General features: G+C 44.4%; 5 protein-coding genes, 1 long non-coding RNA gene and 7 other non-coding genes across 14 annotated transcripts; 2 read left to right on the forward strand and 11 right to left on the reverse strand.

Annotated features, from left to right (window-relative positions):
• The first annotated feature begins 8,479 nt into the window (after positions 1–8,479).
• Positions 8,480–47,978, forward strand: MAP2K1 (mitogen-activated protein kinase kinase 1). 2 transcript variants are annotated; one of them, XM_069985901.1, is made up of 12 exons: positions 8,480–8,780; positions 22,493–22,579; positions 27,937–28,147; positions 29,272–29,418; positions 31,782–31,859; positions 33,145–33,196; positions 36,243–36,367; positions 38,623–38,830; positions 41,608–41,672; positions 43,825–43,886; positions 46,430–46,475; positions 46,623–47,978. In XM_069985901.1, the coding sequence occupies exons 1-12, from the start codon at positions 8,701–8,703 to the stop codon at positions 46,734–46,736; spliced, it is 1,275 nt and encodes a 424-aa protein (XP_069842002.1). In that variant the 5' UTR covers positions 8,480–8,700; the 3' UTR covers positions 46,737–47,978. The 2 variants fall into 2 exon arrangements, with proteins under 2 accessions (XP_069842002.1, XP_069842012.1); XM_069985911.1 differs by lacking the exon at positions 22,493–22,579 and having other exon boundaries at positions 8,483–8,780.
• Positions 47,979–50,952: 2,974 nt separating this feature from the next.
• SNAPC5 (small nuclear RNA activating complex polypeptide 5) lies at positions 50,953–57,022 on the reverse strand. The gene is made up of 3 exons (XM_069973017.1): positions 56,852–57,022; positions 53,771–53,851; positions 50,953–51,827 (listed from the first exon to the last, which is right to left on the reverse strand). The coding sequence occupies exons 1-3, from the start codon at positions 56,939–56,941 to the stop codon at positions 51,705–51,707; spliced, it is 294 nt and encodes a 97-aa protein (XP_069829118.1). The 5' UTR covers positions 56,942–57,022; the 3' UTR covers positions 50,953–51,704.
• An 8,817-nt stretch (positions 57,023–65,839) lies between these two features.
• Positions 65,840–71,766, reverse strand: RPL4 (ribosomal protein L4). The gene is made up of 10 exons (XM_069985931.1): positions 71,660–71,766; positions 70,229–70,400; positions 69,615–69,721; positions 69,261–69,399; positions 68,712–68,836; positions 67,662–67,791; positions 67,328–67,484; positions 67,023–67,106; positions 66,228–66,348; positions 65,840–66,072 (listed from the first exon to the last, which is right to left on the reverse strand). Exons 1-10 carry the CDS (start codon positions 71,660–71,662, stop codon positions 65,902–65,904), a joined length of 1,209 nt encoding a protein of 402 aa, XP_069842032.1. The 5' UTR covers positions 71,663–71,766; the 3' UTR covers positions 65,840–65,901.
• LOC138781828 (small nucleolar RNA SNORD18) lies at positions 66,423–66,493 on the reverse strand. Its single transcript, XR_011361547.1, has one exon. It is a non-coding gene; the product is annotated as a small nucleolar RNA SNORD18 (small nucleolar RNA).
• On the reverse strand, positions 67,180–67,249 carry LOC138781829 (small nucleolar RNA SNORD18). The gene has a single exon (XR_011361548.1). It is a non-coding gene; the product is annotated as a small nucleolar RNA SNORD18 (small nucleolar RNA).
• Positions 67,564–67,634, reverse strand: LOC138781826 (small nucleolar RNA SNORD18). The gene has a single exon (XR_011361545.1). It is a non-coding gene; the product is annotated as a small nucleolar RNA SNORD18 (small nucleolar RNA).
• LOC138781827 (small nucleolar RNA SNORD18) lies at positions 68,060–68,130 on the reverse strand. The gene has a single exon (XR_011361546.1). It is a non-coding gene; the product is annotated as a small nucleolar RNA SNORD18 (small nucleolar RNA).
• On the reverse strand, positions 69,473–69,573 carry LOC138781841 (small nucleolar RNA SNORD16). Its single transcript, XR_011361559.1, has one exon. It is a non-coding gene; the product is annotated as a small nucleolar RNA SNORD16 (small nucleolar RNA).
• On the reverse strand, positions 69,809–69,879 carry LOC138781825 (small nucleolar RNA SNORD18). Its single transcript, XR_011361544.1, has one exon. It is a non-coding gene; the product is annotated as a small nucleolar RNA SNORD18 (small nucleolar RNA).
• LOC138781842 (small nucleolar RNA SNORD16) lies at positions 70,479–70,576 on the reverse strand. Its single transcript, XR_011361560.1, has one exon. It is a non-coding gene; the product is annotated as a small nucleolar RNA SNORD16 (small nucleolar RNA).
• A 377-nt stretch (positions 71,767–72,143) lies between the features above and the next one.
• ZWILCH (zwilch kinetochore protein) lies at positions 72,144–100,072 on the forward strand. Its single transcript, XM_069985923.1, has 19 exons — positions 72,144–72,241; positions 73,100–73,148; positions 73,579–73,674; positions 76,216–76,328; positions 78,158–78,360; positions 78,987–79,066; positions 79,982–80,137; positions 80,266–80,337; positions 82,270–82,363; positions 83,607–83,662; positions 84,586–84,691; positions 86,639–86,718; positions 87,783–87,939; positions 90,239–90,267; positions 90,559–90,695; positions 90,972–91,067; positions 91,766–91,884; positions 93,152–93,257; positions 98,921–100,072. The coding sequence occupies exons 1-18, from the start codon at positions 72,189–72,191 to the stop codon at positions 93,241–93,243; spliced, it is 1,788 nt and encodes a 595-aa protein (XP_069842024.1). The 5' UTR covers positions 72,144–72,188; the 3' UTR covers positions 93,244–93,257; positions 98,921–100,072.
• On the reverse strand, positions 98,602–111,478 carry LCTL (lactase like). The gene is made up of 10 exons (XM_069985940.1): positions 111,407–111,478; positions 111,011–111,139; positions 110,737–110,832; positions 109,725–109,779; positions 108,167–108,328; positions 107,527–107,801; positions 105,650–105,776; positions 102,828–103,027; positions 101,820–101,883; positions 98,602–99,132 (listed from the first exon to the last, which is right to left on the reverse strand). The coding sequence occupies exons 2-10, from the start codon at positions 111,098–111,100 to the stop codon at positions 99,017–99,019; spliced, it is 1,185 nt and encodes a 394-aa protein (XP_069842041.1). The 5' UTR covers positions 111,101–111,139; positions 111,407–111,478; the 3' UTR covers positions 98,602–99,016.
• A 12,657-nt stretch (positions 111,479–124,135) lies between these two features.
• On the reverse strand, positions 124,136–129,936 carry LOC138802536 (uncharacterized). Its single transcript, XR_011364775.1, has 2 exons — positions 126,401–129,936; positions 124,136–125,096 (listed from the first exon to the last, which is right to left on the reverse strand). It is a non-coding gene; the product is annotated as an uncharacterized lncRNA (long non-coding RNA).
• Positions 129,937–144,179: the final 14,243 nt, after the last annotated feature.

The raw sequence follows: 144,179 nt of genomic DNA on the forward strand, positions 1-144,179 counted from the left end.
GTCGCCAATCAGTGCACTGAAGAGGGGAGCCGGGGATGTCGGAAGACCTGCTGCGCAGAGCAGGTAACGTGTGCTCGCGGCGGGGGCCACCGGATCGACGGCTTCGGCGGGGGGGCTACCGGAGCGGCGGGGGGCGATTGGAGTGGCGGCGGGGGGGGGGGGGGGCGACCGGAGCGGCGGCGGGGGTGGAGATGGAGGCTGCGAATGAGCGGGGGGCCGGGCTAAGAGCGAGGGGGCCTGGCTGCGGGCGCGCGATCGCAAAACGATTTTTCCGTACGATATATCGTACCGTCTAAACGCTGATCGTTATGAAAAAAAAATCGTTACTCCGACATTGTTAATTGTACCATCAGGCCAATTATCCTTTCGTGTAAACGCACCATAATTGCACATTGTTCATTGTTTTGCTGGGATCAGAAGGAATAAACGATCATAGTAACGATCGCAACTAACGATTATCGTTCTGTGTAATATGGTGAAAGATTTCAGGTTAACGATAATCAATCTCGTTTGCAATCGTTTATCGTTATGGTGCGTTTACACAGACAGATTTATCTGACAGATCTTTGAAGCCAAAACAAGGAACAGGCTATAAACAGGGATCAGGTGATAAAGGAAAGACTGGGATCTATCCTCTATTCAAATCCATTCCTGGCTTTGGCTTCCAAAATCTGTCAGAAAAATCTTTCTGTGTAAACGCACCCAGAGTCGTTAATCGTTAAAAAAGGCTCCGTGTAATAGGACCCTTAACTTTGTATGATCTGGAAAATGGGAGATTGGGAAGTGGTTCCAGTATAGTGTCAGTGGTGAGCTGTGTCCTACTGGAGATGGCTCTGGGGCAGTCACCTAAGCAACATTTTTCACTCACACAATTTGTAGAAATATTAGGGTCTTTTGGCCCTGTTTTTGTAATACTATATGGCGCCACTGCTGAATATCTTTCACTTGTGCCCCATATATTAATATACACTTTTCTCCCATATAGTAATTATGCCTCCTGTGCCTTATATGGTAGTAATTCCTCTTGAGACTTATATGGTTATATTGCCCTCCAGTGCCCAATATAGTAATATTTCCCTCCATAGTGATAATGCTCTCCTATGCCCCCATGTAGTTATAATGCCCTCCTGGTCCTCCATGTAGTGATAATGCCCTCCTGGGCCCCATGTAGTGATAATGTAGTGATAATGCCCTCCTGTGCCCCATGTAGTGATAATGCCCTCCTGTGCCCCATGTAGTGATAATGCCCTCCTGTACCCCCATGTAGTGATAATGCCCTTCTGTACCCCCATGTAGTGATAATGCCCTCCTGTACCCCCATGTAGTGATAATGCCCTCCTGTACCCCTATGTAGTGATAATGCCCTCCTGTGCCCCATGTAGTGATAATGCCCTCCTGTGCCCCATGTAGTGATAATGCCCTGGTATACCCCCATGTAGTGATAATGCCCTCCTGTGCCCCCATGTAGTGATAATGTAGTGATAATGCCCTCCTGTGCCCCCATGTAGTGATAATGCCCTCCTGTACTCCCATGTAGTGATAATGCCCTCCTGTGCCCCCATGTAGTGATCATGCCCTCCTGTACTCCCATGTAGTGATAATGCCCTCCTGTATCCCGATGTAGTGATAATGCCCTCCTGTACCCCCATGTAGTGATAATGCCCTCCTGTGCCCTCATGTAGTGATAATGTAGTGATAATGCCCTCCTGTACCCCCATGTAGTGATAATGCCCTCCTGTGCCCGCATGTAGTGATAATGCCCTCCTGTGGCCCATGTAGTGATAATGTAGTGATATTGCCCTCCTGTACCCCCATGTAGTGTGTAGTGGCAGCAGGGCCACTTTAACCAGAGGGCACATGGTGCACGTGCACGGCCGGCCTTTGCTGTGCGACCAGTGGGCCCCCTGCAGCCCCCCCCCACACACACACACCTGAAATGTAGCTATGAGCGCTCGTGACAAGCGCTCATAGGTACAGGCAGCAGCAGCTGCACTGACAGGTCGGGATGAGAGGCCGCTCCCCTGTAGTGATATCGGGGCTGAGTGACGCCGGGGAGAGCGGCCTCTTGTGACCGCAGGTAAAGCACTGCCTGCGGCCACAAGGATGAGGTGAGAGAAGAGGAACGCGCGGACCCAGGTGAGAATACGTGTTTGTTTTTTTTTGTTATTGGCTTTATGGGAGGGGGAGCACAAAGGGGGGCTATATAACGGGGGCAGCACACAGCGGGGGTCTATACTACTAGGGGTGCCTATATACTACTGGGGGGGATGGAGTGAACAAGGGGTATATATATGACAGGGAGCGCACAGGGGGGTATATATAACTGAGGGGGTGCACGGGGGGTATATATAACTCGGGGCGTGCACAAGGCGGGCTATATACTACTGAGAGGTGCATGGGGGGTATATATAACTCGGGGAGCGCACAGGGGGGGCTATATACTACTGGGGGGTGCACAGGGGGTATATATAACTGGGGGGGCTCAGAGGGGGGAATATATATATAACAGAGGGGTGCACAGGGGGGTATATATAACTGGGGGAGCGCAGAGGGGGGCTATATACTACTGGGGGCGCACAGGGAATATATATACAACTGGGGGGTGCATGGGGGGTATATATAACTGGGGGTGCACAGGGGTATATATATAACTGGTATATATAACGGGGAGCGCACATGGGGGCTATATACTACTTGGGGGAGCACAGGGGATATATATATATATATATATATATATATATATAAATGGGGGGTGCACAGGGGATATATATATATAACTGGGGGGTGCACAGGGGGTATATATAACTTGGAAAGCGTGCTGGGGGTGCACAGGGGATATAAATACTACTGGAAGGTGCACAGGGGGACTATATACTACTGGGGGGAGCACAGGGGATATATATACTACTGGGGGGTGCACAGGGAGGTATTTATACTACTGGGGAATGCACAGGGGGGTATATATAACTGGGGGAGCAATGAGGGGGCTATATACTACTGGGGGCAGCACCTAGTGATCTATAGTACTAGGGGCAGCACACAAGGGGTCTTTATACTACTGGGGGCAGCACAATGGGGTCTATATACTACTGGGGGCAGCACAATGGGGTCTATATACTACTGGGGGCAGCACACAGGTGTCTAGATACTACTGGGGAAGCACACCGCTGTCTATAATACTGGGGGCAGCACACAGCTTTCTATACTACTGGTGGTAGCACAAAGGGGGTCTATATTACTGGGGGCAGCACACAGCTTTCTATACTACTGGTGGTAGCACACAGGGGGTCTATACTACTGGGGGTAGCACACGGGTCTATACTAACATTGGGGCTGCACAGAGGTGCCTATATTATATAGGGACCTTACTACTATATTGGGGCACAGAGCATACCTAATTATTAAGTGGGAGCACAGGGGGGTTTAACTACTACATAGGGGCACAGAGGGGGGGGGGGGGTAACTACTATATAGGGGTACATAGGGGGGTAACTACTGTATAGGGGTACAGGGGACCTTACTACTGTATGAGTTGGAGCCTAAAATGTTTCTCTGGCAGATTCTGGAGAGAAGATTCACAGCTGGGGGAAGACTTCAAGATAGCCCACGCTACATTTATACAGGTCTCAGGGTATGCTGGGAGTTGTAGTTTCTGAGTGGACAACCCTTTAAAAAACCACTGTGTGCAGAGTCTCCTGGTGGCTGCAATCTGTGGGTGACAACCATCTGCCCTGAAGGTCCAACAATACATCTGTCTACAGGGGCAGTTATCAGAGGGTTTTACTACAGTACTACAACTCCCAGCATATCCTGAGGGCTGGGAGTTGTAGTGCCTGCAGCTGTTGTAGTTGGGTCCTAGGTGCATTATACACTGGATGCTTTGTGCCATATAAGAATACATAGATCTGTGGGGGCTCAGTGTAGGGAAGTGACCCCAGAACATCACTAAGGGTAGCTTCACACGGGCGGGCTCGCAGCGAGATTCTCGCTGCGAGCCCGGCAGGTCCTGGCAGTTCCCATAAACTACATACTTGCTGCGGACCGCAGCGAGTATGTAATTGTTCCGCGCTTAACTCCTTCTACTCCCGGCCGGCTCCCCCGCTGTAAGCAGCATACATTACCTGTCCTTGCTGCTCGGGTCCGGCGTCCTGCTCTCCCGTCCGGCCAATTAGTGTGTTGCCCAGCCGCAGCCACTGATTGGCCGGGCGGGAGAGCAGGACGCCGGACCCGTGCAGCAAGGACAGGTAATGTATGCTGCTTACAGCGGGGGAGCCGGCGGGAGTAGAAGGGGTTAAGCGCGGTACAATTACATACTCGCTGCGGTCCGCAGCAAGTATGTAGTTTATGGAAACTGACAGGACCTGCCGGGCTCGCAGCGAGAATCTCGCAGCGAGCCCGCCCGTGTGAAGCTACCCTAATAGGGGATAGGGGGAGATGTTTTTGTTCTATCTCCTATTAGTGATGTTCTGGGGTCACTTCCCTACACTGAGTCTCCCAGAGATCTATGTATTCTTATATGCCACAAAGCATCGAGTGTAATGCACCTAGGACCCAACTACAACAGGCACTACTATATACAACTGGGGGGTGCATGGGGGGGTATATATAACTTGGAGGCGCACAGGGGTATATATTTAACTGGTATATATAACGGGGAGTGCACATGGGGGCTATATACTACTTGGGGCACACAGGGGATATATATGTATATGTATAACTGGGGGGTGCATAGGGGATATATATATATATAACTGGGGGGTGCATAGGGGGTATGTATAACTGGGAAAGCGTACTGGGGGGCGCACAGGGGATATATATAATACTGGGGGTGCACAGGGGGACTATATACTACTGGGGGGAGCACAGGGGATATATATACTACTGGGGGTGCACAGGGAGGTATTTATACTACTGGGGAATGCACAGGGGGGTATATATAACTGGGGGAGCACAGAGGGGGCTATATACTACTGGGGGCAGCACCTAGTGGTCTATAGTACTAGGGGCAGCACACAAGGGGTATATATACTACTGGGGGCAGCGCACAGGGGGTCTATATACTACTGGGGGCAGCACAATGGGGTCTATATACTACTGGGGGCAGCACACAGGTGTCTAGATACTACTGGGGAAGCACACCGCTGTCTATAATACTGGGGGCAGCACACAGCTTTCTATACTACTGGTGGTAGCACAAAGGGGGTCTATATTACTGGGGGCAGCACACAGCTTTCTATACTACTGGTGGTAGCACACAGGGGGTCTATACTACTGGGGGTAGCACACGGGTCTATACTAACATTGGGGCTGCACAGAGGTGCCTATATTATATAGGGACCTTACTACTATATTGGGGCACAGAGCATACCTAATTATTAAGTGGGAGCACAGGGGGGTTTAACTACTACATAGGGGCACAGAGGGGGGGGGGGTAACTACTATATAGGGGTACATAGGGGGGTAACTACTGTATAGGGGTACAGGGGACCTTACTACTGTATGAGTTGGAGCCTAAAATGTTTCTCTGGCAGATTCTGGAGAGAAGATTCACAGCTGGGGGAAGACTTCAAGATAGCCCACGCTACATTTATACAGGTCTCAGGGTATGCTGGGAGTTGTAGTTTCTGAGTGGACAACCCTTTAAAAAACCACTGTGTGCAGAGTCTCCTGGTGGCTGCAATCTGTGGGTGACAACCATCTGCCCTGAAGGTCCAACAATACATCTGTCTACAGGGGCAGTTATCAGAGGGTTTTACTACTGTACTACAACTCCCAGCATATCCTGAGGGCTGGGAGTTGTAGTGCCTGCAGCTGTTGTAGTTGGGTCCTAGGTGCATTATACACTGGATGCTTTGTGCCATATAAGAATACATAGATCTGTGGGGGCTCAGTGTAGGGAAGTGACCCCAGAACATCACTAATAGGGGATAGGGGGAGATGTTTTTGTTCTATCTCCTATTAGTGATGTTCTGGGGTCACTTCCCTACACTGAGTCTCCCAGAGATCTATGTATTCTTATATGCCACAAAGCATCGAGTGTAATGCACCTAGGACCCAACTACAACAGGCACTACTATATACAACTGGGGGGTGCATGGGGGGGTATATATAACTTGGAGGCGCACAGGGGTATATATTTAACTGGTATATATAACGGGGAGTGCACATGGGGGCTATATACTACTTGGGGCACACAGGGGATATATATGTATATGTATAACTGGGGGGTGCATAGGGGATATATATATATATAACTGGGGGGTGCATAGGGGGTATGTATAACTGGGAAAGCGTACTGGGGGGCGCACAGGGGATATATATAATACTGGGGGTGCACAGGGGGACTATATACTACTGGGGGGAGCACAGGGGATATATATACTACTGGGGGTGCACAGGGAGGTATTTATACTACTGGGGAATGCACAGGGGGGTATATATAACTGGGGGAGCACAGAGGGGGCTATATACTACTGGGGGCAGCACCTAGTGGTCTATAGTACTAGGGGCAGCACACAAGGGGTATATATACTACTGGGGGCAGCGCACAGGGGGTCTATATACTACTGGGGGCAGCGCACAGGGGTCTATATACTACTGGGGGCAGCACAATGGGGTCTATATACTAATGGGGGCAGCACAATAGGGTTTATATACTACTGGGGGCAGTACAATGGGGTCTAAATACCACTGGGGGCAGCACACAGGTGTCTATATACTACTGGGGGCAGCACACAGCTTTCTATACTACTGGTGGTAGCACACAGGGGGTCTATACTACTGGGGGCAGCACACGGGTCTATACTAACATTGGGGCTGCACAGAGGTGCCTATATTATATAGGGACCTTACTACTATATTGGGGCACAGAGCATACCTAATTATTAAGTGGGAGCACAGAGGGGTGTAACTACTACATAGGGGCACAGAGGGGGGATAACTATTATGTAGGGGTATATAGGGGGGAAACTACTGTATAGGGGTACAGGGGACCTTTCTACTGTATGTGTTGGAGCCTAAAAATGTTTCTCTGGCAGATTCTGGAGAGAAGATTCACAGCTGGGGGAAGACTTCAAGATGGCCCAGGCTGGATGGAGTGAAAGAAAAGGTACATAGTGCTTGAAAAGAGTGCCCCTTTATACAGTGACTTCCCTTTAAGAAAAACTTTAACCCTTGGTCCCATCCCTTTAAGAGCAACTTGGATCGCGTCCCTTTAAGAGCGACTTGGGTCGTGTCCCTTTAAGAGCGACTTGGGTCTCGTCCCTTTAAGAGCGACATGGGTCCCGTCCCTTTAAGAGTGACATGGGTCCCGTCCCTTTAAGAGCGACTTGGGTCCTGTCCCTTTAAGTGTGACTTGGGTCCCTTTAAGAGCGACTTGTGTCCCTTTATGAGTGACATGAGTCCCTTTAAGAGCGACATAGGTTCCTTTTAAAGGGGTAGTGCAGCACTAAGAAATTATTCACAAAATAACACACATTACAAAATTATACAACTTTGTAATGTATGTTATGTATGTGAATGGCCCCCTTCCCGTGTTCCCCGCCCCCCGCCCGTGTACCCAGAAGTGTAGTGCAGTATACATACCTGATCCGTGTCGACCGACCCCGTCTGTAATCTTGTCAAAGACGTCATCTTCGGCCGCGTCATCAGCTGCTCAGCCGCGATTGGCTGAGCATAACTGTGCTCAGCCAATCGCGGCTGAGCACAGTTATGACGCGGCAGAGGGGGGCCGGTATGAGGGATGGCAGGAGCGGGTCGGCCGGCCTCCCAAAGATGACGTCTTTGACAAGATTACAGACGGGTGGCATGGGTCCCTTTAAGAGCAACTTGGGTCCCTTTAGGTGTTAAACGCTCTTAAAGGGACCCAAGTCGTTCTTAAAGGGACCCAAGTCGCTCTTAAAGGGACCCAGCGGATCCGCAGTGGATTTTACAGTGTGGATTTAATGCTGTGTTCATTCATTTAGTAAAATCTTCTGCGGATCTGCTGCGCATCCGCAGCAGAAAATCACCTGCGATACGGTACGTGTGAAGCTACCCTTACTGTTCTTCTCTCTCTATGCGTATATGCACACTACGGAATCCGGGCAGATCACCCTCCGCGGATTCCACAGCTCGCATCTCTGCCAGTGCCATACACTCCATTCTATGCACAGGTGGAATCCGCTGTCCACCCAATGAACAGGTGCACAAACCTTATAGCACTATTATATCTGACACTTTCTCAGGCTTTGAGGGGGGCTATGTGGTTGGACCCACCCCCATGGCATACCCCAATGTTTCCCAACCTGTGGCTCTTGGAAAATTACAACTCCCATCCTGCCCTGACAGCCTTCTGCTTAGAATTTAACCAGCTTGGAAGCAACAACTTGAGGGACCACTGTCATATCCTAATAACGGCATTGAATATCATGACGTAGTATAGGCGTCAGGCATTTTCTGTAGCCACGAGGCTTGATGACTAATAGAGCCGCAGCGCTCCGGCTCTCCGGCAGGGGGCGCCCGCGCTCTCCGCTCTACACTGCTATGACGTGTTTCCGCGGTCCCTGTGTCTGTCGGGGGGCTCCTCCCATTGGCTGCTGCTGCTGATAGCAGGGACTGAAGGTAACACAGCATTACAGCCCCTGCATGCAGAAGGGAAGAGAGTGACAAGGACGGGGACTCTCCATCTGACTGCTGCACTGTGTGACGACAAGGGGAGCCATGCCTAAGAGGAAGCCCGGACCCATCCAGCTCACCCCCACCCCTGATGGGAGCACAGTCAACGGGACCCCATCGGCAGAGTAAGTGATGGAGCCGGGGTGGGGAGCCCCTGCTGCAGGGCACATCCATGCAGGCAGCCTCCATAGTGACTCATTGTCCTGTTGCATTTCCTGCCAGGGCTGAGACTTTTCCTCTGGTGGAGACACTTGCTGCACAGAGCACAGCCCCCTGTCACAGTGACAGCTCCATCTGCAGGCACTGCCACCTCTCCTGCCTGCTGGACTGCCAGCCTCCATCCTGCCATACGTGCCACAGACATTGCTTCATGCATTGCACACATATCTAGTGCTCTATAGTTCCTCATTTTTACCCATAATTCCATATATACATATGTATTTAAAGGGACACTCCATAGCAGGGGTAGGGAACCTTGATTATCCAGCTGTTGCAAAACTACAACTCCCATCATGCCTGGACAGCCAAGGCTTTAGCTGTCCAGGCATGATGGGAGTTGTAGTTTTGCAACAGCTGGAGAGACAAGGTTTCCTACCTTGCTATGAACCAACTGCTTGCTTATAGAATTGCCTACTTCCAAAAACTGCACCACACCATGCACTTCAATGGCTGCAATACTGCATACAAACCGAGGTGAAGGGTGGTGCTATTTCTGAAAGGCAGTGGCTGTCATTTTTTTTTTTTATAACTTTGGATAACCCCTTTAAGGATGTTACAAAAAACTGATGGTGGTAACTGAGACTTGTCAATTGCCCCCTAAGATGACATGGTAATCCTTAGTACATATCCTGCCTCATTGGCACTTCCCAGCCAATTAGCAGTGCGGGGAATGGTCACATGACTCACTATTACAAGGGCACATTAGTTTTCTTAGACAATAGAGACCACCATTGCAGGGGGTCTGCATTGTTTCATGTGCCCTTATAATATGCCATTCCTGCATAGGAGCCTTGTGGGATCTGTTTCATGTATTTTTTTTTTAACATAGACTGAATTTACCGGAGATGGGCAGTAAAAATAAAATGCAGCTCTGGAGGTTGTAAAGTTTACTTGGTGGCAGTGGTGCCTGGTATAACGGGTGCTGCCCTCTGCCTGGGTGTGTCTGCCTGGGAAGGTGTGGAGTGAGCAAGCCCTGGGACATGAGAGGAATGTGCCGGGTGCAGATCTCTCCTCCTCCTCCTCCTCCTGCAGTCACTCTCAGCTACAGGTCTGTAAGTGTCCAGACACGCTCGGCTGGGACCCTCCATTGCAGCTGTAGCACTGATATACATACACAGGACAGGGTGACATCCCTCTGGTACTCAAGCAGATAGCAGCCGGTGGATTCTGCTTGTCATGCTAGCACAGATCTAGGCTGGAGTGAATCTGTGAGGGGGCTGAGGGTTGGTATTCTGCCCGGTGACTGCAAGAATCCTTACAATGTGTCATTCCTGATTAGTAGTGATCGGGTCAGGTTACACATGTCCACCTTCAGGGCTGGGCAGGTACTAACACAAGGTAAACACCTAGGGGCTCGTGTGCAGTACGTGCGGAGGATCAACCGACTCCACAAAGCATTTCTTGGGTTGTCCTGACACATCCTAAAAAAATACTGAGTCAATATGCATCATGTGCATAAAACATTTTACATTATTATTATGTATACATGTTATACATAATAGCAGTCCCTCCGTCAATAGAATGAAGAGGCTGCAATGCAGCACTGATCAGTGGACAACCTTCATGTAAGTAAACCCAACTGATTGGGGGTACACAGCAGCCACCATTGTATTATGGTCCTTTTCAGTTGGTGGTCAGTGAGTTTCTTGACTTGCTAACCCACACAAGTGTTCAAAGGTGTCCATAACCATTAAGTGGCCACTGTTTACCATGTGGTAGCCTATGTGTTACCTAATGTTTTTTAATCAATTTACCAAAAAATGACTTCTTATCCTAGGGGGAGTCTTAAAGGGAACCTTTCACCCCCCCGTGCTGGGGCAGAGCCCGGCCGACCCCCGGTGGAGATCCTTATACCTAACCTGTGCACGAAGTCCTGCTCCTGGACCCGCTCCCATCGCCGTCGGAAGCCCAGCGCGCGCTCATCAGAGATGGGTCCGACGCTGATAGAGAATGAATGAAGCCGTCATTCTCTAGAAGCGTCGGACTCCTCTCTGATGAACGCGCGATGGGCTTCTGACTGCGATATCTTGGGAACGGGTCCAGGAGCAGGACTTCGTGCACTGGGTAAGTATAAGGGTCTCCACCGGGGGTCGGCCGGGCTCTGCCCCAGCACTGGGGGTGACAGGTCCTCTTTAAGAGTTTCACCTCAGCAATCTGTTGTTCACTTTGTATTGTTAGGGGAATTCTGTCTTTAGTAACATACAAACCAGGACAGAACACAGGTGGGGCTTTGCATTTGTTCTGTGCAAGAGAAAAGTACCTGCAAGCTGTATGCTGAAGATGTTCCTGAAAGGTAAATCAAGGCTTCTGTGTCATCTCTCACCACCCATAAAGCTCAGGCCAGGTGTCCCTTGTGTTAATATCATTGTTCCTACTAATGAGTAGCAAAAGAAAGGAAGTTCCCTGAAATGAAGGCCTGACTTATAAGAGACCATTGTGATTTCCACCATTTTGACCTCTTTAGGCCTCGTATATGAAAATTAGTTCAAAGGAAAATGGCCTCGCAGCCCATGGCAACTAATCAGCTTTTTTCCCCTACAACTGCATTGGATCAATGGAATATGGACTGTGGCTTGGCTGCTGTGGATAGCTAGTACTATTTTGATGTATGATGCCATGTTGATATATAGTGTGCCGTATACAGATGGCCGTGTTGCTCCCCAAGGAATTATTATTGATCCGTTAGGAGTGACAGCAGATTTTTGTAGATTAATGATTGGGATATATGAAGTCAAATGTGGCTTATTAACCACACCAAGAGGCTAAAATTTATTTTTTTTTACTAATATTTTCCTTTATAAATAGAAAGGTATCAGGAATGTAGTCATAGTCCTAATTTTTACAATCATTCTGTGTAAATAGGAGGCCATAAGGTTAGCAATCAATTGGCACATGTTGTTTTTTTTTGTTATATATTTTTTCAGTTATGAGCCGTCTTGGGAAAAGAGCAGACTTCCAGACCCATAGTAACTTATATAGCATGTACTAGAACAGGGATAGAGGATGTGGTTACTCCATTTAAAGTGACTGTACCACCAGGCCCAGGCTGAAGCACTGGAGGCGGGCCGACCCACCCTTAGTGGGAAGAAACCCCAGCCCCTCCGTGACGTGACCTATTAGAATTAATGGAACCCTATCATAAAAGGGCTGGGGTTTCCCCCCACTAAGGGTGGGTCGGGCCGTCTCCAGTGCTTCAGCCTGGGCCTGGTGGTACAGTCACTTTGAAGGTGTGTTCACACCTACCGGGTCCGCAGCAGAAAATACGCTGCGGAAACGGTAAGTGTGAACGTACCCTAAAGGGGTATTGCCACATGGCTGATTCAGCTCAGCATTGCTGTGTCTCGCTCTTATTCCCTGGTTTGTGAGAGGAGGGGAGCTCAGAGATACGCTGAACCAGCTCTGTGTTTCCCACTGAGATTAGGGACACCTCCAGGCACAATCCACAAGCCCTACGGCTGTCTGTGATCTGAGTGGGTGAGACAAAAGCTGGCACAGTCCTGGCCACTTAGGACATCAGCAGCCTGACAGACTGGCCTTAAGGCCCTATTCTACGTAAGGATTTTTACGGTCTATAATCGTCCCGTGGTATATAAGGCAACGATCAGCCGACATCGTTCATGTCGGCTGATTGTTGCAGTCATTTGTTTTTCAACATGTTGAAAAACCAACAACTGATACTGCAACGATCTGCTGCCATCGCTCCATGGAATAGGAGCGTCGTCAGCAGACGCTGCTGTATGCTATGGGCTGCCCGGACGATCTAGCGATCACCTGGGCAGCCCCCGGACTCACCCGCTCGCTGCTGCCGTGTGGAATAGCGGCGGCAGTGAGCAGGGAACGAGGAGCAAACGAGCGCTGAGAGCGTTTGTTTGCTCCTCAAGTCGGAATAGGGGCTTTACAGAGGTTGGTGTACATTTGTCCTTTATTATCGCCAAGTCTAAAATGTTTGACCTTGCTTGGTTGTTTTTGTAACTTCTTGTAATTTCTTATCACCAAAAATTATTTCAAAGGGAATCTGTCACATTGAAAATACAAGTCTCATTTTAGCCATCGTGTTATAGAGCTGAGCAGATGGATATATACAGTTTTGTTGGAAAAGTTCCAGGATAACATGTTATTTAGTCATGTAAACTTCTGCTCATTTTGGGCTACGCAGTCAAATGGGAGCTCCTACCCACTGATTGGCAGCTGTCTGGGTATAAGTGAGAGCTGTCAGTCACTGAGTAGGACCACCCACTTGACTACTTACTCTAGATGATCAGCTAGTTAGAAGTTAAGCTGGAATTTTTCCACCAAACTACATATTGATCCGTTTAGCTCCTCCCGCTCTATAACATGATGTCTGCAGATTGGATTGCACTTTCAGCGTGACAGGTTCCCTTTAAAATATATTTTTTTTTTTTAGGGTACAAACCCACACACCGTATACACAGCAGATACGCAACAAATACGCAGCAAATACGCAGCAGATTTGTTGGTACAGATTTGATGCTGTGTTCAGTTATTTAGATATAATCTGCTGCGTTTTTGCTGCGTATTTGCTGCGTATTTGCTGCGTATTTGCTGCGTATCGCAGCAGTAAATACGCTGCTTATACGGCGTGTGGGTTTATACCCTTAGGGTTTATTATAATATTTTTTCCTAGGACAGTGAAACATTACACCACTTTCTCTTTTGTGAATTCCCTGTGAATCAGTAAGGAAAAATCTCTGCACAATGCTAGGGTATGACTCCATAGCAGCCTCAGGGTCCCTGCATATAGATCCATATTACAGTAAACATGAGCCATTAGACAGCTTATTTACCATCACTCAATATTTTATGTAGCGTTTTACTGGAATGCTGTAAATTGTTGTCTCCTACTGTTTCCTATAAGAGAAGGACGTGATCCTGTCATGTACATACATGTGATTTTTACTTGGGGCCTTTTTTAATCTCTTTCTTGCACGCTGAGCACCTGCGTCTTCATCTTGCCCTCCTCTTTATAGGTCCCTCTGGATGCTGAGCAGCCTAGAGGGCAGGTCTACAAGATTCATCTGTTTTCTATTTAGGAGACATGTAATTACTATTATGAAGAGATCGCTGTATGGCGTGTATTCCTCTGAGCACCAGTCCTACTGTTTGTACAAGAGATTTTGCCAGAAAACCCATTGCAAACTTGCTTGTTTAACCCTTTCCACCTAAATGCATTTTGGACCCGCAATGCAAAATTACCAATTTACTTATAAATAACAGACACACTGATATGAGCATAATTTCTTCTTTGTGACTATGAAGTAGTTTTTATGCAACATTAAACCAGGGATGGGGAACCTTTGGCCCTCCAGCTGTTGCTAAACTACAATTGCCATCATGTCTGGACAGCGGAAGCTTTGTCTGTATTAAATGAATCCATAGATCACCTTATGGAGGCCAAAATGTGTAATTTTGTTCTGGATGTATGTAGTTGAGTTTGCAGGATCAGAATAATGTGGACCTATGTGCTGTTTCAGTGAGCTTGATCCTATAAATAAATGTGTACTGCACAGTATACGCCTTTTTACCTTAGAATGCTATGTATGATGGATACAACTAATACTTTGGATGTGTATGTTGGGGACTTCTCCCATAGGGTACATCCATGTCCGGGGGAACATAAATAAACGATACTAACTTGCCTCTCTGGTATCTCCAACATAGCTGATGTCACAACCTGGCTGATAGACTGGCTGCCCAGCCAGTCAGTGGCTGGGGCGGGACGCCACTCCAGCAACTGATTGGCTGAGCGGGCTTTCCATCAGCCGTCACGTGCCTTCCTGTGGGGGGCCCAGAGCCGGTCATGCTGTGGATTGCGGGCATGGGGAGAGGTAAATATGGATTGGTTGTGATGTTTGCCCATGCCTCTGATGCCTGTCAAATTTTAGCCAAAGCCAGACTTTTCCTTTAACACCCTGTGAAACTGTCCATATCGGGAATCCACTATATTCATGAGATGTGGGTTCCTGCCTGTAGCCTGCCACTGATTGACAGGTTTCTCCCTAAGCACAGTCATTCCTCTATTGCATTGCTTATAACATTGCTGTGTCCCATAGTAAGCTCAGTGGCAGAAATGGTAAATTGCCTCTTGTGAATGCTGGGCCATCTTTGATGCTCAACCCTCAGTCGTACAATCTTTGGTGTAGCCATTATTCTAGAGAGCTGAAAAACCACTTTGCTCTAGTATAAGGCTACATTCACACGGACATGGAATACCTGTAACGGACTCTCCTGCCCGGGCAGCATCTGTGATAAGAATGCAGCCTAAGGCTTATTATTGACCACCTTAAAGGGACCCGTTCAGCCCAATTGGTTCCCTGAAGCAATGTTTAACGCTCCTGCAGCTGCCTTGGCACGTACCATCCGCGGCTGCAGGAGGAGTTTTATACCGGGCAAGTAGTCATCTGGGCGGCTCCCCGCCCTTGTCTAGTCATAGCGCTCTGCCAGTAACGGACCAGAGCGCGCTGACAGGCAGAGCGCAGTGACTAGACACTGTTGAGGAGCCGCCCGGATGACTACTTCTCCGCCCGTGTCACGAGCCGGGGGAATAAAAGTCATTTTTTCCCGGTATAAAGGAATTCCCTCCCCTGTATGACGCAGCTCCATTAGAATGAATGGAGCCGCGTCATACAGGGGAGAGACGGCTCCGTTCGATCTGTGGGTTCAGATTAAAGAGGATGTACCTGGTGGTACATCCTCTTTAAGGGTACAAACACACACACCGTATACGCAGCAGACCTACAGCAGATTTGATGGTGCAGATTTGATGCTGTGTTCAGTTATTTAGATCTAATCTGCTGCGTATCGCAGCTGTAAATACGCTGCATTCTTCTCAATTCCAGTCCTTGTTTTGAGGATTTCCTTAGTATTTCACAGGTGATATAATTATTGTCAGTGCATCAGGTATTAGCACAGGTGTTCTTTGTATGGGAAATCCTCAAAACATGACCTGTTGGTGAGGACTGGAATTGAGAAGCACTGGTATAAAGGGGTTGTCCAGCAAAAATCTTTTTCTTTCAAATCAACTGAAAAGAAACCATTTCCTGCAGGACATACAGCAGCTAATAAGTTTGGAAAGGCTTAAGATTTTTTTAATAGAAGTAAATTACAAATCTATATAACTTTCTGACACCAGTTGATTTGAAAGAAAAAGATTTTCGCTGGATAACCCCTTTAAAGGGTAACTATCATGCTCGCAAGCACCTGGATCAAACCAATCACTTTAAGGGTGCCTTCACACGTACCGTATCGCTGCGTTTTTATCGCTGCGTTTTTATCGCTGCGTTTTTGGTGCTTTTTTTTTTTTTTTTTTTTTTTTTTTTTACATGCAAGTTGTGATTTTCATGTTTTGATTTTCATTTGAAAATCATGTGAAAATCAAAACGCGCATGTAAAAAACGCAGCGATATGGTACGTGTGAAGGCACCCTAAAACCTGGTCAGGAGTACTCCTCCTTGGAGAGTGGTGCAAGAAATGTACAGATTTTTAGAAAGTCTATATGGCACTTTCTAGAAGTCCGGATCAGTCAAGGTCAGTTTTTCGAGGAGTCCCCCATTGTGGTGTTTTTTTTTTAAATTATTATTGGTTAGCTCTTTTTTTTTTTTTTTTGTGCTCTGCAACGTTTGAGTTCCATGTGAACATAGCCAAAAATGCAGCAAGAAAACTACGCAGCAAACGCCTCATGCCAAGGCAGCTTTACATTGCACCATATATTTTGCAGCAGAGGAAAGGTAGATTATCCATCACAGCAATTGAATGCATATTTCGATCCATAAAGTAGAAAGTGGGGGAGGTGCGTTATATAAGGGCGGCTGTAGTGTAAGGATGTACTTGTTATTTATGTCGCTTAGCAACAGAAGCATTGGAAACAAGCCGAATCCTTATAAATACTACTCTTGAAACATCTCTCCACCTACAGAACCTATTAACGCTCCTGTACCAAAAATCTCTTGAATTGTCTTTTATAAGGAGAAATCCAGCAATGGTTTAATAAAGAGCGAACAATTGCCTTATGTCACACGATGTCGAGGATAAAAGCTGGAATTATAATAGAAAGCTTCATTCATTTGGCTCTTTATTTCTTCAATGTGAATGCACAGCAAGAGTTAATAAGCCTAGGTGTGTGTAGCGTTTGACAGGATGAAGCTACCCACGCTGTACCCACATAAACCAGTGTAATGGGAAACGTGAGGGAATGGAAATGCATGATAAATTTTACAGAGTGGTAAGACTGGGGGGTGGCTGAAGGGGTTAACCAGTGCGGACGCTATGCAAACAACTCGGCACAGGCCAGGGAAATACCATACAAGTTCATATCACCCGGTAATCCCCTGAACATTCCTGTGACGGATTGTCGGTGCCACATGGGGACAGGACGCATGCACACTAGGGGCGGCGAATTAATAGCTAGGGTATATATAGGGGGACAAGCTTTACATAGGGAAGAGAGAGAGAGGTGGTTGCTGGTTCGCTTTTCCTTCTATCTAAGGAATACTGGCAACAATTACCAGCATACAGCGGGAAGATGACTGGGTGCTCATCCAGGGATGGACGCAAGTCAGTTACTGAAAGGTGCGACAGTCGTTTTTCGAGTGCTCAGCTGTCACACCTTTCAGTTATTGACTGGCATCCATGCCGACTGCTACAAACTCTGCAAGTTTTCAATGGTCTTGCGAGAATAAAGCTTTACATAGGGGAACACAGGTCATTCTGGGGAACATAAAAACCCTATTGGTTTTTATCATAAACCCTAAGGAAAACTTGTTGCGGATTCCGCAGCTCGCACCCGGTTGTGGACCCTGGCGACAGCGCGCATCTCCGCTGCTACCATAGGCTTCATTCTATGGTTTTACAGATTCCACCGTTGGCCAGAAGAATGAGCGGGTTCATTCATAGAATAAAGTCTATGGTAGCAGCGGAGATGCGCACGGCCTCCAGAGTCCGTTAGCGGGTGTGAGCTGCGGAATCAGCAACTGGTTTTCCACAGGGATTCCGTAGTGTGCACCCTAAGGGCCCTATTACACGGGCCGATTATCGTGCTTAAGGGTATGTTCACACGTACCGGACCCGCTGCGGATTCCTGCCCAGTAAACTCTATGGGCAGACAAACTCGCTGGGAGTTTGTCAGCAGCCCGCCCGTTAACCCCCCGCTGCTAGAGCGTATACTTCACCTGGTCCCCGCTTCGTCTTGCTTCGGGGCTCCCGGTGTCTTCACATCCCGCTCAGCCAATCAGTGCGCTGTGGTGGCGCAGCGGGACGTGTGGAGAACCCCCGAAGCAAGCCGGAGCGGGGACCAGGTGAAGTATAGGCTCTGGCGGCGGGTAGGTTAACGGGGCGGGTTGCTGACAAATTCGCAGCGGGATGTACATCCCGCTGCAAGTTTGTCTGCCCATAGAGTTTACTGGGCAGAAATCAGCTGCGGATTCGGTATGTGTGAACATACCCTAAATTTGTTATATTGGTCAAATTTAAACGATAACATTTCCTTTAGACATTGTGTAGGGGAAGATTTATCAGGCATTCTATGTTGCCCATAGCAACCAATCAAAGCTCAGCTTTCATGTCTTATCTTGCACTGGTAAAATGAAAGCTGAGCTGTGATTGGTTGCTATGGGCAACAGAGAGAATCTTACCATAAGGGCGCTCTTATGCATGGCAGCACTGACCTGCAGCTGCCCCATTTGTCCCTTCATCGCAGGTGACAGCTGGCCCCGTGGCTTTAAGCAGTGGCAAGTACAGGTGCCTCCTGCGATTAGCAGTGATTCATTGCGGCCATTAACTAATTACAGATCACAGCTAATTGCAGGCAGCACCAGGACCTGCCACTGCCTGTAAGCCTGTGTTTACATGGAGAGATTTATCTGACAGATCTTTGAAGCCAAAGCCAGAAACAGACTATGAAAAAAGGAACAGATCATAAAGAAAAGACTAAAATTTCTTCTCTCTTCCGATCCATTCCTGGCTTTGGCTTCAATAATCTGTCAGATATATCTCACTGTGTAAACGCACCATAACGAAGGGACACAATTTGGTACCACCACCTGTAAGAGCACCCTTGATAAGACACCTTGATATATCTCCAGCTATATGTGACGACAAAATATATGGATGGCACTGAGGAAATACAAGTTATACTAAAGAGCAGATCAACATTCTTGTGGATGCAGGTGCGATTACGCACCATTTTTCACAGATTACAGATTAATAGCGGACCTGAAAAATCACTGAAAGTGTGAATAAGGCCTTACATGAAATAAAAATGAAAACGTTTGTTTAAAGGGGACCTGTCACCCCGGCTGCCGGGATGAAGCCCGCCTAACCCGCCGGTGGAGCCCCTTATACTTATCCCGGTCCCTGCCCCATCCCGCCGCCGAGAAATCCCCGTCGGAAGCTGTACGCGCACTCACCAGAGATGAGTCTGACACCCATAGAGAATGACTGGAGCAGTCATTCTCTATGGGCGTCGGACTCATCTCTGGTGAGCGCGTGCATGGCTTCTGACGGGGATGGCGAATGGGACTTTGAGGAAGGGGTAAGTATAAGGGCTCCACCTCGGCAGCCTGGGTGACAGGCTTTCTTTTAACGTACACATAAACATGGCTGACCACAACGGATGCAAAAACGCAGTGTGAAGCCAGCCTAATGTAAAGATATAGCTGTGCTCTGTGCCAGCCACGCATGGTAAGGGCAGCAGGTTTAGTGGGCAGGGGGAGCGCACATGTAAGTCAGCTAATGGCCGGATCAAATCCAATTCTTGTTCTGCATAAAGTGCTAAGTCTGTTCCAGGATCACACACACTTGGTGTGGTCAGGAGATGACACAAGCCTGACAAGTCATTTTCTGCCTGCAGTTACATATCTGATAATGATTCAGCCATTCATTACGGTGTTATTTTTGGTCCTGCAGGCTGTTGAGGAATGGTTTTATGCTGCAGCATTGTTATTTATTAGCATTGGATAGTGATGTCTGTTCTGTATGACTCATGTGTTTATATAGTACAGTAAACTCAGTTACTGTCGATGAATAATCTCATGTACATTAGTGAACCAAAAACTGCTTAATTCTCTGCTGTGGACTATCCCTACTTGTTAGAAAGGGGGAGCAGTGTCTGTAGGGAAACTTGGTAGTAAATGTTTAGTTTTCCTGCAGTACCTTCAAAGAGGAATAGATGTATTACATAGTACACTTTACATCTTTAATACAAGACAGGACAGGTCACCACATTGTTCCAAGCACACCACACTGATACATGCGTTGCCCCTAACATTCACTTTTCTGGATCGCCATGTATAGGGAAAAATTCTAGATTTTTGTATTTGTGGTCTTGTTTTCTAAGGGTACAAACACACACAGCAGATACGCAGCAGATTTGATACTGTGTTCAGTTATTTAGATCTAATCTGCTGCGTATCGCAGCAGTAAATACGCAGCGTATATGCCGTGTGTGTTTGTACCCTAAGGGTGCGTTCACACCTACAGGATCTGCAGCAGATCTGCAGCAGATTTGATGCTGTGTTCAGTTATTTAAATGAAATCTGCTGCAGAAAATCAGCTGCAGATCCTGTAGGTGTGAACGCACCATAAGGGTATAAACCCACACACCGTATATGCAGCGTATTTACTGCTGCGATACGCAGCAAACTCGCAGCAAAATCGCAGCAGATTAGATCTAAATAACTGAACACAGCATCAAATCTGTACCAACAAATCTGCTGCGTATTTGTTGCATATCTGCTGCATATACGGTGTGTGGGTTTATACCCTTAGGGTACAAACACACACACAGTATACGCAGCAGATACGCAGAAAATACGCAGCAGATCTGCAGGTGCAGATTTGATGCTGTGTTCAGTTACTTAGATCTAATCTGCTGCCTATTTGTTGCGTGTTTGCTGCGTATCGCAGCAGTAAATACGCTGCATATACGGTGTGTGTGTTTAAACCCTTAATCACAGTAAAAGACAAACAGTTTTAAAAAGAAAAATCAAAAAATTAAAAACACACGAACAGTTAATGTTTTTTTTTTGTTTTTTTTTTGTTTTTTTAGCACTTTAAGTAAACATCTACAGTGCAGGGAGAAAACGTAAGTGGACTTCTCACTTAATGACTTCTCCAAGAGCTAACAAGTGGTTTTTACACTGGTAGTATGCCCATTGGATATTGTGAAACATGCTTCAAAAGGCAACTCTAAATTAAATGAGAAATATCCCAAGGTTAACGGCAAAGAAAGATCCCCCCCGCATACTTTGTTGGATACAAAACAATTACAGAAAGAATCATTGAAAAAGATAGTTTGTGTTTTGGAAGGACAAAAGCCAGATGCTGTGACAAGATCAAAAGAAGGCCGTGGACACAAGGCATCAAAAAATATATTTATGAACTGAAACAGGAAGCAATGGGCTAAAATTCCCCCTCACCATATATAGATTTTATTTGGAACTACGGGAAACATCTGATAGAGGCGTCAGCTGCTAAAAAAAGGGTGTGCATTATATTGAACTTCAGAGTTAACTTATTTACTCACCCTGCATTGTAAACATTTACTTAAAATACTCAATAAAAAATATAAACAGTACAAATGTTTGTGTGCTATAAGTTTTATTACATTTTCGTTGTCAATAATTGGTGGTTGTCACAATCGTAGCATATTTTACTAATAATCTAAGCAGACATCCAGGTGACTGAAAAGAGTTCACTTTTTCTACTTGCACTGGGGATGTTTACTCAAAGTGCTCATTGAAAGACATGAACAGTAAAGTGGTCTAGGTCTAAGGCCTTATTTTTACCTTCCGTAATCCAGAGAGGTTACAGAGTGTAAAGCTGCGCAGTTATTGATACATGATGTCAAGAGGGTTTTAAGTCCACTGCACAGCTTCACCGTAACCTCTGTGGATTATGGAGCATGAGAATAAGGCATTACATTTTTCTAGCAACTGTATGTTATGGTTTTTACTATATACCCTTCAGATGTAAATTGCGATATAGTTAGTAGACAATATAGGTGATAGGAATTGGAAAAGCCTCGACGTAGTGGGTTGGCGCGTCTTAATTCTTGAGGTATCCCTTTGATATATGATACATTGTGGCTATAAAACGACAGTACTGACATAAACAGCAATGAGATGACTATGTGATATCCATGTCAAAGAATATTTTAAATGTCAGCACTCTGCAAGCATCAGGGAACACGTATTTGTTGTTGCCAAACCAATATATTACTGTTGGCTTAGCTCAACATATAGTAATGTTTGTCTTACTAGGAAATGAGTTTATGCAGCACTCTGGGGTGGCATGTCTTCTGATTCTTCACCCATAAGTATAGGAGTTTGTAGTCCTTCTTGTATAGGAAGATGTTTGTCAATATGAGGCTTATACTGGGGAAGCCGATCATACAAATGGTATTATGAAAACTGTATTACCTGTGGTAAGCTGCACAACTTGGTGTTGGCACAACCATTACAGTACGACTCCAGCCTGACCTGAAAAACCTAAAAATATCCCTTTCCCTTCCCCCAAATATTTTTATTTTTGGCCCTCCAGATCCTTTTTACTGTATCCCAGGGAGCATAATGTACCTGTGACACCCTTGTTCCTTCCATGTCAGTTCTGCAGGGACAGCTAAAGCACCCGTAAATCTCCCGTATGATGACCCTGCAGAAGAGTACCCCAGATTTCAGCTCCCCGAACTCCTGTGAGTATGTGTTCTGGAGGAAGTGTAAGATCATGTAGTGACTTTTACAGAATACAGTGGTACCTCTGTTCTCAAACTGCTTGGAACTCAAACTGTATTTTCAAAGAAAGTTTGCTTTGGTTCTCAAACACTTTTCGGGCACCCAGTCTTGAAGTACTCTGTATCTGAACGTGAGTGTGGATGGTGGATTGTACCTGTGAGTTTAGCACTGGTGAGGCTTTACATACAGTGAAGTACTGTATAAGACTGCTGGAGTGCATATACAGTACAGTAGTACAGTCAGTGCACCACCATCTCCCATCCTGTACTGTATAAGACTGCTGGAGTGCATATACAGTACAGTAGTAGTACAGTCAGTGCACCACCATCTCCCACTGTATAAGACTGCTGGAGTGCATATACAGTATAGTAGTAGTACAGTCAGTGCACCATCTTCCATCCTGTACTGTATAAGACTGCTGGAGTGCATATACAGTACAGTAGTAGTACAGTCAGTGCACCACCATCTCCCATCCTGTACTGTATAAGACTGCTGAAGTGCTTATACAGTAGTAGTACAGTCAGTGCACCATCATCTTCCATCCTGTACTGTATAAGACTGCTGAAGTGCACATACAGTACAGTAGTAGTACAGTCAGTGCACCATCATCTGGGGGGGGGGGGCTCTATACAGTAAAGTATAAGTGAGGAGTTAATGACTACTGTACTATTATTGCTGGTTTTGTTGAATGTTTCTTGTATACAGTATATAGTGTTCTGTAATGTACTGTACAGTATATAGTGCTGTTCTCTGATGTACTGTACAGTATAGAACTGTTTTGTAATGTACTGTACAGTGTAGTGCTGTTCTGTAATGTACTGTACAGTGTAGTGCTGTCCTGTCCTGTACAGTATATAGTGCTGTTCTCTGTACTGTACAGTATAGAACTGTTCTGTAATGTCCTGTACAGTGTAGTGCTGTTCTGTAATGTACTGCACAGTATATAGTGCTGCTCTGTAATGTCCTGTACAATATATAGTGCTGTTCTTTAATGTCATGTACAGTGTAGTGCTGTTCTGTAATGTCCTGTACAGTATATAGTGCTGTTCTGTAATGTCCTGTACAGTATAGTGATGTTCTGTAATGTACTGTAGTGGGCACTTTTCAATGTAATAAATGAGTACTGTAGGGAATTATTGGTGGGTGCTGGATCTAATTAAACACATTTACATTATTTCCTATGGGAAGACACTGCTCTGTTCTCAGACTGCCTTCCTGAACCAATTAAGTTCGAGAACCAAGGTACCACTGTATAGTCATTAGTTATCTATGTAAAATGCATTTCATACCAGGCATTGGCAAATCTTGATTTCTTTTTTTATTTTTATTTTTTAAGGCATCATAAGGATTGGAAAACCCTTTGTGTCCTGTGTGTTCTGTATTAAAGTAGGAGTCTGTCAAAATTCATAATTACAAGAGTGGGGGGTGAGACATGATTAAGAACCTATGCTTACCAATCCCCATTCCCTCACAGCACTACAACACCAGGCACCCAGACCCCGCTTTCTCTGCTTTTCTTTCACACCATTCACGATGGGAAATGGTGGTATAAAGCCAGCCAGTCACTGCAGCAGTGTCTCACCCCAGTCACTGACTAGCTGAGTGGGACATCCATCAGCCGAGTCGCGACGTAGCAGGGAGGAGAGATGGAGAATCCTGGCGGGGGTCAAGGAGTGGGAAGTGTAGCTGCAAAGGGGACAGGAAGCGGTAAGTATAGGTTCTTTATTATGTCCCCCCCCCCCCAACCTGCCCATACTTGGACATTTATTTCCCCGGCCTTCTACTTTAAGCAAAACTATGCACATAATACTACTGTGTGGTTTCACTGTGATTCTGACAATCCCTGGTCATGTTCAAAGGCTTTCATTAAGAGTCAAACACTGACTGAAAATGAAAGCTACCTCCAGCTTGCTTCACAGTGCACGGAACCGGGTGGCCGGATGAGCGCTGAGATGAAGCAATCTGAGCCAGTCTCGGCGCTCACCCGGCTGCCCGGTGAAGCAAGCTGCTTGGGAGAAGGTGCAACTACTTGGAAAGAGGTGCATAAGCACTCAGCCCGCTGGGATGGGGCGGCGGTGGGTGAGCGCTCTGCACGGGGCCAGGCGGCGGGCTGTGATGGAGGGGAGCAAACTCAGAGGAAGAGGTGCATGAGCGCTCACCCCGAAGGGTGGCGGGTGAGCTCTCATGCAATGGACCGGGCACAGTGCTCAGGTGAGGGGCGGCAAGTTGGGGGTAGGAGCAGGAGCTCTCACCCCACCGGAACGGGGCGGCGGGTGAGTGCTCCTGCAGGGGACCGGCCAGGGGAGAGATGGGCTCAGAGGGGGCAGCTAGTTGGGGTGAGCCACTGCAGCAAGTATAATAGGACCGCGCAGGGGGGTGGGACAGAGGGAGGGGGACATTACAAGCCCAGGGAGGGAGGCATGGAGAATAGACGTCTATTCCCTTTCTATACTTTTACATGCGCCCCCTGCTGCTGCATACATTTGAGACATGATGTCACATTTTTTTTGAGGAAGTGAGCCTGCCTGATCTACTAAAGTGAGGGAAATAGCAGAATATGTGCATTTCCCGTAATTAGTGTATATTAGGGATTTGTATAACTTTCTTTATGTAATAACATATTTAAAAAACATTTTGCCTGGAGTACCCCTTTAACTCCCATGTCATATTTTAAGGCTTCTAATTGGAATCAGACACTTGAAGGGTAAATTACCTTTCAAAGGTGGCATCAGAGAGTTGCTTTGAATACCCTACTTTTATGTAGATTACTGGCATGGAGAATGAGTCTGACAATTGGTAAAACCCTGAAAATGCAGATGTATTGGAGTTTTGGATGGCTGCTGCATAGGTATTACTCTGTCCATGCTTCTGAAGAGATCATACTGTATGTAGGATTAGGAATGTATGTTTTAGGTTTTGTCATGAGGCTCATAACAACATATACAGGTTGTGTAAAAGTGGCCGCTCATATTAGGCAAACATTGGCCAAACTCGCCAGTTAGCTAACCGTCTACTGTCTGTAGGGGATGACTGAATGTCCCTTGGTGGAAAGAAGGATCAGGCTGTTGGATTTCAACATGTCTCATCCTTGTTTTTAAGAGTAGCCTGTAAAACGCTTATACCCCCCTCCCTACTGACTACACATGCATGCTAGTCCAAGGATGCATATAAACAGTCAGACGGGATTTAAGGTTTTTGGCATCTTTAATACACATAGGGGCTGATTTATCAAACATTGTGTAAAGTGAACCTGGCTCAGTTGCCCCTAGCAACCAATCAGATTCCACCTTTCATTTTCCAAAGAGTCTGTGAGGAATGTAAGGTGGAATCTGATTGGTTGCTAGGGGCAACTGAGCCAGTTTCACTTTACACCATGTTTGATAAATCTCCCCTATAATATATGTCAGACATTTTTAAATTTGTGACCAGTGCTTAGATTTGTACAGGTTTTTGTAGTAGTATACACTCCACCACTAGCAACAAACGGCCTTATTGATGAAAAATGACTGCTTGTAGCAACTATCTGCCCATGACCTCTTATTAACATACCAGGCTTGTTTTTGTTATCTCCATAACCCTCTCATTTAGTGGGATATAAGCTTTATTATTAATATGCAAATGAGGCTCAAGTGCCCAGTGGGCGTTTCCCAGCACAGCAAGAGCCCAGGTAAATTTGCTCACATGCTATTTATCTAGTAGCTGTCAGTCAAACAGTCTAGGTTAGCACTATCTAGTTATACCCCTGTTTTCCTGCTGACAGGTCTGCTTAAGAGCAGTTATCCAAGCTTAAAAAAACCATGGCCTCTTTCTTCCAGAAAGAGCACAACTTTTGTCTCAATTTGGGTGTGGTTTTCCAGTCAAGCTCCATTCACTTCAATAAAAGTGAGTTTTTTTAAAAACCGCACCCAAACTGGAGACAAGTCGTGCTGTTTCTGAAAGAAAACAGCCATGTTTTTCTAAGCTTAGATAACTGCCTTTTAAGCTTCTTGTTATAAATCAAAGATGCACTGCAGAAAACAAGTCCAGGTTTTCTCTTTGTGGTGATAAATGATGGATGAAAATGTCTGAACATAAGTCTTTCTATAACAGGCTACTTGGGCTGAAAATAAATATTTTATAGGTAACCCTGCTCTTGAAATTGACAGATAATGTTGGACATGTTTATAAGTGGAAGCGGATGCTGACAACCTCAATCACATAGACATTGCTGTGCGACAGTAATAAATTATGGATTTAGCTCATGACGTTGATGTGTCGGGCCTCCTCTGTACGTTTTTTTTTTTTTTTTACCTCTGTTCTTGCAGTCTCATTGTAGGTAGTACTTTTTGACTTGCAAAAAACTATTTTATTCAGTAGTGAGAAATAGTTGGTCTAAGGTAATTTTCCACATGTTAAGATCATGCTTTTTTAAATCTGCCTACACAGTATATTTTTACATTTGGACCTAATTTTTCGGAAGCAGGTTAACCCTATCGCTGGAACCTACTCGAGAGAGAGAGAGAGAGAGAGAGAGAGACACTAAATGACCAACACTTCCCAGCAGTATCTTTTAGTAATCAGGCCACAAAAGCTGTGGTGGTGCTTAGCTGTTTTTGAAAGACAGTCCATCGACATTCCAAGGGCACTCACCACAAAAATATTTTTCCTATATTCAAATTTCATCACATCACATTAAGATCTTGCGTATGAAGAATGGCACATGAAGCATACCAGAATAAGCACCGAAACACTATGTGGAGACATAGCTTCCAGGTGCTCCTGAATTTGCACTATCACTTACTACAAGAGGTCTGCAAGCAGTTGCTCTAGGTCAGGGGTGTCAAACTACAGCCCTCCAGCTGTTGCAAAACTACAATTCCCATCATGCCTGGACACCCAGGGCCAAAGCTTTGGCTGCCCAGGCATGGTGGAAAATGCAGCAGCTGGAGGGCCGTAGTTTGACACCTGTGGTCTAGGTGGATCTAACCACTGTAACTATTTATACCTTGAGCTGTTCATTTGGATACCTGCCGTCTATATTATAGTTTTTTTTTTTTTTTTTTTTATTTAGTTAGAAGAACATGTACACAGTTAGAGGAACCATTCACAGCAAATCTATTACCCAGTATAGTACTAAATCAGTATTTTAGTACTGTAGCTCCTATGATCTTTAACAGTAGAGTTTCAGCTGTTAGAAAAATCCATCAAATATTGATGCCAAGTAACCACTGTGGTTATCACGTCCTCAAGCAGTTTTCATCGCTTTGTAATGATCTGTGACACTCAGTGGGTATGTGTGTTTTACTTCTCAATTATTAAATTTTTTTTCCCCCTTTAGGACTAACCTCGAGGCCCTCCAGAAGAAGTTAGAGGAGCTAGAACTGGATGAACAGCAGAGGAAGCGTCTGGAAGCTTTCCTCACACAAAAGCAGAAAGTCGGAGAACTGAAGGATGATGACTTTGAAAAAGTTTCGGAGCTCGGTGCTGGAAATGGTGGTGTGGTCTTTAAAGTTTCACACAAACCATCCAGTCTTATCATGGCTAGAAAGGTGAGCCATTGCTATTTTCTCAGAGCGTACTTACTGCTCATCTCTCATCTGATCTGACCATCTGGCATGGAGAGTCACTCCTGCATGCTGGGCAGTATAGATGATGGGATGCTCCTGCATGCTTGGCAACCATACCACATCTAATAACAACAAGCATGCAGGTGTGTCTTTTTTTTTTTTTTTTTTTTTTTTTTAGATTTTGTGCCCAGCATAAGGATCTTTTCTCCATACCAGATGGAGAAGAAAAGTGTAGGTATACTTAAAAGTTCAGCAAAGTTAATATATGTTAACTTTTAAGTCTAGATAGTGCCTATTCTGTTAATTTAACCTGTAAATGTGTGAGGCACAAAGCTGTGGGCACTCCCATAGGGTTCCACATGTTGCCTTTGTACCTTGCTGTATTAGGATGAGAGCACACTGAGGAATCCACAAGGAGAAGTTCCGGCGGATTCCATTGCTCGTCTTCGCTTGTGGTGGCGCACATTTCCGCCCGTCACAAAGACTCAATTCTATGATCATGTCTATTCTTACGGCGGAATCCACCTGTGCATAGAATTGAGTCTATGGCACAGACGGAAATGCAAGCAGGGACGAGCGCCGGAATCCGCCGGAATGTCTCTGTGGATTCCTCAGTGTAAACCCTAACAGTGATTAGTCTCCACTAAATCAGAGCTTCTAGTAGGGAATACCAGAGTGATACAGTAGCCATTGCAGCACGCCTGGTATGAATCGCACAGATACAGAATAGAGACACTTTATGAGGGGCATTGGTTTAATTAAGACCAAATAAAGTTGTATGGTGGCGCTGTACAACTTTTAGGTTATGTAGAATAATAAGGGATTGTGTGCATGAACCTGAAAGTTGTTTGCAGACTGAAGGCAACAATCAGGGCTACTCAGTACAGTGCTACTATGCAAGCAGTGTTTCTTTGTCCTTTATCAACATTCACTACCAAAGGTGCAGCCCTGTGGCCCGTTTTACAAAAATCTATCACCTTCATTGTGATAAAGCTCATGTTTGGTCACCAGTCTACATTCATAGCATGCTGCTTTTTAATTCTTAGTGGGTTGTGCTTGCTTGATGATACCAATATATGATTGATTTTCTGAAATTTTCCCTATAGTTGATTCACCTGGAGATCAAGCCAGCAATCAGAAACCAGATTATAAGGGAGCTACAAGTTCTGCACGAATGTAACTCCCCATACATTGTGGGCTTCTATGGGGCATTCTACAGCGACGGAGAAATCAGCATCTGCATGGAGCATATGGTAAGAATGGCTTTATGGATGGGATGGGGTAAGAACAGAGAACCTACGATATGAAGCGCACACTGACCGATAATGTCTAGGGTACATAGCTTGGTGAGTAAAGGCTCTTGGGACATGGGACAACACTGCCCTGTTAACCAGTGGCGATCTTAGTGACTGGTAGTTATTTGCAGATCCTTCACAAGCCTCAGTAAATCATGCAGACCCTAAATTCATCACTGTCGGACGCACATCAACTGTTTACTTAAGGTGATGTTCGGCCAATACTGATTATTTAAATGGCTACAAAAAAGATCCAATCAGAATCCATTCATTGTCTGATCACTGTTCCTTTTACATGAAACCGGTATCAATAATGAATGTTCCTAAGAATTCTTGTTTCCTGATAATCGCCCTTTGTATTAAGTCCTTTACTGTCATTTGTAATAAATTTTAACCTGTTATCAGACATCTCAGAAGTTATTGATCATGGCGTGTGTCACTGCTGAGACCCACTGTGATCTTGAGAGCTGGAAAGAGAGACAGTGCTCCACTCCCTGGGCCAGTCTAAGATCTGACTCTAAAGTGAAAGAGTCTGATTTGATTGATAGTGGTGTAGAGACGCACACTGCTGCACTCTCTCCCCAGCTGGATCTCGGAAGGTCTCAGCTGTGAGCAGATTGCAACAGGTCTCAGCAGTCTGATGCTTTATCTGATGACTTGTCAAGACTAATTACAAATGACAGTACCATTTTAGAGCTTGGTTATCTTGTGTTGTCGAAGTTAAAGTATGTGGTGTTTTCCCAGTTGTCTACAAAGGAAAAGAAAACCTTTCCTGATTGATGACATTCAGATTGTTTGGCCATGTCGATAGTATGCCAAAATGTCATTTTAAGAAAGATGTCTAAAACCCCCATAAAATAATTCTAAATTCTAAGCTGCATAGAGGGGCCTGCTGACTCTGAGGGATGATTGACTCTTTTGTTCTTGGCAGGATAAGCTGGTACCAGAGCTGTCTGGCTGTGCCCTACCTCTCCTCATAGGGAACACATGAACATTTAGCCGTGCTTAGCGTTCATGTGTATGGGAGGACAGGCAGGGCTGGATTAACAGCTGCTGCTGCCCTTGGCACTAGACCTGAAGACGCCCCATTTACACGCACCTATTGGCGATACCAGACCTGACCAATACCACCATACCCCCCGCCCCCCCCTGGAAAAGACACCAGATTTACTGGCAAGTCTGAACGGGAGGAGGGAAACCAAAGAAATAAAAACAAAAAAAATTGTTTTTTCTGTCCCCCTGCTCCCTGGTGCTGCCCCCCTGCAAGGTGCTGCCCTAGGCACCGGACCACGGGTGCCTAGTGGTAAATACGGCCCTGAGGACAGGGGAGATTGTTCGGTCGATAGTTACTGAAGTGCATAAGTTCCTTTATGAAAAGGACATCTGTGTTTAATCACTGGGGAGGGGTCCAAATGTGGTGAAAGGGCATAGTGATAGTAGTAGATTGTCAATGTTTAATATAAGGTTTATTGAGAAGTGAAACCTGCTAGTCATGATATCATGTAACAAACACGAAAACATAGCATTAGCGTCCTGGAGGAGGTTTGAGTTTATGTGACAAGGTGGGAGGAGATGTGCCAGTTCTTTAACGTATGAAGAGTTTGAGGGTAAATTCACACGGACTGATCCACACCGGATTTTACGCTGCGAATTTGCAGCAGATCCTTTGCCAATGTTTTTCAATGATGATACATACTCGCAGTGGGATTTACATCCCACTGGGAATATGTACGTGACAGCGCCATTAACCCCCCGCCAGCCGATGCATACTTTACCCCTTCCCCTATCCGGCTTGCTAAGGGGGCTCCCGGCTTGACGTCCAGCTCAGCCAATCAATGTGCTGCCCTGCCGCAGCCACTGATTGGCTGAACGGGACGTGAAGATGCCGGGAGCCCCCCTAGCAAGCTGGAGCAGGGACCAGGTACAGTGCGCTCCAGCCGGCGGGGGGGTTATTGGCGCTGTCACATGCATACTCCCAGAGGGAGTTAAATCCCACTGCGAGTATGTATCCTCATTGAAAGTCATTAGCTTAGGATCCTCAGTGGGTTTTGCTGCGAATTCGCTGTGTAAAATCTGCTGCGGATCCGTCCATGTGAATTTACCCTGAGGAAAAATTAGTCAAACTTGGGGTATTGAAGTAATGTTGACTTTGTGGATTAGGAAAGGCTCTGGAAAATCCGTTTAATCATCACATCTGGTGTACCACTGCTGTAAATAAGGCTTGCTACAATATATTTAGGTTGGGTTTGGTGCTAGTTATAGACAACGGGATTTAGTTGCCACTTCTTTAAGTTTTTTTGCTTTTTTCCCCTCCCTTTTAGGATGGTGGGTCTCTGGATCAAGTGCTGAAAAAAGCTGGAAAAATCCCAGAGAAAATATTGGGAAAAGTCAGCATTGCTGTAAGTATGAGCAGTCTGTATCCATATACGTTAAACAGGACTTGCCAGCTGTCCTGTCCTGTCTCTTTCTGGAGCATCATTTAGTACTCTGCCATGTGCTTTTTCTTTCTTATTCTTTCTAGAAATAAATGAATAAATTGATAAGCTAGTGCTGCCAGTTGGGAATTGAGTCAGGAACGCTCGTTCAGCTGATAATCTGCCCGTGTAAAAGTGCCAGCGATCAGCCGACGAGCAGGAAAACACCTGCTTCTCTGCTCATTGCATCTTTTGTGCGGTGGTAAAATTCATCATTATCTGCTGCAAATCTTTGTGTGTAAACAGGAGACGTGCCACCAGTAACAATGAATAATAATGGCTGCAAAAACGATACAGAGATCGTTCGTGTGGCCTAAACGTGCGATTTATAATGCCTTGTAAACCCACTGCAAGCGAGCACTGATCAATCAGCACTCGTGTGCATCCTTTATATCTGGCCGTGTGAAAGGAATCTTTAGTAGCAGCACAATGCAGAGTTCCTGAGAAGAGATGCTTCCCTTATTAGTTAATGATAAAAACAAGAATTGGCTAAAACGGACATCAGGAGAGCTCATAGATCACTTTTAGGCATTGAGTGGGTAATTTATGTAACCAACTTTGAAAGACTGATTGCTCGTAGATTAAGGGCCCTATTACACAAAAAAAAAATAATCTGCCTTTCTCACCCGATAATCATTTAGTGTAATAGGCTGTGTTACAAGCGAGCGATTAGCTGACATGCAGAATGACGACTGATCGTTATAATTAAACACGACCAGATTGTTCACACCAATGTTGTTTTAGTGCACATATGTTAGCAGATCGAATGGTGTTTTCTAGATCAGTTCTGTAGTTCATCACGCATAGGTATTAGTTTATAAAAAAAGAGAATCTAAACATATGGCTGCTTATGTAATGCAGTCTACTAAAATACCATGTGATAAAATACCGCTGAACTGAACGGAGCCTAACCGTGTTAGTATTGGTATTGCTATGAAGCTTAATGGGAATAGCTAGACTAAATCTTGTTTCATATCCTGCCAGCTAAACTGTGATATGGATAATCATTGAAGTTGTTGTATTTGCATAGTTCCTATTAGTACAGGGCAGTACTAGAGCAATCTTTTATACACAGCTTTTTCCCTGAAATAACAGAAAACAGGAATATGGGAGACCCTGCTAGAAAGACCACAGGGACTGGGGGTTTAGCATTATGTATTGTGGGCATGATATTGTGTTGCCAACTATATACTAATATATTTTTACATAGGTGATAAAAGGCCTGACTTACCTGAGAGAGAAGCATAAAATCATGCATCGGGGTAAGAAAGAAACCTATATGTTACTATACTATCTTGTGGTACAAGGTATTGCTGCTCTCTTTAGATGTCTATCTTCAGCTGACAACTGAAAACCTTTTAAGGCTAGATTCACATGCCGACTGCGGCGGGTCCGTGCACTGATTGGGTGCGCGGGACCTATCGGGATCGAGAGCCGCAGATGCGGCCGGATCGTTGAACAGGTAAAGTATCTTTCTGGCGGCAGCTGTTAATAGGGGCGGCACTTACATAATCTTAGCGGGATGACAATACAAGCGAGTATGTAATTACAATGAAAATGACAGGAGAGGTAACCGCAGCAGATTTAGCTGCGAACTCGCTGCGTGAAATCTGCCGCGCATACATTGTGTGAATCTAGCCTAAGGGTGGGTTCACACGTACAGGATCTGCAGCAGATTTGAGGCTGTATTCATTTATTTCGATCTGCTGCGTACCTGCACCATCAAATCCGCTGCGATACAGTACATGTAAAGCTACCCTAAAGGGGTTGTAACTGAATCGAAAAAAAATTAAACGATCACCCAAGACACAAAATAGTTTTACTACAATTGTTCTCTCAATTATACTGTGGTATTGTCTCTACCTTTAAAGCGTAACTGTCATTTCAGGGTCATTTTTCTGAAAACATTAAATATCAACAGTACAAGCGATTTTAAGAAACTCTGCAATAGGTTTTATGTACTAAAAGAGTTTCCTTCTGGACTGAAAAAAGCAATCTCCCAGCCTCCCCCCTCACATCAGATGAAGCAGGATTTCTGTCTCCATTATGTGGCTATGGAGAGGGGAGGGGCTGTTAGGAGTGACTGAGCACGGAGGATTTCTGCAAAGCACAACACCCTGCAATCTTCTCTCAGTAAGTTCATAGATAAGCACTGACCTTTCTGACACCTGAATTTAGCATTTTAGGTGCCCAGAGAGTCTACAAACAGCTGACCTTCATGTCACCTCTTCCTGCTCCCTCATCTCTCTCGGCCCCTCCCCCCTCCATAAGGATAGAATGGAGAGAGCAGAACCCGTCTTCACTGGCTTCTCTGTAATGAAGACGTGTTTGCCTGATAATGCACAGATAAGAAGTCAGGGGGGGAGGCTGGGAGATTGCTTCTTGAGTACAGAAGGAGGCTTTTTTGGCTGATGAAACCTATTACAGAGTTTCTTAAAATCGCTTATACTACTGATTTCTGCAATTAAAAAAAACATGACAGTTACTCTTTAAGCCCCTCCTGCTCTCCTAGGACAATGCATCATTCTCTCAGGAGGCATGGCTGGTTCTTGACTATGTAGGGCAAGGCATCATGGCACACAGGACACCATCCTTATCCATCAATATACAGATCTGGGCCAAACTGTTAGTATGTAATGCCTAATTATGAGGATAATGGTGCATGACTGTCATTCTCTTGTTGAATCCCTACATACTGGTCAACCCTGAAAAATTGAGACTGTTAAGAGGTCTGCTACTAGAGTGATGCCCACATGAGCAATGGCCACCTCTTTAGAATGCCAGATCCTTGATTCTCCAAATACATGGAAGTCCCAGAAGTGGGACTGTCGTTTGTCAAACATTTATAACTTATGCTTTTAATATGTCAAAATGGCCTCCATTTGGAACACCCCTATTTTTTTAGAAGCTCATTAGAGTTGTGTAGTATGTTAGGTGGTTACTATTACGGCTTTGACCCGATGACCTTCGCAATAAGATTTTATTCAGATTCAAAAATCACCTGTAGATATACAGAAATAATGTGTCCTCATTCAAATGGTTAAAACGCTTTTCAGCTATAGCTTCTCCCTGTCCTTCTCTCATAGCTAGTATGGGGGGGGGGGGGGTTTGCCACAAATTGTTGTGATTTTTACTCATTGTTAATGGCCATGCGGTGGTTAAAACTCTCAATTTCAAGCTATCAACAATCAGTTAAGTCATTGCATCCTCATGTTGCTGTGGTTTCTATCTATCCTGAGATCACTTGGCGTGGGCTGACAACTTCTCAAAATGCTCAAAAAAAATTGTGGTGCCTGATATCGCCTTCAATGAGAAATGTGTACAATATGTAAAGTTATGTGCAATATATGAATAGCCCGAGCTGCACACTAGATCTTTGTCAATGGTACGTCATCTTCTGCATATAGCTGGGGTACTCAGTCATAGGGGAGACGCTTGATGTCTGGCACCTCCCAGGTCATGGAGATTGAGACGCTTGATTCAATATCCATCAAAGCATGGCATACAAATAGATAGTCATACACATCCAAAAATTCCCTATGTGTTTTGACTTGCATACGAATGCCTGTCTGTATGCTATGTCTTTATGGATCCTGAGTAAAGTATCTCCATGTTTTTGAAAGTGCCGGATGTCAAGCTGTTTTTTTTTTTTTTTTTTGTATCTCCAGTTATGTAATAATACTGCAGCAGGGGAAGGTCTGAAAAGCTGGGAAGAGATCCACAGTAGCTGTAGTCACGGCCATACCACTTATTATCCATATCAGATAGGTACATACAGTAAAGTAAGTGTGCCGTTGTGTAATGGTGGAAGCTAAATGGCTGCAGTGAAAAGTAAGAGCCGTCCATCTGCAACCACATTGCATCATGCAGATTAGTTTGGAAACAATATGCAATCTGGACTGTTCCCGTCAGTAGACGGCGGGCAGCGATCAGGCGTATCCGAGCCGGCTAGGTGTACCACATCCAGTGTATGAAATGACAGCAGATCAGATTGATGACTGTATACGGCTCCCACTTTCACCAAGGACAGCGGGAGGCTGTCAGTAGGAAGTCTGAATCTCCATGTAGCAGTAGAGTTAATCCACAAGTGCTGTAATTGCCCCCATGGGAGAAGCTTTTAGAGCATCTGTCTCCTAGTAACTGAAACATATTGTTAGAGGGAGAATACTCTGAATAGCGGGCTGACATAGAGATGCAGCCGAGGCTGGCGGCCCCCCTTACAGCTGTCTGCTCCCTACAGTTCTGACTACGCTACTTATATCACTGCTCTTTTCTACTCTCCCTAATGCTTCTTTTTCTCTCTTGTAGATGTGAAGCCATCTAATATCCTCGTGAACTCCAGAGGAGAAATTAAACTGTGCGACTTTGGCGTCAGCGGACAGCTCATTGACTCTATGGCAAATTCTTTTGTGGGGACAAGATCGTACATGTCTGTGAGTGTCTGTATACCTCTTGGCGTATAAGGTCTTGCCATTATACGTCTACGGACTAGCCTTATTCTCCCTGCGTGCACTGTAGGTTATGGTGTATAGAGTACATGCTGTGTGTTGCATGTTGCGTTATGTCACTTGCCGATTGCCGTGTGTCGTACTGAAATGTGCACTGGATCCAGCTTGTGCACATTGTGTGTCACACAGCAGATGGAGTATTAGAAATGTCCTCCCACACTGTGTGTATGTGTGTGTGTAATAACAGCTCTCCGATACACTTGGGGGTGGGGGTGGGTGTATTCCATTTGCATGATGTCTCCCAGAGACATTCTGATGTATTATAGAAAACAGATTGTTAACACTTTGCTGCAGAAGTCCTCCTGTGAGGTTTGTATGGAACACTTGGCGCGTATACTGTATATAGCAGTGCTGTCGGCATTGCGGTATGGATGGAAAATAATTTTAACTTGCCAGTAATACTCGGACAGGCAAAGAAGTAAAGAAAATCCTGACCAGAATATAGCTGTAGAATAATTTTGCTGCCCCTACTCCCATATTTGTTTTCAAGGGAGAAGGGGATTAGGGTTTTTTTGGGAGTAGATTTTATTGGACTGGTAATCACGTTGGGCGCCACTGGCATAGATCTGCAAGATGTCAGGTATTAAATAGCAGTACTGAAATCTACTCTCTTTGGTGCATAGAGGGTATAGATATTAAAGGGGCTATCCAGCGCTACAAAAACATGGCTATTTTCCTCCAGAGACAGCCCCACTCTTGTCTCCAGTTTGGGTCAGGTTTTGCTGCTCAGTTTCATTGAAGTGAATGGAGCTTAATTGCAAACCGCACCTGAACTGGAGACAAGAGTCGTGTTGTCTCTAAAAGTAAGTGGCCATGTTTTTGTACCACTGGATAACCCCTTTTTAAAGGGGTTTTCCTCACAAGAAATTAGATGTGTACAACATACTTCTAATAAACACCACATTTGTACCCCATTACATATAAATAAAATGGCCTACATCACTGTTCTGGTCTTCTCCCCCATGGATCTGATCACTTCCTGGTTTTCTGCCTGAACTGTGACCCTGCTGTCACTCTCACTAAGACATCCCCTCCATATATATATGCAGTCAGGATCACTTTGTCTGAGCTTTATGGGAAGGTGCTAAACACAGTGGTGGTTGCAGGTTCAGGACATTCATATATTTGCAGAAGGGGTTATCTTCTTGAGACAACCCTTTTAGGACACATGCTATTGTTTGGAGGATTTAGTCTTACTTTCTGTCTGGTCCCCCCCCCCCCCCTTTTCTTGCTAACTGACTGACAGAAGACAATTAGGCAGAGTAAGGTGTAACATTTACTTGAAGGATCTGACTACACACCGGGTTTGTATGTAGTCTTTATCCGAGGAGGCATATATATCTGCATTGGGAGCTGTAGACACAAAATGGTAGAAGATTTCAAAGGAATTGTCCTGCGTTAAACTGAGCACAGGGCTGTTTTTCTATGTGTGGTATTATTGCTCAGTTCCATTGAAATGAATGATGCTGAGCTGTAATATCATGTACAGCCTGAGGATAGGTGTGGTGCTGTTCTTGGAAGAAATTGGCAATATTTTTCTAATCATAGACAGACCCTTTAAAAGATATCGCTTTTATGTGTTGTTTTTTTAAATAGTATGAAATAAGAAATAAAAAATACAAAAGATATTTGTATCCTTTTAAAGTGGTACTCCGGAATGTTTTCTTTCTTTTTCATATCAACTGGTACCAGAAAGTTTTGTATAGATTTGTAAATTACTTCTATGTTAAAAAAAATTCCAGTCTTCCAGCCTTTATCAGCTGCTGTATGTCCTGCAGAAAGTGGTGTATTCTTTCCAGTCTGACACAGTGCTCTCTGCTGCCACCTCAGGAACTGTCCAGAGCAGTTTTCTATGGGGATTTACTACTGCAAAGTTCCTGACATGGACAGAGGTGGCAGCAGAGAGCGCTGTGTCAGACTTCCTACAGGACATACAGCAGCTGATAAGTTCTGGAAGACTGGAGATTTTTAAATAGAAGTAATTTACAAATCTATATAAAACTTTCTGGTACCTGTTGATTGGTCTCAACAGTACCAGTTGTTTTGAAAAAAACTTTTTTTTTTTGCCAGAGTTCTCCTTTAAGGAAAAAAAAAAAGCTTCCAGTCATTTGGATATCACTCTGCAATCTTGTGTTGTGTTTGACACTGTTTGAGTATCTGAATGTGTTCTGTTCTTCTAGCCGGAGCGTCTACAAGGCACACACTACTCTGTGCAGTCTGACATCTGGAGCATGGGTCTCTCACTGGTGGAAATGGCCATTGGGCGGTATCCAATCCCACCTCCTGATGCTAAGGAGTTGGAGCTGATTTTTGGCTGTTCTGTGGAAGGAGACCCTGCATCATCTGATCTGTCCCCTCGTCCCAGACCACCAGGACGTCCCATTAGCTGTAAGTGTTGCTTTTGCTGGTCTCTGCTTTTCCTTCTGTGTTTTACATATCTGCTCAGAACAAATCCATTAAAGGAGAAGTCTGGTGAAAGTCTTAGTTTTGTATTGTCTCCTAAAAGTTATACAAATCACCAATATACACTTATTACGGGAAATGCTTATAAAGTGCTTTTTCCCTGCACTTACTACTGCATCAAGGCTTCACTTCCTGGATAACATGGTGATGTCACTTCCTGGATAACATGGTGATGTCACGCCCCGACTTCAGAGCAGTGCGGGCTGTGGCTGCTGGAGAGGATGATGGCAGGGGGATGCTCAGTGTCCCGCCAGTGCCCTGTGTCCCTCTTTGATCATCCTCTCCAGCAGCCACAGCCCGCACAGCTCTGGGAGTAGAGTCGTGACATCACCATTTAATCCAGTAAGTGACATCACCATTTAATCCAGTAAGTGACATCACCATGTTATCCAGGAAGTGAAGCCTTGACGCAGTAGTAAGTGCAGGGAAAAAGCACTTTATAAGCATTTCCTGTAATAAATGTATATTTGTGATTTGTATAACTTTTAGGGGTGAATATAATTAAATAAAAATTTTCGCTGGACCTTTTTACGTGAATTTGCAATCTTCATTTAGTTTTAATGGTTGCCTCTTCAATTCCATAAGATCACAGAATGGATCTGTGCATAGAAATAAAGGTAACAAACATGTTAAATACCGACGACATCAGCAATCTTGTTTTCCCCAGCAGCAGAGAGGTTGTGTACTGTAGACAGAAACCTGGAGGGGATAGAAATTCTGCTATTTATCACCAGCATAGACATTAGGCAGTACTCGCTACTGGATCTCTGATAGCTTGCATAGATGACTGATGGGGTACATGACACTTTCTCAGCATTATGTAAGCTGTGCACACTGTTAGCTTTAGTATGCCTGGAAGTACTCTAAATACATCAGTAAACACAGAGGAGGTGTAATACAAGAACCAAACACGTATTTCTAAGGCTCACCTGTGTAGTATTATCATCATTGGAACAGAACGCTGATAAATTTCGGATCTGGGGTGGGGAGATACATTACACACCGCACACAAATGGAGCTGAAAAGCTACTGAAAATTGATGAAGTGAATCTGTGCACAAGATGGATGCCGACCTAGGAAATCCTGGAAAACTTGTATACAGCCACAGGTTGTATCCATGTTTTCCTGGCAGCCCTAGGACGGCATCCTTCTTCAGCAGCCGCTGCGAGTCAAATGGCAAGCATTCAGGTTTGGATAACATTAAAGCCGAACATTTTAAGAGGTTCTCATAAAGGGGTTGTCCAGTGAAAATCTTTTTCATTCAAATCAACTGGTGTCAGAAAGTTATATAGATATGTAATTTACTTCTATTAAAAAATCTCAAGTCTTCTCATTCTACTTAGCTGCTGTATGTCCTGCAGGAAATGTTGTTTTATTTTCAGTCTGACACAGTTCTCTCTGTCTCAGCCAGAGATTGTCAGCAGAAAGTGTCCAGAGCAGGAGAGGTTTTCTATAGGAACCCCCCATAGAAAAACCTCTCCTGCTCTGGACAGTTCCTGTCTCGGCCAGAGATGTCAGCAGAGAGCACTGTGTCAGACTGAAAATAAGACATTTCTAGCAGGACCTATAGCAGCTGATAAGTATGGGAAGACTTGAGATTTTTTTTTTTATAGAAATAAATTCGAAATCTTTTTATAACTTTATTACACCAGTTGATTTGAAAGAAAAGGTTTTCGCTGGACAACCTCTTTTAGACTGCAAACACACAGGGTGGATCTGCAGCAGATTTCTCGCTGCAAATTTGCAGCGACATCCACTGCTGATCCCTGCCCTGTAATGTCTATGGGCAGATTGACATTCCGCTGCGAGTATGTAAAGAGACTGCTCCGTTAACCCCCTGCCAGACGGAGCATATACATTACCTGCTTCGCGATCTGGCTTGCTTCAGGGGTTCCCGGCGTGGCAGCACACTGATTAGCTGAGCGGGATGTCTAGCTGGGAACCCCTGGAGCAAGCTGGATCGCGGAGCAGGTAATGTATATGCTCCGTCCGGCAGGGGGTTAACTGGGCGGTCTCTTTACATACTCGCAGTGGGATGTCAATCCTGCTGAGAGCTTGTCTGCCCATAGACATTACAGGGCAGGGATCTGCAGCAGATCTCACTGCGAATTCGCAGCGAGAAATCCGCAGCGGATCTGCCCTGTGTGTTTGCAGCCTAAAACTAATATTGTGCCACTTAGATGCTAGCAGCTTGATAACAATACAGTGGACTCATGTTTTTGTACTACTAAGTCAGCTGTATATTTCTGCGATTAGCCATAAAGCATAATATTCTTGTGCTGTTTGGGGAAAAAAACACTATGAAGGCTGGAAGTGCACAAAGGTTAAATGGGATTTTAATTTTCTGCAACACCATCACTAGTTATTGGGGGGGGGGGGGGGGGGGTCCGGGCTGTCACTGTTTGTGAAAATGAAGAGGGTTCAACACTGGTTTAGAATTAACTCTGTTCCCCCTTCATTCTCATAACCAGATGATGACCCAGAATTGGGACCTTCACTGAAGTGATGCCCTATTCTTAAAATGCACCATCACTTTAAAGTGGATAAGACCCTTTAACACCCAGATCACTATGAGACGTTACAATTATAGAAAAAAATGTAAGAAATACACATGTGCAATGCCTTGACTTGTATTTTGTACTGGCTATACCTGGCGAGATTATCCCGCCTCGGGATTTATAATATTGTTTCTTGTTTTGCAGCCTATGGTCCAGACAGTCGACCTCCCATGGCCATTTTTGAGTTACTGGATTATATAGTGAATGAGGTAAATGTATTTTTAGATCTATGTATATACTGACATGTCCTGTACATAATACTTACCTCCCACTGGAGGTAAGGAGTGGTTAGACCATATTAGATTACTCCTTTGTACAAATGTATGGTCAGGTACTAAAACTCATGGGTTAAAGAGGAAACATACACAGGGCATTCACAAGACCTGTGCTGTAGTACTGCTTACTTTTGTTGCTTGGTGTGGTAGGGACAGCTGCGATGTTGCATTTACAAGTTACCAAGTTAAAAAGGGATTCTAAAGCTGCAGAAAAGCTGCTATCTTGAAACAGATGTCATGTATATCAGGCCTAAGGGCTTATTCCCATGTCCTGTATTTTATGGACATCACTACAGTGCTGCAGAGATTCAAACAGTTTCCCCACTCCCGGCATGATATTAATACATCATGCTGACCAGTGAAACACTCCACTACAGGGCTTCCCCCTTAGTGATGTCCATAAAATACGGGATGTGGGAATAGGCCCTTAGACTTGGATGTGCTTACCCTAAACTTGACTTAAATGGACACTAGTTTCCGTCATTGTCCCTCCATGTGGTAGCCTATGTGTTTCCTAACATTTTAGTAAATCACTCCATTTACCAAAAATTACTCTTTACTTAAGAAAAACGTGATATTGGTCACTAGGCGTCTCCCTTTTCTGCATTCTGTGTCCCTTGCCTGTTGTTAGGAGATATTTGTCTCTAGTAACAGACAAAGCAGGACAAATTACAGTAAGTGGGATGCCCACTGTGCTGTAGTTTAATCTCCACTTTAATAATATGAGACCGCACCGGCACAGCAGGGATCACCTTCTAATGAGGCACCCTGTTTGCTGGCATGCAAAGGGTAAACACTTGCAGATAAATGGAATAGGTAAAAGTCTATGTGGGGTGCTCAGCTAGCGATACATAGTCTTCAACTTCATAACCCCTTAAAATAGAAAAATAGCGGCACTCACTGCGTTGTAGCAATTCCGAAGTTCCTTTGTTGATAAAAATGAAACATCATAACAGCAGGTGAAACACCAGTGAAAAACAATGTGTGTTGCCTGTAGAAGTGCTGGGAGAGCGTGAAACAGCTGTAACTAGCAACACACATTGCTTTTCACTGGCATCTCACCTGCTGTTATGATTTTTCGTTTTTATCAATAAAGGAACTTCAGAATTTCTATAACATGGTGAGTGCCGCTATTTTTCTATTTCAAGTACTTTAATCTTCCCCGCTTTTTAACTTCTCAGTAGGTGCTTGGTGCTTAATGTTAGCCTTTCCTTACTGTAGCTGCTGTTTCTTTCCTTTCTGCAGATATAGCACCTTGCAAACCCAACACATCATTTTCTAGTGCTACCTAGTACTGTACTGTGTAAATCATCAGCCCCAGCACAGTTCTAGCCTGTACAGTTTGCTTGGCATAACAGAGGGGAGTGTGTAAGGTGGATAGAATGAGAAATAGCTGTGCACCATGGAGGGGGGCTCTCCCGGACCTAATAACAGCAACAGAGATGTGCAGTTTTTTTTAAATATATAGTTTAAAATGACATCACAATTACTTCTGTGTGTGTCTGACATAAGGAGATGTTGTTCCTAACAGAAGCTGCGACATGACAGGTAGATATATTTGAGTTATTGTGTGGATTGACAGCCTTTTGGTGAACATTTCAGGAAGAGTATTCCCATCTTCAACATTTATGGCGTGTCCACAAGATATGCCAAAAATGTGTGATAGATGCGGATCCCACCTCCGGGACCTGCCCCTGTCTAGATAACAAGGAATCTTTTGGCTTTCACCAGTCGGAGAAGGTCAGGAAGCGAAACACCGGTTTCATGCAGTATTAATGCGACTTGGGAGCTGCATTAATAGCATCGCCCTGCGAGTTAATGCTGCTTACACGACTTCTAATACCCTATACAAGTTACATAAACTGTGTATAACGGCCTATTTGGCTGTTTACAGTTTCCTGTAGTCACTACAAGCAGGCTGGAGGAAATACAAAGGTAAGTAGTATTCCCACCGCAATGTTGTAATCTCCATATTTTACCAATACGCCTGCTTTGCTCAAGTTCTGCGGCAGATTACTTTCTTCTTGTCATCTTACATGTGATTTATCTCTGTGTAACGCCTTGTCCTTATTCTTCCCACTTACAGCCACCTCCCAAGCTGCCCAGTGGAGTGTTTGGTGCTGAATTCCAGGACTTTGTGAATAAATGGTGGGTTCTTAACATGGTTATCACGCAGGGAAACTTACACATGACTAATGTGTGTACAGCTATGTGAATTTTTACACCAGTCTCAAGATTTCAGCTCAAGATGCATACACGTTTGCATGGGACATTCTACAGTGAACTAGACATGTTCTTAAAGGGGTAGTGCGGCGCTAAGAAATTATTCACAAAATAACACACATTACAAAGTTATACAACTTTGTTATGTATGTGAATGGCCCCCTTCCCGTGTTCCCCGCCCCCCGCCCGTGTACTCAGTAGTGTAGTGCAGTATACATACCTGATCCGTGTCGATCGACCCCTTCTGTAATCTTGTCAAAGACGTCATCTTCGGGAGGCCGGCCGACCCGCTCATGCCGCCCCCCCCCCCCCCCTCTGCCGCGTCATAACTTTGCTCAGCCGCGAATGGCTGAGCACAGTTATGCTCAGCCAATCACTGCTATTGCACTACACTTCCGGGTACACGGGCAGGGGCGGGGAACACTGGAAGGGGGCCATTCACATACATAACATACATTACAAAGTTGTATAACTTTGTAATGTGTGTTATTTTGTGAATAATTTCTTAGCGCCGCACTACCCCTTTTAAAGCATACTTTAAAGCGATATTGTGCTTTTCATATATTGCTGCCAATGGACAAAAATAACAGACTATTCTTACCTTTCTGTATGTCCCCGGTGTGGAATGCTTGGGTCACTGGCTGAGCGATCCCTCCTACATTTTCGAGATGGACTCGTCTGGGGGTGACAGCCCGCTCAGCCAATCACTAGCCGCAGTACTGACCTGTCTCCTGCAGTGGGAAAGGACAGACAACCATTAGCTACTGAATGACAGCAATGTCAAGAAGCAGCCAGGCAATGTTGGGTTAAAGGGGTTATCCAATGCTACAAAAACATGGCCACTTTTGCCCCACTCTTGTCTCCAGATTGGGTGGGGTTTGAAACTCAGCTCTATTGAAGTAAATGGAGCTTAACTGCAAACCAAACCTGAACTGGAGACAAAAGTGGGGCAAAAGTGGCCATGTTTTTGTAGCACTGGATAACCCCTTTAATCCATGATTGGTACTGATGAGTGAACTTGCCGGTCCCAAATGCCCAGTGATTGACTCCCAGTGGCTAGAGAAGTTGGATGCAGCCTTAGGGAGTCCTAGAAAACAGCCATAGGCCATATCCATGTTTTCCTGGCAGCCCTAGGGCTGCATTCAACTTCTCCACTGGGAGTCAAATGCCGAGTTCCCTCATCACTAATGGTTTTGAGTACTTTTGGCATGTGTTAGGCGCTTTTTATAGTGCATACTAAAATGACATATGACATATCTCAGTATAGTTATGCAATGGTATATGTTTAGTGTATATCACAACAGGAAAGACAAACAGATTTCAGTCTCCCATAAGATGCTTGGTATCTGGTGACAGGCAAGGCAGTCATCAAATCTCAGCCAGAATATAACACTGAACCAGAAGGCATTACCTGCCCCTACACAAAACTAATTTTAAGGGGTTTTAACACAAAGATAAATAGCAGAAAAAAAACTGTTACTTTAAATTAAATTATATATACTTTAGATATAAAAACACTTCAGAATGTACTGTATGAAAGATACATACACTTCCTAATTCTGTATATGTGTTCATTCGTTTGCGCTATTGTTCATGGCTGCGACCATTTAGGTGCATCAATTGAGATGGTCGAGCATGCTCAGTTATGCTGCATATTTTTTGTTATTATTTATGGGGTATGCAAGCAAGGGCGATTGGAAAGTGTGAGCTCTTTTGCATGGCAACATCAGGGGTCAGAGTTCAGAGAGGAGACTGGGAAGTAGTCAGATTCATGGAGGAGGAAAATAGGGATGTAGGTCATGTTACCTGGAAAAACACATTTTTGACTCATTTACATGTATACAGTATGTACATGTCTGGTTTGATCATCTTCCCAACTGCTTTATTTAAAAACCCCTTAAAGAGGATGTACCATCAGGTACGTCCTCTTTAATATGACCCATGGATAGAACGGCGCTGTCACAGGGAAGCCAGTACCGCGGTCCGTTTTTTGAACCATGGCCTGGTTCCTGTGTATGGCGCCGTTCTATCCACTGGTACTGGGCCGAAGCTGAAGCACTGGGGGAGGGCCGGCCCTCCTCCTGTGCTTCAGCCCCAGCCCGGTACCCGTGGATAAAACATTGCTGTACATGGGAAACGCGGCACCGGCTTTCCTGATATGGCGCCGTTCTATCCGTGGGTCATATTAAAGAGGATGTACCTGATGGTACATCCTCTTTAAGGTTTGAATAGGAGTAGGAGTTCCCTATAAGTGAGCCTCCCAGGGGTTCCCCCTATGGTAATATGGTTGGGAATTTTCTAAAAACTACAAAAGGAGAAATGTACGCTATAATGTCTCGCGTACATTAACGTAACAAAACCTGTACCTCCCCTCCTCCCGACCCCAAACAAAAAAATATATATTAGAATGGTAATGTCTTATCTTGTGAATAGCCTTGTAACAGTAAATTTCATTTTTATTCTTCCAGCTTGGTGAAGAATCCAGCAGAGAGAGCCGACCTCAAGCAGCTTATGGTAATGACTTCCTCTTTTAGCAAATGTCAAGATTGTGATCTATGAAATGCAGAAGAATTTCTTGGGCACTTGCCCGAACGTCATGGGCGTAAGAACCCATCAATGTTTCCATCTGTCACTGACACGCGTCTTCCTTTTGCCCTTCAGGTTCACAGCTTCATTAAGACGTCAGAACAAGAAGAGGTGGACTTTGCTGGTTGGCTGTGTTCTACTATGGGCCTGAAACAGCCCAGCACCCCCACTCATGCAGCCGGTGTGTGAGGAGAGGAGACGAGAAGCTGGTCCAGGCAGAGAGCTACCGCCAACATATCCCGCTTCTGCCATCTTGCAGGGATCTCTGCAGAACGTGCCAAAAATAAACGGTTTATATTCATTCTCCACACCCCTTCAATCAGAGGAGGGTGTTGGTCAAGAATAGCTGTATCCCAGTGTCTCCCGTGGGCTTAACTTGCAGTAAGATCCTAGCTTCTATCCCATGATGCTTTGTGGTACACATGACGCTTTCAGTCCATAACAAGAGGATTCCTCTAGTCTTTAAGGAGGGGAATAAGCTGTCCATTTCAGTTTCCTAACATAGGGTTCAATGGCTCAGTCACATGTAGGACCAACCTCAGCCGACGTCTGTAATAATTATCTTATTGTCGTCTTTCTGTAAGCCATTGAGCTAAAGCAGCTTGAACAGGTAAAGATACAAATGTCTATTTTGTACCAGTTATTTAGATATATTTCTCTAAAATAATAAATATTTTTCTTCCCATTACTGTTAGTGACAGCTAAGATTGGTCCCATATGAGACTGCTACAATACAGCCCACACTGCCAGTCTGCTTCCTGGAGCTGTCTGGAGATCTGAGCCATGCGGCTAGCTGTCCGCAATAAAACCAGCGTCCTAAGCCATAACCCAGAGCCTGCCACCTTCTAGGAATCTGCCTTTTTGCAAATAACTCTTCTCTGCCGGAGCGGTAAACTATCTACTGCACTAAATCTCTTGGTACAAACCACTTTGTTTTAGTACATTTTAATAGAATCAGTAATAATATTGCATTTGAGATTTTCTTATCGACCACAGAAATCATTAGCAGCGGAGACAATTTTATTACAGGCACATGGAGCTTTAGAGCCGAGCAATGGCAAATCTCTAGCGTTTAAAGGATAGTACCCCTGCATGTTGCTCCGGTAGAGGAGGGGATGTGTATCCAGCAGTCGTCCTGCCGCCTCCTGCCTGTGCCTCTTCACCTGCCCTGAATTTTCATATTTATTTTCTATTTGAATGTGATGTGATGTGATCGCTCAGAATCTTTTGCTGTGTCAGGCTTCTAATCCTCATTGTTATCCTGTACCGAGTGTATGTAAGCCGCTAAATACGGCGGGCACTCCGAGGTGATGAAGGGGAGGCCGATGCCAGCCGGCCACTGGTTCCATGAGAAGCCTTCAGTCCTTATAACCTGTACCTCTTGAATACTCAGATGTATTATCTTTGACTACAATAAACCTATGACAAAGACTTGTCTGATCTGGACTGAATATTGTAACATAGGCAACTATTCTGTCACATTATATGTTTGAAGGGGCCCTGTAACCATAATTCATAGGGGTGGTCCATGGTTCCTTCTTCCTTCCCCCTTTTGGCTTTAATTGAAATTTATAAAAACTAGTGAAATGGAAAAATGGCCCCTCACAAATGCACAACTGGAGTGATGTCATGTTCTTCCTTCTGGTTGCCACAATAAATGCTATTGAAGATATTTTATTCTTGGTTCCACATAGAATTAATAGACTCACCTTTTTATATACTGGGCCCTTACATATTTAAATTATAGATTTCAATTTTTAATGCCGTTTTTGAACATTGACATTCACTGAATAGCCTTTATTAGGGTCCATTTACACAGAAAGATCATCTGACAGATAATCTGCCAAAGATTTGAAGCCAAAGCCAGGAATTGATTTGAAGAGGGGAAATCTCAGACCATAAACAGAGATGACGTCATAAAGGAAAGCCTGAGATTTCTCCTCTTTTCAAATCCATTCCTGGCTTTGGCTTCAAATCTCTGGCAGATAATCTTTTTGTGTAAATGGACCCTTAGAGACCCCCATCCAGTAGTGCATTGGACTTTCTTTGGTCTTTAGAACTGCAACAATTCTCCCTTAGATGCTTTATGAGAGCAAAGGGGTTGTTGGGGAGTGCAGAAGATAGCTGCTACCCAGAGCTCCGTCCTCCCGAGACGCGTGGAGTGGGTCTAAGTCCCGATTATCACATACAGGCAGTGATCAGAACTTAGACCTTCCCCTCCATGTCTTGTAAAGTATACTTCCAAGATGTGGAATGTCGGTAAATGTGCGCCGAGGAGCAGAAGGCTTGCCAAGGAAGCAAGAGAAACTTATTCAAGACTATATGACCTATGTAGGTTGATACACTGCCCTGCTGAAAGTGTCTTTTTGCCACAGGAAAACAGCTGAAGGGATAAATTTGTCAGCCACAATGCTTATACTCCCTACTGAACAAATGTCCATCCACAGGTATCAGGGGGCCTAGGGTGTTCCAAGAAATCATTTCCCACCACATTACAGCACCAGCCTGAACTGCAGACCCCTGACATGAAGGACTTGTAGATTCATACGGCTTGTACCAAATTTTAACCATTCCTTCAGCATGGCGCAATGGAAATCTGGATTCATCAGAAAGGCCGAGCTTACACTGCTCAGTGATCCAATGTTTGTGCTATTTTGCCTTTCTGTTTCCCTTAGCAATGACCTCTGAACTGGTTGTCTGCTGTTATAGCCCATCTGTGCTGAGGAATGATAAATTGGTGGAGGAGCAGTGTTGTATCTGGCTGTACCACCTGTTCATCAGAATGATTCTTGACTAGAGATGAGCGAACCTTGAGCATGCTAGAGTCCATCCGAACCCGAACTTTCGGCATTTGATTAGCTGTGGCTGCTGAACTTGGATAAAGCCCTAAGGCTATGTGGAAATCATGGATATAGTAATTGGCTGTATCCATGTTTTCCAGACAACCTTAGAGCTTTATCCAAGTTCAGCAGCCGCCGCTAATCAAATACCGAACGTTCGGGTTCGGATCGACTCGAACCCGGTTCGCTCATCTCTATTCTTGACATCAATCACCGACTCTACGTTTACACAGAGATTTATTTTACAGATTTTGGAAGCCAAAGCCAGGAATGGATTTGAAAACAGGAGAAATCTCAGTCTTTCCTTTATGACCTGATCCCTCTTTATAGTCTGTTCCTGGCTTTGGCTTCAAAAATCTGTCAGATAAATCTCTGTGTAAACGCACCATGAGTTGTTTATATATACTGAAGTGACCATTTAGTCTATATATCATATTGAAGTGAACATGCAGTATGGTATGTCAGAAGCATTGTATAGAGCAGGAGGTGAGCAGAAGTATGTGTGTGTGTGTGTATATATATATATATATATATGTATATATATGGGAAAACTCTAATTCTGACCTTAGGAGTCCAGTGGGCGGTCCTATGCAATGGCCCACAGCTATCTCTAAAACATCCATACAGGGCAAGTTGTCAATCATTAATTTAGACTGCCCATTATACTCTGTAGCCAAAACTGAGCAGGAAGCAGTTATAAGCTATACCGAACCTTTTCTAACAAAACTACAGTATCTGTCTGCTTGGCTTATCCTTCTCTATATCGTACCATGTTCAACCTGACAGGTTCCCTTTAAATGTATTAGGATCACTTTTCATATACAGGATGTGTAGAAAGGAGGCGGTTATGTTTCCTTTTTTCTATATATCGATTCTTGTTTGGTGGATAGGTAAACTTTAACCAATGCATTTAACATTATTTTAGCTTAATTGTGATCTGCCCATATGTTTTTTTTTTTTTCAAGGGGTTATCCAGCGCTACAAAAACATGGCCACTTTCTTCCAGAGACGGCACCACTTTTGTCTCCAGCTCAGGTGTAGATTGCAATTAAGCTCCATTTACTTCAATGGAACTGAGTTATAGTGTGTTTACACAGAGAGATTTATCTGACAGATTTTGGAAGCCAAAGCCAGGAATGGATTTGAAAAGAGGAGAAATCTCAGGCTTTCCTTTATGACCCATTCTCTGTTTATAGTCTGTTCCTGGCTTTGGCTTCAAACATCTGTCAGATAAATCTGTCTGTGTAAACGCAGCATTACAAAACCTGCACCCAAACTGGAGACCAGAGTGGTGCTGTCTCTAAGGGTAGCTTCACACGTAATGTATTCGCTGCGGATACTTGCCCATTCACTTCAATGGGCTGACATCCCATCCCACTGCAAGTATGTCAAACTCTGCTCCATTAACCCCCGCGTCCCAGGAACATACTGTACAGGGTCCCTGCTTCGCTGGCTCCCAGCAGTCTGCTTCATGCTGAAATGAATAAGATCTCTGCATTATAGCTTATAGGTAACAAACAATGACTACCTTTTATTGTAAGAGTTCACCAGACAATACACACAAGAATTTTCCTACACATTTATTTACATGGCACAGCTTATATCTGTGGATTAGTACCCGTCTACTGGGCTACATTATTCACGTTATATGGATCTACAGCTGCAGAGGCCCTTGGTCCTTTGCTACAAAATTGTGCTTTAAGTAATTCTTAGATACAAACAAAGAAAATTGTTCAACATAAAGAAGTTCTATAAACCTTGATAAGCTTGCTCTAAACATGGCAGCCCCTGAGATTTCAGGCTTCTCCAGTCATGACACCTAACCATGTTCGGCATAGCTTAGCACACACACATGATCTAGCAATGAGTAAAGATTCAGTGCACTTGAAGACGCCCTCAACCTTAGGAATAGTGGGAGCATCTGTCTCAGGTTGGTAAGTAATTGTAAAGTATTCTTCTCTAAAAGCTGCACTTACAGACAGCACCCTTATACAGAGGAAATGCATGCTATATTTAGTTATGTGTCAGAGGATGTTGCTGGTGGGGGTCTAAGCTTGCAGATTATTTAATGTGCCCTGTACAGGACATCAGCCTTGGCATTGGTGAGAATTAGGACTTAGGAACCCCTCTACTACTAATGCGATGAAGGATTTAGTGCAGCTTTCCCCTATATGTACCATAAAACATGGAACTGGCTGACAAAAAGAGCTACTACAGAATACATGCAAGGTAAAATACTGCAGTAGTTAACCCTGTGTACAAGAGAAGGATGTGATAACCTATGTATTAACAGACAGTCTATTCTTTGTGTTATCTTCTAGGTGTCTGAATCCTCCTCTTCTTCCTCTTCCTCCTCCTCTTCTTCTTGACTGTAATCCATTGTGCTGAGCTGCAGTTCGGTCTGGTTTATCACAGCTTCATCATCCACATTCACTGAATCCTTCCGTTACACAGAAAAAGAAAATATGGATGTTACCATGATAATAAAAAAATACCATCAATGAAACACATAGGGGGAGATTTATTAAACTGGTGTAAAGTAGAATTGTCTTAGTTGCCCCTAGCAACCAATCAGATTCCACCTTTCATTTTCCAAAAGAATCTGTGAGGAATGAAAAGTGGAATCTGATTGGTTGCTAGGGGCGACTAAGACAATTCTACTTTACACCAGTTTGATAAATCTCCCCCATAGGCTTACATTTACTACGACTGGGATAAGAAAAACATGGGCGCTTTCTTCCAGAAACAGCATAACTCTTGTCCTTTGTTGGGTGTTGATTTTGCAGCTCAGTTCCGTTGAAGTTGAATTGTAATACCACACACAATCTGAGGACAGAGGTGGTGCTGTTTTTGCAAGAAAGTAGATGTGCTTTTTCTAATCCCAGATAACTAACCCATTTAAGGCTAAATGCACAGTGGATATTTTATACCAAACACATTACACATATATATCCAGATCTGTGCTGTGTATTTCACCCTCTATTATAGCAGCTTTGGATGTGGACTAGCTGCTCTAATAAACTGAGCCAATTTATGGCCTGCCTTCCCAATAAGGAAAACTTGTTCGTAACCAGTGTCGGACTGGGGTATCTGGGGCCCACCAGAGGAAATGATCCTGGGGACCCACCAATGAAGAACAAGTGAGAAACAACATGTCAGTCAGTGTTAGTGCAGGTTCTAAAGCTGGGGGTCCACCGGAGGATCCTCTGGTTCTCTGGTGGGCCAGTCCGACACTGTTCAAAACATTACTATTTCTACTCTGCACTGAAAAGAAAAATTCACACTTCAGTTTAGTGTCAACTAGGCCATGTGTTCCCAAACTGTTTCATTGGTAAATTATTTGGGGTAATATCCATACCTCTAGCCTCGCCCCCTTTTTAAGAAAAAAAAAAGAATGTGAACAGATCAAAAAAGTGACAGCCAACGGTTTACATTATTGGTAAATGGTGTGTACCTGACATTCACCAGACTTCAGGTGCTGGAGAGGACAACTATCATGGAGGAATAGTAAATTAACTCTATTGTGTGACCATACATTGTGGGACTATCTGAAAGCTGTGGAATTTTCAGCTGTGTTAGTAATGATCATCTCATAAGTAGTGATCAGCTTCCTGGAACAACCACAATATATTATATAATATATTAAAGGGGTTGTCGTACCAACAACTCTTATCCCCTATGCACACAGGACAGAATAAGTAGGTAAATGGATATTCCACTTAAACATTGCTTTTGATATGTTGCTGCCCATGGTAAGACTAAGGGTTTGTGCACACTACAGAATCTCGTTGACTCTCCCACCGCGGATTCCGCAGCTTGCCCCTGCTCACGGTAGCTGGCAACCGCGCGCATCTCCGCTGGTCCCATAGGCTTTGTTCTATAGTTTGCCAGATTTCGCTGTCTGCCGGAAGAATTTACACGCTCATTCTTCGGACGGACGGCAGAATCTGCCAACCCATAGAATGGAGCCTATGGGACCTGCGGAGATGTGTGCGTCTGCGAGCGGGGGCGAGCTATTCCATAGTGTGCACATACCCTCACAATTCATTCCATACTTGTTAATATCTATTCAGTCTGCTTCCCCCAGTTCTGAGCTGCTGCTTTCTGCTGAAGACACAAAAATCTGTGACAGAAAACTGGGGGAAGGAGACTGAATAGATAATAACAAGTACGGAATAAATTGTTAGTCTCACCATGGGCAGCAACATATCAAAAGTTATGTTTGAGTGAAATACCCCTTTAATCACTGAGATCCCCACTCGTCCTGAGTGTCACGTCAGACAGGAGAGTGGAAAATGCACAGTACTCTATGATCACCTGCTCAGACTGGGCTGAATGGGTAATGTACCTTGTGCTGTACACAGCACCTATCTATCTACTTACCACCTCAGGGTGCACAACATGTGACTGCTGATCCTGCTCTTCTCCAGCGTTTATCATGGACTGCAGAGCCAGTTCCTCCACCTGTGAGATAAAGAGTATATGATGGATGCTAGGCTGGGGGCTGCACAGTGACACCACAATATCATAACTGACTTCTGGGAAATTTATACGCCCTCTTCTGTTTTCAAAGTTGGTCTATGAAAGTGATGGCTACTGCCACTGTAACAGCTAGCCTGAGAGGAGTCCTGGGTATAGTGCAAGTCACTGCCTGCACATTCTACATCATTATTTATCTAGGCATTATATGGTGCCAACATGCTATTTATCTGGGCATTTTACGGAATTATTCCACTGAACACTAAGGGGCATTATTTATCCAGACAGTGTGCAAAACTATTTATCCGGGCCCTGTACACTGTTATCTATCTGGGTATTGTACAACATTATTTATCCAGACACTGTGCACCACTATTTATCTGGGCCCTATACAATGTTATCTATCTGGGCATTGTACAGCATTATTTATCCAGACACTGTGCGCCACTATTTATCTGGGCCCTGTACAACATTATTTATCCAAACACTGTGTGGCACTATTTATCTGGGCATTGTACATTATTTATCCAGACACTGTGCCGCACTATTTATCTAGGCATTGTACAACATTATTCAGACACTGTGCGGCACTATTTATCTAGGCATTGTACAACATTATTCAGACACTGTGCGGCACAATTTATCTGGGCATTGTACATTATTTATCCAGACACTGTGCGGCACTATCTGGGCCCTGTAGAATGTTATTTATCTGGGCACTGAGGGTACACATTATCTAGACCATACCTCCCAACCGTCCCGGATCCAGCGGGACAGTCCCGATTTCGGGGTTCTGTCCCGCTGTCCCGGAACGGGCCTCAAGTGTCCCGCTTCCCTAAACATACCTGTCTCTTTAACTGCGACTGCTCTTGGTGAGCGCTCGCAGATGCGGGGCTGTGCACTGGTCGCTCTAGTGGCCGGAAGCTGCATTCTGCTTCCGGTCACAAGAGGTCTCTCTCATCCCCTGCGTTCCGGCGCAAAGCAGGAGAGTGACGTCACCAGCAGAGCCGAGAGGAAGGAGACGCTGCTGCTGGAGGGCTGAAGAACAGAACTGCAGTAAGTATGTCATTATTCCAGGGATGGTGGGGGAGGCTAGCTGACAGGGAAGGGGTTGGACATAGTGAGGGGTCCCTGGGGGGGGTGCCGCTGCTGCCACACACTGACCACTGACTGACACTGAAGGCCATCTGACACTCAGCAGCTGCGGCCTTCAGTATCAGTCAGTGGCCACTGACAGGTCACATGCTCTGTCCCTTTCAAAGTCCTGAGCAGGCAGCTCACATACCGCCCAGCCCCTGAAGCTCTTATCTCCGGCCCCGCGGCACTGGCATTCATCTTCCCCCCTGCTTATCTTTCCCACTGCTGCTGATGAGGTCACCTGTCCGGGACAAGCAGGAGAGAAGAGAGTGAAGGGGCCTGGACATAGGAGCTGTGTGTGAGGTGTGCAAGTAGCCACTACGGGGGAGAAATCCACTGCAGTGCTGCCATGTGAGTATCCTTTTCTATTTTTCTGGTACACAGGGGGCTTTACTTAGATAGGTAGATAGATAGACCATCTATCTATCTACCTACCTATCTCTATCTATCCATCCATCTATCTATCTCCTACCTATCTGTCTATCTATTATCTATCTATCTATCTATCTACCTATATTCTATCTATCTATCTATCTATATTCTATCTATCTATCTATCTATCTCCTATCTATTATCTATCTATCTATCTATCTATTATCTATCTCCTATCTATCTATCTATCTATCTATCATCTATCTATCTATCTATATCTATCTATCATCATCTCTATAGATAGATAGGAGACAGATAGATAGATAGGAGATAGATAATAGATAGATAGATGGATAGGAGATAGATAATAGATAGATAGATAGGAGATAGATAATAGATAGGAGATAGATAATAGATAGATAGATAGATAGGAGAGAGATAGAGAAAGAAGTTTTTATTCCATCAACATGCAAAGCATTAACAAATAGTGCAGCACAGCAAACAGTCACAAACGCTACGTTTCGGCGAGTCTATCACCATTTTGAAGTGTGAAAATGGCGATCGACTCGACCAAAACGTCGCGTTTATGACTTATTTAGGGGTGTGTCTTGTGATTTAGGGGCGTGTCTTTGGGTGGGGTTAGGGGCGTGTCCATGTCCCTCTTTCCTCTCACCTAAAGTTGGGAGGTATGATCTAGACACTGTAGAATGCAGCACAATTTATCTGGGCATTGTACAACATTATTTTTCTAGACACTGAAGGGCACCATTTATCTGGGTACTGTAGAATGCTATACATGTGGACACTGTACGGCACTGTTTATCTGGGTACTCCACCACATCACTGTGTGATATTATTTATCTGGACACTAATGGTCTCTATGTATCTGGACCAGGGGCGGATTAACTTTACCATAGGCCCCGGGCTGTCCACCAAGCCTGCCCCCCCCCCCACCCCACTGTAACTATGGAAGCACTAGCCTGGCGTTCATAGTACAGGATAGATAATGTCATGATGTCCTGATTTGTGCAAAATTGCCATAAAAAAACAGTGATTTTTTGCAAATCATGGCAGAAGTGTAGCCAGGAGACAGTACACCATTGAAAGTATAAGTCTTTTTGGGTGGTCATGGGCCCCCCAGGAGCTCAGGGCCCCGGGCTGCCGCCCAAAACGCCCCTATTATAATCCACTACTGATCTGGACACTAGGTCGTACTTTCTTCTGGGCACTGTATGGTGCTAGTAGTATATAGCAATATGTTCATATATACACCTCTGGACACCACAGGAGCAGGGTCACATGACAGCCTAGGTTGCTGTCCTTCTTTTATTTCTCACGAACTTAGGGGGAAGGGGAATCTGAGCACTGTTCCCCCTATGAAAATAGTGGTTGTTGACCAGGGCGTGCACCCACCTCCCCAGCTCTGATGGTTTCGTCCAATAACTAATCATTACATACTGCCCCTTGCCCTCTGACCTTTAACCTGTTGAGCTGATCATGCAGGGCCGCCTTGATCTTCAGCAAGGTCTCTTCCTCCTTTTTAAGTTCTTGCAAGCGGCTCAGCATCTTGCAATCAGGTCACCGTCTCTGCCGCCCCATCACCCAGGCAGCTGTACTCACACTACCTGTCACGACACTGGGCCGCATCATCGCACTGCGCGGAATCTCCATGACGTCACTGAGAAGCGACGGACTGACAGGCCGCCATGTTTACTAGGGGCAGCTATTAAAAGGACCTAGTCCAGGCGCGGCAATGGCGCGGCGCCGCCTTGTGGTATCCGAGGGAAAGCGTCGTCCTAGCACAAGCTCGGTAATAATAATGAGGGCTGCGAGTATAAAGTCAAATGCATGTCTGCGTTACGTTCAGTTCTTGAGTGCTGCGCCACCTAGTGGTTTGAGTAGGAGAGTATCTATGTGATCCAGGCCAGCGTTATACTCAATGAATAGCATCCTAGCAAATCGTGTATGTATGTATGTATGTATGTGTGTGTATATATATATATATATATATATATATATATATATATATGGAGAGAGAGAGAGTCCAGAGAGAGAGTCCAGAGACCTGCATATTTATTATAGGATTTTATCTTTGTGATCAAACGGTCCCCATAGGACTGTGTTATTTATAATCTACAAGGAAGATAAATTGCAACTCAGGGTGGGTATTATACACTCTGCCTCTATATTATACAGAGCCCTAGAGGCTATAGTGTCCCTTCTAGCTGTAATGATATTATTGAGTGATTCAGCAAAGTCATTATATACTATTATAAAGCTTCAAAGTCTATGTTCCTTAAAGGGAATGTATTGCAAACCAAATTGGAGCCAGATACTGAAACTAGTCCTTTTTCTAATCGGTTTCTATTTTTTTAATATATATGCCCCTTATTAGGGGGGCTACCATCTTTCCTGAGCATTGTAAATTATATGCTTTACAACACGCTCCAAGCACATGTTAAGTTTACACTTAAAGGTGTAGTGCGGTGTTTAACATTTATTCACTAGATAACACACAAAGTTATACAACTTTGTAATGTGTGTTATGTAAGTCAATGGCCCCCTTCCCCGTGCCCCCCCATCCCAGAAGTGTGGTGCAGTATTCTCAATTGCTGTCGACCCCAACCAGCTGATGACGCGGCAGAAGGGGACCGGCGTGAGGGATAGCTGGAGCGATCCGGACGGCGCCCCGAAGATGTCGTCGACCCAAGGTGGCGGCCGGGGTCAACAGCAAGTTTACTGCACCACACTTCCGGGTGGGGTGGAATACGGGGAAGGGGGCCATTCACTTAAATAACACACATTACAAAGTTGTGTAACTTTGTAATGTGTGTTATTTAGTAAATACATGTTAAATGCCGCACTACCCCTTTAAAGAGGTTGGCCACTTTGTCAGTATTGTATTGAAAAGTCTGTGCTGTGATCAGTTGCTGACACTGTCCCCTGCAGTGCTCCTATAAGAGGACACCCTATCCCCACTGTGTTGTCCTGCTTAAAGGGGTTGTTCAACAAAAATTTTCTTCTTCAAATTAACTGGTGCTAGAAAGTGCCAGAGATTTGTAATTTGATTCTTTAAAAAAAAAAATCTTACGTTTTCCTGTACTTATCAGCGACTGTATGTCCTGCAAGAAGTGATATATTCTCTTTAGTCCAGCGGTTCCCAACCGGGATGCCGCGGCACTCTGGGGTGTCGGGAGAACCCGCCAGGGGTGCCGCGGGATCCCGGTGGAAAATGCGACACTTTCCCTTTAATATCCCTAGAAGCTGCGGCCGCGCAGCTTATAGGGATATACCGATCAAATTGATGTTCTGCCCGCTCACACAGTAAGCAGGCGGAACATTCATTTTAGCAGAATGTAGGAGCAGGACCTGTCAGCGTCCTGCTCCGACATTCACTCCCATAGGCTGCCGGCACTTCATGCCAGCAGCCTATGGGACTCCGGGACGTGACCTCTTTGGCAGGCCTGCTGATGTGACATCATCACGCCTGCCGGAGGTCCCGTCCCCGCGGCTCACAAGATGGAGCCCGATGGGAAGAAGAGCAGCCACACAGCCCGGATTAGGTGAGTAGGATCTTTGTTTTTTTATGTACACTACCGTTCAAAAGTTTGGGGTCACCCAAACAATTTTGTGTTTTCCATGAAAAGTCACACTTATTAACCCCAGACATTGACAAGGTTAGAAATAATGATTTGTATTTGAAATAACATTGTTTTTACATCAAATTTTGCTTCTGTCAGAGAATCCTCCTTTTGCAGCAATTACAGCATTGCACACCTTTGGCATTCTAGCTATTAATCTGTTGAGGTAAGCTGGAGAAATTGCCCCCCACGCTTCTAGAAGCAGCTCCCACAAGTTGGATTGGTTGGATGGGCACTTCTGGCGTACCATACGGTCAAGCTGCTATCACAACAGCTCAATGGGGTTCAGATCTGGTGACTGCGCTGGCCACTCCATTACCGATAGAATACCAGCTGCCTGCTTCTGCTGTAAATAGTTCTTTACAATTTGGAGGTGTGTTTAGGGTCATTGTCCTGTTGTAGGATGAAATTGGCTCCAATCAAGCGCTGTCCACTGGGTATGGCATGGCGGTGCAAAATTGAGTGATAGCCTTCCTTATTCAGAATCCCTTTTACCCTGTACAAATCTCCCACCTTACCAGCACCAAAGCAACCCCAGACCATCACATTACCTCCACCATGCTTAACAGATGGCGTCAGGCATTCTTCCAGCATCTTTTCATTTGTTCTGCGTCTCACAAACGTTCTTCTTTGTGATCCAAACACCTCAAACTTGGATTCATCCGTCCACAACACTTTTTTCCAGTCTTCTTCTGTCCAATGTCTGTGTTCTTTTGCCCATCTTAATCTTTTTCTTTTATTGGCCAGTTTCAGATATTGCTTTTTCTTTGCCACTCTGCCCTGAAGCCCAAAATCCCGCAGCCGCCTCTTCACTGCAGATGTTGACACTGGTGTTTTGCGGGTACTATATAATGAAGATGCCAGTTGGGGACCGGTGAGGCGTCTGTTTCTCAAACTAGAGACTCTAATGTGCTTATTTTCTTGCTTAGTTGTGCAACGCAGCCTCCCACTTCTTTTTCTACTCTGGTTAGAGCCTGTTTGTGCTGTCCTCTGAAGGGAGTAGTACACACCGTTGTAGGAAATCCTCAATTTCTTAGCAATTTCTCGCATGGAATAGCCTTCATTTCTAAGAACAAGAATAGACTGTCGAGTTTCAGATGACAGTTCTCTTTTTCTGGCCATTTGGAGCGTTTAATTGACCCCACAAATGTGATGCTCCAGAAACACAATCTGCTCAAAGGAAGCTAAAATTATTATGTTAATTTGTTTTCCCTAAGACCCATTGGCATCACAACATATGGGGTAAATTCGCCCCTGCGAGCCCCTGGGACGAAGGAATATTTAATGAAAAAATAACAATTAAATTTTAATCCCCTCCTCCATGAGGTATAAATAGGCTCCACCTCCCCCTAGACCTCAGTCTAATTATAAAGAAACATAAAATACAGGGAGGGAGTCTTGTGATGCCAATGGGTCTTAGGGAAAACAAATTAACATAATAATTTTAGCTTCCCTTACGTCCCATTGGCATCACAACATATGGGGAATTAGCAAGCATTATCCCCAATGGGCGGGTTATTTATTACGTCCGCATTAAGAACAGATCTTGCAAAGGTTGTTCTTGACAAGAAAAGAAGTATCCAGCCTGAAATATCTCACAAAGGTAGTCAAAGACGACCAGGTAGCTGCCTGGCATATGTCCTCAAGTGGCACAGCGGCACGCTCTGCCCAAGTGGAGGCCACAGCTCTAGTAGAGTGAGCCCTGGTAAATTCTGGTGGATCCAGATCAGCAGAGGAGTAACATAAGGCAATGGAGTCACAGATCCATCTGAATATTGAAGGTTTTGAAGCCTTTCTCCCCTTGTTCTTTCCTGCGAAAGGGATAAAGAAATTCTTGTCTTTACGAAAATCACCTACTCTATGTAGATAGATCTTGATAGCTCTGGATATGTCCAATAAAGAAAGATCCAAGTCTTCTTTAGATGATCCAGTAGGAGAAAATACAGGCAATACTATTGGCTGGTTGATGTTGGCAAATGAAGCCACCATAGGCAGGAATCCTGGAAGGAACCTAAGGATAACTTTGTCTTGGGAAAAAAATCACGTATGGAGGTGCGGAGCCAAGGGCTTGAAGTTCTCCAACTCTCTTAGCAGAGGTAATGGCTAGTAAAAGAGAAACTTTCAATGTTAACTTGAAGTTTACTTCCTCCCAAGGCTTAAAGGGAGGAAGACACAGGCGTCTCAACACAAAGGATAAGTCCCATGGGTCTACCTGCTTTACCAGGTTAGGCCTAGTCTAGCCTTAACAAAATTCTTTACCTCCAAGATCTGAAAGAAACGTGAGTTTAGGTGTGCAGAGAGGGCTTCTATCTGCACCTTGATGGAACTAGGTTTTAATCCTTTATAGAAGCCTTCCTGTAAAAACTCCAATGACTGTGGAGTAGAAGGTTTAAGTCCACAGAAAATCCTTCCAGAGGAAGACAGCCAGACCTAGAGGTAGCAACAGCTTACCTTCTGCCTTGAACACACAGCTAATCCAGCATGCAGAGAGCGCGCGCCGCTGCCGGCCCCTGGAAGTGACATGGCGCTGATGCCGCAGTGCTGAGACGCACGCAGCGCCGATGCGTTCCACAGTCGAACGCAAATGGAAGAAAAGCCAGCCGCTCGGGTGACATGCAGAGTGCGTTCCAAGACGCACCAGGTAAGAAAAACTTAAAAGCTAAGACCTGCAGAAGCAAATATCAGGATACTACCTGGACACCGGCTCCAGCGGCATCCCAGCAATCATTACCTGGAGAGAAAACCTGAATGCAACAGGTTAACAAAGCATAAAAACGGAGGAGGGACAAAGTCCCCTAGGGCTAACAGCAACGAAGTAAAAAAAGACTGAGGTCTAGGGGGAGGTGGAGCCTATTTATACCTCATGGAGGAGGGGATTAAAATTTAATTGTTATTTTTTCATTAAATATTCCTTCGTCCCAGGGGCTCGCAGGGGCGAATTTACCCCATATGTTGTGATGCCAATGGGACGTAAGGGAAGGTCAGTTTTGTAGCTTCTGTAACGAGCTAGGCTGTTTTTAGATGTGTGAACATGATTGCACAAAGGTTTTCTAATCATCAATTAGCCTTCTAAGCCAATGAGTGAACACATTGTACCATTAGAACACTGGAGTGATAGTTGCTGGAAATGGACCTCAATACACCTATGTAGATATTGCACCAAAAAACAGACATTTGCAGCTAGAATAGTCATTTACCACATTAGCGATGTATAGAGTGTATTTGTTTAAAGTTAGGACTAGTTTAAAGTTATAGTACAGTGCTTTTCCTTCAAAAATAAGGACATTTCAATGTGACCCCAAACTTTTGAACGGTAGTGTATAGGTGGGGGCACAGCATGCAGGGGCCATTTATACTGAGGGGGCAGCATGGGGGAGAGGCAGAGCAGGGAGAGGGCACAGCATGGACATTATTACTATATGGGGTGCACAGCATGGGAATTACTACTATATGGAGAAGACAGCAGGAGGCATTATTACTATATGGGGGTGCACATCATGGGCATTATTACTATATTGAGGGCAAAGCATGGGCATTTTTACTATATTGAGGGCACAGCATGGGCATTATTACTATATGGGGGTACAGCAGGAGCATTATTACTATATGGGGTGTAAAGCATGGGCATTATTACTATATTGAGGGCACAGCAAGGGCATTATTAATATATGGGGGTACAGCAGGAGCATTATTACTATATGGGGGTGCAAAGCATGGGCATTATTACTATACTGAGGGCACAGCATGGGCATTATTACTATATGGGGAATACAGCAGTAGGCATTATTACTATACTGTGGGGCATAGCATGGGCATTACTACTATATGGAGAATACAGCAGGAGGCAATAATACTATACTGAGGGGCACAGCATGGGCATTATTACTATATCAGGGTACAGAAGGGGCATTATTACTATATGGGGATGCACAGCATGGTCATTACTACTATATTGAGGGCACAGCATGGGCATTATTACTATATGGGGGTACAGCAGGGGCATTACTACTATATGGGGGTGCACAGCATGGGTATAATTACTATACTGAGGGCACAGCATGAGCATTACTACTATATGGGAGGGGTACAGCAGGAGGCATGATCACTATATTGAGGGCACAGCATGGGCAGTTTGGGAGCCTTAAGGAGGGAGAAAGGGAAGCAAGTTGCTAGAAATGTGCAGAACCTAATATGTTTGTCTGGCAGGTTCTGAAGAGATGAAACATAGCTGCAAGAAGTCGTCACGGAGGTCTGGACCAGATTGAGAGGAAACAGAGTAACACCTCGGATCAAAGAAGACGTCACCTGTGAGTCCCTGAATGGCGGTCTTTAAATTGTGTAGAACATTATTTGGTAGGGGTGCCCCAAGCTAATTTTTTTTTCTAAGGGGTGCCCCGAGGTGGAAAAGGTTGGGAAGCCCTGCTCTAGTCTGACAGTGCTCTTTGCTGCCACTTCTGTCAATGTCAAGAACTGTCCAGTAGCAAATCCCCATAAAAAAAAACCTCTCATGTAGTGATGAGCGAATACTGTTCGATCGAATAGATATTCGATCAAATAGTAAGGTATTCAATCTATCGATTAGTTCGCAGAATATTCGAAAAGCGATTAAATCCACCAACTTCCGGTTTTTACCTCCAAGTGGTCGAATAGATGTTTTTCAATAATCGAATACTTGTTCCCATAGACTTTCATTTAATGGGATTGAATATTCAGGAGATATTCGTACGAATATTCGAATATTTCACTATTCGCTCATCACTACTCTCCTGCTGTCCACACTGAGAATACATCACTTACTGCAGGACATACAGCAGCTGATTATCCTTAGGCATATACACAGGCTCAGTATAGGACACAGAGGATGGATCATGGTCACATTATGCATGGGATCACCATCCAGAGCAATTGACTACAGCTTAGAATTAAAAAAAAACAAACAAAAAAAACTGTCAGCTCTTATACTCTAAGAGGCCATTCACATGTCCACAATATACGGTCTGTGCTAAGTCCAGACATTGGAATTGGTACAGTACTGTAAAGATTTGAACAGTTTAAGCATTGAAATGAATGATGCTGGGAGCTTTGAAACTGTTTAAATCTTCACTACTGTACTCACACGACATGTCATAATGAATGTCAGAAGTTGTTAGGTCTGGTCTGCCATATAGTCTGTATATGGTGGACGCATGAATGGCCCCTAACCACTTTCTAAAGCTGCACAGGCAGCTCATAGGAGCAAATAAAGCTTATAGATTGCCTTTAAAATTATCCAGGATTAGAATACACACTTTCTTCCAAAAACAGCACCACCCCTGTCCTCAGGGGGTGTCAACCCTGTGTGGTATTATAATTCAGCTCCAATCATGTTAATATTCAAACTAAGCTGAAAACACACAGCACAGACTAGGTGCTGTTTCTGGAAGCAAGCAGCCATGTTCTTCTAAGCCTTGACAAACTAAATTGTGAATGTTCATTGGACCAATGGCTCCGTGTCTTCTTGGCACATCACTGAATCATCACTGGTTCTACACTCTCTAAAATGTTGTGCAAATATAGAATCTGATTTATGTGCAGGTGCTATTCCATAACCAACATTCTCATTGTATGTGTTGCTCATGGCTTTTCTCTATCATTTGTACTACTCAGTATGACTGCTCATGTAAGTTTTCCTATATAGACCATTGAGCCTTTTGTATTGTTTCCCTTAAAATTTCAGTAACAAGTTCAGTAGCATCTTGTTTGTACAATGTACTAAATAAAGTTCACAAAGGCAACTAAAGGGGCAAATGCAGCTAATTTGTTTCATTATCTATGTTGAACTTTTCTGCCTTGAGCTAGCATAACTCAGCCACCAAGTGCATACCTGACATGTACTGTCAATTTTCTTTATTATTGGTAGGAAAAACGAATGCCCAGAGTATCCTTAGGAGGATTTGTCACCACTCCAGACCTGTCTGTTTTAGCAATGGCATGAAATGCCCATAAATCCTGAACATCTTTCCTTACAACTCTGTAATGTGCCATTCCTGTTATTTATACTAAAAAATGTATGACTGAGCCTCCATCTTTGTGTTACTATTTAGGGGCATGCTCTATCCTGACACTCTTCAAATCAGAGCTGAGCAACAGACACGTCCCAACTAATAACACCCAGTTGTTACTTAAACAGCACATCAGCACTAAGAAAATGTTGCCAAACTATTACATGTACTTGCTAAACACACAGACCAGGAATGACAGGTCCTCTTTATTTGGTACCAAAACCCCAATACTACTATTCGAGGCCATGCACAAGGCCACAATACACAGTTGGCGCATTGACTGTATACTGTGGACTAAACCCAAGAACTCCTGACATCAATTATAATGCTGGGAGCTCTAAAATAGATATGCTGTGTCAGAACAGTAGCGTGCATATTTCAACTGTTTCAGAGCTCCCTGGCATCATAATGAATGATAATGTCAGGAGTTCCTAAGCACAGTTCATTTCTTCTTTCCCCCGATGCCTTCTACGTCTGTTTACCGCTACTAGTATTTTGTATAATTGTACGTTTGTCATTTGGTTACTTTATGGCTATTCATGTCTACATCTTTCTTATTTTCTTTACTTGCTCTGTCTTATATTGGAAATTTCAATAAGAAAAAAAAAAAAAAATCATTTCCTAAGCCGCAGTATACAGTGTGCACAGACCATGTATTGTAGAAGTTTCAATTGACCCTTCGTTTACTATATAATATATGACCTGCAGATGGGACATGTTCAATGAGGTTGGTATACCACTGTCTCAAAAGGAGACATGGCAAAGGAACTGTAGACAGAACATTTCATATTAAACAGCATTTATTGAGAATGAATCCAAAGTGCTGAACTTCAACAAGTCAGATTTAAGATTTCTTTGCTGCCTTAGCGGCTGCTTTAGCAGGTGCTTTGGCGGCTGTCTTGGCAGCTGCTTTGGGAGGTGCTTTCTTGGCTGCTGGGGCTGTTTTTTCTGCAGCTGCTGGTGCGGGTACTTTAGCGGCTGCTGTTCCCTCCCGCTTCTTCTGTTTATTCTTAATCTGAAAAGAAACAAACAAATGTTACAACCTTTAATGATGCCTCAGCAGTTACAAAACTTAACTTCATTCCATGTCTATATAGTATATGAACTGTTACACAGTGGAAATAGTGAATCACGGTTCAGCCCAGCCCGTCCCGAAGACCCAACACTCACGTTCTCAGCCTGGCGGAGGATGGCATTGCGTTTTGCTGTCTTTGCATATGGATTGAGCCTCATCATGATTCTCAAGTTCTTCAGTGGGTTCTTCTTTAGTTCTCTGCGCTTCACCTTCTTACTGTAATTAAAACGTATACCAGGTCAGTTTCTTCATTTACACACACCCAGCTTCTTCATCTACTTCAGAGCAGAGCAGTCAGAGCTTCCATTCACGTCACAAGTTTCAGAAACACGGACCAATGAAGTGGAAATCATCATTCATGCAAAATTTAAGCAGACACTAAAAGGGGGTAATTCAATGTGCTGAAATTATTTGCATCAACTTGGCGCAATTTTTTTTTTTTTTTTAGGACAAAAACATAACTTTTCAAATGCAGCAGAAAGTCATTTTAGTTGAGAAGAAACCAATGTATTGCAACCAATTTATGCAAAGAATTTTATGCTGGTAGGGTGTAGTCCAGAAATGACTTACATAGCAAGGCTGCTCAAAGCCTTTAGAAATATGCGAACACAAAAGCCTGATGTATCCAAGTCTGTGCTATAATTTAATAAATAAGGCACACAATCTAAAAATACACTACGTCTACAGACTTCAAGAACACTACGCCACTTTTGCCTCCAGTTTGGATATAGTTTTGCAGCTCAGTTTAACAAAGTGAATGGAGCTGAGTTGTAATGCCACACGACCTGAGGACAGGGGTGGTGTTGTTTTAAAGTAACTTCTTTTTCTAATCCTGAATAACCCCTTTAAGGTCTTTTAAAATACTATTATATGGAGGGGAGGGCACTTACTTTGGAGCACGCAGGGCCTTCTGGATTTCTTGACTCTTCAGGATACGGCTCAGATCTGTGTTTGTCATTTTGTGCATGGGAAGGCTGCAAATAAAGAATGACATATTAGAGCATAAGCTTTAGATTGATAGGATATAAAGTAGATGTCAGATTGCTGTTATTCAGAACTTCAACAATATCATTGAGTATCAGAAACACGGACCATGAAGTGTAGCTCATCACAACACAGCTAGCTAAGTAAAATACAGAGGCAACATGCAAGCAGAGCTCTGCACAAAGCCACAAGAACATGGACATTTACATACTTGTAATCTGCCTTCAGGGTTGAGGGTTTACGCCATGTGCCATAGAGATCATCCAGCTTACGGAAGGCACTTTCTGTCCAAATGCAAAAACGTCCAACGTGACCACCTGGAGCCAGCCTCAAGAGGTTCAGTTTGTTCACACCGAGAAGAGTGATTCCTAGAAGGTGAACAAATACATTATTCCATCTAAGTGCACAGGCTTTAGGAGGCAGTTACCAATTATGTAAATTCTCAGTAAGGTCAGAACTTCCATAAAATCACAGGTTTCAGAAACACGGACCAATGAAGTGGAAGATCATCATTCCTCAACCACAACCTGAAGGCTTCTTAGTACCTGGAATATTTCTGAAGGCTTTAACAATGCCGTTATCTTCATTGTAGATTACACAAGGTCCTCTGCGCTGAATGCGGCGACGGTTTCTCATTTTACCCTTACCAGCACGCATACGTTGAGAAGCATAGACCTGGAAAGAAAAGTGGTGTTAATAGTAAAGATAAACTATTGTTTCTGCTAAATATACCCGACAGATGCAGGTAAATACTAAAGATTGCCACCCCAAACAGCAAGCATGGAGTGTCGTGTCATTTGTGTTCCAGCTCAACAAAAACTTGATTCATGATAATTAAACATTTTCCAAATACATACATTAAACATTTTCATGCCAAACTGCTCATTGAGGCAAAAATCAACATGGAATCTAAACTATCAACTCTCTTTTGTTAAATGGCAGCAAGGTCAGAACTTCCATGAAATCACAGGCTTCAGAAACACGGACCAATGAAGTGGAAGATCATCATTCCTCAATTCACATGTTGAGGGGGTCTTAGTAGCTGGAATATTTCTGAAGGTTTTATCAATGCAATTATCTTCATTGCAGAATACACAAGGCCAGCAGCACTGGACAAGGACAACACTGCCATAGCCAAAAGCCAAAGCTTTAGCTATAAAAGCATGAAGGAAATTGTACATTTGCAACAGCTGGAGGACCACAGTTTGCCACCCCTGGTTTAGAGAATTACCACTCATGCTAGAAATCTGACGAAAATACATTGTTCCAATTGTTGAGTATATTCAAAAGTCATGGCACAATATAGTGCCATTACAATATGTGATATTGTGACCTTAGCCTGTCACAATTACATAATGCCTTTTCCTAGAAGTGAGAGGCCTCTTTAATTTCAACTCCTATACAGGGAAAATAACCTCACATTTCATTCTTGTTCATGCTCCTTCACACTACCAAAAAAAAAATCTAAGATTAAGCATTTCATAATGCAAAAGACACCTAGAAGCTGTGTCCATTTGAGCAGACATGTGCCAATGGACAGTTCCATAACGCCACTGGGTTGCTTTATGAACAGGAAGATCTGATTCATATTTTACCTTCTTGATATCATTCCAGGCTTTCAGTTTCTTCAGTAACAGCACTGCCTCCTTTGTCTTCTTGTAGCTTTCAACTTTATCCTCCACAACCAAAGGGACCTCTGGGATCTCCTCAATACGATGGCCTAAATACAACATAAAAACATGATATAATGCATATAAAGTCATGCAGTCACAGGGCTGAACACCGATATCAGGATATCAGTTATAGAATACAGCAAAGCAAGGGTGGGGAACCTTCGACCCTCCAGCTGTTGCAAAACTACAATTTCCATCATATCTGGACAGCCAAAGCTTTAGCTGTGCAGATATGATGGGAATTGTAGTTTTCAACAGCTGGAGGGCCAAAGATTCCCTATCCCTGGTCTAAGGGGTCCAACACTTGGACGGAAAAGCCAATGACAGCAAAGATCCTGCATGTTACTCATTTGTGAAACTAGCAGTCTGAAGTGTGTACATTAGTACAAATCCTCTAACAGCATAGTGTTAAATTTTTAAACTCAAAAAATTTTTTAGCATTTCCCTTCTCTACACCATCCCTAGACTTACCTTTAGACATGACAAGTGCAGGGAGGGCTGAGGCAGCCAATGCGGAGCAAACTGCGTATCTCTTCTGAGTTACATTGACTCTACGATGCCAGCGCCTCCAGGTCTTAGTAGGGGCAAACATACGTCCTCCACGGCACATCTATAGTATAGGTTGAGGAAAAATGTACAACATACAAAATCTAATAGATCAAAATCCTCCTTTCAAACAATCTCGCTCAGAGTTTAAGTTTTCGTCAGTCATCTACGCTTGCATTATGACAGCAGGCAACTGTCGCAGAGCGTGGAGTAAGACGCAAATTACGACATCATTGCAAGCACCGGGACATCAAAAAAAAGTGTACTGCTAAAGGATACGTTTCCAAATGCACCCTGACCGGAGCGGTGAGTTCCACCCCCACGGACACGAGGAATACGGGCAACAGCCCTGCCAGTTCCCCATGATTCGGCACTGGTTTGGTGACCTAAAAAAAAAAAAAAAAGAAAAAGTCAATGCTGCTTCTAAAGGAAAAAAATATATATATATTTCTCTTCTGTACGATCTTCCAATACACATCAGAACTTCCACTGTTATCATTAGTTTCAGAAACACGGACCAATGAAGTGGATCTCATCATGATGAAAGGTTGTCAGAAAATATTATATATAGTGAGTTTTATGTCTCCAGGTGTCAGGTTTCCCCATTAGATACCTGATTTGCCTAAGTGCTAAAAAGAAAGTTGAAGCTCCCTCTACTAACAAAGCAAGCTTATTTGAGCCTCTAAAATCACTGTATAAACATGGTACAACACACTCCTCTGAACGAGGCTTTAGGAAAATGAACCATAACACCTGTATGCCTCGACCTGTGGCTCTCCAATGGTTTAAAACTACAACTCCCAGCATGACCCGAGAGCTGTACTACAACTATAGAGCCACAGATATATACAATAATTCAGCATACATTCTGACTTGCCCTATAAGTCACATACCAGCAAGTTCGCTCACTGCATATGGCTGCCTGTTGTTCTTGCGCAGGTTGGTGTGGACAAAGTTGACAATATCTGGCCGGATAGGAGCCTTGAACACTGCAGGCATAGTCACATTTTTGCCTGATGATTCCCCCTTTTCGGAGTACACCGATATCAAAGGACGAGCGCAGGCCTGGAGGGGAGGACACAGAACATATATAGGGTCAGATGGTTTACATCATCCTGTGTCAATTATAAAACAACATCTTTTTGCTCAGACTCAATAGTCGTCAGCCCACGGCGTCGGCTACTGACAGCAGGCAACTGTCACCGAGCGCCAGGTAAGACGCAAATTACACCATCATTGCAAAAGAGGAAACTGAATATGTTAACGGTCTATCAGGTATGGGGAATCTTCGGCCCTCCAGCTGCTGCAAAACTACCATTCCCATCATGCCTGGACAGCCAAAGCTTTGCTTTGGCTATCCAGGCATGATGGGAATTGTAGTTTTGCAGCAGCTGGAGGGCCGAAGATTCCCCATCTCTGGTCTATAGTCACTCATGTCTCCTCTAGCTATTGACAAACTACAACTCCCATCATTCCCTGAGCCTGCAGCTATCAGTGCATGATTGGGTGTAATTCTACAGCAAGTGGTCCAGTAAAGGTTTGAGATCACTATCATAGCAGGTTGTAAGTAGTAACACTACAGAATATATATTATATATATACATACACACAGATACCCACACTAATATATATATATATATATATATATATATATATATATATATATATATATATATATATATGTGTGTATCTCTCATATATTATATATATATAATATATATGTGTGTGTATCTCTCATATTATATATATATTTATATATATATTCCCCAATTCCCCCCAATCTCTAGCATTGAAGAACTACAAATCCCATCATGTTACTTTGTAACAAAGCCTAATACTCCCACCAGGCTGTGGCACAGCTATAGTTCTCCCACAAAGGTTGATGAAAATTACCCAATAATATAGTAGCCAACCAAACCAGCTCAGCTACATTGTGTCAGGTCCTCTCTAGCTCTCAGATACTGTGTTACAAGATGCCTGCACTTGGCACTCTACACACACTTATAGGGCCGTATAAGTGTGATAGGTAATGACTATACCACCACATGCACACTGCGCGGTTACGATGCGTCATTCCCATGTAGCTGGAGTGCAGTGAGCCCTCGGGCCCGCACCATGTGGCCGCTGTGCGGTCTATGAGCCGGCTCTAGCACACATGGACGGCCTCGGCCTGCTCCCATGCGGCAGTAACGTGGCTCCGGCCTAGGATATCCGGGGGAAGCCCACCCCAGGACCCCGCGGCTGCCCCCCTACACACCCCGGAGCCCCCCGAGCCCACATTAGGGGGTGACCCGTGCATACTAACAGCCCCAGCCCGGCCTCACCATGCTGACCGCCGGCTCCTGGCTGCTGCTCGATGGCGGCCACAGAGAGAAAAGGGAGGAGACAGCGCGCAGCGATACTATATCCCCGCGCCGGGAAGAGGAGTGGCGACGGGACCTATTACTACGGCGACATACGTCATAGAAAAACACCAGGATGTACAGTTATATCGCGATAAATGCAACAAGCCATCTATTATATCAATAAAGCGTATATAATAATGAATGAGCGTAAACAGTGGTAATAATCCAGTCACTTCTGCTGGGACTATTTTACTTCGCGGAAGGAGCTATACTTAACAACCGGATCTGAAATGACGTGGAAGAAGGTTTTTTAAAAATACAACAAAACAGTAAAAATGACGCAGGAATGGCGTATGATTCCTATCAGAAGGGATGAAGGACCGATTTGATCGGGTTTTGAGCTATATCAACGTTATGTGTTTTGGTGAGCAGGAGAAGTACTTCCGGGGCGGTGACCTCGGTGACCTCGGTGACAGCTGTCGCGCGCGAAGTTTGGTTTGAGGAGAAGATGTGTAAGGAAAGACACCGGGCGGCCGAGGAGCTGTGCGGGGCGCTGAGCAGGTGCGGGATACTGTTATACTAGGGCGGGTATGGGATAGGTGGAGAGCCAGAGGTTGTGTGTTATGCTGGGGCTTGTAGTCCTACAAGTAGTGTAGGGTGGTAATGATAGTGCTGGGGTTGCTGGGACTTATAGTCCTACACAAGTGATGTTAGGTGGCTGTGATATGTATTTCTGGGACTTGTAGTCCTACAGAAGTGATGCTGGGTGGTAAGGACAGTGCTGGTGTTGCTGGGACTTATAGTCCTACACAAGTGATGTTAGGTGGCTGTGATATGTATTTCTGGGACTTGTAGTCCTACAGGAGTGATGCTGGGTGGTAGTGATAGTGCTGATGTTGCTGGGACTTATAGTCCTACAGAAGTGATGCTGGGTAGTAGTGATAGTGCTGATGTTGCTGGGACTTATAGTCCTACAGAAGTGATGCTGGGTGCTAGTGATAGTGCTGATGTTGCTGGGACTTATAGTCCTACAGAAGTGATGTTGGGTGCCTGTGACATGTATTGCTGTGACCTGTGGTCCTACAGAAGTAATGTAGGGTGGTAGTGATAGATGTTGCTGGGACTTATAGTCCTACAGAAGTGATGCTGGGTGGCTGTGATGGCCAGCAGTCTGTCTCTTTTTTCTCTGTCTCCTCATGTACAAGCAGGTGATGCCACTGACATGTCTCAGTCCTATTCAGAGGATACTCAAAATCTTTTTCAGCAGTGTCAGTCAAGATCGCCTTTTCAAGGAATATTTACACCACCCCCCCCCCCATAGCTGCAGGGATACCCACTGATTACCTATAGGCCTTATGCATAGGACATACTATGGATCTGTTGTGTCTGTAGTTATTGATCTCTTTCTGCTTTTTACAGCATTCATGAGCAAGTCAAGAAGGGCGATTCTGGCCCCTTTCCTTACAAGGTATGTAATGTGAATGATGGTTACCGAAATAAAGTAAGCCTTCTGTGCCATCACTATGTATTAAGATGGGGGGCGAGGAAGCTGTGGCCCTCTTTAGCTTTTGCAAAACCACAATACCCATCATGCCTGGACAACTAAAGCCTTGGGAAATGCAGTTTTGCAACTGTTGGATGGGCCAGAGGTTAGGAAATTAGAACCTTTCCTACATAAATCCAGAAAATGCTGGGATTGTGTGTACTGTAGTAGAGAGTCTGCAATCAGGATGTCCTCATGGCAAACCCCTTCACAGCCACCTTGGTTAATTGAATCTCTTGCAGTTGTCAGGATCTACTGACCCCGTCTGCACGGCGAGCTTTAGATCTGAGTGAGTGATGTAGATTTCACTGTAGACATATTTTACAATTTCTTTTTTCTTTTCCCGTCCCCCAAGGATGAGCTTCAGGTTCACATGGTTGGTCCTGGCCAATGCCAGTCATTGGAGAGTTTTTGGAGTGGGAATGGAATGGCCTTTGTTGTGGAGAAAAAGGTATGTTTAACTAAGCACATCACGTCTTTATTATACAGAATAGCTGTAATTATACCTGTGTGTACCTATTCTAGCTGATGTGGCAAACATTGGTTGTCGGCCATTTAGATTTTTTTCTTCTCATTACTAGAATATTTTTCTGCTTATTTTCTTGTGTAAATTTGCACGATAAACCTTCAGCAGATTATATTCAAAATATTTTATTTATATATTGGGAAAACAGAATAAAGGGAAAGCGGGTAAAAGGGGGTTGGGATGGTAAGGGGGTGAGGAAAAAAACTAAATTCCATTAACAAGAAGTTCCTGGCGCAGAAGGTATTGCAAAGTGAATATAACAGACTTACATTTAGGGTCCTATTACATGGGCCGATGGCGGCCTGATTAATTTTGTAATCTGCTAGATCGGTGCTCGTTTACTGGGCCCAATAATCGCTGCATGGACACTGTTAGCGGTTTCCGTGCAGCCCTTGCCCAAACAGTTAAAGGGGTAGTGCGGCGCTAAGAAATTATTCACAAAATAACACACATTACAAAGTTATACAACTTTGTAATGTATGTTATGTATGTGAATGGCCCCCTTCCTCGTGTTCCCCGACTCCCGCCCGTGGACCCGGAAGTGTAGTGCATTTTACATACCTGATCCGTGTCGACCCCGTCCGTCGTCTTCTGACAGTGAACTAATCTTCGGGAGGCCAGCCGACCCGCTCCTGCCGTCCCTCATGCCGGCCCCCCTCTGCTGCGTCATAACTATGCTCAGCCGCGATTGGCTGAGCATAACTCGCGGCAGAGGGGGGCCGGCATGAGGGACGGTAGGAGCGGGCTGGCCGGCCTCCCGAAGATTACTTCACTGTCAGAAGACGGGGGTCGACACGGATCAGGTATGTATAATGCACTACACTTCCGGGTCCAAGGGCGGGGGTTGGGGAACACTGGGAAGGGGGCCATTCACATACATAACATACATTACAAAGTTGTATAACTTTGTAATGTGTGTTATTTCGTGAATAATTTCTACCCCTTTTAATACATTACCTGTCCACGCTCCCAGTCTTCTCCTGCGCTCTGCACGTTTCCCGGTCCTGCGGTTGCAGCTTCAGAATGGTCTTTGAGCTGACAGGCTGCTCAGCCAATCACTGACCGGGACCACCGCAGCCAGTGATTGGCTGAGAGGCCTTTCAGCTCAGAGAAGCTGCAGCATGCGGTGCTGGGAAGAGAGCAGAAGGCAGGAGCAGACTGGGAGTGTGGACATGTAATGTATTAACTGTAGGTTCAATCGTCAGCTGTCGGCCGTGCATCGCTGTTACACGTAGCGATCCACGCACAATGATTTTAGGTTAGGTTCCAAAGAAACGATCAGCCGATAGTGGTTTTATCGGCTGATCATTGTCTCTATTACATGGAGTGATAATCGCCTGAATCGACCCGGTTTAGCCAATTATCGCTCCGGGTAATAGGGCCCTATAGCCCTAAGAGCGGCAGTAACTCACGTTAACACAGTCACTTGGTTGCTCACTTAGCAAGGTGTCAAGAAATATAGTACTATCGCCGTGCACTAGCAAATAAAAATGGTGATACTAGAGAACAGAACCATCAGAACAATTAAACGTAAAACATTTATGCCTGTAGGTAAGATATTAAAGGGACTGTACCATCAGGCCTGGGCTGAAGCACTGGAGGCGGGCTGACGCACCCCAATGGGAGGAAACCCCCTTTCCTCTATGATACAGCTCCATTGATTCTAATGGAGCAGTGTCATAGAGGGGCGGGGGTTTCCTCCCACTGGGGGTCGATCAGCCCGCCTCCAGTGCTTCAGCCTAGGCCTGATGGTACAGTCCCTTTAAGGCAGCTGTATGCCACATGAGATCTTGCCAATCCCCTCCCCAAGAAGAAAGTGAATATATACGGTGGTATATAAATTCAGAGAGAGGTGGTGGTAAGACAAAGCTAAGGTCTTTGTTCTCCGGCAAAACAAATTTTCTTTCAAACGAAGTGGTTGCAGAGTATTATATAGCTTTGTAATTTACTTTTATTTAAAATCTCCAGTCTTCCAGTACGTATCAGCTGCTGTATGTCCTGCAGGAAGTGGTGTATTCTTTCCCTTCTGATACAGTGCTCTCTGCTGCCACCTCTGTCTGTGTTTGGAATTGCCCAAAGCAGTAACAAATCCCCATAGAAAACCTCTCCTGCTCTGGACTGCTCCTGACAGGTGAAGAGGTGGTAGCAGAGAGCGCTATGTCATACTGGAAAGAATACACAACTTCCTGCAGGACACATAGCTGCTGATAAGTACTGGAAGACTTAAAATTTTTAAATAGACATAAATTACTAATCTAAATAATTTTCTGACACCAGTTGATTTGAAAGACCAATGCCTGTAAATGAGAACAACATGTTACCCATAGTCTGGTTTGTGTTCTTCGTACACTTTCAACAAATCAGTGATCCAAGCAGGTCAGTTGATAAACTTATGTAATTTGTACATTTCAATGCTAAAAAGCCCTTAAATACATAAATGTAACAGATATAACTCTTGACTTGCAGGCTTTAAAAGTGGAGGAAGAGATGGAAGAATCTCAAACTAGTGACAGCCACTTATTCAGTCTTTCAATAGAAAAACCCTGTGCACCACTGCCTGTTTCCACCATGCAAGCCAGGTACCGGTCATATGCATTCAGCTCTGGGGAGTAAGGAAAAACAAGAGAAACAAACCTGTGGTCTTAGAGCATGCTTAACCCCTAGATGACCCTGGACGTACAGTTACACTATGGAAGTCTGTCACCAGACTTCCATGGACATAACTGTACGTCCTAGGTGTTTCTCCTGCTATGAAGCGCGCTCCGGAACTTCAGTCATACATGTTATGGTCAAATGAAAGACGCCATTACAAAGTACAACTACTCCTGTAAAAAACAAGCCATTACATGGCCTTGTAGATAGAAAACTGAAAGTGCTAGAGCTCTTAGAAGGGGAGGAGGGAAAAACGCAAACACTAAGATCAAAATTTGCGCGGTCCACTGGGTCATTTTGGGTCTGGTCCTCAAAGGGTTAAAGGCCCTATTACATGAAGGGTTTACCTGCCAAATCAGGCAGATATCGCCCCATGTAATAAAGACAGCAATCAGTGTAGTAGCAAGCAGACATTCACTCATCAGCTGATTGTTGCCTTTCAAGATCAAGTGTAGTATCTGATATGTCCATCATTTGCCACCGGTTGTGCATCGCTCCATGTAATAAGTGATGAAAGCAAGTGATGAAAGCTGCACGAATATCGCTGACAATGTCTATGGAGCCCCGTTCACACACTCGAGCCATGTAATAGGCTTGGTAAGCAAGCGCCGATCCAGCAGCGCATCGGGCCCTCTAATACAGATTTTAGCGTCTACGATATTTCTATATGAAGGGGATGTTCTCATCTCAGCTTTTTATCTCCTGCCCATAGGATAGTGGATAACAAGCTAATTGGCAGGTGTCCCACCACTGCGGCGTGTATGCTCACGATATGTTAGCATGTCTGTCCGTAACCTGACGATATGTTAGCATGTCTGTCTGCAAATGTATCTATTTGGAATAGCATGAGGCTGCCATTGGAGGTTAGATCAGGGCACATCACTGCAGCAATACTTCAAACACCAAATGAAAAAGTGCAAACTGTGCCTACATCAAGACTGTGAAATGGCATCAATTTTCTCTTTAAAGCTTAACTGTCATGTTTTTTTTTATTGCAGAAATCAGTAGTGTAAGCGATTTTAAGAAACTCTGTAATAGGTTTCATCAGCCAAAAAAGCCTCCTTCTGTACTCAAAAAGCAATTTCCCAGCCTCCCCCCTGACTTCTTATCTGTGCATTATCAGGCAAACACGTCTTCATTACAGAGAAGCCAGTGAAGACGGGCTCTGCTCTCTCCATTGTAAGCCTATGAAGGGGGGAGGGGCTGAGGGAGATGAGGGAGCAGGAAGAGGTGACATGAAGGTCAGCTGTTTGTAGACTCTCTGGGCACCTAAAACGCTAAATTCAGGTGTCAGAAAGGTCAGTGCTTATCTATGAACTTATTGAGAGAAGATTGCAGGGTGTTGTGCTGTGCAGAAATCCTCCGTGCTCAGTCACTCCTAACAGCCCCTCCCCTCTCCATAGCCACATAATGGAGACAGAAATCCTGCTTCTTCTGATGTGAGGGGGGGGCTGGGAGATTGCTTTTTTCAGTACAGAAGGAAACTCTTTTAGTACATAAGACCTATTACAGAGTTTCTTAAAATCCCTTGTACTGTTGATATTTAATGTTTTCAGAAAAATGACCCTGAAATGACAGTTACGCTTTAAATGTTTTATCATATGTAATGCCATTAAAAAGAAATATATATAATCCATGCTTGTGTACCTGCAGTCCATATACAGTACAATGTGGTGCCAGGCTAGAGAGGAGGAGGAGGAGGAGCAGCAGATAGAACTATATTATGGGTTAACCTTTTTTTTTTTTTTCTTTGTAGGCAACTACTTTCATGCTACACTTTGTTGCAAAATCCCATCATGGCCCAGTTTGGGAATGTAAAACCAGCAGAGGTTCTTCCTCAGTTGTGGGTACGATGTGACGGGACCGATGCAGAAAGCACATGTTGGCTTGGAGCGGAACCTATGAAAACCATCAGGAATGAGATCACAGGAATGAGCTTCCATATGGTGACATGCGGAGGTGAGTGCAGTGATAACTACTGGACAGGGTCTCTAACCACTTTGTGTGAAATCAGTGCTGACTTGGTAGTACTACTTACTATGATTTACTTTCGTAAGTAGTTTGTAAAGCTTATGAAGAACTGAGTATATAAGATTGTGTTCTCCTGTAATGTAATACAAACACAGTGGTGGTCTCAAGCACAGAATAGTATCCACAGCAATGTGTGGTGTAGTTTATGCCACTGTTTGGTGTGACAGAGATTGCAACAGCAACCTACAGGTGCAAGTACGTACCGTACATACTCCCCCGGCATACACACTATAAAAACCTGCTCTATAGATATTTTAAAAATGAGGATCTTAGCAAACTATTTGATCAAACAGAGTGTACCATGTCACCCTGTTAAGGTGTCCTCAGAGACATGGTCCTACTCTACGGATCCGCAGCAGATTTGACTGTGCGGATTTAATGCTGTGTTCATTTATTTAGTCAAGTCTGCTGCGGATCCGCAGCAGAAAATCCGCTACGATGCGGTACGTGTGAAGCTACCCTAAAGCTACGTTTTAGCAAGAGACAAATAGGCTACAGCAATGCTACATTCACAAATACCATTGTCTAAATAACCAGAGTGTTTTTAATCACAGGTCCAACTTCTGACAAATCCTCCTTTCCAAGTCTTGAAGGATTGAAGAAATCCCATAAGGAAAGACATCATTTTTCTGCAGTGAGTTTGCAAATGGCATTGTAGTTTACATTTACTAATTTACTGTAGTTATACAGTATTTATATTTTAGTTTATTGGGTAGTTAAACACTAGGTCGCAGACTTGTATAGTTTCAGTCTAAGGCTGGGTTCACACACAGTATATATCAGGCAGTATTTGGTCCTCATGTCAGGTCCTCATAGCAACCAAAACCAGGAGTGGATTAAAAACACAGAAAGGATCTGTTCACACAATGATGAAATTGAGTGGATGGCCGCCATATAACGGTAAATAACTGCCATTATTTCAATATAACAGCCGTTGTTTTAAAATAACAGCACATATTTGCCATTAAATGGCGGCCATCCACTCAATTACAACATTATGTGAACAGAACCTTTCTGTGTTTTCAATCCACTCCTGGTTTTGGTTGCTATGAGGACCTGACATGAGGACCAAATACTGCCTGAAATATACTGTGTGTGAACCCAGCCTAACAATGTAGGGCAGGGATGGAGAACCTCATGTTTCAGATTCACCTAAATATCACTGTATTTTGGACCTTTGCTTATAAGAATATTACTGTCTCATAGTCTATATTGTTAAAGTGTCAAAGGTTTTGATTGGTCTGGGTCTGAGTGTTCAAACCTGTACCGATCCATAGAACGAATGGCAGAGGACGACACTGCAATGTGTCTGCTTCCCACTCTGTGTCAACATAATAAGTCAAGCACCATAGACCATGAGTCTGTCTGATCACATGACCCAGAGTTTGGAGAGGACCATGCTGCATACATCCGAACTGATCAAAACTTTTGACATGTCTCTATGACATGTAAAAAGTTTTTTATGATGATAGTGACACTTTAAACAAGGATCATTTATTTGCATAGACCTAAAAAAAAAAAAAAACGCATCCTTTTTCTCTGTTACTAGATGCAGACAAGAGGATTTGCCCGATACGATTTATTCAGCCCCAGCACCGTGGACAGTTCTGTCATAGAGTCACAGACCAATGTGACAGTGGACTTTGTATGGAATGGAGTAGACAGCATCCTTCAGATACCGCCTTTGACTTCTGCTTCAACCCTGGTATGGCTACAACTTTTATTTCTTTTCATAACTTAGAAACAAAATAATTTGCTTATATTACTTAGACATTCATATTTGTATATTATATGTGTCTTCTAAATCATGGTTTGTTTTTTGTAATTTCCCAGAATATCAAAGTTGAGTCTGGAGATCTTAGAAGTCCTGTGTACCCTGTGTATAAGGAGCTGGATTTCCTTCTGGTAGATGAACTTTGTTCTTATATAAGTTATGATGTGTCTTTTTTACCATGTATAACAGACAAAAGTCATGACCCTGACACACTTTACAGTGTGTACATTCATTGAACAGGATAGCACACATCATAAAGTACCTATAGATGATGTTTAAAGTGTTAAAAAAAAAAATTGACTTGTCCTAGAAAAATTTGCCCAGTTTCCAGATGCCGGTCACACAAGCATCGCGTACATACCTCTTAGTGATGCAGTGTGATTTCATAAATTTCTGTAAAAATGTTCTTTATTCTGGGCTGACAGTATAACAGTGTCTGTGACGTTATCTGTGCCCACTCCGTTCTTCGGCCACCACTGTGTCTTCAGGCTGTCACCCGCCTTTTCCAGAATCATTCAGAGCCAAAGGAGGCAGCTAGCGGCCTGAAGACAAAGGGGTGTATGGAGAGCAGGGTGTTATGGATGCACCTCATAAGTGTTGTCATATTGACTGTATGTTCCAAATTACAAGTTATAAGTTTATAATGCGCACTGAGAATCAAACACCCTGACACAGTGATGGTTAAGGTGGATCTCCTTTATTCAAAGATGGCAGCCAGTTTATATACCCTGGGGCATGTGTTTACTTTATGTCTTTTACTAAGGCTCGTGTCAGTACCTCATTGGCTAAGGTACAAAAGGAGCACAAGTGTTTACTTACATAAGCTTTAAGGAATGTAAATATCTTAGCGCCATATTGTAATGGCTGCACTAATTATACAAAATATAACATCCTTAACAGGGGTGAGTGCAGACAGTGTCATAGACCCGGCTCTGTAACACTGTCAGCACGTAATAAAGAACGTTTTTACTGAAGATACCAGATCACACAGCATCGGTAAAGGTAAGTATGCACTGCTTGTGTGATCGGCATTTGGAAAGTGGCAACATGTGTATGGAGATTTATGCATATTTGTACTGTCAGTTTCTCTTTAAGGCTCTACTACATCAGCCAATTATCTGCCCAATTAGGCAGAAATGAGCCCAGGTAACAGGGCTGCCGATAGCTGATTATACATACATACAAGCAATCTAGCGGTTGTTCATGCAGCCCTGAAGATGCTTGTTTACAGGGAGGCTCGGGTTGTCTAATAGCTGTACACATTCCCCTATGCGGAGGGGTAAGCCTTAACTAGACAATTTTGTTGCCAGCTCATCTCTTCCAGGCAATAAAAATCCAACAAGTCTGACCCATCTGTCTACCCACATCTGTTCATGGAAAGCCAGGAGTCCCCCATACACCCTAGTTAACTGAACCCACTAGAGGTGGCAGGTTTAGACGCCCTTAGTCTAAGCTGTATGGACATGTTTAAAGGGAACCAATCAGCCCGTTTGAGCTGATATGGTTCCCTTGAGCATTGTATAAAGCACCTGGAGCGGCCCCGGCACGTACCGGCCGCGGCCGCAGCAGGTGCTTTATAACGGAGAAAATGACTTTTATTCCCCGGCTCGTGACTAGATACGAGCGGGGAAGTAGTCCTGGTGGGCGGCTCCCCGCTCGTATCTAGTCACTGCGGGATGATTGACAGGCAGAGAGGCCAGTAACGGACCTCTCTGCCTGTCAATCATCCCCTCTGAGCACGCTGACAGGCAGAGCGCAGTGACTAGATACGAGCGGGGAGCCGCCCACCATGACTACTTCCCCACTCTTATCTAGTCACGAGCCGGGGAATAAAAGTCATTCTCTCCGTTATAAAGCACCTGCTGCGGCCGGTACGTGCCGGGGCCGCTCCAGGTGCTTCATACAATGCTCAAGGGAACCATATCAGCTCAAATGGGCTGATTGGTTCCCTTTAAAGAAGAACCTTCACTTTAATTAATCTTTTTAAAAAGCCAATTTACTCATCTACACAAACATGCATGATCACTCCAGGACGAGTAATCACAATCTTTTATTTCTGAAAGGTTTTGGCTGAAGGTTTGAAAACTGGAGTTACAGAGTGGCCAGAGACCTCAGAAACAAAGTCTGCTGTAGAGCTTGTTCAAGAGCTTCTAAATGGTAATGACATATGACTGAAAATATTTTTTTTGTTTTGTTATTGCTTCTTGATTGACCAGTAGGTGGCACTCAACCAATTTGGCATTATTATTATTATTATTTATTTATTTATAAAGCGCCCTTAGTTCCAGAGCGCTATACAATAGATAGGCAACAGGCAGGAACAATACAAGATCAGAAAACATTACATGAAGGCAAAAGACAGACTGGTACATGGGGGAAGAGGACCCTGCCCGCGAGGGCTCACAATCTATGGGATCACTTGTGTCTATTGTTTTGGACATCGACTATGGGTAGTCAGAATGTGTTTGCCAACAGATTGGTTAAGACTGTAAAAAGAAAAGAAACGATTGACAACCTATAGCATTCTCCAGTATAGACATACTGAAAGTCCATTCTCAGGGCCCCCCGCAGGCCATGTCTTCAGGATATCCCATACAAAGAATGCTTGTGGTGATGCCTGATGCACTGATCATATTTATACAACCTAGAGTACTCATATCTCCAATGGGTCTATTGATATGGGGAAGAACTTCTGACAGATCTGACAGGTGTTACTTTGTTAGTCTGCCTCCCAAAAAATGAGGGCAAAAACAATCAGAAGTTGATGCCGGTAAAAACTAGTCTTTCTGCAAAATACAAGCCCGACCCAGCTCCATCAAGAAATTAAATTTAAAAAATAGTTATTGGTCCGGAATATCAAAGCTATTTTTATTTTTTTTTATTGATTGATTTCTATTGTACCAAAATCAGTAAAACTTACTACTTACTATTACTATTGCTGTAATCATGCAAACTTGGAATTTTTTTTTTCTGTTATCCCCCCAATAATTATTATTTTATTTATTTAGCTAAAATGTAATGAGTTATTATTAAGTTATATGAACCCCAAAAAAAGTACTGTTTGTCCTACAAAAAAAGGCCACCATATAGAATATGTTAATGGGGAAAAAAGAGGGTTTAGACAATAAGGCCTAAACGGGCTTGGTCACTAAGGGGTTAATCATGTGGCACACTACTACTGCTAAGAGCTACCAGCCTTTGGATTTCCTCTGTTTCATGTACGATCTGTGTTGTATGCACACATAACATAAGAATTGGTAACCTTTGACTAATGTGGTTCACCAGGTTACTAAAGAAAACATGTTCTTCCTATGTAACGCCATCAGATTTTTAAAACTTATATGTTGTAATTTGTCGAACCTTGCAATAAACATGTTTTTTTTTTTTTCTTTTTTCCCAGAGCTAAAGAATAAACTAGACGGAGTTAATAATTCAGCTCCTAAAAAGGAAGCAGAGGTGAGTTCCTCGATAGGAATGATTTACCGAATTGCTTCCGATTTCTCTTCCCCCAGCACAGAGAAGGTGTGTGTGTGTTTTGACAAGGTCAATATAAAGCTATTTCTCTCCTGGCTGCACATTGTAGGTTATACTCAGGAGTAATATTGCAATTATTAAACATGGCAATTACACTGAGTGATGCACATTCCGACTGCACAATTCAGCTGCGTTGCCTGAGGGTGCATAAAATAAAAAGGAAACCTAAATAAAAATTGATAGAAAGCCACGAACAACAAGCGGGCCTGAGGGGAAATAGTTTCATGTCGAGGTCTATTGCTTGTAGACTGCTGAGGATTTACTCCGGAGGCTTGAAGGGTATCCAAACAGCCTCGATAAAATGATTTCCCAGTCATTCTGCTCCGCTCATGTATTATGTATACAGCAGTCTCGCTGCACACATGATGGATGTGGACACTTAATTTTGTTCAGCCATTTTTCATATGTATGGCTCCTAAACAGGTGACTAAGCTATTTAAGTGCTGAGTGGGGCTGGTTAACTCTTGCGTTGCTGTGTGCAGAGTATAGCTATGGGTATTTACACATTATGGTCACGCTCTGCTGTCACACGTCTCCTGTCTGGAGCTGGAGGGTTTGTTCCAGCTAATAATTAATTAATCATACGATGGATGAATTGCTTACATTGTTACCTCTGAGTAAATATTCTGCCCGTGTAGGCGTTTTTTGGGGGGGGGCTTAAAATTAGTAAGAAGATGCAGCCAGACTGGCAACGAGGAGCGACAGTTTGATTGAATAGTAACCAGCCGACCGATGATCAATCAAACAAGTTTCTTTGTATCGTCTGCATTGTGTGTCACTGATGTGGAGCTGGGTGTGAATGACTTCAGCTTGTGAGGCTGACGCTACTCATTATTCATTTGCAGAAAGTAAAGAGTGATACGGCGGCAGTGGACAGCTCCATCCAGTCCTTTATCACAGAGCGGGGAGACCTGGACTTTGCTGAGATGTTGTGGTGTAAAATGAGGAAAAGTACGTGATATACATTTATATAAAAATATATAAATATTATAAATAATATATATGTATATATAAATATTTTCTCGGTTTAGCTATACGTTTAGTTAGAAAATACCTTGTACATACTGTTTTTATGGAAATAAATAAAAAAAGCCTGGTCTTAATCTAACTCATAGTGGATGTAATCTCAGAATCTTGATAGGAATCTTAAAGGGAAAATAATTGTGTGTTTACACTCACAGATATCTGACAGATATTTAAAGCAAAAGCCAGAAACAGACTATAAACAGAGAACAGGTCATAAAGGGAAGATTGGAATTTCTTTGGCTTCAATAGTCTGTCAGATAAATCTGTCTGTGTAAACACACTATAAGGGCTTATTCTCACGTCCCATGTTCCGTGGATCCTGTGTATGGGTAAGCCCTTTAGTGGACTCTTTCCCCACAAGGCATTATGTATCAGTATAATGCTGGGAGCTGGGAAAGTGTTTGAGTCTTTGTGGCACTGTAATGACACAGCCACGAACATTCAAACACTTTTCCTGCTTCATGCATCATATTGATACATAATGCCGGGCAGGCAAAGCGTCCACTACAGGGCTTTCCTATCTGTAGGATCTGTGGCATACAGGACATGGGATTTAGCCCTAAGGGCCCTATTACACGGAGCGATAATCTGTAGAATTGGGCTGATTCAGCAGATCGGTGCTTCGTGTAATAAAGACAGCAATCAGCCAAAGAAATGATCATTGGCTGAGCGTTGTCGTTTAAACCTGCTTAGAAATCATCGGCCACTGTCCATGCATCGCTAGGTGTAATGGCGAATGAATGTAAATGTGTAAAGAAAATAATAAACTTTATACTCACCTGCCCACGCTCCCCGGTGTTCTTCTAGCTTCTACCCGCTGCTCTCTGAAGTGACTGGCCGTGGCACTTTGCCATCTTGGCCATTGATTGGCTGAGCATCCTACATATTTATATGTGTGTGTGTTTGTATATGTATATATATATGCCCTTGTTCCACGATTATCAAGCCATGTAATATCTAGCAGATTGGCGCTTGCTTACTCTAGTCATGGGGCCGGGGAATATGGTTCTAACAGCAGGTTAGAAGAATCTAACCTGCTGTTATGTTCCCATAGGGCCAAGGATGATGAGAATGAAGAAAGTTTGTTTTTCCTTCAACCTTGGTGCCATTTTCCTGCAATGTTCTGTTTTAATAAAACACTAGTTAGGCGGTTCGGTGCACTGGGAATAGGACTACTACCTTTGGTACACTTGTTTGCCCAAAATTTCCCTCTTCTTTAGCATCTCCTGCTGGATGGGAACGTAACAGGTTAGATTATTCTAACCTGCTGTTAGTTTCCCTCTAAGGTGCTCTAACCAAAAGGTCCATTTTCCATTTATTTTGGTCACTCATCAGCTGAGTTTGCATCATATCTATGTGAATGTAGGTTTACAGTGGGTTCTACCATGTTAAAACATTTTCGTAGACTGACTGTAGCCGTGGACCCATGGCTAAGGATGGCCTGAGGAAAGTGCATCTGTAGGTACAGTAGTTCGCAATGCACTGACCTATTTATTTTTTATTTTATTTTTTTATTTACTTTAACTCAAATTTTACAAATGAACAGGATTATGAAAATAAGTCAGGCAGGCCCAAAATGTTTGGGCATGTTAGATACAATAACACTGACCTATTCTATACAAAATAGTCATCTGGCACGGATCACAGCCCCATTACAGTATGGCGTGTGTGAAGAGGGCTATTTAAAAAGAGTTGACAAGCTGTGTGAGTAAGCAGTGTACAGAGGTTGTATAAGATCAAATTTTCAGCTACTGGAACAGCAAGAAACTATACAATTATTACTTTTACAATACAATTATTAATTGGTGTAGAAAAATAATTAGTTGATCCTGGTCTAATGCCATTTTTTTCTGTTGTCTCTGACACATACAGGTGTATCTTCTTACCAAGATGTTGTAAACTGCTTCACACTCATCTTACAGTCACTGAGATATGGTGACGTGCACCCCTGGGTAAGATGCTTTAAACTGTATCTCCAAAGACATACTAGTGTGACACAACTCCACAACTCTGATTGCTTCCTGTAATTGTAAGCAGTGGATCCTGTAATTCCTGTGAGCTTTGAGGTGCAGCCTCCATGGTTCTTTTTATCTCATCCAACAGATGCTAGATTGGATTGAGATCTGAGAAGTTTGGAGGCCAATTTACCAACCTGATACTTTGAGCCCTATTACATATATCAGCAATAATCTGCTGAATCAGACCAATTTGACAGATTATCGATCTGTGTAAGGGTCCATTTACACAGAAAGATTATATGCCAAAGATTTGAAGCCAAAGCCAGAAGCAGACTATAAAGAGAGATCAGGTCATAAAGGAAAGCCTGAGATTTCTCCTCTTTTCAAATCCATTCCGGGCTTTGGCTTCAAATCTTTGGCAGATCATCTGTCAGATAATCTTTCTGTGTAAATGGACCCTAAGATAGACAGCGATCAGCCAATCACAACAATAATTTAGTTCTGACTAAAAATCATTGGCCGCCGACTTCGCATTGCCATGTTTAATAGCCATGTGCGGCCAACGGCTGATGAATGTATCATACATACCTCTCCACGCTCCCCAGTGCTTCTGCTTGCTCCCTGATATCATCTTGGCTTCTGCCCACTGTCAGCAGACACGATTGGAACTTAAGAGCCGGTTTGAAGTGACTGGGTAAGATGGGATCGCTGCAGCCAGTGATTGGCTGAGCGGCCTGTCACTTCAAAGACTTAATTATTTTACACTTTTAAATCAAGCACTGCACAGACATTGAGATATATATATATATATATATATATATATATATATATATATATATATATATATATATATATATGTGTATGTATGTGTGTGTGTGTATATATATATATATATATATATATATATATATATAATAATTTTTGTTTGCATCTACAAAGACTGATAAATAAATGTAAGATGGCAATAATCACTTTGTCCCTGAAGGTTACTATAATGTTTTAGCATATGAGAGTAGGCCTCTTCCTGTTGTCACTGAATAATTGTCGGCTTATTCTAGATCCATCGGGGGAGCAGCAGCACACTGAGCAAGCTAATTCAGCAATCCTACCACGGAAACATGCAGAGTGTCTCCCTTTCAGGCCTCACTCCCATCCGCATGCTGCTGGAGATTGGTCTGGACAAGATGAAAAAAGATTATATTAACTGCTTTATAGGTTCGCAGCTACTGAGATCTCCTACTGAGACATTATTCACACATATTACAGCAGTCATGTTGAAAATTAATAGAAACTGTTTTGCATATTTTTTTTAGCCTTTCGTTTCACGGCTGTAATCACTGTAAGTTATGTTCCCTCTGTGTGATGAGAGAAATTGGAGCCAGCGTGATTTATTTTATGTATTACTGGAAGTTATCTGAACTTAGATCTGCCACTTAAAATCACATTTGGCTCTCACTCACACTTGCAGTAAGATTACAGACACTATTTTAGATGATAATGGTGATGAGAATTATTATTGAGCCAACATTTTCTTCTGCCTTTTTAGATTGGAATTTTTATTGACTTAAAGGAGAACTCCGGCCACAAGTAAAAATCCAGTGCAGGCAGGAGGGGGAGGGAAGTAAATAAAGAAGCTATCCTTTGTCCCTCTGCGGCTACAGCGCTGCATCACCACTCTTGAACCCTTACTGGCCTCCTCTTGCTCCCACTCCTGCGACATCATGTCCCGGGCTCAGGAATGCTGTCTCAGCCAGTCAGTGACTGAGGTGGGACACTGCTGCAGTCACTGACTGTCTGAGCAGGTAATTTCCCACAGGCCGGGTCTTAGCAGGTAGCCGGGAGAAGCAGCTGTTAGAAAGCTAGTGACATGGGACTGCAGGGGGGGGGGGGGCGAGTAAGTAAAGCTTCTTTATTATGTTCCTCACACCTCCTGCCTGCACTGGATTTTTAGTTGCTGCCTGAGTTCTCCATTGCTAAGAGACTTATCTGACCCATGTTGCCTCTAGTGAATGGCACGGAACTACTAAACACTACTAAAAACAGTGCGACCAGTCCTCAGTTAGTTAGTTCTGTTGCTTTTGTGGGGAAAAAAAAATAAAAATCCAGGGCCACAAGTGCCCACCCTCCTCTGCTGCCCCTCTGCTCTGTTACTAGCGTTTGGGCATGCTGGTGTATGTGAGCAAAGCAGGTCTCTATGGCTGCTGGCAAAGATGAAGCTATGAGCAAAGAGGATTATGTCTGTGGGATTCCATCTAACCTGCCGCAGACCAGGCTGTCATGGGGGCCAGGTGGCAGAGCAGGGTGGGTACTTATTATGTCAGACACACCTCTCTGACATTGTCCATAGATTATAAATGGTGTTTTTTTTTTTTTGCAAAAGTGACTGAAAAAAAAGAAAGGATAAAAAGGTACTGATGCACTCCCTGTTTAATACCAAAACTGAGAACTGGTAGCACTGTTATTAGTAATTCTGTGCTGTCAGTTTCTCTTTAAGTGCAAAGACATTATATATATGTATATATATAATTTTTTTTCCAATCTTTTTATTTTTGTTTTCTGGAATTTTCGGGCCCAAAAAAAGTATGGTTTTCAAATTGCTGAATAACATTTACTGAAAAAAATCTAAAAATGTTTAAAAAAAAACTAAACAGATGTTTGCAGGATAAAAATGGGGTCCAAGAAATTGAGTGGTGACCTACATATAATGAATCTTTTCCTGCAAAACTATATAACAGCTCAGCTCCACTTACTCTGTAACATGATGCTGGTGGAGCTGCAGCGCGTCCGCTTCCCACTTGGTGTCATGTGATATCAGTCGGGCTCCATAGACTTACTTAGGCAATCAGTCGGAGCCCAACTGATCACGAGACACAAAGCTGGGAGAGGATTGCTCTTAGTGCGATCTTCTCCCGACTCGTTCTCACATTCAGTATGGGTCTGAACACTCAGACCTGGACCAATCAAAACTTTTAACATGTCTTCATGACATGTCAAATGTTTTTCACAGTGACACTTTAAGGCTTTCCGTCAATATTTTTTCAACCAAAACCAGGAGTGGGATGAAAACACAGAATCCATGCAAGTCTTTCTGTTATAAATTTTCTTTGTCAATTCCACTTCTGATTTTGGCTACAAGTACTGACCAGAATACTATGTGTGAACATAGCCTAAAGGCAGAACTTAGTGTCACTGTCACTTTTGATCGGTCCGGGTCTGAACGTTCAGACCTGTACAAATCGGGAGATAGAGCCGGGAGAGGACTTGCAGCACCGTGTCCTCTCCCGGCTCTGTGCCACGTGATCAGACGGACTTGTAATGGAGCTCTATAGAGCCCAACTGATCAGTCTGATTGATCACGTGGCACAGAGCTGTGGGAGGACGCGCTGCAGCGTGTCTTCTCCTAGCTCTATCTTCTGATTGGCACGGGTTTGAACACTTAGACCTGGACCTTTTGACATGTCTATGACAGTGACACTTTAATCTTAAGAGTCTAACAGACTACTTGTCTCAACAGGTCGAGAACTTGCAACATTTAATTACCTGGTAAGTTTAGTAGATGACATCACTTTATATCCGTTTTATCTTGCAGGTTGGTATCTGTTTCATTGGTTTCGTGAATTATGATGATTTTGACAATTTATGGTGGTTGCACCACTTTGTCATTACTTGTGTATATATAATCTGAATGACTGCATTGATTTTTACACTAAAGCGGGGTTGGGTGAAAGCATCCAGTTAGATCACTGCTTTAATATACTATGGTGCTGGAGCTGCGTTCTGAGTTTATTTACTTAGTTTATGGGACCTTTTGTAATGGTATATGTTCCTTCACAGGATTACTTCATCAGCACCACAGTGGATCTACAAGAGCAGGTGCACCGTGTCCGGAAGCTGCATCACATGCTGGAAGTGGTTATAAACTGCAACGCCTTCCTGCATCTGGAGCACGAGAACCTCTTTCCACTTACACAGTGAGTCATTACAGGAAAAATACTCCAGTCCCTATCCTCACCATCTAACAATGCTGTGATTTATACATACTAAGCTACTAAAATACAACATGCTCACCTTATGCCAAAAATAGGAGGGAAGTTCATCTTGGTATAGGTGAGGTACAGTACCTTGTAAACCTGGCTTATATGCATTGTTTTTCTGCCTTATTAACATATCATTCGTATTATTAATCTTTATGTGTATATATAGCGCTAAACTATTTTGCAACACTTAATTATTCTCTTTCTGGTTAGGTCTTGTTTGAAGTACTACAAAGAGAACCCATGGAATGAGCAACATGTGTTCCAGCTTCCAATCCGACCAAGTGTCATCAGCAACTTCTACCAGAAGTAAGCTCCGATGTCTGATTTACCTGAAGAATGTCATGCTGTAATGTTATACATATTATTGGTGCTGTCTCAGTAAGGAATGTTCATGGCTCCACATAAGAGCAGCTTCTGCTCGGGTGAACTCTGCTCACCCATGCATTGCTTTACCAGTGGCAATTGCCACTAAAATTGGTTGCAGATTGCTAGGATATGTCACCAATGTCCAGTTCAGCAGTGCTAGAAATAGAGTTGCAAGGGAGTGACATTGGTTTGATATAGAGTTCTACCAATAATATTTATGTTGAATAAAACTCCTTAAAGTAGTTTTTTTTACAATATTGTTCAAAAGGATTGTTCATGGTTTTTATTCACAGAAATTGCTTCACTCTTGCCCATGGTTTGTGTCTGACATTGTAGTAGTTCTGCCCTATTCACAGTTGATAGGGGAGCAGTAGAAGGAGACTGACTGAAGCTACATCACATATGAAATTCTATAGTGTGAGTGAGGGTAAAGAAGTTTTGTCACGGATCTTTCACTTGTTGCACCAAACTATTACTCGGAGCTAGTGCACTGATAAGAGACTGCAAACAAGCCATGCATGTCGCATCAACCCAAATGGGAGTACATAAGGCATACATTGGAGCCTGTACTGTATTGTTTAATAGCCCATGATGCATTACATATGCAGTAAGTATCTACTTTTTTTTTTTCATTACAGTTCTCACCCACAGACTTGGAGAGTGGAGATCCTCAGTGGACATGGGCAGAAGGAAGTCAAAACTATGTGGCAGCTAAGTGCCAGACCTCCTGTAGACCATGTGTCCTTTGATGTCCCAGGTATGGAATCTAACTTAAGTTATAACTAGAGATGAGCGAACTTCGAGCATGCTCGAGTCGATCCAAACCTGAACTTTCGGTATTTGATTAGCGGTGGCTGCTGAACTTGGATAAATCCCTAAGGCTATGTGGAAAACATGGATATAGTCATTGGCTGTATCCATATTTTCCAGACAACCTTAGAGCTTTATCCAAGTTCAGCAGCCCCAGCTAATCAAATACCAAACGTTCGGGTTCGGATCGACCCAAACCCGGTTCGCTCATCTCTAGTTATAACCTATATTTGTCCATATACTGTACACAGTGGCTATTGTATTGAATAGGTGAAGACTCTTTCTGCTTACTGTAGCTACATATAAGGTATGTATACCCTTGACCAGATGTTAACAAGTTTAAGAAATGTTAATACAGTGGTGCCTTGGATTACGAGCATAATTCGTTCCGGGACCGTGCTTGTAATCCAAATCCACTCTTAGACCAAAGAAAATTTTCCCATAAGAAATCATTGAAATGTAGACAATTGGTTCCATAACCCCAAAAATCATTTTATAATCATTATAGCATCAGTGTGTATAGCTGAGTGTGAGTGCAAGCACATTATAGCCGCAGTGTGTATAGCTGAGTGTGAGTGCAAGCACATTATAGCAGCAGTGTGTATAGCTGAGTGTGAGTGCAGGAACATTATAGCAGGAATGGAGAGGATGGGAAACACAAGGACTGACAGAGACTGCAGGGAGTATGAAGGAATGAGCAGGGCAGATGTGGACACAGTATAGCAGCACTCTCTGTCCGGGGAGAGAGGGGTTACAGCTATAAAGAGATTACCCCCACAGTCCTGTCCCCTGATGCAACCCCAGCCTGAAGTGGATCTGCTATAAATTGGAAGGTGAGAGAGACTTCCTGGGTCAGAGTACTGTGCTGCAGACCCCGCTATGCAGACCATGCCCCTCCCCCACTCACGCTCCCACCAAATACCAGGAGCTCTTAATCCAAAGCAATGCTCTTAAACAAAGTCACAATTTTGAAAAACTGAGCTCTTCTTGCAAAACGCTCTTAAACCAAGTTACTCTTAAACCAAGGTACCACTGTACTTTAAGTGTGTACATTTGTTAATATGGGCAGGAAAACTTGTCAGTTCTAGTCTATGAATAGGGTGAGTGTCTGGGTATCTTTTGCACCTGTATATTCTTTACAAAGCTGATGGACTTCACCATGTTTTCTGTTGCAATTGACATTGTTTTATTTATGTATTTATTTCCCCCACTAGATGTCCAGATTGACATGACAATAAGTGGAGAAAGCGAAGAGATTCAATATTACCAAGCACAGATCAGCTGCAGTCAAGTGCACTTCTTGTGAAACTGAACAGCCAGGTAATATAATACAGATTCCATTGCTGTATCGGATGTCTTACCTTTAGGCAGGGTTCACACTACGTATATTTCAGTCAGTATTGTGGTCCTCATATTGCAACCAAAACCAGGAGTGGATTAAAAACACAGAAAGGATCTGTTCACACAATGGTGAAATTGAGTGGATGGCCGCCATATAATGGCAAATATTTGCTGTAATTTTAGAACAACGGCTGTTATATTGAAATAATGGCCGTTATTTACTGTTATATGGCGGCCATCCACTCAATTACAACATTATGTGAACAGATCCTTTCTGTGTTTTTAATCCACTCCTGGTTTTGGTTGCAATATGAGGACCACAATACTGACTGAAATATACGTAATGTGAACTCAGCCTTAACCTCTTAAGGACATATGACGTACCGGTACGTCATATGTCCGCACTTGCACTTTGAAGTGCCGCGATCCCGGGTGCCGCGAGTAGCCCGGGACCGCTGCTATTAGCGGGCACGGTCTGATCGCCGTGCCCGCTAATTAGCTAATCGGAGGCAGCTGTCAAAGTTGACAGCTGCCTCCGATTACCGGAGGCAACGTTTCCCTGGTGTCTAGTGGGGGAGATCGCTCCTCCGGGACCTTGTCCCGGAGGAGCGATCTCCGTTACTGATGCCGGCCGGGGACGCGTCCAAGATGGCGCCGTCCTCGGCTCGGCACTCGTTCGTTTTCGGCTGCAGCAGCCGAAAGCAAACGAGTGCCGATCTCATGGATCTCTGCAGCATATCTATGCTGCAGAGATCTCAATGAGAGATCACAGTGTATATACTACAAGTCCCCTAGGGGGGGCTTCTAGTATATGTGTAAAAAAAAAAAATAAAGTGTTGTTAATAGTAAAAAGCCCCCTCCCCTAATAAAAGTCTGAATCACCCCCCTTTTCCCAGGTTTTAAATAAAAGTAAACAAATAAATAAATAAATAAACATGTTTGGTATCGCCGCGTGCGTAATCGCCCGAACTATTAATTAATCACATTCCTGATCTCGTACGGTAAACGGCGTCAGCGCAAAAAAATCCCAAAGTGCAAAATTGCGCATTTTTGGTCGCATCAAATCCAGAAAAAATGTAATAAAAAGCGATCAAAAAGACGTATATGGGCAATCAAGGTACCGATAGAAAGATCACATCATGGCGCAAAAAATTACACCTCGCACAGCCCCATAGACCATAGGATAAAAGCGCTATAAGCCTGGGAATGGAGCGATTTTAAGGAACGTATATTGGTTAACAACGGTTTGAATTTTTTACAGGCCATCAGATACAATATAAGTTATACATGTTACATATCGTTTTAATCGTAACAACTTGAGGAACATGCATAACAAGTCAGTTTTACCCCAGGGCGAATGGCGTAAAAACACATTTCCCCCAAATAAAAGAAATGCGTTTTTTTTTTCAATTTCACCACACTTTTAATTTTTTTCTGGTTTCGCAGTGTACTTTATGCAAAAATTCAGCCTGTAATTGCAAAGTACAATTAGTGACGCAAAAAATAAGGGGTCATGTGGGTTTCTAGGTGGAAAAATGCAAGTGCTATGACCTTTTAAACACAAGGAGGAAAAACCGAAAACGTAAAAACGAAAATGGGCCATGTCCTTAAAGGGTTAAAGTGTAACTGTCATGGTTTTTTTTTTATTGCAGAAATCAGTAGTATAAGCGATTTTAAGAAACTCTGTAATAGGTTTCATCAGCCAAAAAAGCCTCCTTCTGTACTCAAGAAGCAATCTCCCAGCCTCCCCCCCTGACTTCTTATCTGTGCATTATCAGGCAAACGAGTCTTCATTACAGAGAAGCCAGTGAAGACGGGCTCTGCTCTCTCCATTGTAAGCCTATGAAGGGGGGAGGGGCTGAGGGAGACTCTCTGGGCACCTAAAACGCTAAATTCAGGTGTCAGAAAGGTCAGTGCTTATCTATGAACTTACTGAGAGAAGATTGCAGGGTGTTGTGCTGTGCAGGACTGCTCTGTGCTCAGTCACTCCTAACAGCCCCTCCACTCTCCATAGCCACATAATGGAGACAGAAATCCTGCTTCATTTGATGTGAGGGGGGAGGCTGGGAGATTGCTTCTTCAGTACAGAAGGAAACTCTTTTAGTACATAAAACCTATTACAGAGTTTCTTAAAATCGCTTGTACTGTTGATATTTAAAGGGGTTGTCCGGCGCTAAAAAATTATTCACAGAATAACACACATTACAAAGTTATACAACTTTGTAATGTATGTTATGTCTGTGAATGGCCCCCTTCCCCGTGTCCCACCACCCCCACCCGTGTACCCGGAAGTGTGGTGCGCTATACATACCTGTCACGTGCCGACCACTGTCTCCGATCCTCAGCAGTGACGTCTTCTTCGGGCGGCCGGCGGATCTTCCCGAGTGCCGCCCGCCCTCTGCAGCGTCATCCGAAGCTCAGCCGCGATTGGCTGAGCATAACTGTGCTCAGCCAATCGCAGCTGAGCAGCTGATGACGTGACCGCGTCATCACGGGTGGGGGTGGTGGGACACGGGGAAGGGGGCCATTCACAGACATAACATACATTACAAAGTTGTATAACTTTGTAATGTGTGTTATTCTGTGAATAATTTTTTAGCGCCGGACAACCCCTTTAATGTTTTCAGAAAAATGACCCTGAAATGACAGTTACGCTTTAAAGGGAAACTAGTAGCAGATTAGAAGCATCTAACCTGCTGATACATCCCTATAGGGCACAAGGCGCTGAGGATGAAGGTAAGTCTCTTGCCTTCGTCCTTAATGCAGTTTTTGGGATATTACCAGTTTATTTAATATGCTAATAAGGTTTTTACTGGCAGGGCTACCACCCTTAAAGGGGTTATCCAGCGCTACAAAAATATGGCCACTTTATTCCAGAGACAACACCACTTTTGTCTCCAGTTTGGGTGGGATTTTTCAACTTAGTTCCATAGAAGTGAATGGAGCTTAATTACAAACCACACCTGAACAGGAGACAAGAGTGGCCATGGTTTTGTAACGCACCGATCCTTCCCTGCCCACCAGGGCGCATAGGTGCTCTACTAATATGCAGAAAACGGCACAGAGGATGAAGGTAAGAAACTTGCTCTCATCCTCATTGCCCTGTTCGCTTATAAGGACATATCAGCAGGTTAGATGTTCTACACTAGATAATTGTTGGCTGAACTTTTAGTGCAATCATCTACCGTATTTTTCGCTTTATAGGACGCGCCTTTTGATAAGATGCACCCCTGATTTTAGGGGGGGAAAATTGATATAAAAATATTTTGCTTATTGTCACAGTTTGGAGATAGCAGCAGTGTGATTGGTGCCAATCCCCCCATATAGTGCCCCACATAGTAGCCAATGCCCTCATATAGTGCCCCACATAGTAGCCAGTGCCTCCATATAGTAGCCAATGCCCCCATATAGTAGCCAATGCCCCCATATAGTAGCCAATGCCCCCATATAGTAGCCAATGCCCCCATATAGTAGCCAGTGCCCCCATATAGTAGCCAATGCCCCCATACAGTGCCCCCATACAGTGCCCAATGCCCCCATACAGTGCCCCCATATAGTAGCCAATGCCCCCATACAGTGCCCCCATATAGTAGCCAATGCCCCCATACAGTGCCCCCATATAGTAGCCAATGCCCCCATATAGTAGCCAATGCCCCCATACAGTGCCACCATATAGTAGCCAATGCCCCCATATAGTAGCCAGTGCCCCCATATAGTAGCAATTGCCCCCATACAGTGCCCCCATATACTAGCCAATGCCCCCATACAGTGCCCCCATATAGTAGCCAATGCCCCTATACAGTGCCCCCATATAGTAGCCAATGCCCCCCATGGTAGCCAATGCCCCCATATAGTAGCCAATGCCCCCATACAATGCCCCCCATAGTAGCCAATCCCCCCTGCGACCAGAAAAACAACAAACAGGCTACTCACCCATCCGCCTGCCCCAGCAGCTCCTCTCCCGACACTCCGGTCTCCCGTCATCCTCCGGCACAGGCAGCCGGGGACAGAGAGACTGCAGCTGCAGAACACTTCCGGGACACAGGCAGCTTTTCTGTACCCCGCTGCCTGTGCCCGGAGGATGACGGGAGACCGGAGTGTCGGGAGAGGAGCTGCTGGGGCCGGCGGATGGGTGAGTAGCCTGTTTGGAGAGAGGTGGGTTTGGGAGAGGTGAGTAGGACAGCGATCCCCTCCGCCCGCCAAGCCGGCCCCCTCCATCGCCGCTTAGCCGATTAGGAGCCCAGGAAAGTGCTGCTCATTGCACTTTCCCGGGCTTCTGATCGGCTCAGCTGAGCGGGGATAGAGGGGGCGGGCTGGGCGGGTGGAGGGGATGGCTCAGGGCCGCTCACTATGCATATGCATAGTGAGCGGCAATACAGGGGGCGGGCGGGTCGGCTTCCATGCGGTGCTCGGCACTGCTTGGGAGCCGTCTTCGCTTTATAGGACGCACTTAGTTTTTCCTCCCACTTTGGGAGGAAAAAAAGTGCGTCTTAAAAAGCGAAAAATACGGTAACTATCTGATGTATATGGGGGTGTTTATGACTTTGTCCTAAAGGCATATTTTAGGGACAGAAGTATCGGGCTTGTTGGACTCCAACACATCTGATCTTCCTTTCCTACAGACAATAAGCTGCCGTCAGAGGAGTCTAGCAAGGGGATATTCCCTGATTCCGAACAGCTAACTATGTTAGGAATAACAGCAGATAATTCTATCAGAAAAAAAAAAAAAACAGGAATGTCCTTTGCCAGCTGTGATCTTTACAGTTGAATTGGCTGCTGTAGTTGTTGTTTGTAACTTAAGGACCTTTTACATATGCAGATTATTGGCTGAACGAGCCTTAAAAGGAATGCTCGTTTCCTAAAATCAGCCTATTTTAAAGGGTTAACAATCGGCCAACAAGTGAGAAAATGCTGGTTTGTTTGCTGATTGCATCTTTCGTGCAGTCATTAAAATCATTGTTGGTGGCGGCACATTGCCCTGTGTAAACAAGGGTAACATTAATGATCATTCATGCAGCCCAGCCTGTAATGGATTGAGCTGTGTAAAGGCTCACTAAACATGCAGCCTTCTGAAGGTATTGTGTATTGTCCTGTGTGGGTGCTGTACTGGTCAGATACTGTTGTCTGGTTGTGATATAGCAATAGGATGAGCGCCTAAATAAAAATCTGTACCACAGTTTCCTTAGAATTATTTTTTTTTAATCTCTAAAGCTGTAAGAAATTACATGCTCCTTGTCCTTTCACTTTAATTTTATTAAAACAACTTTTGTATGGACTCCACAAGAGCATTGTCCATATAGTCCTTATCCAAAGACGACGACAACAACATTGTGAAGATGATTCCAATGAATTGCACACAACACGTCCAGTACTGTTACCCTCTGCCATCCAGCATTTCCCGCACACCTTTTTGGCACTGGTGTGGTTTTTTTTCAATAGCCAAATATGCAGTTGAGGTTTTTATATAACGCCTATGAAATGCAGCCTTGTTTTACTTGTCATGAACTCATGGGTACATCATATCTCAGCTTATAAGCCATATTGGTATAAAAATCACTACCTATCAAGTGTGTGTACTCAGAATCCTCCCCTGAACACCATGGAGGAGGCACATTTATCACAGCATGCTCTTTCTTTACTAGAGAACCAGAAGACAAGGTCTTAAAGTGAAAGTCCATGCCCTGGGCGGAGCTGACAGCAATTGTCAGATGGTGATTTTATCCGCGTACCACTTTGTCCTAGCTCTTTCCCCGCAGGAGGATCATGAGGAGCACAGCACTGATGAGAATGCACAGCGTACAGACTGTGGGCACCACGATCTCTGTCACCATCTCCATGTGGCTGGTCAGTGGGTCTAGGAAGAGGAAAAAACACCATATAAATATAGCTGTGTAAATTATTGGATGGTCAAGGCTTTGTAAACTTTCTTGTTTTATCATCAACTGGTTTCATCCTAAATATTAAAAGTCCCCACACTCTTTATACTTTTTTTTTTTCAGCTGTACCGTCAGGTCCGGCCATCAGTATAAAGTGTATGGGGGTCTCCTAAAACTATACCGACACATGATGCCGATTGAGATAGGGGGTCAGGTGTAATGGAATTTCACTGCCTGACCCCTTTGTTCTTGGAGAGATAATCTGCCACCCTTCCCATACAGAACACAGGAACATTCAGCCATTGCAAACGTTCATTTGTGTGGTTTGGGCAGGAATGTTAACAGTCATACCTTTTGTTGTTAAGGGTGTATGGCCATCTTTAGTACCAGGTCTTTACCCTCAGTGATATTAACATAGGGCATTTAGGACACCGTGTTAAAGTTGACCATAGACATGTCATAACTGCTGACAATCCAATGGCAAATTTCCCCAATTAACATGCAGCTGTATGGTAATTTTATGTGCCGTTTATTTAACAGGAAAACTGCAGAAAAATAATATTTCTAATAATATTTAACAGTTTGTTTTCCTCTAAAAGCAGGTGTGTGGTTGGGGTCCAACAGCCCTCACTGACTTATCTCTATGGGCAGGGTTACAGTTTGTACATGCTTCATCCATGCTTATGCCATCACCAGTACTTTTTAATGAAAAAAAAATGCATGCATATAATCAGAATTTTCAGTAAGGGTGGGTTCACACTACGGAACCTGAGCAGAGAATTTCCGACGGATTCTGTAGCTCGTACCCGTTCACGGCCGTGCGCCTTTCCGCTGGCTCCATAGACACCGTTCCATCGGCGTCCCGATTCCCGTATCCGCTGAAAGAATTGACTTGTCAATTCGTTGGGCAGAATCCACCCGTGCATAGAATGGTGTCTATGGCACGGGCTAAAAGGCACGCAGCTTTGAATGGATACGAGCTACGGAATCTGTCGGAAGTTCTCCACTCGGGTTCCGTAGTGTGAACCCTACCCTTAGGCCACATACACCATATTGGTTTCTGAAATCGCAGCTTACCATAGATTAGCCGCAGTAAATTTGCAGCCGCATTCCTCTGTTCCTCTGATTTTTCAAGAAGAAAACAGACAAAAGTGGAGTAAGCATGAAAATCTGATGACATTGAAATCCTGCACGATCCCAAATTGTTACAGATCCACGACCCACAGCCATATACAGTCCATTGTTGGTGCAGTCACATCCTTGGAGCATGTCTGTATTTGGGGTACTGCTGAATCCTCAGTGCACATCACAGATTGGAGGGTGCTCGGGCATTGAAGCAACTACTGCTGCAATGGACATTGCTGGAAACCTAATACATGTCCAGTACTCCAGCATTCACCCTAACAATGTTCTGGTACTGGTGCCAGTTATCGTATTGCTAGAGCCCTAATGTAGTGCCAGAGGTATTTCTTCCATTATTTTTCAAGGGGTATGGAGTACATCTCCAAACCGTGCATAGCAGGAACGATGCAAGAGAACGAGCACTCCACCAAGGAATATTTATCTAACACTAACCATTTTATCTATTCATTTTCATAACTTCTTATAAACATAAGAGAGACAAATATAACAGTTGTAGTCCCATTTTATTCCTTTCTGCCACAGTGTCTTCAGATCCTTATATTTTATACTAAACACTGGAGCAGGCCTTATCAAGGTGTAGCAGGATAACCTTTAACAAGCTTTCTATGGTAATTGCCTCAGTGTTTGGTAAGAAATAAACTGATGACACATGGTCTATACCAGGGATGGGGAACCTTGGCTCTCCAGCTGTTGCAAAACTACAATTCCCATCATGCCTGGACAGCCAAAGCTTTAGTCTACACGGTCTATAGATCTACCCATGTGAAAGTAGACGAATTCTGACTTAGAAATTGAGGTCTAGTCGACACTCCAGTTTCCAAGTGTTCTTACATACTGGGATGAAAATGAATAGATGAGGGCATTGATCCATGTGGACACAGTAAGTCATAGTTCAGAGGTTAGGACTTCTTTTTTAGAAAAGTTGTATTGTTTTACATGTAACCATATACTGTATGTACAAGACTGTCCTATAAATTCTCTGTCTAAAGTTGTTTCCCTTTTCTGTGTTCATATATTCCTGACTATTTTAAAGAAGCTGAATTTATCTATTTTGAAATATTAATAAAGAGTAAAAGAAAGTCTGATGGATGTGATTGCAAAATGCACAAACTCATACACATTGATCATATATTGGCAAGAGGATGAATTTTTGTGTTTTGATCTTTAAAGGGTTGATGGAAATCTGCTGACAATCATTTTTATATAGGAGTCTTCTAACAGGGATAAAATAGGGGCACACTGATAACCTTTGTTCTGGTAAAAGATAAGCCAGGGCCAAAGTAAGCTTAGGACCATTTTACACAGGCCGATAGCCAAGGAACGCCTATTTATCTGTTGTTCGCCCTGTGAAAAAGGCCCAGCAATCAACCAATGAAGGAGCAAGTGCTAATTCATTGGCTGATTTTATCTTTTATCAATCAAAAAGTGACCATTTGTCAAGCTTGGCTCCCATTGCTATTCTTCATACTGTGGATTAGTGGCAAAGCAAACCTACAGACATACACAGCTTATATCTGTTTACCTGCAGCTAGGAGCTGGTTGGTAGTAGAACACCTCTCAGTAGATATACGGTGCCAGCTTTCCACCTGCCAAAAAAAGTGTTAGTAATTCTTTTTTTTGTATTTCATCTATGTTCTTGGAACAGGCCTGACCAATTCTGTACTGTCTCATGTTTTGCCTTTATAATGTAAGAAATATTTTTCTATATTTCAATAGCAGTGACTAGCAATAGCAGCACTTACTAAGGTTGAATATTGGACAGCACTTTAATAAAGTCAGTGTTCCCCAGCCTGTGGTTTTCAAGGATGTATTAATACCTAAATTGGTTGAGAGTGTATAATAGTGTGATAATGCCTCCAGAACATTCCTCAGACCAAAACGCAGCCACCACCATCTTGTGTTCTTCCAGGAATGGTTGTAGGGTGTTTGTTCTCTGATGTTTCTTGCCTAACGCCCCAATGTCCATCCATTCAGTTTAAGCAGAAAACTTGCCTCTGCAATCCTCTGCCAATCAATTTTGATATTGCAGAGAAAATTGATGGTATTTCTGCAGTGACCATCATTGGCAGGGAGCTGCTCCACTAGTGTGTTCCTTCCACCTTTTGCACCTTCACGTCAAATTCACAGCCGTAAACGAGCAGTTCACAAACTGCACAGTTACATAAATACTACCACCCCTGTCCCAAAAGCCAATATACAACCCTTTTACCCATGACAACAGTGATGAATAGGCAGGCAGCCTATCAGAGATCTTATATACCCACCAAGCCAACTCATGATAAGTGACTTCCCTGATGAGCTACACACTGCCAATGTTAAAAATAGGGAAGGGTCATAATGTCACTTAACTGTGTAAATCACATTTCTAGCAAGTTGTAACAATGTAAATATGTTTTGCTGAAATTTGGGTTATGTCATGGCTCCTATACAGCTCCCACAGTGGTTGTCATCTAGTTTCACACTGTCCTCATCTATTAATGGTGAGTGAGGGGTATGTGTATACTTTTGGAGTAGTGGAGAAAACTCTTACCTCTCTGACATTAGGAAATCCATTGGCTTTGATAATCTTTTTGTAGAACTGTACAGATGCCTTTGGATAACGTGGTTTGTGTTTGCTCTTGAATTCAACATAGTACAGGCCAAACCTCTCTGAGAAGCCTTCATCCCACTCAAATTTATCCATTAATGACCAAGCTGTGTACCCCTTGATTTGAACCCCATCCTTTATGGCTGACACAAAAACAAAAAAAACTTTTAAGTCATTAAAACTAAGATAGTTACACAGTGAGAGAGATTATCAAGTGTTAAATTCTTAGGCCCAATTCACACATCTGTAGTGCTGTCCATAGCTGCAGACCTGCAACTATAGACAGGACTACGGATATGCATCTGTAACTGTCTGCATTTGCATGGACCTTTTTAATTAAGAATAGGTTATCTGTGTCTCAACTACAGGCTGCACAATGGCTTGCGGGGAGCTCCAACTTCCAAGGTATTATTGTTCTAGCTGCTAGGGTTAGGAACTTAGGGGCCTATTCCACAGAGCGATAATCGGCCCGATTCAGCAGATTATCGCTCCATAGAATAGAGACAACGATCAGCTGATGATCGTGTAATCGGCTGATTGTTTAGGTGCAAACCTAAAATCATTGGGCACCAACGGCGCACCGCTATGTGGAATAGAGGTGCGCGACCGACAATTTCACAAACAGCATACATTACCTAACCATGTTGCAGGGCTTCTTCTGCACTACCTCTCTCCCGATCCCGCACGCAGCAGCTTCAGAGCAGCCTGTCTGAGCTGACAGACCGCTTAGCCAATCACTGGCAAGGACAGCCGCGGCCAGTGATTGGCTTAGCGGTCTGTCAGCTCAGACAGGCCGCTCCGAAGCTGCTGCTGCTGCGTGCGGGACCGGGAGAGAAGGAGCGCAGGAGAAGACCTGCAACATGCTAGGTAATGTATGCTGTTTAAACAAGGGCTGCAAGGACATCGGTAACTATGTCCTTGCAGCCCTCCCTAAACGATTATCGGGCCGTGGAATAGGCCCAGTTTACATTATTGATCGGGCCCCCATCGGCCCGTGGAATAGGACCCTTAGGGTTGATGATCGGCCCTATCCGGCAGATTATCGCTCTGTAATAAACACAACGATCATTGGCTTATTTTTGATATAGGTTTGGACCAATAATTGGGCACAGACTGTGCATCGCTACATGCAATAGCGGTGCGCGGCTGGCACCTGACGATATGCAATGTGCATACATTACCTGTCCATGCTGCAGGGCTCCTCTTGCGGTCTTCTTCTCCCCGGGTCCCGCACGCTCCAACTTCAGAGCAGCCTGTCTCAGCTGACAGGCCGCTCAGCCAATCACAGGCCTGGACCGCCTCTGAAGCTGGAGCGCGCGGGACCCAGGGAGAAGCAGAGCACAGGAGTAATGTATACTATTTAAGCAAGGGCTGCAAGGACGTCGGTAACAATGTCCACGCAGCCATTGTTAAACGATTATCGGGCCGTGTAATAGGCCCAGTAAACAAGCGCCAAACAAGCAGATCGGCGCTCCTTTACCGTTATCAGGCCCCATCGGCCCATGTAATACTACCCTTAGTAAGCCCCTTTTTAAGTTTAGAGATGGGGCCAGGTAGCATCGACAATAAAAGGGTGACAGGGTCATTAGTTATGTAGTCCCTGTGATTTTCTGGATTATGGATACCACCTTTTTCCAGTACCCTTGCAAGCGGTTACATCGCCACCAGACATGGCACATAGTACCTCTTGCCACTCTACATCTCCAGCAGGTATTAGGCACTGCAGGATGAAATGTATGAAGCAGTCAGGACTGTACCATGGAGACATAACCTTATAGGTAATCTCCTAGGCCCTGCTGGAGTTGGAGGATTTATGGGGAAAAATAAACACATTTTTTCCAATTCCTCTCCTGAGAGAGTGCGTCTCCCATCCAACCTGAAAAGTTGTGTGTTCTCTCAGAAATGTTAAAGAGGATGTACCACCAGATACACCCTCTTTAAGCTGAACCCACGTATCGAACGGCATCGTCATGGGGAAGCCCGTGCACGGCACCGTTCCATGCACCGGAAACAGCCGGCCCGCCCCCAATGGCAGGGAATTCCCTCCCCTGTATGACAAGCCTCCATTCATTCTAACGGAGCCGCGCCATACAAGGGAGGGAATTCCCTCCCACTGGGGACGGCCCAGCCTACCTCCAGTGCTTGAGCACCGGCCAGTTCCGGTGCATAGAACGGCGCCGTGCACGGGAACGGGGCCGCGGTGGTACATCCTCTTTAAACAAATTATCTGAGGGGGGTTTAGTCTGAACGCAGAGTGCTTCAAATGGGAACAGCTTTCTGTGCAGTTTAAGGTTTTACGCCTCAGATTGATGTGTTTTAGTTGTAGATATTGCGATTGGAGTCTGAGCGTTCTATCTGGCTCAGGCACTAAGGTCTTGTAAGCGGTTAAGGATGATACCTCTCTGACCTGTCTATAGAGGTTGACCCTTGGAGATATTGAGAAAGGTGGTGTCTGACTAGCCGGCGGGGAAACATATATTATTTGTAACAGGGGTGAGAGGGCCATCAGCCTTATATAAGGTGTGCCTAGAATATTAGCAAAACTGTGCGTGATATCAAAGGCAGGGATGTTAGTTGGGTCCCCGACCACAAGGTAGGTTTGATCCACAAAAAGGGTGACACTCATGGAGGAGTTGATCTTATAGTGGTGCAGGACATTTTGATTACTGTCCCCCAAAATTTCTTCATATTAAAATTCTAATGCTAAAATTAGGCAAAATAAAAAAAAAACACAATTCTACAATTACCATACATGTCTGTCTCACCTTTCAACATCTCATTGGTGTAACCTTTCAAGTACTGTATTCTCCATTCATCACACAGCTGGGCACAATGCATCTTCTCTGACACCCCATTCTCTGTTACCAACACCATTGGGTTTCCATATAGGGTCTAGGAGGACAATAGAGCAGTAAATGCAGTGTATCATATAGAATACTGAACATATAGAAGTAAAAAAATGCCCATATTGCCAGTAATATCACATTTACGGTGCTGCCTGTGGCCAATACACAGCACAAGACCTGGCCTTAGGACTTAAAGGGGTATTCCAGGGAAAATCAATAATTTAGCAATGGAAAGGGTTAACCAAGGTTAACCCTTTCCTAATATACTTACCTGTCCGTTTTTGGCCCCCCAAGGAGATCTCCGGTCCGGTCATGTGAGCCTCCAGCCTGCCACTCCCGGATCCTCTGTCCTTCCGGTTCGGTGACGTCACCACCCGGCCGGCGTCTGCTGTCTTTCTTATTAGCAGCAGAGCACTGAACCCTGACTGGCTTGGTAGCGTGCAGCCAATCAGGGTTCAGTGCTCTGCGTCTCCTGCTGTAAGTTGTCAGGGTTTGGGGGGGGGCTCAGTGTCGGTGTCAGAACTACATTAGGGCAGTGTGAGGGGACCCTGCCGCATTACTTCCCCTCCCGGGACTCAGGGTCAGTATCGCTGACACCCGGGGGGGGGGGGGAAGTCCTGTAAAGTAATGCTGATCGGCTGCTGCTGATCCCCCCGGCCCCCCTCCCTGTGTCCCCGTCAGATCTCTCACCCCCAGAGCGCGCTGCCACACTGGCCCGATCTCTGCACCTCTGATCTCCGGCATCAAGCAGCCGGCGGTACACAGCTGACAGGCGCTGTGTACGGAGCAAGGAAGAGATCTCTCCTGCCTCAGTCACACAGCGCCTGTCAGCTGAGTACAGGTGCAGAGATCAGTGCCGAGATCGGGGCCAGCGCGCTCCGTGGGTGGGGGTGAGAGATCTCTGACAGGGACACAGCGAGGGGGGAGTCCTGCAAAGTAATGTGTATCGGCTGCTGATCCCCCCCCCCCCTCCTCCCTGTGTCCCTGTCAGAGATCTCTCACCCCCACCCCCGGAGCGCGCTGGCCCCGATCTCGGCACTGATCTCTGCACCTGTACTCAGCTGACAGGCGCTGTGTGACTGAGGCAGGAGAGATCTCTTCCTTGCTCCGTACACAGCGCCTGTCAGCTGTGTACCGCCGACTGCTTGATGCCGGAGATCAGAGGTGCAGAGATAAGGGCCAGTGTGGCAGCGCGCTCTGGGGGTGAGAGATCTGACGGGGACACAGGGAGGGGGGCCAGGGGGATCAGCAGCAGCCGATCAGCATTACTTTACAGGACTTCCCCCCCGGGTGTCAGCGATACTGACCCTGAGTCCCGGGAGGGGAAGTAATGCGGCAGGGACCCCTCACACTGCCCTAATGTAGTTCTGACACCGACACTGAGCCCCCCCCAAACCCTGACAACTTACAGCAGGAGACGCAGAGCACTGAACCCTGATTGGCTGCACGCTACCAAGCCAGTCAGGGTTCAGTGCTCTGCTGCTAATAAGAAAGACAGCAGACGCCGGCTGGGTGGTGACGTCACCGAACCGGAAGGACAGAGGATCCGGGAGTGGCAGGCTGGAGGCTCACGTGACCGGACCGGAGATCTCCTTGGGGGGCCAAAAACGGACAGGTAAGTATATTAGGAAAGGGTTAACCTTGGTTAACCCTTTCCATTGCTAAATTATTGATTTTCCCTGGAATACCCCTTTAAGCAACAGTACAACTGTGTCCCTTGGGCAAGTTTGCTGGCATATGGAATCCTCACATGTAGCACCCTTAGGGATCAAAGTATAATAAAATCTTTATATTACCTTTACAAAATTTAGCAGTTTCCGGAAGCCCCATGGGACCGAGTACAGCCACTTTGACTCTGGCTCAGGCCACTTGGGGTCCACTAGCTCTGTCAGGTCTCGATCTGTGAAGTAACTTGGCCCTTGTGTGGATGGGAAGTTTCTGCTTGTGATATATCTGGTGGTAAAGTGACCTACCCCAAGAAAGTCACTTGTACCTTTAATAAAAGCCATCTCCCGAGAGGTAAAGATAGGGAGCCTTGATTTCTCCAAACCCTGCTGTACACTTTTCTGACCTGTGAGTAGAAGACATGAAAGTGGGAACATAAAATGCATTGTAACTGAAACAACAGAGCATAAGTTAATTTTACTGTTTGGAGTTACTACATAGGTAGAAAGAAGAAACCTATATATTACCTAGGGAGACACAAAGGGGGCCTAAACTATATAGGAGCATATAATGGCTAGAGCCAGATGGAGAGGAAAGAAGTTATCAACCCACCTGTGAATGGCTTAGAGAAGACACCTACTGAAAGTCACTGGATTCAACTGCACTGTAATCAGTGGGGATTTGCTTAGGTCATGGGGAGCCCAGGCACATTTTTTCAACATTTGCCCCCTGCAGTCTGTAACCCCCTCCCCCCCCCCCCCCTGCACTTACCTATATATTCCTTCATGATCTGTGGGTAGTCTCCATTGAAAAGAGGATTTGCAAACCATCCAAAATTAAATTGCATAAATCTTTCTGCAGCCTCAATGTCCTTCTGACTGGAGATATCCACTGGTTCGCCCCACTCTGTGGTCAGCGAAATCCCGATCATTCCTGAAGAAGAGGGATTGTAGACAAATTCTGTAATACAACTAATGAATACTGATTTTATTAAAAAAGAATGCCGAGGAAAAAATAGAAATCCAGTGTGGGCAGGGGATGGTGTTAACATAAAAAAAAAAATCTATTCTTACATGTCCCGTGCCCTTACAGCCGCAGAGCACCTCCACTTGTCAGCCTCTGGTCTCCAGTTTTTCACAGCTTCCTGTGTCATCATGACCCGGCAGGTACTCTACTTAGCCAGTCAGTGAGTGTAGAGGTATAGTGACTGGATAAGTGGGCATTCCTGAGCTGGCTCGTGATGTTGCAGGGGTGGGAGCTACAGGAGGCAGGCAAGGGTCCCTGAGAGGTGACACTGCACTGAGGGGCCCAGGGGTGGGAAAGTATAGCTTCTTTATTATGTTACCACCTTCCCTTCATATCTCTATACCCCAGGACCTCAATGACCTGAGGGCCACCCTTCAAGAAGAGTTGGATGACATGCGCCAGACAATAAGTCGACATGATGAGTCTCTTTTTTTCAACATGCACAAGACTAAAATGCTGCCTTCAGGAGACTGGACCAGGATTTCTGGTAAGTTCAGCTTCGTTTTACAGCATGATAAAAAACAAATAAAAAATAATAAATGTATATTGCAAACTTTCTTTATTTCACATAAACTGCTGATTTAGATTTTGAAAGTTATCACAACAGGTACACTTTAATTGCCCCATGATATAATATCACTGGAGCATGAACTTTTTATGTTTTCCATAAATTTTTCTTGTAAGCCAACTATCCTTAAAGGGGTATTCAGCTGAAACATAACTTTTCATATGTTGCTGCCAATGGTGAGTCTAATAATTCCTTCCAGACTTGTTATTAGATATTCTGTCTCCTTCCCCCAGTTCTGGGCTGCTGCTTTCTGCTGAAGACACAAAAATAAGTGTGTGAGCCTTTCTCTCCGTCTCCCCCTCCATTCTGAGATGGCTAGTAAACAAGTCCCTATCTGCAACTTTGTAGCAATTTTGTAATGCCAGGAGGATTAATCGCAGTGAGTTCATTAGCAACTTGACCTCAGATTAACCCTCCCAAAGAATCCAAGCATTTGCAGATACAGCCTGCCAGGGACTTTTTTACATCAGCCATCTCTGAAGGGAGGGAGGAGGAGGATTAGATGGAGAGAAGGGCTCACACACAGATTTTTGTTCAGCAGAAAGCAGCAGCTCAAAAATGGGGGGAGGAAACTGAATAGATAATAACAAGTATGGAATAAATTGTTAGTATCACCATGGGCAGCAACATATAAAAAATTATGTTGGAGTGGAACACCCCTTTAACTCTTTGCAAATAGTATCAATAACTGTGAACAATCGACCTGGTTATTAGTATTGTGCAGATAGTACATACCTTTCTGCCTGCTTCGCCAATGTTTGTTATAACTGTGCCATACTCTGGCATGTGCCTGCAATATGTAAAGATATGGTTAGAAAAGTACAACAACATATTTCACATATATTTTTTTTCATAATTTTTCTTATATTATACACTAGTCATTCTTATGGCCTGGATGTTATCAGGGACTTGCATAGAGAATGCCTTTCTTTTTATGTTGTTTGCTGCTGCATTTATACTCTGATCAGTCTTAAAATTAAAACTACTTGCAAAATTTTGTGTAGGCTCTTGTGTAGACAGCTCTCACCCTTCGAGGTAGGAACTCCACAAGATCTCTGAAAGTGCTTAATGGTACCAAGATGTTTGCAGCAGATTCTTTAAGTCAAAGTAACACATAAATACCAGGACCCAACGTTTCCCAGTAGACCGCTGGCCAGAGGTTTAAGGTTATCTTTATGGGAAAAGATTTACTATAACTTGTAATTTATTGATTGAAATCTCTAATATTTCCATGCTGAAGAGTCCAGTCCATTCAGTGACACCGCCCACTGGACTCCTTATCACAGGATGACCAGGGATTTCATTTAACAGGTTACAAGTTATACTGAATCTGTCTTGGTAACAGATTCCCTTTAATATCCATTCTTTACGTGTGGGGTATGTGTTTCTTAGTAATATGTGTGTAGGTAATAAACTTTGTTTGTTGCCTGGACTGTATGTAAGGAAGTACCTGGAGTCCTTAGGGTGTTAAACAGCAGTTATGACTCAATGAGTGTTCCCTCTTTATTAATCTTTCCCCTTGCTGTAAGCACGCCCCCTGTCTGATGATTGACAGCATTTCCTGCTGTGACATCAGCACAAACACATCTAAAATCTAGCAGGTAGGGCCATCAATCATGTAGGAGGCGTGCTTGCAGAAGGGGGAGAGAAACTATACAGTGATATGTTTAAACAAGCACAACTCATGTATTTTCTTGTATTCTTCTCTTTCTGGGTAATGCAGTAATATACATGGACAATCACTAACCTTAATAAGGTGATGGGCAGCTGTATATACTCCAGTCCCCTTTAGCTTCAAGCCTGGTGCATGTTCTCCTGTTTCATATCCTTCAACAGCGATTGACTAAAAGATAAAGCAACACCTTCTATGAAATCATGACTTGATAATGATAATATTGCATGATAGATATCTAATAGAACTATATTATAGCACAGTGGCTCATAATATACTGTACACTTTGGCAAAGTATGTCAACAAGAGCATACTGTTGTCACTTTTAGGTTCTAGCAATATTACTCACCCAGGGATTGTTGAACGTGATCCAATATTTCACTCGGTCTCCATATTTATCGAAGCACAAGTTAGCAAAATCATTAAAGTAAGTGATCATGGTGATGTTCTGCCAGCCGCCAAACTTCTCCTGTAGGGTCTAGCAGATCACATACAAGATATCAGACAGCACAACCTTGAAGATGTATTTAGCGCAATAAAACTAGGGTATATATGTGATCTAGAGCAGGCACATTAAACTCAGGCCTTCCAGCTGTTGCAAAACTACAATTCTCATCATGCCTGGACAGTCAAAACTTTAGCTGTCCAGGCATGATGGGAATTGTAGTTTTGCAAAAGCTGGAGGGCCAAAGTTTGACACCCTGATCTAGGGTAAGGTGGGCACAGCGGTGCAGTACAAACCTACCTGTGGCAAGTCCCAGTGATATAAGGTGACTATTGGAGTGACGTTATTCTGAAGAAGAACATTGATTAAATCACTGTAATATTTTATTCCCATCTCATTAACACCTTCAGCTGTGGAAAAAAATGAAATCACATAATATGCACCAATCAATATGCTGCAGCCATCGGGTGACAATGAAAACCACTTGGCGAAACCGCATGCGGTTCACAGCTTTAAAGTGTCACTGTTGTTATAACTTTCTCAATCTAAATCGACAGATGATATAGAGCAAGTTTGCAATTTACATCCATTATTTTTTTATTTTTTTAAGTTATGGAAAACACGGCACTTCCTGTTTTCTGACTCTTTTTTTTTTTTTTCTTCTCAAAAACAAGAAACAGTCAGAAAACAGGAAGTCCTGTGTATCCCAGGCCATCTGAGAGCTCACAGAGAGAAGGAAGTCATGTGACTGATGAACACATTGAGCCGTGACTGGCCGGAATTCCTGTGTTTAGTCTTTTTGTTTTTTTTTACAACCAGCACAAGTCAGAAAATTTGCCTTTAAGAGACTGGACCTGGATTTCTGGTAAGTTCAGCATTGTTTTACAGCATTATAACTACAAAAATAAAAATAAATAAATAATGAATGTATATTACAAACTTATTACTGATTTAGATTTTGAGAGCTATAAGGCCTTGCCTGTCTCCCCCATGTCTTCTGCACTTTCCACACAATCATAGCAATTCATAGCAAACCTCATGCGACTGCAAAGAGTGAACGCAGCCTTATGGTTACTAGGCTAACTCTGGTATGATTTATTATTACAACTAGATTTTTGCAAGTGGTCCTCTTCCTGCCTGAAGGTGAGGAACACAGATCACCATTGAGTTAGGTACCCTGTCTGACGCTTTTGTCAGGTTCAATGATGGTACATATACCCAATGGTACTAAGTGGCGAGTACAGAGACACACACATGTACACAGTCACTTAAAGTAATGAATGAGCAGAGATTCTGATGAATAAATGACAACTTTTTCTCCAGCAGTTCCTTCTGCTCTATAACACGGTGTCTACAGATTGGACTGCTTTTTTTAATGTGATAGGTTCCCTATAACTTTTGGAAGGTTCTGGAACTTTAGCCCACAGCAACATTCATGATAACTCACAAAACAGATTCACACCTAACATAACTGCAATGCCATAATAAACTAAAGCACAATGTTCCTGACTTGTACCTCTTGCATGCAATAACTAGCTAGCATGTAATAACTGGATCATTCACATGATAACCAATGAATATATACATTGAAACAAGGTACTGGACAACATGGTGAAACAACAATGATGAGCATAGCAGAGATATGCTCCGCCACTATCCTTTATGGGCTGCCGAGGTGATCTAGCGATCACCCGGGCAGCCCCCCCTGGCTCTTACCCACTGCCGAAACTTTTGCTCCTCTTAATCGCCCGTGTAATAGGGGCTTTAGGAGTCCATTGGCGATCCTAATCTTTGCATGCTTAGGCTGGGCACACTGCAGTCCGTTCAACGTATCCATTTTTAACTGATTACTTTTATCGTACAGAAAAACCTGGTCAACCACATTTTTGTGTATGCTACAAAAAGAAAAAAAAATGCATCTGTTTTGATCCTTTTTGTTATAATCCAAACACATTGCACACAATTGCATCCGTTTTTTTTCTTCAGAAAACGTATACGTTAAACGGACTGCAAAAGCGCAGCGTGAACCCAACCTTACACAGAGAAGGCTGTTAATCATCTCCGCCCATTGGACTCCTAAGTTCTGAATCAGCAGGGATTTAAATGAGTAGGTTCCAAGTCTTTTCCCATAACACTACATATCAATCTGCTCAGGTCCTTCTGTTCTATAATATGACGCCTGCACACTAGACTACATCTGCCAGGTAGCAGGTTTTCTGTAAAACAACAGCGGACTAAATAAGCTCTCACCTTTGATGCCTGTAGGAATTAAACGAGGCCAAGAGATAGAAAGACGGTAATGAGAAACTTTCAGTTCCTTTAGCAATTCTATGTCCTCCTGCAATATATAACATGCAATGTCAACCCATATAGGAGGTGGTATTCTGCATAGGCATAAACATATCAGGAAAGACAGAAAGGAAAAGGCCCATAGAAGGACAGAAACTGCAGGCGGGCTGGTGGGGGCAAGAAAATAATAAAGACCTGAACTCACCCATCCCGGTGTCTCTGAGGCTGTCAGTTACAGCTGGAAACTGGGTACGTGACGTCAGAGGCACAGGGACGGGAGAGTTCAGGTCTTTATTATTTTCCTGTCCTCACCAGCCTGCCTGCAGTTTTTGTCCTTCCTTTAAGGATTTAAATCTGTATAGTCTGGAGGAAATATGTTAAAGGACTAAATACGGTTCAAGAGGGAAGTGTTTATAGTGTGTCATAAAAAACCAAACTCAAGAACAAGGGGACACAAACTGAGGTTAGTTGGGGGGAAAAACAGAAGCAACATGAGAAAATAATACTTTATTCAATGAATGCGCTCCGGACGGGTTTCCATGGACTTCAATGCAATGTATTTAATGCAATGTATAACAGCTGTTTTCCCATTGAATTCAACAGAATACAGCAGGAAAAATATCAATCTTTTGATTTTTTTATGAGTGTGGGAACATGACCTGAGAGCAGTGTGCACCTAAATGGTTCTCACCTTGACTTTGTAATACCCATCACATGAGGAATCTGCAGTCTGGTTCATGAATGTCTTCCCCTTCTTATGTGTGAATGCATCCCAAATACTCTTTCCTTTTCCATCCATGTCCCAAGCACCTTCGGTTTGGTATGCAGAGCTGCCCACTCCCCACGTGAAAGCTGTAAGGAAGCGATATACAGTCATAGTACTGGCAGGGTGGCACAAGGGGTAGACATAGAAGATAGTTGTCTAGGGCTCCCTTGGGGTGTAATTTAGTCATTGCATGTAGGTACACTTAAGGGCACATTTATTATTCTCTTTGAGCCATTATTTTGGCTAATTTGGTGTCTCTGCACATTTTGTGCAGCATTTTTCTAGCAATTTGCGCTATTTTTGAGTTGTTTACACTGGCAGTAGTTTCGCTCAGTGGGGGCATGGTGTTATGTTAGCTACTTTTTTAGACAGATTTATTTTGTGTGTTTTTTGTTTTGAGCAAAAAAAATTGCACAGAGGTTTTCAGGTCAGACCTTGGCGTCACTTTTATTTTTCACAAAGATGTTAGCCAAAAAAAATGTGAAAAAATTGTGTAAGATTTATCAGGGCCTATGCTACTAATGATAAATTTTGCAAATGGACTGGAGATTTTTGTGCAGCACATGAAAAGAGCGTTGGTGCAAAAATTATTGTGCTAATGACGTGCCCCTAAGTCTTTTATTGATATGAATAATTGTCCTTATGAGAGTTACGATGTAATGTCTGCCCCAGCCATGAGTACAGATGATATATGCTTATCATAGGTAGAAGATTTATGACTAATAACTTACTGGGTGGGAAGGTGCCATAGTAAAAGGATCCCTGATCAGTCTGTGTCCACTGAAAATCCTCTTGGCCCCAGCTGCAGAGTGCCAGGAAGAGCAGCTGGGTAACACAGATGACTCGGAACATCATTCAATGACAGTGACGACGGTCGGCTCAACGTACTGCTTTACAATGTAGTTTTCTTTTTAGTTATTCTTTTTCTGTGATAATAAAACAGAGCTAAGGTAAATTACACAAAATTCAATTTTTTATTCGTTTTTAAAGGGGAACTATTAGCAGGTTAGATGAATCTAACCTGCTGATACGCTCCTATTGCGCACAGGGCGCTAAGGATGAAGGTAAGCTTCTAACCTACTGATATGTCCCTACTGTGTACGGTCTGCTGAGGAAGAAGGTATGTCTCTTACCTTCATCTTCGGCGCCGTTCTCGTGTAGTTTTAAAAGTAATCCTGTGTCCGGTAAGGCTGTTTAAAACACTAAGGGCGGGGCTACTGACCCCCAAGTGCCCATCTTGCCTGCCCCTGGCCGACCCGCTCTACTGATTAATCATTAGAAGAGACGGGCCAGCCGTGGGCAGATCGGTGCTCTGGGGGCAGTGCTCCAAAAGGCCTTACTGGATGGGAACGGCATAATCTATGCATAAGTAATGATGTCTCTCTGTTCTCTACAGATCTTGCGCAGCATCCCTGTATATGGGACTATTGCTGCGCATGTGAGATCTGGAATAAACAGAGATATGTCACGACCTATGCATAGATGAATACACTCACCGGCCACTTTATTAGGTACACCATGCTAGTAACGGGTGGTCTTCTGCTGCTGTAGCCCATCTGCCTCAAAGTTCGACGTACTGTGCGTTCAGAGATGCTCTTCTGCCTACCTTGGTTGTAACGGTTGGCTATTTGAGTCACTGTTGCCTTTCTATCAGCTCGAACCAGTCTGCCCATTCTCCTCTGACCTCTGGCATCAACAAGGCATTTCCGCCCACAGAACTGCCGCTCACTGGATGTTTTTTCTTTTTCGGACCATTCTCTGTAAACCCTAGAGATGGTTGTGGGTGAAAATCCCAGTAGATCAGCAGTTTCTGAAATACTCAGACCAGCCCTTCTGGCACCAACAACCATGCCACGTTCAAAGGCACTCAAATCACCTTTCTTCCCCATACTGATGCTCGGTTTGAACTGCAGGAGATTGTCTTGACCATGTCTACATGCCTAAATAGATGTGATTGGCTGATTAGAAATTAAGTGGTAACGTGCAGTTGGACAGGTATACCTAATAAAGTGGCCGGTGAGTGTATGTATAAGTAGGAGGACGTACAAGCCGGTGGGCGGGCAGGACAGTGCACTGAAAAGCCAAGGAACGCCCCCAGTTCACCAAACGGGTTCGTTTGTATGTTTCCTTTTTTATTAAATTACTGGAAAAATACGCCAAATAGGAAAATAAGAGAAGAAGCACCGGAATCACCACCTATCCAGCTACAGGTACATATGAACCAGCTGTTTTCCTTTAAAGGGGAACTATCAGTAGGTTAGACAAATCTAACCTGCTCATAGCCCCTATTGCGCTGTTCCGGTGCAGTTAGTCATGACCTCCACGGTCAGGAGCACTGCCCCGATAGAGCCGATCCAGGCTGCCCTAGGCAGTGCTCCTAACAGTCTTACCGAACCGTGGAGCACACGACTATCTGCACAGGAACGTCTCCTAAGGCTAGGTTCACACTGCGTTTTCAGCATCCGTTTAACGCATCCGTTTTTTGCAAAAAACGCATGAAAAACGGATTGCAAAAAACGGATTCATTTGTGTGCATCCGTTTTTCCATTGACTTCCATTATAAAAAAAAAACGGATCCGTTTTTTTTGACGGACCAAAACGGACAAAAAAACGTTGCTGACCCTATTTTTCTGGACGTTAAAAAAAACGGATCCGTTAAACGGATGCTGAAAACGCAGTGTGAACCTAGCCTAACCTGCTAATAGTTCCCCTTTAAAAAGACAACTATCATAGAGTGCTATGTATTTAGATACAGATCTAAGTTACTGATCAGGTATTAAAAATGTGACTTTTTTAATTTATCTTAAAATTTCTACAAAATGCATTTTCTTATACAATTAAAAGGATTACTAAAAAAACAGTTTTTCAGTGGCTCAATATATAAAAGAGAGAGCAAATATAATTTAAAAACAAGAAAAGGAAAATGAGGTGCCCAATGGCTCTAAGGGGAATGTACTTACCTCACTGACATCCATAAGGTTACAAAATCTATAAGGTGTTTCTGCCCGGGCTCCAGCAGATAATGTACGCAGCCTGAAATAAAGAAATATCAATGGTTTCTACTCTCTCGCAGGATTATCACGGTAAGAGAATTACTATCCCCAAGAGCTCATTTCTTAACAAAGAATTGGGTTAAGATGTCAGGACTCAGGACGTCTAAACTGAACTACTGATCCAGTAAGAAAAATAGGTTGGTGGTTTAACAAAATTCCATGTAAATGCTATAAAAAAAAATAAAATAATAATATATATATATATATTATGTATGTACTATTGGGGCGAATGGATTTTCTGAGAAAGCCTTCCACCAGGTATAGGATATGGGAAAGGAAGGATATGGGGGGAAGGAACAAGCAGCATCTGTACATCTTATAAGGTTCCAGCCTTTACTTCAGAGGAACCATAGTGCAGCCAGAAAACTCATAGTAGACAATGTTCACATATCGGATTAAAATCCAACAAGTATTTCTGCAGCAGAAACTGGAGGGTAACCCTAAGATTTCTACTGTGGATATATTGTAGGTTTAGGGTCCCCATACACTTTATACTAAAGTTGATTTAACTGTCCGCTTCAGTATACAATGTAAGGGGGCCTCCTGAGTCTAGGAGATATGAGTCAGCCATGATGGATTATGACTGCTCCACCCCTTTATTCTCAGAGAGATAAGCCAGCGACAAAACAGTCTGCCAGAACAGTCTAGCTGTGGTTTACTCTTCTCTCCCCATTAGAAACATATGAATGTTCAGCCCTACTGGGTAGGACAAGAGAGCAATCATTTAGTTATTAGAGATGAGCAAACCTCGAGCATGCTCGAGTCCATCCGAACCCGAACGTTCGGTATTTGATTAGCGGTGGCTGCTGAACTTGGATAAAGCTGTAGAGTTGTCTGGAAAACATGGATACAGCCAATGACTATATCCATGATTTCCACATAGCCTTAGGGCTTTATCCAACTTCAGCAGCCCCCGCTAATCAAATGCCGAAAGTTCGGGTTCGGATGGACTCGAGCATGCTCCAGGTTTGCTCATCTCTATTAGTTATTGAAGGTGTATAGGGACCTTAACAGCGTGCAGTGCTGCAGATCACTCCCAAAAATATCCATTCGGAGTAATACGCTGCTTTTATTTCCACAATGAATATTATTTCAGTAGTAGCGCTAAAAAAAAATCTATGCAGAAATGTTCTGGTGTGTGTGACTTGTGTTGTGGAATCTTCCTTCACATGCATGGAATGTAGATTGCCAGATTTAATGCAAATTTCAGCACTGAAATCTTTGTCATGTGTGAACGAGGCAGTAGTGGATCATAATAGGGGCGTTTCGGGCGGCAGCCCGGGGCCCTGAGCTCCTGGGGGGTCCATGACCACCCAAAAAGACTTATACTTTCAATGGTGTACTGTCTCCTGGCTACACTTCCGCCATGATTTGCAAAAAATCACAGTTTCTTAATGGCAATTTTGCACAAATTAGGACATCATGACATTATCTGTCCTGTACTATGAACGCCAGGCTAGTGCCGCCATAGTTACAGTGGAACGGGGTCTTATAAAATCTCAAGCAGCTTAGTCCAGATTATGTGGTGTAGAACCTATTACTTCCATCAGATAGGTACAGCATATACAAAAACTGAAATGCACTTGCCTCCTGGTGCACCTGATCTCAGTGATCTGTCTATCCAGGGCACACAATCCTGCAGATGCTAAGGGAGGCAGGAGGGGGCACTGTTTGCAATCTGAAAACTGTGCTTGCAGAGGCAATGTGTGGTCCAACATCTGGTCCCTCTATGGTGGGTTTCCCACTGCCTCTTATACTAACTGTAATACACATCAGCAATCATTAGAGGCGATCTCGCATGCAACATTGCCATTGCCATGTTAGCCCAATATACTTACACACTTAAAGGGGTTATACAAAAACATGGCCACTTTCTTCCAGAGACAGCATGACTCTTGTCTCCAGTTCAGGTGTGGTTTCCAATTAAGCTCCATTCACTTCAATGGAAATGAGTTATGCTGCGTTTACACGAAACGATAATTCGCCCAATCGTACGATTAACAATTTCGAAGTAACGATTTTTTCGTAATAACGATCAGCGTTTAGACGGAACAATATATCGTACGGAATATTCGTTTTGAGATCGTTTTGCGATCGCTTAAGCCTATCTCGCACGTAAAATCGGTGAACGACTGTTTACACGAAACGATCTGCAAATTTCGATCATTCGCTGCGTTTACACGTACGATTATCGTTCGAATTCGATCGTTATCATGCAAATTTGCACGATAATCGTTCCATGTAAACGCAGCATTTCAAAACCCCACCCAAACTGAAGACAAGAGAGGGGCTGTCTCTGGAAGAAAGTGGCCATTTTTGTGTAGCGCTGGATAACCCCTTTAAACACATTCTTTATACTGACATGTGCCCTGCCTAAACACCTGTTAATTGGGAAGCAGGTTTTCTGGAAAAGTAACGTGTTTTCTGGGAGCTTTGAAAAGGCCTTAGTGTATAAAAGTCAGTATCCTCCTCCACTCAGGTCCAAGGGGTAATAGTGATTAAAATATCATAAAATTTATTAAAAGAATTATGCCAGCAACACAACTCGTTTCGACACCGGTCTGGTCTCTTTATCAAGTATCTAGCCGGACCGCGTTGCGTCGATGGCATAATTCTTTTAATAAATTTTATGATATTTATATCACTATTACCCCTTGGACCTGCGTCTGCTTTACCCGCTTTGGAGTGGAGGAGGACACTGACTGTCTTTAATCCCTGTGGGGATTAGTGGGGAGTGGGTATGGTTCATTCACATGCTATCAGTAAGAGTTGTGCCTTACACCAGCACAACCTACTCAGGTGAGAGTTCTATGTGCTCACTTTCACCACTTCAGCCCTGTCTGAATTACGTTATGGAGCGCTGTCTTATATTCTGTTACTAGTGTATAAAAGGGAAAGTCGCCACCATTACTCTGTGGGCTCTGGATCTATGCCTAGGTGTATATGTACATGTTTAACTACTCTGAGCTTTTGGGACAAGAACCAAAAAGGAGATCCCCCCCCCCCCTCACCCTCCTTCCCAATTGTTATATCTTGTCGCTCACTTGTTACTTTGTATTTGGCTTTTTTGCTCAATGGGGTTATCCCAAATTATAAAAAACACAGTTACTTTCTTCCAACAACCACACCGCACCTGTCCCCAGGTTGTGGAACTGGAGGACAAGAGGGGTGCTGTTTCTGGAAGAAAGCGGCCATGTTTTCTAAGTCTGGAAAACCCTTTTAACCTATTCACTTAACTATTGAGTGTGGATCTATTTATTATCCATCACAAAGCATTGGTCTACAACTATCTACACATCAAAAGTTTAGTAAAGTTGATGTAGGCGCTCTAACTTTAATTTGAGTATAGTCTCCTTTTAGAAAGCCACTTATTATATCACAATGTATATGGGCAGCTGCGCTCTCTATCCTATTCCAATAGACTAGTTCAGGTTCTAGGTATTTGCTGGCCGTTCACCTACCTTCAGTCTTCAGTGATATCTTTATGCAGTTCTTTCCATAGATTCACATCCAATAAATCAAATAGAACCACTTCTGCTCTAACTAGCAGAATCCCATAGAAACGTCTGGTCCCTCAGCTCTGTAACTGCAGCAAAACCCCTAACAAAACAGAACTCTCCAGGCTGGATGAATCCGCTGAAACCCACAGAATGTAGTGCAGAGGCTGCTGGGAGAGGTGCTTCACCACTATACATACAACACTTTCTCCTCCTCTTTTTCTTTTGTCATCTATCCTTTTTTTTTAGTATGGGCTCATGTCTTAAAAGGGGTTATTTCATGAGTAGTATTGTTTAGAATTAAATTCACACTCAAATGGTCTACTATGTCCTTTATATGTATGGTTCCATATATACAGAAAACTTCAAAAACAACTTTATTTGAAAAAAAAAAAAGATCATCTCACTAGATAGTACAGAAATATTGTTAGTATAGCACCACCTGCTGTTTCTTTGCGGTAGCTTTCCTGTGTCCACCTCAATAAATGTCAGAAGAGATGCTATACCAGAACATTTGCAATCTCATCCACTGCCAAGCAGAAGACGCAGCAGCTTCGACAACACAGGGATCCCTCCACATGATCAGTAAAGAAGAGAGAGAAGCAAGACACTAAAGCCCCTATTACACGGGGCGACTGGAGGAGCATATGAGCGGTGTCAGCACTTGTTTGCTCCTCTCTCCCTGATCGCTGCCGCCGCTATTACGTGTGAGGCTGGGGGCGGCGGCGGGGAGCCATGGGGGGGCTGCCCAGGTGATTGCTAGATTGTCCGGGCAGCCCATAGCAGATAGCAGTGGTCTGCTTCTGCCGATCCTATTCCACGGAGCGATGCAGCAGGTTGCTGTTATATGAGTCGTTTTTCTTTCAACATGTTGAAAGACAAACAACTGCAGGCGCATAAAGACACACTGAGGCAGGCGGAATTCAGCCTATTTTACTCAGTGTGAACATACCCATGGGGTACTATTACACGGAACGATGATCGGCCGAATCGCCCCAATTCAGCCGATTATCGCTACATGTAATAAATACAACGATCAGCCGATGACAACAATCATCGGTTGATCGTTGATATAGGTTTGGACCTATCTTTGTCGGGTGCCGACCACGCACCTCTACGTTTAATAGCGGTGCGCGGCCGGCGACTGACTATATACATTACCTATCCACGTTCCAGGGCTGCTGCTGCGGTCTTCTTCTCCCCGGGTCCTGCGCGCTCTAGCTTCAGAGTGGCCTGTCAGCTGACAGGCCGCCCGGCCAATCACAGCAGCCCTGGAATGTGGATAGGTAATTGTCATGGCCGCAGCGGCGTCCCGCGTTCCGGGCCGCCGCCGCGACCGCCTCCTGCCCCATGCAGCAGCCGGTGTCCATAGTCAGGGACCCGGCGCTGCCATTACTTCGGCCCCGGGGGGCGCCTCACCTCTCCACACTCCCGTCTCTCGCTGTGCCGGCCGGCGCGCGCGTCCCCGCCTCCTAGGGCGCGCGCGCGCCGGCTGTCTCAGATTTAAAGGGGCAGTGCGCTCCTAATTGGTAGTTGCACCCAATCACTCCCCTATAAATCCCAGCATGCCCTGTCCCTTGTGTTGGAGCCTCTACATGCTTCCCATAGCGTTGGCCCAGCCCCTATTGTTCCTGTTTCCTATCTGCCACCTGGTCCCAAGTCCTTGTTCCTGATTCCTTCCTGCTACCTGGTCCCTAGTCCTTGTTCCTGGTTCCTATCCGTTACCTGGTCCCTAGTCTGTGTTCCTGGTTCCTGTTCCCCTGTGTGACCGTGGCTCCTGAGTTCAGCCTGTCACCTGCGGACACGCCTACTGCTCCTGCCACGCCTCGCCTGCCGTCACCAGCAACCAAGCCAGGGGTAGCGACCTGGGGGTCGCCTGCCGCAGCAAGTCCATCCCGCCTTGCGGCGGGCTCTGGTGAAAACCAGCGGCCCCTTAGACTCCGCTCCCTGGTGAGGTTAGTGCCATCGCTGGTGACGGTCCAGTGGATCCACTACTCCAGGCGTTACAGTAGGCTCCAAACATGGATCCCGGCGAGGTGCCTGATCTCCGTGACGTCGCCAGAGTGGTCGCTCAACAGGCGCAACAAATCCAGAAACAGTCGCAGCAGATCCAGCAACTCACTGCCGCCTTACAGCGCACACCACCTCCTGACGCTGTTTCTACACTCCGACTTGCTCTCCCAAGCAAATACTCTGGTGACTCTAAGTTGTGCAGAGGATTCCTGACTCAGTGCACCATGCATATTGAACTTTTAAGTAGTCAGTTTTCCACCGAGCGCTCTAAAGTGGCTTTCATCATCAGCCTATTGGAGGGTAGAGCCCTGGCCTGGGCCACGCCACTGTGGGACCGTGATGATCCTGTTGCTGCCAATCTCCGGGCCTTCCTATTCGAGTTTCGCTCTGTCTTTGAGGAACCTGCCCGTGCTTCTTCAGCCGAGACTGCTCTCCTCAACCTCTCTCAAGGGAGCTCCTCTGTTGGTGACTACGCCATCCAGTTCCGTACCCTGGCGGCTGAATTGGACTGGAATGAAGCCGCTCTAATAGCCACCTTCAAGAAGGGCCTATCCAGTCAAGTGAAAGATGTGCTTTCCGCCCGAGACCTACCTACCTCCCTGAACGAACTCATCCTACTGGCCGCCAGAGTTGATACTCGTTTTTCGGAGAGGGAGGAGGAGGTTCGGCATGAACATCTACTAAGCCGTTCCCGTCGCCATCCCCAGCTGGCGCCGGTTTTCCAGAATCCTGACTTTCCGATGTCCCAGCCCTCTCCTGATATTCCTATGGAGGTGGAACGGGCTCACCTGACGCCTGATGAAAGAATCCGTCGTCTGGAGTTGAATCTCTGTCTCTATTGCGGTGGTTCAGATCACTTTCGGCTGAGATGTCCCCTACGTCCTCAAACGTCCGGAAAATGCTCGCACCTAGGTCCGGTGGGACAGGTGTCCCTAGGTGTGAATGCCACCCTTCCAAGTCTGTCTATGCCAGTTTCCATCCGGACTCCCTCAGGACAAAATCACCAGACTACTGCCTTTCTCGATTCTGGGTCAGCAGGCAGTTTTATTGCGGCTACATTGGTCCAAAGATGGCAGCTACCCGTGACCCGCCTAGCCAGGCCCCTGACTATCTCCTCGGTCACGGGCGAAATTCTTCCCGACCGTGTGTACTACCAGACCGCACCTTTAGTCCTCCAGGTGGGTCCTTTACATCAGGAAAAGATATCCTTCTACGTCCTGCCCCATTCTTCCCCCACCGTTCTCCTGGGACTCCCTTGGCTGCAATTACATGCCCCTAAGCTGGACTGGAGTGTCGAGGTGCCTTCCCAAAGAAGGCCTACTGTTGTTGGCTGTCTCCTAATTAAGTTGGAGAATGGGTCCGGATCCCCTCTCCCACACCATGCACTTAGAATGAAGACACAGACAACGTATCTTGCAAACAAGTCTGGTGTAAATGGGCCCAGTTTTATTATGGTGATCACATTTTATAGACAGATAAAATATAGGGTGGTAACAAATGCTAATAAGACATAGATGAGGCGGTGCTAGTGATTTAGATATTCAGTCATGCGCAATAGCATCTATATTAGTATCCATTATTATTATTCAAAAAGGTTAGAACAACACATTCTCTGCAGTGATACTTTCACATTATTCCCACTGTAACAGACAGGCAACTTTCCTCTGAGAATGTCCTTGAACACTGATAAACATGTCTCTGAGGGAAATAGTTCTTGAGACAAAACATTCTTTCTAGTGTCATATCAGAAGTTTTCTAAGGTAAGCAATGTTCCAACTATCTCTGAGAACCCACCTTTGTTTATACAGAAAAAAACCAATGGATATGAATGTAAAATGCAAAGTCATACACTATATACGTCGTCAACTTCAAAAAAACTAATAACTACGGATATATTTTGACAGATATGGTATTAAATGTTCAATTAAAATTGTTTACATAAGGATGTTGATACATACATAAGGATGCTAAAAAACATTTGTTATCTGCTTATGAGAATTATAGAATAACATTTATTATCTGCTGGGAACAGGTTTATTATCTGCTGGGAACAGGTTCAGTCACATAGGAGAGTTCCATAATCTTGAAACCAGCTGTATATCCTTGAACAAGTTCAGTGAAAGTTCCATGAGAAAAAGTCTTATTGTTTCTTTCAAACTTTGGATGGATTAACTCATTCCTCTCAGTGTCCCCCCTTTTTGGCGATGATGAAGAAATCTGGGTCCTGGACAGGATTAAATCCCAGTATGCACCCTAAACACTCTCTGACCGGCGAGGGTTGTCAGGGTGCGGATGCTTCTGGGTCCAACACCATCACCTAGAGCCACATGGGCATATCCTCCTCCAAGAAATTTCCTCATCATAACGCCAATCTAGAAGGAAAAGAAACAAACATCATTACTTATAGAGTATAAGATTTAGTCTTTGTAACTTTCTGACAACAATAGCATAATCCTTTGATTACACAATAGACCAATAAAAGAAACAACATGATCTGAAAAACTGTTTGTAGTATTCCCATGAACCATCCTCCCATACCATTGAACCAATTTGCAGGATTTAAGCTAGCTAATGCCCCTGACCACCATTTATCCTGGTCTGACAGAATCATCTCATCATGTTTTTTCCTTAGTTGTGCAATTTTATCCAGTCCTGCTGTGATTTGCACTATTCCCTGATCATTTACATAATGACAACATGTAGGGCCAACTACCTGACACATCCCCCCTTGAGCAGCAGTCAGAAAATCAAGCACCACAGTGTGCTGGTTAGTAACTACCATAAGTTGCCTCTGTACTGCTACTGAGGTGTTAAGTATATCCAGTATGTCAAATATCTGATCATCTAAATAGTCTGTGGCTCCAACTAATTTGTCCCAAGTTTGCATCACCATAAGATACAGAAATAAAGTACTAAAAAATTTGTTGAGAGTTATAGATGGCGGAACAAACTTACAGCAGATGAGATAGGTAGGTCTGCAATAACCGAAAGAAAATACTAAACAATGGGTGAGTCTGTACAGTATACATAAATATACAGCTTAGTTACAACAAAACAAATAAAAGCTTATTATCAATACCCAAAATAACATATATATATGACAAATACCTCTCCGGATTTTATCAAAATAACCAAACCTTATTGTCTTATCACTGTATATAACAGACGTGACTCTATAACAAGGACTTTAAAAAGTTTCTGAAAAAGGAAAGTTTAGATGTGAGCAAATCTTATCTCATGGCAAAATTAAAATAAAAAGTTGATTGACACATAAATTAAAAACAGCACAACAGGTAAATGCAATAAAATCTCCACAATGTGACCTACTATGTAACCACTAGATTCACTTATAATAACCAGATAGTGAATTCACAATCTTCAGTAAGGGATTCTCAAAATTTCCACTTCTTTTTAGTCTTTTTACTTTATTTTGTACCTAGAAAACGTCTTTATGATTAGATCACACAGGACTAATGACTGGTCGCATGGTCACATCTCTTCCTGTACATAATCATATAGTATAATACATACACCAATAATATGAAGTAACTCGGCGCTTATTACCGATATAATATTTGGATCCTACTGAATTGTCTCTTGTCTCACTGAGATCATCACATATTACACATAAAATAACCACCATAGAAATAAAAGCAAAGTGTAAACGATACATCACCTAAGGTTTCAAAGCCTTTTTAGAATAATATATCATATGATCCTTTTTGTAATAGTAGCATTGGTATGGATCCTTTATCCTTAAACCCATCTTTTGACTGACAGGCCTCTTTACAGACACTTGGACTCTTGGCCTCAGTTATATCGCTTCTTTTAAGGCCACTAGTATCACCTCAGACATTGGCTTTGTCGTCTCCCATAGTTTTGGCTTGACCTGTAAAGAAGACACCAATACAAACAAGGACATACCTATATAGGCCACCTGTGGCAGGTGGATGACGTCCACTTACATTCCCTGAAACAGGCAGGAAGATGACAGACTATGCAGACAGGCACTTTACCGTGTTACTTACAGTAGGTTATGGCAGGTGTAGACAATACAGCCGTACACAACCCTCTCTGCTATATTTGTTGTCCCCTGGGCCGCCCAATGTGAGGATACTACACCACATTACACATGGCTTCCTTCTGCTGGTTTTGTCAGACAACTTACAGTGGGATACAAGGCAGGCGGCAAACACAGTTACTTACTTACTGTCTGACTGCCATCTTTACCCAGTACCTCTTCTCCATCCGCTGGTCTCACAGCTTGTTGCTGATTGTTCCTGGAAAAGACTTAAAAACAAACAGATCCACATCTCCTCCTCCACCTGTACACTATGTACGGTTACCTCAGGAAGAGACTGGAAACATCTCCCCATTCCCTTGTACGCTTTGTACGCTGTTACCTTGGGAAGAGCACAGAAGCCACAGCATCACCAGCTTCATCCATCACCCTTTTTGGCATCAGGGTTTGTCTGCGTGAACGTTGCGTCAGCCACTCTATGGCAGCTTTTTTTCAAGTGCTTTTGGTAAGCCCAGGGACCAAACAAATCTCTAATTTGCCAATTAACCCATAATGGTGGGCTTCATATAGACATCTGCACAGTTACCTTCAACCATCCTACATGTCTTAGTGATTGTCCTCACCTCCAGCTTATGGCAGGAGCGGTTTCTGCAGTGGAACGTCACTCTGCATGGCGGTAACATATATCCTTGCGTCTTGTGTCATCCATCTTGAAAAGTCTGAGATAATCTACAATGAAAACTTTTAAACTTTCATTAATATTTGGGCTTTCAATTACATTTTCATCTTTCACAATTTAAAATATCAAAATTGGCTACTCCATCAAAATGGGCTGCTATATATATTGGGGGGCATAAGGAGTGCAGACTGGAGCCATGGATATGGGTTTGGCTTTACTAGGGATAAAACAATACATATATATTCATGAGCTAGTCTGCCATAACCCTAAAAATAAAGACATTAAAAAAACAATTAAACATTGTACACTTGTCCCATATTAACCTTCTTTTGATTAAAAAAAGTAAATAAATCAGCTGAAATGAATATTCCTTCAATCCGCTGCTCTTATCAGTAAACAGAACGCTCTGTACCTCACTTCTAACCTTGAGCAGTGAAATCATTAGATACAAGAGTTAAAACTTCTTGGAAGTTTTTTTTTTTTTTTCTTTTTTTAACATCCTTGAAGTTACAGAAGATATCAGCGCTGTGCTCTTATGCACCAGACTGTAACCTTGGACAGTGGCACACATACTTATTAGGATAGATGTGTACACATATATATATATATATATATATATATATATATATATATATATATATATATATATATATAAAAACACTTGTTAAATAAAGTTACATAGAAATATATATTACAGTAGTAAGTTACTACTCCTTAGAAATATCATACGTTGGGGACACACACTTAAAGAAAATCTGCTTACAATATACCTTTGTCTAACTTTCTTCTCCATCAGGTAATAATATTCATTAATAAATGTGCAAAACAGTTGTTAGACTCTATCGGAGAATCCTGTGCCCGCCCCCTCAGTGACACTAAGCAGTATGGGCGGAGGACAGAAATGCCAGGAGTTAAAATGGCCACCGGACTAGATAACCCGATATAGGGGTGTTGGCTTAGGGCATGGTTTTGAGACGTCACAATTATAATACAGACGTGGATGATATGTGGGAGTGGTTGGCTTTCAGTCGCCATCTTTGAGGGCTGATTACAAAAAAGTGGCGTAGCTAAATAAGCAAATGTTCCACGGTCGGGACAACAGAAAATGATCAACATTTTGTAACACGTAACATACTTCCAAAGCGGAACACCAGCTTAGTAAGACTGGCTGAAATACGACAGTATATAATGTAGGAGCGTACATTACATTACACTAACAGCTCTGATTCTTTTTTTTTCCTAATGCTACTTGCATGTGATCTGCAGCCCTCAGAGCTGGTTGATGGCCTTGTACAAAACATAACAAATAACACACATTATGTACTTTGTATGCTGCTTCACTACGCAGCATTAATTAACCTATTCAGCTCTCTCAGTACTGTATCTAGCAATGAGCTGGACTGTTCTCCTTGTCTGAGTACGTGGCATTGTACTTAGACACTTACATGGCACTGTACACTATTTGAGGTTAGGCTGCCACCTCCACAAAAGGCATTGGTCTTACTATCAGGTCAGGGGCACTTTAAATCAAAGTAACTACTTCAACAGCCGACCAAAGGGAAGATTCCTGCAGAACAAAGGGTCTATACGCCACCATTGGAGGTAGGTTGGCTTTTCGCAGGATCTGGGGTTTTTTATACAGATATAAACTGGGTACAATGGTGTAACATAATGATGTGGCTTGGGTCTGCCACACACACTACAATATTCTGTCTTATCTAGATATTGCTGGTCACCGGCACATGACATGTCCACCCATTATCAATTATTAATCCTCCCCTTGTTTCTTGGACTTTAGTCCAAGTATTGGGGTTAAAAACAGCATCGTGTTGGATGTTAAAATATTTCAACATTGCTTTTGCCCTTTTTGCTTGTTCTTTGCCATATCGGCAGGTCACTATGTGGGTTGCAGAAACCCCTTTTGATTCTGTGTGTCCCATTTTATATTACTTCGTGATCGTATAACAGGAGGCACCCAGAATGATCAACTGATGATTTTCTTTCTTGTGTCCTGTACGTATAACAGGAGGCACCCAGAATGATCAACTGATGATTTTCTTTCTTGTGTCCTGTACACTTATGACCACGGATCACTACCAAAAGCTGGGACTTAGAATATTCCACGGTTCAGGGCTTCCTTCTCTTATGTTGAAATACACTCTTGCTGCTATGTAGATTGCAAAACAAGTTACCCCAAGTATACAGAGGACAGTAATAGGCATATCACAGATCTTTCCCTTGGAAACAACCAGACCACTGTCCAGCGTCCTTGTATAGTTAGGCTACTAGGCTCATTCCAAAGTGGTTTTAGCACTGGCACTGTTCCCACTGCACAACGCTCCGTGTTTATGAGGATCTGTGTGACAACCACGGCCGGGCTCTGGGTAACAGTTTTAGCCTGAATGAGCAATTCTTCGCCTACTATATACTATCCCTCACAGGTTAGGACAAACAAACATAGAACAGCCAACAAGAGGAGAACAAAGTTCAAATTGACACGCCTATCGTGAGTTCACTTTGATAACTTACTCTGCAGAGGTAGGTAAGAAAGATGTGAAGGAGGAGAGCACAGAAAAGAGCAAACAAATTTTTACTCTTACCTGGCCAGGTTTTGTGGTCTCCTTGTTCACCCCTCTCTCTCCTGGTACAGCAGTGCAGGTCATCCGATCTCCCGATGTAATGGGCGTGTCCCTGTTCAAAGGGCGCCAATAATGTCGAGGTGCCTTCCCAAAGAAGGCCTACTGTTGTTGGCTGTCTCCTAATTAAGTTGGAGAATGGGTCCGGATCCCCTCTCCCACACCATGCACTTAGAATGAAGACACAGACAACGTATCTTGCAAACAAGTCTGGTGTAAATGGGCCCAGTTTTATTATGGTGATCACATTTTATAGACAGATAAAATATAGGGTGGTAACAAATGCTAATAAGACATAGATGAGGCGGTGCTAGTGATTTAGATATTCAGTCATGCGCAATAGCATCTATATTAGTATCCATTATTATTATTCAAAAAGGTTAGAACAACACATTCTCTGCAGTGATACTTTCACATTATTCCCACTGTAACAGACAGGCAACTTTCCTCTGAGAATGTCCTTGAACACTGATAAACATGTCTCTGAGGGAAATAGTTCTTGAGACAAAACATTCTTTCTAGTGTCATATCAGAAGTTTTCTAAGGTAAGCAATGTTCCAACTATCTCTGAGAACCCACCTTTGTTTATACAGAAAAAAACCAATGGATATGAATGTAAAATGCAAAGTCATACACTATATACGTCGTCAACTTCAAAAAAACTAATAACTACGGATATATTTTGACAGATATGGTATTAAATGTTCAATTAAAATTGTTTACATAAGGATGTTGATACATACATAAGGATGCTAAAAAACATTTGTTATCTGCTTATGAGAATTATAGAATAACATTTATTATCTGCTGGGAACAGGTTTATTATCTGCTGGGAACAGGTTCAGTCACATAGGAGAGTTCCATAATCTTGAAACCAGCTGTATATCCTTGAACAAGTTCAGTGAAAGTTCCATGAGAAAAAGTCTTATTGTTTCTTTCAAACTTTGGATGGATTAACTCATTCCTCTCAGGAGAACCGGGGAGATTCTCAGTTGGGGTCAGGACTGTTCCAGCCAGTGTCTCAAGTTACCTCAGCACCTCACCAAGCACTCTATGTCCTCTTACCACCGGGAGAACTTACAGAAGGATCTCTTCCACAAACCCACATCCCCTTGCCACGTTATATCTCCTGATCGTCTAGTACCAGTCGTCACCTCTACTCTTCGGAAAGTACCCCCCGGAAAGACCCATGTTCACCCTGCGCTTCGAAGAGGTATTTTGAAGTGGGGACATTCCTCATTGGAGGCCGGGCACTCTGGAGTCCGTAAGACCGGCCAACGGATCTCCCGCCACTACTGGTGGTCCAGTCTGTTCCAAGATGTCAAAGACTTTGTGGCTTCCTGTGCCATCTGCAGGCAAGAAAGAGGGGGAGGCCAAAGGGGGGGGGGTACTGTCACGGCCGCAGCGGCGTCCCGCGTTCCGGGCCTCCGCCGCGACCGCCTCCTGCCCCATGCAGCAGCCGGTGTCCATAGTCAGGGACCCGGCGCTGCTATTACTTCGGCCCCGGGGGGCGCCTCACCTCTCCACGCTCCTGTCTCTCGCTGTGCCGGCCGGCGCGCGCGTCCCCGCCTCCTAGGGCGCGCGCGCTGGCTGTCTCAGATTTAAAGGGGCAGTGCGCTCCTAATTGGTAGTTGCACCCAATCACTCCCCTATAAATCCCAGCATGCCCTGTCCCTTGTGTTGGAGCCTCTACATGCTTCCCATAGCGTTGGCCCAGCCCCTGTTGTTCCTGTTTCCTATCTGCCACCTGGTCCCAAGTCCTTGTTCCTGATTCCTTCCTGCTACCTGGTCCCTAGTCCTTGTTCCTGGTTCCTATCCGTTACCTGGTCCCTAGTCTGTGTTCCTGGTTCCTGTTCCCCTGTGTCACCGTGGCTCCTGAGTTCAGCCTGTCACCTGCGGACACGCCTACTGCTCCTGCCACGCCTCGCCTGCCGTCACCAGCAACCAAGCCAGGGGTAGCGACCTGGGGGTCGCCTGCCGCAGCAAGTCCATCCCGCCTTGCGGCGGGCTCTGGTGAAAACCAGCAGCCCCTTAGACTCCGCTCCCTGGTGAGGTTAGTGCCATCGCTGGTGCCGGTCCAGTGGATCCACTACTCCAGGCGTTACAGTAATGTATATAGTTAAGCAAGGGCTGCAGGGACATCGGTAACGATGTCCCTGCAGCCCTTGTTTAATGATTATCGGGCCGTGTAATAGGTCCAGTAAACGAGCGACGATCTAGCTGATCGCTGCTCGTTTACAGGTATTATCGGCCCCTGCTCAGCCCGTGTAATACCACCCTTACTGTGCATTGTGGAGAGTCTGGTGGTGTGTGGAGAGATGATCTGCCTCAGACCTTGGTCTTGGTCTATGTGTGATGCTGGTAGACACTGAGATCCTGTGGACCTCTTCCCGAATCCTGCTTGAGTTTTTCCCTCCCTGTCAGCTAGGGAGCTTTCTGTTTCAAGTATCTAGGCTGGGCCGTAGGCCACAGCTTGTGGGTCCTAGGAGTATCCAGGGGTCCTAGTAAACCTCCCCCCCCTGAATTCAGAAAGAGGCGGTACAGAGGCCTAAGTTAACTCTGCTACCCCAAACACTCAAGTCCATCCACTCAGGTTCCTGATCTGAGGATTCCCACAGACTGTAGAAGTCCTTTCCTGACTATGGAAGGTGCACCTGACAAACCTTCTCTCAAGTCTCTCTTTTAGTCTCACCTCCAGCTGTTCTCTTGCTGCTCAGCTTATAATACACTTTCTCATTGTTCCCCTCAGCAGCTTTCCTCTCTTTACTTTGTGTGCTCTTGTCTCCTAGACAGCTACTCAACTTGTCTCCTCAGCAGCTACTCAACTACACTTTATCTACAAACCTTTTATGGGGAGCATACTAGCATACTCCACCCACTTTCTAGTAAGTTTTAGGGGCTTTCTACACTACCTAAACAGTTCCCACTAAAGACTATAGGTGTCACTGTTTCCTAACAGTTTGTGTAGTGTGTGCTTTGTAAGGCATGTAACCCATTCTCTGCCTGCCAGTTACACTGGTACAGAGAAATACATAGAACAGTTTACATAAGAACATGTTACCTTATAGAAAATACAAAATACCACTTGTGGACAGGTGCCATCCTAAAGCCAGCCGCAGGAATTGCGCTCTGGTATACTACATTACTGGCTACCTGTGTGTACATATCAAATAAGAACAAAGCTACCGTAGGTGGTTGATCAAAGGCGCTTCATATCAGAAAGTATAAAACACTGGAAAACTTTACCCACATTCACCTTTGCAGTTTCATCACAAGTTTTTTTTGTTTTTGTTTTTTTTGTAACTTGTATTTTATTAAATTTTTTAGTCATACAGAAAATTCTCCACTAAGTGAAGGTGTTAAATGTCATGCATGAAACATTATATACAATGATATATATACAGGTATTACATAGTTGAATACCATAATCATAAAGAATATCAAACTGTATAATATTTGCAATGAACAGAGAAAGTACTTTATTAGACCTGTAGAACAGGATCTTAGGGCCTAAGAGGGGGAGAATGATGGAGAGGAAGGGGAGGAGGAAAGGTAGGGAGGGAAAAGGGAAGGGGATATAAACTAGAAATGAGTAATATCAGTGGCGGATTATAATGTGGGCGGTTTGGGCGGCCGCCCGGGCCCGAGGCTCAGGGGGGGGCCCATGCCGCGCCGCCCACATTATAATTTGCCCACGCTGCTGCGGCCCGGCCCGCCACTGCACTCTTGTGACCGCAAGCATTATTTCGCTTGCTGTCACAAGAGTCCCCGGCTGATGTGCGGCTGCCGGGGGTGTCCCGTCCTCTCCCCGGCAGCGCGCACATCACACAGCTCACTGTGCCGCCTGGGCCCTGACTTCCGGTACTGAGCGTCGCTAACGCGCGGTCCCAGTGCCGGAAGTCAGGGCCCAGGCGGCACAGTGAGCTGTGTGATGTGCGCGCTGCCGGGGAGAGGACGAGACACCCCCAGCAGCCACGCATCAGCCGGAGGCAGCCGGGGACAGACCAGGAGCCGAGAGGATCGACGGGGGAACGGATATCAGGTGAGTTGTGTTTTTTTTTTATTTACTGACTGCTGTGCAAGGGGGGGGGCATCTATAAAGAGGGGGACCATCTATAGAGGGGAAAAGAGGGGACCATCTATAAGGGGGGAAAAGAGGGGGACCATCTATAGAGGGGAAAAGAGGGGGACCATCTATAGAGGGGAAAAGAGGGGGACCATCTATAAGGGGGGGAAAGAGGGGGACCATCTATAGAGGGGAAAAGAGGGGGACCATCTATAAAGGGGAAAAGAGGGGGACCATCTATAGAGGGGGAAAGAGGGGGGCCATCTATAGAGGGGGAAAGAGGGGGGCCATCTATAGAGGGGGAAAGAGGGGGACCATCTATAGAGGGGGAAAGAAGGGGACCATCTATAAAGGGGGGGAAGAGGGGGACCATCTATAGAGGGAAAGAGGGGGACCATCTATAGAGGGGGAAAGGGGGACAATCTATAGAGGGGGAAAAGAGGGGGACCATCTATAGAGGGGAAAAGAGGGGGACCATCTATAGAGGGGAAAAGAGGGGGACCATCTATAAGGGGGGGAAAGAGGGGGACCATCTATAGAGGGGAAAAGAGGGGGACCATCTATAGAGGGGGAAAGAGGGGGGCCATCTATAGAGGGGGAAAGAGGGGGACCATCTATAGAGGGGGAAAGAAGGGGACCATCTATAAAGGGGGGGAAGAGGGGGGCCATCTATAGAGGGAAAGAGGGGGACCATCTATAGAGGGGGAAAGGGGGACAATCTATAGAGGGGGAAAGAGGGGGACCATCTATAGAGGGGAAAAGAGGGGGACCATCTATAAGGGGGGAAAAGAGGGGGACCATCTATAGAGGGGAAAAGAGGGGGACCATCTATAAGGGGGAAAAGAGGGGGACAATCTATAGAGGGGGAAAGAGGGGGCCATCTATAAAGGGGAAAAGAGGGGGACCATCTATAGAGGGGGAAAGAGGGGGACCATCTATAGAGGGGGAAAGAGGGGGACCATCTATAGAGGGAAAGAGGGGGACCATCTATAGAGTGAAAGAGGGGGACCATCTATAGAGGGGGAAAGGGGGACAATCTATAAGGGGGGAAAAGAGGGGGACCATCTATAGAGGGGAAAAGAGGGGGACCATCTATAGAGGGGAAAAGAGGGGGACCATCTATAAGGGGGGAAAAGAGGGGGACCATCTATAGAGGGGAAAAGAGGGGGACCATCTATAAGGGGGAAAAGAGGGGGACCATCTATAGAGGGGGAAAGAGGGGGGCCATCTATAAAGGGGAAAAGAGGGGGACCATCTATAGAGGGGGAAAGAGGGGGGCCATCTATAGAGGGGGAAAGAGGGGGACCATCTATAAAGGGGGGGAAGAGGGGGACCATCTATAGAGGGAAAGAGGGGGACCATCTATAGAGGGAGAAAGGGGGACAATCTATAGAGGGGGAAAGAGGGGGACCATCTATAGAGGGGAAAAGAGGGGGACCATCTATAAGGGGGGAAAAGAGGGGGACCATCTATAGAGGGGAAAAGAGGGGGACCATCTATAAGGGGGAAAAGAGGGGGACCATCTATAGAGGGGAAAAGAGGGGGACCAGCTATAGAGGGGGAAAGAGGGGGGCCATCTATAAAGGGGGAAAGAGGGGGACCATCTATAGAGGGGGAAAGAGGGGGGCCATCTATAGAGGGGGAAAGAGGGGGACCATCTATAAAGGGGGGGAAGAGGGGGACCATCTATAGAGGGAAAGAGGGGGACCATCTATAGAGGGGGAAAGGGGGACAATCTATAGAGGGGGAAAGAGAGGGACCATCTATAGAGGGGGAAAAAGGGGGACCATCTATAGAGGGGGAAAGAGGGGGGCCATCTATAAAGGGGGGAAAGAGGGAGACCATCTATAAAGGGGGAAAGAGGGGGACCATCTATAAAGGGGGAAAGAGGGGGACCATCTATAAAGGGGGGAAAAGAGGGGGGCCATCTATAGAGGGGGAAAGAGGGGGACCATCTATAGAGGGGAAAAGAGGGGGACCATCTATAGAGGGGGAAAGAGGGGGACCATCTATAGAGGGGGAAAGAAGGGGACCATGTATAAGGGGGGAAAAGAGGGGGACCATCTATAAGGGGGGGAAGAGGGTGACCATCTATAAGGGGGGAAAAGAGGGGGACCATCTATAGAGGGGAAAAGAGGGGGACCATCTATAGAGGGGAAAAGAGGGGGACCATCTATAGAGGAGGAAAGAGGGGGACCATCTATAGAGGGGGAAAGAGGGGGACCATCTATAAAGGGGGGAAAGAGGGAGACCATCTATAAAGGGGGAAAGAGGGGGACCACCTATAAAGAGGGGGACCATCTATAGAGGGGGAAAGAGGGGGACCATCTATAGAGGGGGAAAGAAGGGGACCATCTATAGAGGGGGAAAGAAGGGGACCATGTATAAGGGGGGAAAAGAGGGGGACCATCTATAAGGGGGGAAAGAGGGGGACCATCTATAAGGGGGGAAAAGAGGGGGACCATCTATAGAGGGGAAAAGAGGGGGACCATCTATAGAGGGGAAAAAAAGGGGACCATCTATAGAGGAGGAAAGAGGGGGACCATCTATAGAGGGGGAAAGAGGGGGACCATCTATAGAGGGGGAAAGAGGGGGACCATCTATAAGGGGGGAAAAGAGGGGGACCATTTATAGAGGGGGAAAGAGGGGGGCCATCTATAAGGGGGGAAAAGAGGGGGACCATCTATAGAGGGGGAAAGAGGGGGACCATCTATAGAGGGGGAAAGAGGGGGACCATCTATAGAGGGGAAAAGAGGGGGACCATCTATAAAGGGGAAAAGAGGGGGGCCATCTATAAGGGGGGAAAAGAGGGGGACCATCTATAGAGGGGGAAAGAGGGGGACCATCTATAGAGGGGGAAAGAGGGGGACCATCTATAGAGGGGAAAAGAGGGGGACCATCTATAAAGGGGAAAAGAGGGGGACCATCTATAGAGGGGGAAAAGAGGGGGACCATCTATAGAGGGGAAAAGAGGGGGACAATCTATAGAGGGGGACCATCTATAAGGGGGGAAAAGAGGGGGACCATCTATAAGGGGGGAAAAGAGGGGGACAATCTATAGAGGGGGACCATCTATAAGGGGGGAAAAGAGGGGGACCATCTATAGAGGGGAAAAGAGGGGGACAATCTATAGAGGGGGACCATCTATAAGGGGGGAAAAGGGGGACCATCTCCTATAGGATTAGTACCCTCCTCTCCTGACATCCTCTGTGCTGCTGTGACCTCCCCTATAAGATCAGCCCCCTCCTCTCCTGACATCCTCTGTGCTGCTTTGACCTCCCCTATAAGATCAGCACCCTCCTCTCCTGACATCCTCTGTGCTGCTGTGACCCTGTGACCTCCTCTATAAGATCTGCCCCCTCCTCTCCTGACATCCTCTGTGCTGCTTTGACCTCCCCTATAAGATCAGCACCCTCCTCTCCTGACATCCTCTGTGCTGCTGTGACCCTGTGACCTCCTCTATAAGATCAGCCCCCTCCTCTCCTGACATCCTCTGTGCTGCTGTGACCTTGGGGGGAGGGCGGCAACATCAGGGGACCGGGTGAGTTGGCAATATGTTTATTGGGGGCAGTGGAGGTGGGGTGGGCAATGCTTACTGGGGGTAGCAGCAAGGGACCAAACATTATGTTTATTGGGGTCAGCGGGGAGGCAGGCAGTGTTTATTTGGGACAGCGTGTGTGTGTGCGTGTGGGGGGGGCAGTAGTGGATCATAATGTGGGCGGATTGACTGGGGTGGGGGGCCCAGGTTGGGTGGACAGCCCGGGGCCCAGGGTACATTTAATCCGCCACTGAGTAATATTATAACTAGTTATAGAAAAACAAGAAGAGAAAGCCTGTGGAGATACTTAAGTATTGGTCTATGCCATAACCTTTAAGTATATATCTTATATTTTATAACATGCTACATAAGATTTCATCACAAGCTTTTCAAGACCAATTATAACAATCTTATCCTTTATTATCCACCAGATGGCGCCCGAGTACAGTTTGTTTATTCCTCAGATCAAAGTGATGTAGGGGCCTGGGATGTCATTCAGAGCAGCGCTCAGGGAATTTACAGCTTCTAGCATAAGTGACTATTAAAAAGTCATACATTGCTTACATCGTATTAAGACTATTATTAGAGTTAGAAAAAGTTTGAAATTATTTCTTTATACTTCCAGCCAGGATGATCTTCAGTAACACCGGCCGTTCTGTTATACCGCTGGGTTATAGAACGGCCGGTGTTATACTTAGTGTGAACCTGGCCTTAAATTGGTGCCACAGCGATGTCAGTGTCACTAAGGTAGGGCTTCTCTGCCATTGAGTCCCCTCTCCCTGCTTTGGTCCAGCGCTGTAATACACACCTCCTATGGCAATCCTAGTGAAACAAGCTCCAGACCAGAGTGGGGAGAGAGGAGTCCATGGCAGAGAAGCCCCGCCTCAGTGACACTGTCAACCCGGTGGCACTAACATTTAAAGCAACCTTGTAGCAAAAAGAAGCCCCAAATCTGCCTAACAAAGGTATCTGTGCAGCTGTGAACCTCACCTGTGTAATCAGGTGACATTATCATTTTAATTTTCTGTGTGATCCAGCTTATATACCACATTTAACCTATTAGAACCTATTAGACTTGTACATTATGTAAAGTTTAAAATTTTTAGAATTTTTAAAATGTTTAGAATTAAAAATAACTTGGCAATCTGAAAAATTTATATATATATATTTTTTTTTAAATCTGACTAGGACACCAACACATTAAATCCTAATTCTTTTTATTAAATGCTGGAGCTGGGTTGCAAGAAAACAGTACCACGTTTTTGCAGGTGCAAGCGAAGTAGTAGTGTAGTATAAATGTTTTAAGTATTTCATAAATCCCAACTTAGTTACAGTAAGATAACTGTGCTACTGGGATCCCTGTGAGGCACGTGGTTGAGTGTTGTCTATTGTGTACCACATTCTGTAAGTGAGTGTTATAACGTATTGTACTGATTTGTACTGGTTTTCTAATGCTTTATGCCATTGTAACTGTGATGTACCAGGCAAGGCTCAGGGATATGGAGGGGATTCACTACTTACACAGCAGGAGTCTTCCAGAAGAGAGGAGGGAACTGCCCCAGGCCCAGCCTCTCTGCCGAGAGGAAGTTCAAGCTAGTGTAGAGTGGAGTACTCTGAGTAGATTCTCAGCTGACAGAAATGCCTTTCTTCATGTAAGAAGTTGATAAAGGAGTGTACTCCAGGACAGCTTGGGGCAAAGTCAGCTCCATATGAAGTCAGTCCAGGGTGCTATCCCAACTTAGTCCTGATTTAAAGGGGTACTCCAGCAGGGGGCACTTTTTGCTGGGACCAGGGAGGAGGTGGCTGAGGGTCCGGCATCGCTCTGGTCCCCGGTTCCCGGCCGCTTCCTGGTGTCTGACGCGGGCCCGAGACGATACAGCACAGGTCCGCTCATCCAGTCAGTAAGAGCGGATTTCACTGACTGGCTGAGCGGACCTGAGACATCACGTCTCGGGCCCGCGTCAGACACCAGGAAGCGGCCGGGAACCGGGCACCGGAGCGCCGCGATGCGGGACCTGCCACTCGAACCGGGGAGGTGAATGGACGTCTTTTTCCTCAGCCACCTCCTCCCTGGTCCCAGCAAAAACTCCCCCCGGCTGGAGTACCCCTTTAAGTGCAGGAGGAAAATACGTCTTTGGGGATAAGTTGGGCAAGGGCCCCATAGCTGCATACTAAGACTGCACATTGCTGCATTTTTTACTAACTCACAAACCTTAAAGCAACTGCCTGTAGTTTGTATGGCAAGACATACTCGCAGTGGGATTGACATCCCGCTGCCAGTATGTAAGGAGGCAGCCCCGGTAACCCCCCTGAGAAATCCGCTGTGGATCCGGCCTGTGTGTTTGCACTCTTAAACTTGCAGACCTGTGTCAAACTGGCGTGGCCTAGAGTGTCTGTGCCCTAGGCCTGCATCGCCTCTCCATCCCTACTCCCTGCCCTTTTCATCATTAGGAATGCCCCTAGAAGGATTTCTCCTATTCATCGCTGGTCTGAAGAGTGCACATAGGCCGTAACGATCCAGTACATGTGCTGGATTGCAGATTGTGGGTACAGAGTCGCTTTAAAGATCTATACTTCACTGTTGGGAATTGCAGTACTGATGAGATATGAAATAGGTTTTGATATGTTCTTATGAGAACAGTCTCAAAGGGCTAATGCTCACATAGGGCCTGCTTATACTTATGTACGAAAACTGAGCCTCCACCTTGGATGATTTCTTCTACCAGTAAATTGAACTATGAGTTGTTTCCAAGTTACACCTTAGTCTGGTTCCATTTTGCACATGGCAAACAAGGGCGCCCCAAAAGACCTAAACCAGGACTATAAGACTACAGGTCTGCCTCTTTTGCTCCATTCGCACTCCCTCTGGGTTATAACATTAGTGTAGTTTGACATAAACTCATTGTCAGTTAATATGCTGCAACATCACAAGTGGGAAACATCACAAGTCAGAAAAGCTACAATAGTAGAAGTACAGGTAGTTCAGTCTTGGAACAGGATGTGTTTCGGCAATATGCCTTCCTCGACGGTCTTCTATATACTATTATATCAGTGCATATTAGTGAGTCCTGGGAAACCCTTCTACTAACTTACATTACCTATCCACATGCACCACCAGAACACAGAGCGCCAACAATACACACAGCTCTACAGGGAAACGGCACAACTCTGTTTCTACCAGGTAACTGCTGTGAAGTTACAAATGGGTGAGAGGTATGCCTTTGTGAATTCACAGATGTGTTTCTGACAGGTAATTGCTTGGAGAAAGGTTTAGCGAGAATATATGGACTTGTTTGGTGAGGTATAATCCTGCCTTAAAGAGTTGCATTCAACCAGGTGCTTGGAACCTCAAATATCTGCATTCTTGCTTTCTTCCTGTAACTATCCAGGAATGACATGGTAATGCTATTATTCACGAATATACGGATGAGAAGTTATTTCATCTTATCTGTACTAAGATTATGTCCAAATTCCTATAACTTTACTTATGGAGCCGCTGCTATTACCAGGTCATTGAACCTGGTTGTGTCTATAACCACATACCCTTATAAACATTGTGCCTTCTGATAATATCGTATCACAATCTTCCTTACGTCTTTAGAAGACCGGAGACAATATGCCATTGTAGTATACAAGGCCCAAAATACCACCACCCAGACATCAATGGGATCCTTTGCCAGTTCAGTGTTAGCACTTAGTGGATGTAGGATGCCTTCACAGCTACCCTCTCTAATGGCCATTCATTGACCCTCTTGAACCCAGAAGAAATCAAGAAGCAGCCATATATATGTTTATGCCTCTGTGTTTTAGCATCTAAATGTAGGGGCCTCCTGACAGATAACGTCAAGGGAGAAGGGATTTTGATTGCCGATGCTTTTTGTTTTCAGAGAGATAAAGTCGACACAGAAGGAGTCTAGCATCTGCGTACCTTTCCTTTCTGCATTCAGAGCACATGAATGCTCAGATGAGCTGAGCAGTCATATGTATAGGAGGACTAGGTGAGGTAGCTATTGCTGTCAGTTTGGGAGTCGCTGGTTGGCAGTACTCATAACTCCCACAGACTTTAAGGGAATTTGTCAGCTCCGGTGCCCTACCTGAGGTGCTGACAGTGTGCTGTAGCTGGCAGTCCCATAGTGAGCATGGTGACTTTTGGTAATTTGTCCGTGCAGTGGATTATGCACAATCCCACTGTAATGAAGTGTCAAAGTGTTGTTTGTGCCACACTGGCACACCTCACCAATCCTTCCTCCTCCCTCCTCTTCATGAATAATCAATGCTGCCTGGCCTCCTGCTTGCTTAACTGTCAGCCAGTGTCTCTGATTGCAGATCAGTCCTCTGTAGTTTATGTCTGAAAGAAACACTCAGATATAGTTGTATGTCTGACCCCAAATGTGCTGGGGCTGTATTCTAGGGGTAACTTGCCTGTCTAGAGATCTGCAAGCAGTTCATCCTTTCCCCTGATGGAAATGAAATATAGGTCTTTATTTATTTATTTATTTTCTCATTATTGTATCATTAAGGCTATGTTAACACACCACATTTTGCTCAGTATTTGCAACCAAAACCAGGAGTGGACGGTAGTCATTTCATGGCAAATAATGGTAATTATTTTAAAACAATGTCTGTGGTTTAAAAAACAAACAAACAAAAAACGGCAATTATTTGGATTTGAACCAAAAGGTAAACCTCTGGCAGGTCTCTAGACAGGTAAGTTACCCCTAGACCACAGCTCTAACAATGATTTGGGTTCAAAGATTCAACTATATCTGAGGGTTTCTTTCAGCCATAAACTACAGAGGGCTGATCTGCAATCAGAAACACTGACTGACAGCTGAGCGAGCAGGAGGCCGGGCAGCATTGATTATTCATAAAGAAGAGGGAGGAGGAAGGAGTGGTGAGGTGTGCCAGAATGTGGCACAAACAACTCTTTTACTCTTCATTACAGTAGAATTGTGCATAATCCACTGCACGGACAAATTACCAAAAGTCATCATGCTCACTAGGGGACTGCCAGCTACAGCACACTGTCAGCACCTTAGGTAGGGCTGACAGATTCCCTTTTAGGGTAGCTTCACACGTACCGACTCCCAGCGTTAATAACGCTGCAAGTCGGCTAGGTCCTGGCAGATCACTTTGACTACATACACACAGCGGTCTGAACGACCGCTGCGTGTATGTAATTCTACCGGCCTCTTAGTAGTGAAAGTGATCTGCCAGGACCTAGCCGACTCGCAGCGTTATTAACGCTGCGAGTCGGTACGTGTGAAGCTACCCTTAGTGGAGAGGTGTGGCCTTGTCTCCTATATGAAGCCAAGATGAGGGATGTGGGTTACATTGAAGCTTGCACAATCTTTACTCAAGCCCTAAGCATTAAGTATATACAGTTTGTTTATGGATCACAATAAAGTCTTCCGAACTTAAAATTAGAAACTATAGCGATACATACAGTGGAGATAGAATAATGCAGTATACACAATGAGATCACTGCTGAGCGATTAGCACTTGTTCGGGATTCACAGAGATGGTTATTGCTGCTACTAAAGCAAGTTATCCAGGAGCTGGCAGGACAGCCCAGGGGGACCATGAAAACCATGTGCTTAGTGTTGCAAGGGCTGAGTTGAACGGACAGGACGTCTGAAAGCGCGGGGGACACAGGCCACGCTCCCAGACCTTATAATTAAAACTTTCCTGTCGTAGAGCTCATGTTGTTGGTGGAAACAGACCCAATTAGGGGCCCTTGGAAGCTGGAATAAGAGAAATGCCAATGCCCTGCCTTCTGAGAATAGAACTAATGAGAACGCCTCTGCCATACTGACCCATGTTAACTGTTCAAAACACAGGGAACGCCAGATCTTCACCAAACTTCACCAATATTCTCCATTTCAGTCTTCTTGTCTCATGTAAGAGGCTTATGCAACTCTGAAGGACATAGACCTAATATGATTCAGGGCAATGTGGATTTTTTTCATGCAATATTATCATAGTAGTAGGCATAGTATTAACAGCTTGTAAATAGGACAATCATGGAATTATCACCTTTCAGAGGTCACCTTTGTTCTCCACCTTAGCTCACAGTGTGTAGGGTCAATATACAATATGCATTATAGGCTGTCTCATCTCGTCTCTGCAGAAACAACTGCAATCACAGTTTTCTTGGCGAAAAATACCCATTTAAACATGGGTAGAACAAAGAAGCAGTGGTATACAACCTGTGCCTCAGTGTTGCACTGTAGAAAATAAGAACACATGCTTTTATTCAACCAAAATTAAAAGAAATATAATACAATTGCACAACCAGTACAACTCCAGCCATGAAAAATGTAAAAACCCAAGCCTGCCCTGACAGCCTGCAGATATCAGCAAATGCTAGGAGTTGTAGTTTTCAAACAGCTGGATAGTCACAAGTTGGGGATATCTGCTGTAGTAACAATGATTTCCCTTTAACTGTCCAGCAGAGGGCACTGTACATCAAGAAGATATGAGATCCAGGTCAAGCACATTGACAAAAAATTCCA

This window comes from Dendropsophus ebraccatus, chromosome 1 (assembly GCF_027789765.1).
Source record: "Dendropsophus ebraccatus isolate aDenEbr1 chromosome 1, aDenEbr1.pat, whole genome shotgun sequence".
NCBI classification, from domain to species: Eukaryota; Metazoa; Chordata; class Amphibia; order Anura; family Hylidae; genus Dendropsophus; species Dendropsophus ebraccatus.

Excerpts from the sequence above, each read along its gene's own strand:
- ZWILCH (XM_069985923.1), top strand. The coding sequence starts at position 72,189 with ATGTGTAAGGAAAGACACCGGGCGGCCGAGGAGCTGTGCGGGGCGCTG. Across the intron at positions 80,338-82,269 it reads AGGAGCTGGATTTCCTTCTG|GTTTTGGCTGAAGGTTTGAA; the intron begins GTAGATGAACTT and ends TATTTCTGAAAG. Across the intron at positions 83,663-84,585 it reads CTCCTAAAAAGGAAGCAGAG|AAAGTAAAGAGTGATACGGC; the intron begins GTGAGTTCCTCG and ends ATTCATTTGCAG.
- MAP2K1 (XM_069985901.1), top strand. The coding sequence starts at position 8,701 with ATGCCTAAGAGGAAGCCCGGACCCATCCAGCTCACCCCCACCCCTGAT. Across the intron at positions 31,860-33,144 it reads TGGGAAAAGTCAGCATTGCT|GTGATAAAAGGCCTGACTTA; the intron begins GTAAGTATGAGC and ends ATTTTTACATAG. Across the intron at positions 38,831-41,607 it reads ACCAGGACGTCCCATTAGCT|CCTATGGTCCAGACAGTCGA; the intron begins GTAAGTGTTGCT and ends CTTGTTTTGCAG.
- SNAPC5 (XM_069973017.1), bottom strand. The coding sequence starts at position 56,941 with ATGCTGAGCCGCTTGCAAGAACTTAAAAAGGAGGAAGAGACCTTGCTG. Across the intron at positions 53,852-56,851 it reads ATCAGCTCAACAGGTTAAAG|GTGGAGGAACTGGCTCTGCA; the intron begins GTCAGAGGGCAA and ends TTTATCTCACAG. Across the intron at positions 51,828-53,770 it reads ATGTTGTGCACCCTGAGGTG|GATTCAGTGAATGTGGATGA; the intron begins GTAAGTAGATAG and ends GTGTAACGGAAG.
- LCTL (XM_069985940.1), bottom strand. The coding sequence starts at position 111,100 with ATGATCACTTACTTTAATGATTTTGCTAACTTGTGCTTCGATAAATAT. Across the intron at positions 109,780-110,736 it reads CTGCCCATCACCTTATTAAG|GCACATGCCAGAGTATGGCA; the intron begins GTTAGTGATTGT and ends TACATATTGCAG. Across the intron at positions 105,777-107,526 it reads AACTGCTAAATTTTGTAAAG|ACCCTATATGGAAACCCAAT; the intron begins GTAATATAAAGA and ends TTGTCCTCCTAG.
- RPL4 (XM_069985931.1), bottom strand. Across the intron at positions 67,485-67,661 it reads AGCCTTCAGAAATATTCCAG|GAATCACTCTTCTCGGTGTG; the intron begins GTACTAAGAAGC and ends TTCACCTTCTAG. Across the intron at positions 67,107-67,327 it reads ACCCTGAAGGCAGATTACAA|CCTTCCCATGCACAAAATGA; the intron begins GTATGTAAATGT and ends CTTTATTTGCAG.